This window comes from Aethalodelphis obliquidens, unplaced genomic scaffold (genome assembly GCF_003676395.1).
Source record: "Aethalodelphis obliquidens isolate GAN/ISIS:26980383/991018 unplaced genomic scaffold, ASM367639v1 scaffold16, whole genome shotgun sequence".
In the NCBI taxonomy this organism is placed as follows: domain Eukaryota; kingdom Metazoa; phylum Chordata; class Mammalia; order Artiodactyla; family Delphinidae; genus Aethalodelphis; species Aethalodelphis obliquidens.
In genome coordinates, this window is record NW_020837960.1 from 31,847,077 (window position 1) to 31,991,255 (window position 144,179).

At 42.5% G+C, this 144,179-nt stretch overlaps 2 protein-coding genes and 1 long non-coding RNA gene across 8 annotated transcripts; 1 reads left to right on the plus strand and 2 right to left on the minus strand.

Moving 5' to 3' along the window:
• Positions 1 to 1,122: 1,122 nt before the first annotated feature.
• On the plus strand, positions 1,123 to 77,855 carry SACS (sacsin molecular chaperone). Of its 4 annotated transcripts, XM_027116693.1 has the most exons (10): positions 1,123 to 1,240; positions 16,199 to 16,721; positions 38,963 to 39,113; positions 44,846 to 44,933; positions 45,832 to 45,917; positions 48,600 to 48,711; positions 51,428 to 51,574; positions 53,634 to 55,125; positions 55,740 to 55,831; positions 64,985 to 77,855. In XM_027116693.1, the coding sequence occupies exons 2-10, from the start codon at positions 16,702 to 16,704 to the stop codon at positions 76,540 to 76,542; spliced, it is 13,746 nt and encodes a 4,581-aa protein (XP_026972494.1). In that variant the 5' UTR covers positions 1,123 to 1,240; positions 16,199 to 16,701; the 3' UTR covers positions 76,543 to 77,855. The 4 variants fall into 4 exon arrangements, with proteins under 4 accessions (XP_026972494.1, XP_026972498.1, XP_026972496.1 ...); XM_027116695.1 differs by lacking the exons at positions 1,123 to 1,240; positions 16,199 to 16,721 and adding an exon at positions 38,711 to 38,896; XM_027116696.1 differs by lacking the exons at positions 1,123 to 1,240; positions 16,199 to 16,721 and adding an exon at positions 38,711 to 38,896 and having other exon boundaries at positions 39,005 to 39,113.
• On the minus strand, positions 26,938 to 38,380 carry LOC113625772 (uncharacterized). 2 transcript variants are annotated; one of them, XR_003434846.1, is made up of 4 exons: positions 37,732 to 38,380; positions 32,510 to 32,692; positions 28,562 to 28,809; positions 26,938 to 27,549 (listed from the first exon to the last, which is right to left on the minus strand). It is a non-coding gene; the product is annotated as an uncharacterized LOC113625772 (long non-coding RNA). The 2 variants fall into 2 exon arrangements; XR_003434847.1 differs by lacking the exon at positions 28,562 to 28,809.
• Positions 77,856 to 82,149: 4,294 nt separating the features above from the next.
• On the minus strand, positions 82,150 to 126,924 carry SGCG (sarcoglycan gamma). 2 transcript variants are annotated; one of them, XM_027116699.1, is made up of 8 exons: positions 126,348 to 126,924; positions 106,846 to 107,040; positions 106,130 to 106,231; positions 104,504 to 104,591; positions 97,818 to 97,937; positions 94,109 to 94,181; positions 85,247 to 85,370; positions 82,150 to 82,894 (listed from the first exon to the last, which is right to left on the minus strand). In XM_027116699.1, exons 2-8 carry the CDS (start codon positions 107,038 to 107,040, stop codon positions 82,721 to 82,723), a joined length of 876 nt encoding a protein of 291 aa, XP_026972500.1. In that variant the 5' UTR covers positions 126,348 to 126,924; the 3' UTR covers positions 82,150 to 82,720. The 2 variants fall into 2 exon arrangements, with proteins under 2 accessions (XP_026972500.1, XP_026972499.1); XM_027116698.1 differs by lacking the exon at positions 126,348 to 126,924 and adding an exon at positions 113,722 to 113,808.
• Positions 126,925 to 144,179: the final 17,255 nt, after the last annotated feature.

Sequence of the window (144,179 nt, forward strand, 5' to 3'; positions counted from 1 at the left end):
CTGCCACCAAGGGCCCACGCGGCACCATGTGAGAATCAGGGAAAAGGGCTCCCCAGCTCGATTTCTCCCTGATGGAAACCTGTCGTTACATGGTGATTTTGCTAGAACAAAACACTTCCTTACCATCTCCTAGGACATTATATTTATACATCTAACTCTGTGAGGCTAAGATGCCAGGGAAACACCAGGCAGTTTAGTGTCCTGAGTGCAGCCCGCACAGGGCCATTCTGCAGAGGCGGGTGGCTTTGAATCTGGAGTGGTTCTGACACTGGGGGCCTGGTTGGTCTCCCCAGGGGAGAGTTCTGGAGTTTGCTGAGCTGAGTTAGAAATTCTCCTCAGAGGTAAAGCAAGCCAGAGCTTCAAAGCTCCAGCCGTTCCCAGATAAGCCTGCAGTCCAGATCCACACTGGTGAAGCAGCCTCGTCCACCGGGAACCTGGATGAGGAGGACAGTGCACCGAAGGGGGAGGGGAGGTAGGGCTGTCTGTGAAAACAGACTCTCCCGGTATTTCACATCCTCCTCTTGTAGGAAGCAAGGAGATAGATACTACCTGATCTATCGTTCCTATCGTTTTATTATTAAATAGACAGTAACAATGAAAACTTAGAGCGTTTGACAGCTGTATAGCATTTCACAGTTTACAAAGCCTTTCGAGCGAATGCTCTTTTTGACCTTCGGAAACTCCTACCCAAATCCAAATAAAACACAAAAAATTCCTTGTGAGCTAGAACCTGCAAGGCAAACAGAGCGTATTATCGTGTTTTAGCAGCAAGTGTGTGGCTGCTCTTCAATTCTAGTAGATTATGGGATTTCCAGACTGGATGTGGCCGGTCACAGTCTCTGTTTTCCACCGGGAAAATGCAACCCACAACCGACTTGTCTAAGGTCACACAGCCTTAGGTATACCAGTGTCCAAGAGAGATGATCTCCTGGTAGGCATGCCTTCCTCCTAGGTGCAACTTTGTAATGTGAACAGAAGAGATAATGCACTTACTGTCCTCTGTACCACCAGTTGAAGCGTCCAAGCCGCATTTTGCAGCATTATTGAAACCGAAGGTTGGTGATGGTCCTGTCTCTTTAAAAAGAAAAAAAAAGGCGCGCGGGGTGTGGGCGGGTAGCTGCTGACTGCGGCACGGCGTCCGGTGGCCTGGACCAGTGCGGCTGCGGTGGCAGTCACGCTGGAACCTGCTGATGGGACACAAGGACCACAAAGGCCGGGGACGCGATGCTGGCAGCCACCGGTGAGTATGTGAGGGGCCGGCCGGATGTCACGGGAGCGGGCCGGGGCCCACGAGAATGCGGGCTCCGCGGGGGATGGGTCACCAGGTCCTCTGAGAGCGGGGCTGGGACCGGGGCGCCCGGGCCCTGCGGTCGCCTTGGGAAACGCCCTTGTGAGAGGACAGAGACGCTTCTTTAAAGCTCTGTGCTGCTGTAAGTTTGGGGTTCTTTTGGCGATTCCCACTTTGGGCCGCAGCCTGCGGTTTACCGGGGAGGCTCCGACTGCAGCCTTGCTAGAGAGATCCCCGCGGCCGAGATGCTCGGAGCTCCCGGCTTTGTCATTTTAATTCCCACCCCGTCCTGTGGGTTTGCTCACAAAGGGTCTGCTGCTGTAATGCAGAGTGTGGAGCGCAGAGTGCTATTGAATAATAAAGCGGGATTCCCCAAGTGCCTTCTAGGCTAATTTATAGTAATTGTTCTCCTTTAAACAGCATGCTCGTAAATGATGCCACTTATTGCAGTTATCTTAAGTAGTAATATCTGAAAATCCTGCTTTTAGTTGAAAACATTTTACTTAGTTATTAAATTTTATCTTAATAAGTGATCATTAAATTCTTAGAGTATCCCAGTTTTAACAGTAGCAACGAAAATCTCTCACTCTTTTTCTTAAAACAAGGTTGATACCTCGGTGAAGAGTGTCGGGTTTGCTTCTAACATGTCGATAGCTTGGGCTTTAATTTTTATGTAGGTTTTGTTCTCACTGTGTGAAGAAAGCCTGTTCATTTGAGTAAAAGGCAGAATGCAGGTCAAGCCCATACGCCCCCGCAGCTGAGGAGAGCTGCCCTGAAGTTATACTGAGGGGAGCTCTTACCTTTCCTCCACTGCAGATAAACGACTGACACTTAATCCCATTTTATTTGTCACTTGAAAAGCAAATCTCTCACATTGTTTTCGGAAGTTATTCCTTGATAACCAGACACATATTAGGTTAATGCATGGTTGTCATAACCCAGTGGTTTTACTTATGACTAACCAACCGTCTTTCCCTAATCTTGCTGCAGTCTTCTTCACATCATGGACAAATGATACCCAGTTCCTTTTCCTCCTTCCTCCGTGGCTGTCCCTTCATCCTTTCTTTACCTTCCTGGCTTTTCAGCTGGCCAATTGCCTCCTTTTCTGTGGAGGTCAAGGCTCCTTCGGTCTCCCTTTCAAACAAACCATATTCCCATATTTTCCTTGTTCCTGGCCTGGTTTGTAAGATCTTTTCCATGCTGGATATGGTGTTTTCTATTCTTCACATGATAGGAAGGAAAACCTGACTGACAGCCTTATTTTAAGACTTTCGGCTTACATCAGCAGCGTCTGGTGTATTGCTGCTTTACCCTGGATTTGCTCTCAGAAGCCTTGGGTTCAGATCTCAGCTCTGCAGCCCCTGAAAACCCACTCAGCTTCTGCGAGCCTCAGTTCCTTCCTGTGTCAGAGATAATGGCAGTTGTTCACACAATTTTCCAGGGTTGAAATGAGCCAGTGCATCTGAAGGCACCCAGCACGGTACTTGGCACAAATGTAGCTGCTTCGCGGGTGTTCTGTCATTTTCTCATTCAGGCTACCCGTCCGTGAGGAAGCAGGCGAAAGAGGTTTCTCAAACATTCTTGTAAATCTAGTGATCTGAATTGTCTTTGGGCACAATGAAATGTGGATTATTTTTCCTCTTGTAAGGGCCCCCGTCTTCTTTCCTTCTATTGATTCTGCTGACATCCCAGAGCCAGGTGGATGGAAGAAATAGAAAGCATTTCGATAGGAGAAAGAAAAGGCATTTTGCTTATGTCATTAGGTGAATGATTCCTTAATGCATAGGTACGTAGGAGCCAAAAAAAGTGCTGTCAAAATTTTAAATTATCTTTTTCTAAGACTAGACATTAATAAACCACCTTGATGAAAATGGCAATAGTGTCCTTGTTGACTAAATAATCATCCTAAGATGAAGCTCAGGTTTTCACAATTCTTTCCAACAGAACAATGCAAGCTGCTGACAACATAACTGACTTTCAATTATAATACAATTACAATTAGCATACTTTCAAGATTTTCTTTCCCAAATGGAGAGCCTAGGTAAAATAACAAAAGATTTATTCATTAAGCAAAGAAGAACATCCTTCGTTTTTTTGACAAGCAAAAATAAGTAAAGCATAAATTGCTGTTCACACTGGATAAGGCCATGTTTAACAGTAAGAATGTACATATAGTGTTATACAGGGACTGGGTTCTCGGTAATTCTATGTTCGCTGTTTTACTATTTATGCTTATTATTATGTTTTGTCATTAATTCTTTAATAAATTTTTATTTTAAAAAATCAAAAAAAATGGAGGTTTCTCATACCATTTCCCTAAAGGTATGAATGTTGAAATGATCTTTTGACCAAGTGCTTCTTCATCAGCTCTAAGTACAAAAAAATATATTCAGTACTTGCTAAGGATGTCTTATAAACGTGATGCTGGTATTTCCATGTTGCCGCAGGCATGTTCTACTGGAAGAGGAAAGGCCAATTTCCTTTTTCTGGCTCCCATCAAATCCTGTATGGTGGCAGAATTGAGGATGATATTGACTGTCCGGCCATGAGTCCAAGTGGGCGGTGCAAAAGGCGCTGATTTGAAATTGGAGCAATTCCCGTGGCGGTTCTGATCTTGGACAACCCGGGTGGCAACTGGCTTTTCATACTGCCAATGCCGTTACTATTTTAGTTTCTATTTTGCGTGCCTTTCTCCTGACCACCTTTGCTTTCCTTAAACTCTGCGCTTAGCACATAGTGTCAGATGTAAGTTGAGGACGGCGCCATTGTGCCAGGACACATAAGGAAGGTGGAAGAAACACTGGCCTGGGAATCGGAGGCGTGGCTCTGCCTCGGCTGTGGCTTCTCTTTGTGCTAATGGGAGAGTCTGTTAACCTCAGCTCTGAGATAAGAGGTATGGTGTAGACAGTCTTTACATTTCCTGCAAGGCCTGGTATACTCCAGTTTATCACAATTATTGATCAAATAGCACGCTTTCACGTATGTTGTCTCTCTTCATTTTCACAACAGCCTTGTGAAACAGGCAACCCATTTTGCAGATTATAGAATGTAAAATTGAAAGAGAGTGGAGCCCCGACCATTTCTTATTTGTTGAAAGAGGGGGTTGACTGGGCGGTATCTAGATTCGCTTTTCTTGCTGGATATCAGTGAGCGCTCAGATTGCCAACCCTGAGCGGTGACCCCTGCACCCTGTGTGCCCTCTCAGGGCACTAAGAGGTCATTGGCGGTGTGAAGCCCAGGATGCCATGGGGCTTCTCGGTTTTGTAAGGGGAAATCTATGGTCCACTTACAGCAACATGCCATCCAGACAAGCATTCGTCTTCAATATTCCTCTCTGGATGAGACCACGAGTCTATCCTCTAGTCAAGAAAATACGGGCTCTGCAGTTCACATATCCTTTTCACATGTTCTGAAACGACAACATTTTAAAATAAGTCAAAGCCGCCTGAATATTTTTATGGGTGGTCATTTAAACTTCATAGATCTCCTTATTTCATTAAAGTACTAAGTGCTAGAGAGGAGTTTGTATTTGAAGTTTTGGGGCATCTGGAATTTGTGCACTATTTCACCATATTAATAGAGGTTTAGTCTTTTTTTTTTAAATAAAGAAAACATTTAGGAGATGGGGGGATGTATGTATGTGTTAGTTTCTGCTGTACAGCAAAGTGAGTCATAAACATATATCCCCTCTTTTTCAGTTTTCCTCCCCATTTAGGTCACCACAGAGCACTGAGTAGAGTTCCCTGTGCTATGCAGTAGGTCCTCATTAGTTATCTATTTTACACATAGTCGTGTATATAAGTCAACCCCAATCTCCCAATTCATCCCACCCCCTCCTTGTTTTTAATGCAATGATACATTTAACCATTAAAAAAAGTCCTAACAGGGTTACCAGATAAATTACAGAAACTATTGCATAAGATAAACATAACCTAAAAAAATTATTTGTTATTTGTTTGAAATTCAAACTTAACTGGGCATATTTTTATTTGCTAAGTCTGTCAACCTTATATAAACAGAATCTTAACTGATAAATTAAATAGTTACTTTGAGCGTAAAGATATTAATTTGTTAGGTTTTTAAACTCAAAATATAAGTTATATCTAATCTTTATCAATTTTCCATAACATGCCAAACATTTCCCTGGGTTTATTTATTGATACTTTTGTTTATTAAATGTTTAAGTTCAATGATTATCCTAAGAAAATTCTGATCCTGAGGAACGTATTATGTACCTTCATTTTCCCAAGAGGCCCGGCTAGTGACTGAAAAGAAATACCCGAGACTTTAAATACATTTATTAGGAGTCAGGTAAACGCGGTTTTGGAAACGGGCTCTACATCAGACTAGCTCTGATGCTTCATCTCTTGGAGCCTCAGTTTCCCCTTAACTGGGCCTGAGAATAGCTCAGTGACCCTCTCCCCTCCCCACCTCTGGGATCAGATGGCTGGTGAACAAAGTCCCTGGCAGGCTCCCAGAGAAGCATTGGTTTTCAAGTGAATATTATTTTTCCCTTCAAAAAGCTAGATAATAATAATATTAGTCAGATAATATCAAAAGAGATGTATTTCAATCATATAATCTATTTTTAATATATTATTTTTAAAAGCTTTATTGAGTTATCATTCACATACTATACAGTTCACCCATATGGCATATTACTTTTATGTAAAATTTATCTTTGAAGATAATTGAGCTTTTAAAGGTAAACCTAAGACTTCAAGGAGTTTATTCCAGTGGTAGCCCTTCCAAACCCCTGCCTCCAACAATTAGCTCTGCCTGTCGACGGACCAAAAGTTGAGGCTAGATCAACTCAATTCAAGATATACTATGACAGTATATGTGTCTTTTATTACCTGGAAATGGGCCAAAGTGACTAAACTATTCATTCTTTATTGAATACCTTCTGTATCCATGGCCCTGCATCTGACCGAGTAGGGGGGCAAAGATGAGTTAGACGTTCTTGAGGAACTTTTTGCAAAGTGGACGAGGAAGATTTGTACAACATAGAAGGGATTTGGGACAGTAGGGGAATAATTTATACATTTTTCTTATTAAATTTGAGACAGTATTTTTTCTGCTGTACATTCTACTGGAAATCTTCAATTACACACACACACACACACACACACGCACACGCACACGCACACGCACACGCACACGCACACACACACACACTGATAAGTATCCCTTACCTTTTTTTTTTTGCACTCCGCAGGCCTCTCACCGCTGCGGAGCACAGGCTCCGGACGCGCAGGCTCAGCGGCCATGGCTCACGGGCCCAGCCGCTCCGCGGCAACCCGTGTCCCCTGCATCGGCAGGCGGACTCTCAACCACTGCGCCACCAGGGAAGCCCTCCCTTACCTTTAACTTCACTTCTCGGCTCTGTAAAGTGCATTTTTGTAAATCTTCCATTTCAGGGATGTTTACTTGAGGTCAAATAAGGCTATAGTGACCACGACCTTTTTCTACGGTAGATTGTGCCCATACAGTTCTGTTAATTAATGACAGCCGCCATTCTTGCTTTGCCTTACATTTTGGTCTATTGATTTATAGGGGGAATTAATCTGACTTCTCTGTTTTGCAAAGATGCCGTTTTCAAGTCTGTGCTGACTCATGTTTTGTGCTGGCAGCAAGCAGAGCACGACCATTATTCTGAGGGTAACCCCACTGGAGGCTTTCTGTGGGCCCGCAGGCTGTCTATATTGGTTCCTTGTTTCTGTAACGTCAGGGACTTTCAAGGGCGAATTTTCAGCACGTCACAGAGGTTTTAGCTGCCTGTGAATATGTCTGATCAAACATGATGAAGAGTAATATTGATTTTTAATTCCCAGCTTTAGAGGAATGTGTATCCTGTTGGCAGGAGATCGCTGAAGGCAACTCTGGCTCTAGTCTTTGCTATAAATAGGTGAAAAGACTGCTTCTAGGGAAACTGAAGCTTTCTTGACAGGTAGAGCTCAGGGGTCCATGTGAACTGTGAAGGGGGCGGGGCACCCTGGACGTCCCTGCTTCCTTAAGACAGGGCCCTTGGGCACAGCGGCCGTGAGTTAAGCCCTGGGTATCCGGCCAGTTTCCATTTCAAGTAGAGCAACTCAAAGAAATATTCACCCCAGTGAGTAAGTGGAGCAAGCGTGTTTCTTTCCTGCTCCTTAAATGAGATCATATATGGTGTCAAATCCGACTGCTCTGAGGGAAGCCCAGGTTGCCACAATAGGGTGTTTTTGCTGGGAAGGTGAAGAAATCACTGGAGGGACACACTGTGCTTGTATTAGCCGTGGGCGGTGGCTTCAGGAGTCAAAGCCGAACGCGGGGATTTCACAGCTGGTCAGGGTGGACGGCCAGGCCTGTTCCCTCATAGCCATCATAGGGCACTGACTGTTTAGCCCCTGAGGCGTGAGAGAACAGGGATCAGTGGGCGAGAAGAGCATGAGCATTTCCTGTCCCTTTGTGGGTTAGAGGACAGTCCATGAGCAAAAAGACTGGCATCCCGTATGTGCAGGACCGGCCTGCCATTCATTAAGTACTTTTAGACACCGTTCAGGCTGGTGTTCATGATGACTCTGTGTGTAGATGGGGCAAGCTGTCCCGTGTCACAGTGAGGAAGGCTGGGCACGGAGAGGTTATGTGACTCCCGGGTCGTGACCTCGATTGAATTACTCTTCCCCAAAGTGATATCACGGGAGTAGCTTCTTTCCCCCTTGGGGACCCTATGGGCAGAGAAGGAAATAATATTTGAGTGTCTGTATTGTGTTAGGTACTCAATAGTGGGATTAAGGTAAGAGATGGAGTAAAGACCTTAGTTTAAGTCCCAGCATGAGATGGTGCTTGACTTTTCTGGACACCAGTTTCCTGATCTGTCAAATGGAATTAATAATTTCTTACCAAATCACGAGGCTGTTATGAGACTGAAATAAGGTAGTATCTATGAAATCACTTTAACAAATTAAAGATACCATACCTCTACAAGATAACCTTACCATACTGCATTACAGTTTTACTACCAATAGCAATGCAACTGGGTACAAAGTTTAGGATATCCTAATTTTCTTGGCTGTGTTAATGAAATATGTAAACACACAATTATCATGAAAGCAGTAAAAAAAAAAAAAGACCCAGTTTTATCATATCTTGATTAATTTGATTGTCTTGTTGAGGAATTGTCAATTTATCAGTATGGATAGTTTGAATGTTGACATTTCTTATTTTTTTAAATTGCATCAGACTGCTGTTCAATCATATTAGATGCCATAAAAAGGCTACTAGCTTTTATCTTCCATGCATTATTGTAAAGGATTTATAAAAGTAAATGTGTGGTACACTGAAGCACTCAAAAATAGATGCACTATCAGATGAAGATTTATACACAAGAGAAGCATTGAACACATAAGTATAAAAATCTATATAGTGGTATTCCTATAATCAGTAAGGAACAAAACATTTCTGTAGTTTAATACAATAAAAAATGAAATAGAACTAAATATATGCTTAATTATAGGCAGAGATGTGTTCATATATCTGCATAGGTAGAATGGCCACAGCACACCAAGAAATGGATGTTTGTTGAACTGAATGAACGTGTGTGTGAAAGCATGTACTGAGAATCAAGAAAGACATTTTAATATTTCTTTGTCTACATATTTTGATCTTAAATTAGTACAAAGTAATCATGAGAATAAGTAAAAGAATATATAATAAAGGCTTGTTCATTATAAATATAATAAACAATATATAATAAATAAAACAATATACATAACAATATATAATCATGAGAATAAGTAAAACAATATATAATAAAGATTATTATATATATAATAAACAATACATAATTATTTGTGAATGTTGATGCGCTCCACACATTTCACTATTATTACATGAAAGCAGCCTGGTTTGTTGTTGAAATCCCTTACCTGGGGGCCAAGAGGTCTGCTGGGGCTCTGTCACTTCCTAGTGCCCTGGGAGGCTCTGTGATGGTGCGCATAACCTCGCTCCTTCACACTCCGCCAGCAGGGCTAACATCTCTGTAAACTAACACCGACAGGTCCCGAGGACTTCTGTCATCTTGTCCCCATCTCTGTGCCTGTAGGGTGTGGGCACATCCTCTAGCCTCTTATAGCTTTGGACTCCTGACCTGTAAAATGAGGAAGCTATCTGGTCTACCTCTTTTATAACGTTGTCTTGAGGATCACATGAAACAATGCATGTAATTGTAAGGACTACACATAGGTAAGGTACTGCTGGGGAAGGAGACATTTTCCTCTTCCCTTCTAAGTTCTGCTGGCTGGTCTAAGGATGAAATTAACACGAGACAGATTAAGATGAGAAAATCAGACAAAATTTTATTAACGTGTATACATGGACAGACCCAGGAACTGGGTAACTCGCCGAAGTGGCCGAAGCCCTCATCTTAAATACCATCCTCAGCTAGAGACATGAGAGGAGGTTGGGAATAGGGCTTTGGGACTTGAAAGTGGAGGAAGGCAATTGACATGAAGATGGAAAAGCAAGAGGTTGGTGAACAACCGTTTACTGGGCCAGGCAGAGACAATGGGACACAGAGAAGAATGGTAACAGACAGACTTAGTCCATAATACAGCTATGTATGGTGATTCTCCCTTCCTGGAACACGTGCTCTGTGTTCTTTTAGGCAGTTCGTGGGAAGGTCAGAGGTTCTCCCTGAGGCTTTGGGGCCTTAAACATAATCAGCCTAAGTTGTATTTTTTTTGTGTGGTATGCGGGCCTCTCACTGCTGTGGCCTCTCCCGTTGCGGAGCACAGGCTCCGGACGCGCAGGCTCAGCGGCCATGGCTCACGGGCCCAGCCGCTCCGCGGCATGTGGGACCCTCCCAGACCGGGGCACGAACCCACGTCCCCTGCATCAGCAGGCGGACTCTCAACCACTGCGCCACCAGGGAAGCCCCATCCTAAGTTTTTAAAAAATTTATTTTATTGAAGTATAGTCGATTTACAATGTTGTGTTAATTTCTCCTTCACAGCAAAGTGATTCAGTTATACATATACATATATATTCTTTTTCATTATGGTTTATCACAGGATATTGAATACAGTTCCCTGTGCTCTACGGTAGGACCTTGTTCATCCATCCTATAGACACTAGTTTGCACCTGCTAATCCCAGCCTCCAGATCCATCCCTCTGGCACCACCCCTCCCCCTTGCCAACCACAAGTCTGTTCTCTATGTCTGTGAGTCTGTTACATAAATAAGTTCATTTGTGTCATATTTTAGATTCCACATGTAAGTGATATCATGTGGTATTTGTCTTTCTCTTTCTGACTTACTTCACTTAGTATGATAAATGGCAAATTTTGCTCCCCTACAGTACTATTATTTAAATACCACGTGCAGAATTTCATACTAATGAAGAAGGATTTATTGGCACCAAGTGGATCTTGGGAACCCCAAGGAATACTTTGAATGTTTGGGGAATAAGTTCTCAGGGAGGTTTCACAAGGGGCTGGACTCATGCCCTGATAACAGAGAGGTATTTAGGGAAGGAGTGGGTGCTGCTCAAGTAGGCACCAAAAAATGAAGCCATGCTGGGAGGGGCGACCCTGTCTGCAAATCCCTTTTCTCTCCTTGCCTCCCCTCCCTTCCTTTCCTCTTCTTTTAAAATCTTATTACGTAGACTCTGTTATTCCATCTGTGCCTCATTTTTAATGAACAGCTATTATGATAATAAATGAAAGATATTAAAAATACTACTTCAGATAGAGCTGTCATTATATACTCTTCATCATGTTATAAACACTTTCAACATTATCCCACGTAGAAGACACAATATAGTACAAATTTAAATTTTATCATTTTAAAACGGAAATGCTATGCATAGGAAAGAGTATGTATAGATTGGAGTCTTCGGCTCACTTTTCTTTGAGGTTGTATCTTTTTTTTGATTGTCTGTGTTACAAATATGTTCTCCTGATTTATGTAGCTTGCTTTAGGTGAACAGAAGTTCTAAATTTTAATGTGGTTTGAATGTAGCCATCTTTTCTTCTACGGTTAGGGCTTTCTATTTGTTGTTTAAGGAGTTCTTCTGTACCCTGAGGTCATAAAGATATTGGGTTATATTTCTTTCCAGAAACTTTAAGGTTTGATTTTCTCACTTATGCCCTTAATCATCTGGAATTGATACTTGTATGCAGTGTGAGGTACAGATACATTTATGTTTCCAGGTGGATAAGCGCTTGTCCGGGTAACATTTTTTGAAGGGTCCAGCTTTGCGCACTGAACTGACAAAACACCTCTGTCATGTATCAAGTTTCCATTAATGCATGGATCTGTTTCTAAGCTCTCTGCTGTTTGATTGTTCCTGTGTGAATGCCATACCAACTTAGTTATTCTTGTTTTATATTACAGTTTGCTATTTAGTAAAGCACGTCTTTCCCCTCCTGCTTCTGAAGGAGTGTCTTTATTCTTATCCCCTTGTTCTTCCATAAAACTTTTAGAATTTCAAGTTTCATTTTAAAAGGTTGGGATTTTTTTTTTTAAACATCTTTATTGGAGTGTAATTGCTTTACATTGTTGTGTTAGTTGCTGCTGTACAACAAAGTGAATCAGCTATACGTATACATAGATCCCCATTTCCGCTCCCTCTTGAGCCTCCCTCCCACCCTCCCTGTCCCACCCCTCTAGGTGGTCACAAAGCACCGAGCTGATCTCCCTGTGCTATGCGGCTGCTTCCCACTAGCTATCTGTTTTACATCTGGTGGTGTATATATGTCCATGCCACTCTCTCACTTCGTCCCAGCTTCCCCTCCCCCTCCCCGTGTCCTCAAGTCCATTCTCTACGTCTGCGTGGATGGACCTAGAGTCTGTCATACAGAGCGCAGTAAGTCAGAAAGAGAAAAACAAATACCATATGCTAACACATATATATGGAATCTTAAAAAAAAATGGTTGTTGTGATTTTGATTGGAATTCCTTTGAATTAAAAGATCCATCTGAGGAGAGTGGACATTTCAGTGATATTGAGCCTTCCTGCCCATCATATACATCTCTCCATTTTTAAAAGGGTGTCTTTTGTTCAAGTTTATAGCTTTTCTATCTCAAATTTTTATACAAGTTCTTTTGTTATAATTATTCCAAGGTAACTTATTTTTTCGTGCTATTATAAATGGTTGTCTTAAAAACTTCCTTTTTTAAAAAAACTTTTGGGCTTCCCTGGTGGCGCAGTGGTTGAGGGTCCGCCTGCCGATGCAGGGGACACGGGTTCGTGCCCCGGTCCGGAAAGATCCCACATGCCACGGAGCGGCTGGGCCCGTGAGCCATGGCCGCTGAGGCTGCGCGTCCGGAGCCTGTGCTCCGCAACGGGAGAGGCCACAACATTGAGAGGCCCATGTACCACAAAAAAAAAAAAAACAAAAAAAAAACAAAAACTTTTGCTGGTGTGTAGAAGTACAATTGAACTTTATCAGGAATCTTGATAAACTCTATCATTAATTCTGTTAATTTGTCTGAAATTCTTTTCGACTGTCCCATCTGTGAATGGTGATTGTTTTGTCCCCTCTTCCTCCCCCCTCCTCCTGCCCCTCTCATTTTTTTTTTTTTTTTTTTTGTCTTGTCCTGGCAGTGCCTGCAGTGAAATGTTTACTAGAAGTGGAGACAGCCCAGTGTGAGGTTTGCCCATTAAGGAAGTTCCCATCTACTTCCTATTTACTAAAAGTTTTTTGTTTTCTTTCCTTTTTTTGAGAGGGGGGTTCATGAATGGCTATTGAGTTTTATCCTCTGATAAGTCCAATAAATTGGTCATAAAGTATTATCTTTATCATACTACACATGCTCCATTCAACGCCCTAATACGTATTTGGAATTTTTGCACCTATGTTCGTGAGTAAGATTGGCCAGTAATTTTCCTTTTTCAGGCTGTCCCAGTCTAGTTTAGATAACTGGATTTGGGAATATTCTCAGTCTCATGACATTATTGGGGCATATTGTCTGTTTTTATGTTCTCTGGTAGAATCTGTAGCTTTTAGAGTTGCTTGTTTATTGAATATTTGGTACATCTTACCCGTAAAGCCATCTAACCTAATGTTTTCCCCAAGGGGAGATTTTAAATATCAGTGATTGAAACTATTTCATAGGCTTGACTTATTTCTTGAATTAGTTTGGTACTTTATATTTTTCTAAGAATTTGTCCATTTTCAAAATTTGAAAATGCATTACCTTAAAGTGTTTTTTTTGGGGAATTCCCTGGTGGGCCTGTGGTTAGGACTTGGCTCTTTCACTGCCAGGGCCGGGGTTCAGTCCCTCGTCAGGGAAGTAAGATCCCACAAGCCATACAGCACGGCCAAAAAAAAAGTTTTTTTTAGAAAAAATAATGTTCTCTTATCTTTTTCATTTCTGATGCATTCCAACTTTTTTTTTCTTCTTTGCTTTTATCTTGATCAGTCTTGCCACAAGTTGGCCAATATTATTAGTCTTTTTAAAGAACTAACTTTTCCATTGTATCTCTGTTTTCTATTTCATTAATTCTACTCTTATCTACTCTCAACCTTATTTTCTTTGAGCTTATCCCCATTACCTTTTTTCCGAAATTCTTGAAATGGATACTTAATTTTTAGCCTTTCTTCTTTCTGAATAAAATCATTGAAGGCAATGAATGCCCCATAAATTTACTAATCCCCATTTATAATGAGGAAAGAGCAAGTCAAAGATGCAGTGTTTTTCATGGACACTTGTGTTTTCAACCAGAATTTAATAAGATTCCTTTTGTTTATTTTTAGAGTTGCCTTCTATTTGTGGAACATGGTACTGGGTTTCCTTTTATAATACATTTATTTAAGTAGAGAGTCATTTAAAGAAAAAAAAATTAAGTAAATAATCAAACAGGTGGTACACAATAGGCCAAAGATCTTCAAAGTGGTACGTTGCATCTCAAATATGAGAAATATTATGAAATGACTATAATTTGGGACTATTGTTTGGGAAACTGATGTTCCAGTCAACACACTGCCTTCTCTCATCCACATGTGTGGTCATTGGCATATAGTTATTCAACCGCAGATGGTGAGTTCTGCGCAATTAGAGGATAAGACAGGTCCTGGGGAGATGCACACACACAAACGATCCAGTGTCTAAAAAAGGAAGATGTTCATAATAGAAGTGATATAAAAATTGAAGATTGGATTACTAGCGAGAGGTCATGAGCTGTTAGGACACGGTGATCCTTGGGACCCAGCACGGGTTCATGAAAGGCACATCTGTATAATGCCTTTCTCCCTTTGACAAGATTATTAGACCAAAGTGAATTATAGCTGATTCACTTTGCTGTACAGTAGAAACTAACACAGCATTGTAAAGCAACTATACTCCAATAAAAATTAATAAAAAAAGCATATTTGGATTAATTCCTATTCTCACAATTGTTGATGAGTTAAAAGTACATATACTTGTCTAGATTCATAGAATTTTAGAGGCGTTGATAACTTAGAACACATGCTAATTCTCTCATTCTACAGATAAAGAAATCAATCCTGTTCTTCCACTTTATTATACATAATGTCTCTGAATCTGAGCATTTCAAATTGAAGAGTCCAATTTTTTTTTTTTGCGGTACACGGGCCTCTCACTGTTGTGGCCTCTCCCGTTGCGGAGCACAGGCTCTAGACGCGCAGGCTCAGTGGCCATGGCTCACGGGCCCAGCTGTTCTGCGGCATGTGGGATCTTCCCGGACCAGGGCACGAACCCGCGTCCCCTGCATCGGCAGGCGGAGTCTCAACCACTGTGCCACCAGGGAAGCCCCAGAGTCCAATTTTTAAAATCCATTATCATACCAAAGGTTTCCATTCTCTTGCTACTACAATTCCTTAGTTTAATTTTAATTCTTAAATTTTAATTTAAAATCTAGAATTATTCTAATTTTTGACAGGAGGCAGTCAAATGTTTTGATATATGATTTCCTATAAAAGAATAATAAGACTTCGGATTGGTTTGTTTCCGTTAGTCTCACTCATGGTGCCTAGGAATATTTTTATTTTAGCAAGTCACTAGGGAAGTGTTTGGGGAAGGATTTGCAGTGAGTTTTGAGTTTCTTCCCCGGGTTTTAATGAATCCAAGAATCTGTAGTGTTCTAAATATAGCTTAGATTATTATCTCTACATTATTTTTGTCCAAAGGGAAACATTGCTGGGTAGCAAAAACAGAATAAGAAGTCAGGAACTGGTTTTCCCATTTTCAGTCCCTCACTTTCTAGTCGAGGGCGCTGAAGTACAGCGACCCACCTTCCAGACTCGTGCTTCTGTCTCTATCAAAGAACTGCGATAATGTCTAAGAGGGCGCCTCGAAAATTATAAAGAATTTGTAACCATGATACTTGTAGGAGTGGGTAGAAAATTCAGTTTCATTCATCCCTCAGGCTTACCATTGTTTCAGCTTGTCATCTTTTTCTTCTAGTTTATTTCTTAAAATGTTAGACTGTTGCAGGCAACAATGGTTATTAAGCGTATTACCAGTAAAATTTCTTCTTTTTAAAACGTAGATGTTTCATTTTCAAACATGAGCTATAATGTGTAAAGTCATAGGCTTGGATCTAGGGGTATCGTTCCTAAAAAAAGGCACATTGTGGGAAGCACATATTCCACTTGGAAGAAGCCAGGGACCTAGAGGGATGCGTAGAAATGTGCAGGTAGTGAGAACATCAAGCTAAATTAAGTGGGCATGTCTTTATTTATAGAGACGGCCTTGTGTGGTTACGATGTGTGTCTGCCGGTGGTGAGGGGAAGGCTAAGTGCCATGCTACTTGGCAGGGCTGTGGTGCAACCAGCAGTTTATAATTAGAAAGTCCCTGGAGCTCAGAACCATGGCAGTCTTCCACGAGGAACTGCATTGTCAGTGCCTTTACTCTGAGTCCTTTCGCCTACCCCTTCCTTTACCCTTCCTTGACTTTTCTTTCAGGAGCCCAAAAGTGATGCCAAGATGCAGGTATCACAGGAGCAAGAAGAAAGGTGCTCGCCAAGGAGTACTGCACGCCTGCTGAGATAAGGGTGAGGAACACGGAGCCCGAGAACATCTACATATCTTCCCCAACTCCTTCAAAAAGAAATACGGAAGATTCTCAGATGAAAATAGCTTCTCTTTGCTTTGGGGAAAAGCCAAAACCCATTAGCTAATCAATACCGTTTTACCTTAAGAACATCTGTGGGTTGTTGGATCAGAAGGCGTAACGCAAGGAGGCAACACTTTGAGACTGGAGAGTCATACTTTAAGGAACACAAACACAAAACACAGCAACGCTTTCGGACATCAGATGATGAGTGGATGCTGAGGGGAAAACAGCCTTTTCACTGGCCAGGCAGAGCTGAACTGGAGTACACGCTTACAGGAAACAAAGGAAAGACTTGGAAGAAAGAAAAATATTTTCATGGTTTTCCCAGACAGATATTCCAGGCCAAGTGATAATGGAGACCAAGGATAATAGGTAAATGAGTTAATGTTTTAAGTTACAACACTTTGCACTGTGATTTTAAGGCTTATTGGGTTTTCCCATATGAAACATATGTTGGCAAAAACAAAGGAAAGCTCTTTAGAGGTAAAAGTGACTCAACCATAGATACACTGGTTCTAATGGGAATTGTGCAGATAACACCCCAAGCTGTGGTTGACAATCACTCCTTACATTTCTCTATACGGTTTTGGATTTTGTTTCCTGGTGTGGCTCTTACGATGGACAGTTGACTAGATGTATCCTATTTTCTCTTTCGTAAAATGTATACATTGGTGCCTTTCACTGGCCGTATGATTATTTAGAAACTATTAAATAACAACTGTGAAGTACTTGGAGTTGTATCAAATAAGCTGAGAGGAGAGAGAGAGAGAGCTCTCTGCTTTTCCTTTATGAACTATGACGATAAAAGGTAACATTTGCTCCTTTCCTCAAATTTAGTTGCTCTTTTATGAGAACATATTTTATAAGCTTCAGGGTTTATGCAAAAATACAGTATCGGTGTATGTTTATAATTACCCCTTAAATTTCTCTGTGCTCTTCTTTTTTCTTAAGCATATAACAAAATACTCTTTCATTGATTTTTGACGGCTGTATTCAAATAGTGTGTTCGGTAATTCAAACTTCAGGGCCACAGAGACCAGGTAGGGCTTCACATCTTGTAACCCAATGATGTCAATGAATACAAAGATTTTTAAAATTTGCCTTTCCAAATTTGAAATATTGAAAAAACCCAACATTTGGTTTTTTTCTTTACCTTTTGAAAATTTTTATTCATTAGACAGAGGAAATAAGTGTCACTTTTTCAAAAGAACTTAAATCGGGATTCATTTTGTGACTGACTGTCATTCAAATGTGTGGTTCACACAGCTATAGAGACTACTTAATGGGTCTGACTTTTATTGACAAATTGCAATATTTGATTATTTCTAATATTATAAGAAGTCACCTGAGATTAATTTTCTCACTATTTCTGATGCTAAATCGTTTAAGCTTGAAAGAAGAACCCTCATGTAGCATCATATGTTTTATATCACAGTATTTCTTTGGAGTTTTTTCTTTTTTTACCTTCTAAACTGCTTCCATGTAGTGCCTTTCTCCATGTAGTTTTGAAAGTAGATTTTTTTTCAAGTTAAAGGTGACCTCATTTTCATTCAACTTATCAGTTGGCTGATTTGTTAGAAATAATTTCATTTATAAATTTATTTTAAATAGCAGTGATAACATAGACTCATTGATGCTGGCACTAAGTATACATTTTCAACAATCAGGGTTGATTTGAAGCGTCTAACATACAGTGAAAAAAATCAACAGATTGGATGATCTTTGCAGTCACTAGGTGATAAAGTCTATTCACAGCTAGAACAAAGTGTCAACTAACTTTGAGAATATCTTTGCAGAGATTTACATCCTATAGGCTTTGGGTACTTTAGAATTTCCGCAGAACTTATAATTTACTTAAAGTGAAAATGTCAGTGACTGGTTACAGCAACATTTATGAATACATAGAGCAGAGTATATGGGTTGACAATCAAAGCATCAACCTATAAAGACACTTTTATTAAGACACTTAAAACCTGTCTTATTAAGACCATAACTATGTAAAACTTGATTGTCTGGTCTTTTTGTCCCTGGGGCAAGATACTAAGTTTTAAAGCTAAAAAGGATTCAGGGTGGGCTTGATCTCTGGAGCACTGTATCCCGAGTTCTCAGGGGCACGTGTGGGCCGTGGGCCTTGCTCTGAGACACCGCATTAACACACACAGCTTTCCCAGGGAACTGGCTTTAGGCAAGTTTTTGGGGAAAAGAAGTTAGATTATCTATGTGATAAGCAATATAAAATGTTACGCTAAGATAAAAGCAGATATATTATTGACTATACCATCTGAACATTAAACTAAAAATTGAGTTAGTCTCCCTTGTTGAAGGCTGTTTTGGGATTGGTTCCCTTCCATTGCCTTCAGGGGGACTCTGGAGTGTCAGTATGTGACAGGGCAAAGAGCAGATTCCAGGATATGGAGGGGTGGACGAGATGTGGGGAAACTGCCCCCTAGGATGCTAAGGAAAGAGTTCTAGGTACAGGGTGCTAAAGAGCTTGGTCCATTTGGGGTTGATTCAGGCTGGTGACAATGTCTAAGAGATCCTGTCTTAGTGTGTCATTTGACGGGTGAGAAAACTGAAGTTATGTGACTTGTTCAAACTCATAAGGTTGGTTAAAGAAAAAATTATGCTGATACTTGTTAAAATGGTAAGGAAGATTTTATTTAGGACTTGACACCGATTGCAGTTGTGGAGGAGATCTGGCTTAACTCATAGTACAGCAAAGACATCTAGGTAGTTATAGCCAGTGAGCCGAGAGAGGGGGCCAATGGATGGCAAACTATTAAGAGGAGGCATCCAGGGTGGGGAACCAGCTAAACTGGTTTGACAGGATACTTGCTGAAGGCAGGCCAGGGTGATAAGGTATCCAGGCTCGGGAGGAGGACTTTGGTTAGCTGCGGGGGTTAATCAGATCTCAAGGGTGAGGAGACTCTTGCTAAACTACAGCAGGATTCTTGCTAAAACTGGGCTATGCAGTTCAAAGACAGAGCCTGAGGACAAGGCCTAGCTGAAAAGAGGGCTCAGAGGAGCCTTCTGAAGTTTGGCCCAGTGGAGAGCCCTTGTCAGGTTCAAGCCCGGCCACAACTGGACCAGTGCTATCTTCCTGCAGGGTCCATCCAAGGTGTCGAGTGTCCATCCAACCAGGGGATGGCAGTGCAGCCCTTTCAATTAGGATCCTCCAGACAAACTGTTACCCATCCAAACTTGGGTCCGCTCGCCCACACGTCGTAAAGCCAGCGTACTGACCCCGCAGTTGTGGTGAAGGAAACGTGCAGCCTTTATTGCAGGCCCCAAGCAAGGAGAACAGGCAGCTCAACGCTCAAAAGACCCAAACTCCCCGATGGCTTTCAGGGAAGGCCTTTTAAAGACAGGGGGAGGGAGAGGGCTTGTGGAGGGCGTGATCAGCTCGTGGACCTGCTTCTGATTGGTTGGTGGTGAAGTGATTGGGAGTCAACATCATCAACCTTCTGGTTCCAACTGGTCTGGGGTCTCCATGCTTGTGGGCAGCATGCAGTTAACTGGTGGGGATTTCAGTATCTGCAAAACAGCTCAAAGGACATGGCTCAGAATATCATCTGTAGCCCTGGAGGAGGAGCTAAAGGTCCTTGACTTGGTTTAATGGCTAAACTATTATTATTTTGTCTTGCTTGACCGTTTTCCTTTCCTTCTGCGTTTTCTCACTTCTCTGATTAAATTTACTCTTTGGAACTCAGGGAAGGCCCAGGAGGCTATAGTTTTTCTACAGACAAGAGGCAGGCAGGGGACTTGGTGGGGGTGGTCTGTTCCGGGAAGACCCCATAGAGTTCTGCTCGCTACAAAAGCTCTGTCCTTAAAGTCATTCATTCAACTAACACGTGTTGGGCATTTATTATGCCTGGTCTTTAGAATATGTAAGGGAATGAAATGGATGTAGATACCGACTTTTGTGACTTTTCCTTTCTAACAGAGGAAGACAGTACACAGTAAACATAATACATAACTAAATTATATGGTACCTCATGCAATGGAACAAAAGGAACAGTGGGCAGGAAAAGGAGGTGGGAGTGCGATGGGGTGTCGTAGGAACGTGTGTCACAGTTTTAAATAGGATGCTCAGGAAAGACCTCTTGGAGATGAAATTTGAGCAAACACTTGAAGGAGGTGAGTGAATTAGTCATAAGCTATTTAGGGGAAGAATGTTCCAGACAGGGGAGCACGTGCAGATCCCGTAGGTGGGCACTGCTTGGCACGTTCCAAGAACAGGGAGGAGACTGGTGTGCTGGTGGGGAGGGACTGAGGGCCAGGGAGTCGAAGTCATGGTTGAAGAGGAAGCTGTGAAGGGGATGGAAACCCACTGCAGGGGGTTGACACGGTCTGACTTACTTTGTAAAAGTGTCCCTCTAGCTGCTGTGTGAAGGGCAGGGGTAGAGGCGGGGAAACCCATTATGGTTTGCTGTCACAACCCAGGTGAGAGATGACGGCAGTTCTGGCCAGGAGGGCTGTGTGTAGGAGGCCCTTACCTGACGGCACTATGCTGGTTCATGTGTCAGTCTGTCCAGGGAGGCTGGGAGAAAGTCCTGACCACCTGGCAGTGTTGGAATGTCGTTTAAGATGAATGTCGACAACCTGATGAGGATCTTTCCAACAACCATCGGTTCCCTAACTCTCCAGTACCTCCTGGGTGTCCAGCAATTCAAGTTGATTCCAACACTAACGACCCAGAGTTAGCACAGACCCCACGGTTACAGGTTCAGTCCTGCGGGATTGCCTTCACTCGAGGTGCCAGCAGGGACGGGATCCCCGGGCTACCCCCACTACAAATTCAGGGATTCCCAGGACCCCCGCCCTCAGGTTCAGTAATTCACTAGATTGACTCAGAACCCAGAAAGCTCTTTACTTATGACTACAGTTTATTATAAAGAATACAACTCAGGAACAGCTCATGGCAGAGATGCATAGGTCAAGATTTGGGGGCAGCAGGTGTGCAGAGCTCCCGGGCCCTCTCCAGGTGCACGTCCCCTCCCAGCACCTCCATGTGCTTACCAGCCTGGAAACTCCTGCAGCTTGGTGGTCGTTCCAGAGTTCCCAGCTAAGTGTCATCATGTTGGCGCGATTGATTAAATCATTGGCTGTTGGTGGTTGAAGTCGATCTCTAGTCTATCTCCCCTCCCTGGAGATCAGAACGGGTCAGAAAGTTCCTACCCTCTAATCATGTGGTTGGTTCCTGGGGTGACCATCTCCCCTCCCCACCCCCATCTGAGGCTATTTGGGGGCCCTGCCATCAGCATACAGAAAACACTCGTATCACTCAGGAAATGCCGAGAGTTTTAGGAGCTCTGTGCCAGGACCCAGAGGCAAAGACCAAATATTTATTTCCTACTATCCCATAATCGAAGTAACAAAGATTCAGATGAGAGAGCAGAGGCCAGTCTTCAGGAGAGCAGGCAGATAAGCTGAGTCCAATTGTATGAAAACTAAGCCCAGACAGGGAAGAGCAGGTGCGCAGTAGAGGGCGAAGCAACCCTGCCAGCCCTGACTTCTGATGGAGTCATGGATTTGGTGGCAGTAACCCCGGAATAGAGCCAGGGAGGTAGAGTCCAAAGAAGGAACAGTGGATTAGCAATTATTCCGCACCTCCTAGGTTCCAATAGCTTGCGAGTATAAATAAGGTCAATTAATATTTACACCCATGTCTCCATGGCTTCAGATCTTCACCTGTTGGAAGACCTTAACCTCCATGCTCTTCTTGTTGGCTTAAATTCCTCCCCAGCTACATCTGGGTGTCCTCCAAGCGGTGACATCTCCTATGGGCCCAGGCACGAATTTGCTCACATTCTTTCCACTTGAGCCTCTTGGTCAAGGGCACTTGTCATGACCCCTGCAGCTGGTGCCTCAGTAAGACTTTATCTCGATGGAACCCTTGGGACCAAAGTGACTGCCACCTGTGGATGGTAGGTCGGGAAGAGGAATGGCTTCTCCTCAAGCCCGTGCTGATTTTGTTTCCTAGGAAAGAGGCAGTGCTGCATGGACTTATTCCCATTCAGTATTTCAGGGCACTGGTCCTTCACCTTCTGTCCTCATAGGCTCCAAACCGGCCTTTCGTGTGTGGCCAGAGAGGGGAGGATGTTTCCCATCCTGTCCCTTCTGTGTCTTCTCTTTCCTCTCTTCCTTAGACACCTACCTCTGCATCCAAACACAACAAGACCAACTCAACAAGCACCCTCCCAGCTCCTTTAGGAGAAAACAAATTGTGTAATGGGAAGAGTATAAACTTTTGAGCCAGATATAACTTGGTTTGAATCCCGTTTACTAGTCATGGAGCCTTGAGTAAGTCACTTCTTTTCATAATATGGGGAAGATAATGCCTATAATAATGTTAGATCAGAGACCGTGAATGTAAGACACTTGTGTAGTACCTGATGTGGAAAAGGGCACCATTGCTCTCATCCCTCCATCCTCCAGAAACCAGCCCTGATGGCTCACCCACAGTCCAGAGCATCTGTCATCACGCAGGCGCCCCAGGAACGGTGCTGCCACCACCACCCCAGCCTAATGAGCAGTTGCAAACCCGTCTTTCTTGTCCTTCTTGGTTGGTGGTGGGGATTTCTGGCCAGGGGCCCAGAGCAGGGTGGAGAGTGGGCCCATGGGGCAAAGGGAAAGTATTGGTGTATGTGAAGGGGTGCTTGGGCTTTCACCCTCCTTACCTGGAATTGACAGAAATCCTGTGCTTGCCCTTGGTACCCCTCTACCTTGTGATAAAAATTTTACCATGAGAAATTTCAGGCATCCACAGAAGTAGGGGGATCTATTACAATGAACATCCATATAGCCAATGGGCAGATTCAGTGATGATTGAAATCCACCACATCTGTTCACGACCCTCTTTTTCTTTGCGTCGGTGTGTTAAAGCGGAACCCTTAGACGTCTTGTTTTTCCCTGGTCTTCGTGGCAGGGCCCTGGGTGTACAGCTGTGTCGGGGGGCACTTCTTAACCTGCAGGGTGGTCCTCCGAGGAGCCCCAAGGGCTGCTCCGCTCCAGGCAGTTTCCTCTGGGGGAAGGAGGGACTCGTGTGCGGAGCCGCGGCAAGTTCGGTGCAGTCACCGGAAGGCACAGATGGGAGAAGGGGAACAGTCACAGCCATAGAAACACATGTGTTATTTACCATTCACGGCAGTTGGAATCATTGCCCTTTACACACTGCTTAGGAAGGTCCCCTTCGCTGAAAAATCAGCTATAGCTTCTTCTTCAGAATAGTAGAAAGTTAACTTATTACCCAGCATGAAACAGGATTTTAAATTACCTCATTTACTGAATCTCCTGGGGAGGGGTGCTGGGGGAAGGAATCTCATAGAGAAGTGATAGCATAGAGTCAAATTGACTCGAGGGCTTCCCTGGTGGCGCAGTGGTTGAGAGTCTGCCTGCCGGGGGACGCGGGTTCGTGCCCCGGTCCGGGAAGGTGCCACATGCCGCGGAGCGGCTGGGCCCGTGAGCCATGGCCGCTGAGCCTGCGCGTCCGGAGCCTGTGCTCCGCGACGGGAGAGGCCACAACAGTGAGAGGCCCACGTACCGCAAAAAAAAAAAAAAAAAAAAAAAAAAAAATTGACTCGAGATGATTTTTTTAAATTAAGCAGTAGGCAAAACCATTTATATGTGAAACTTTAATATAAATGGTTCTCATTTCTAGTCTGTTATGATTGAAAGCAGTAGCCATCGAAAAACAGTACAGAAACAAAACGCTAATTCTTTTCCGAGGCAAACTCAATCTGAAAGCTGCAGCACCTCCTAGACCAAGTAAGTAGGTTCTGTGGAAAAAGCCCTCAAAGAGTGAATAGGAAAATACAAAATCCCTAGAACAATCGTAGAAAATATAAAAGACAGAAAAGCTGTATAAGTGATTGCATATGATTGTGACATCTCGCCTCTGAAGGCACAGCTAAACCATTTGACATTTTGACGTAACGTTAAAGTGCTACCTGCTCCCCACTGCCCACAAAAGGGAAAAAAACAGAAAGGAGTTGACTGTTCTGACGTTGCAAGGAAGTGGTGGTGGAGTGCAGAGTCCCGAATGAATGGATTTCAGGCAGTATTTAATTTGTTCCTTTCACCTGCATGGAGAAAGGTGAAGGCAAATGTGTTTTTTAAAAGACAGTGATGTGCTACAGACCCGTCACACACGTTTACCATACCTTTATTTTTAACTAGGGAGGGCTTAGCTTAAAACTTCAGTCGAGCCCCAGGAGAAGAGGAGAGAAGGTTTGCAAGGAGGACGCGTGTCTTGCAGATACCGTGTTAAGTACGGAGGAGGCAACTGATGGCTTCTCTGTCCACTGCTCACAGCCACTGAAAAAAGGCAAACACTGGGACGGCCATCTCTACGTCTGCACTTTACTAATAGTACCTCATCATATTCTTTGGATCCATAGGTCATGTTACAATAAGAGATAATTAAGAACCCTTGTTCCCTATTCTGGAACAGGAAATTTTGACCATACATTTTTAGAGTAAATACCATGAATGTTACCCAATTTACTTACAGTTATTTAGTGAAGGCTGCTCAAAGGGTTAGGTTAGGATTAGCCTATTCTTTCAATTCATAGCATGGATTCTCCCTGGATTGAGTTGTCTCAACCTTCTGCGTCCACTCAGTTGACTGGTTAAGCCGTGCCTAGCTGTTGGTGCTTTTTTTCCCCCACTTTAACATCTTTAAAACAGAATGTCCAGGGAAATGTGCAAAAAAGGTACCCCGATATGAGCATGGCTGCAGGGCTCTGGGAGGATGCGCAGGAAGGAGGGCGGGACAAGGCAGGAAAGGTGAGCCTGTCTCTGAAGCCTTTGAACTTGAAGCACTGAGTGTTGTTATGCTGGGGAAAGGCTCAGTCGTACTTCATTATAGATCAACTCGGTGGCAACAGGAAGGATTAGTCGGAGGGGAAACGATTTGGGGCAGTGAGAAGAGCTGGGACCCTGACCTAGTGGTCTGAGTAAAAGAGGGTAAGGGCCTGAACCAACAGGAACAGATGGAGGGACTGGATTCAAAAGGTGTTGATCAGTCGTGTCAGGATGGCCGAGCGGTCTAAGGCGCCAGACTCAAAAGGTGTTGATCAGGACTGAGCACTTCGACACAGTGGCCGACTGGATGTGTAAGGAGAGGGTTTGCAGAGAATGACCAGCATTTCTTTCTTGGAATATTTGTTTTGCATCTATAATATCTTCAGATTATTTAACCAAAAAGGGAAAATATTTAGAAAGCAAGAAAGTGACCAAAGGCTTACAAGACAAATACACATATAACTTTCTTTGCTAGGGACATTATGTGTTTTCTGAACTACATTCAGTTGCCCTTAATAGTTTTCCATTGATGAGTTTTTAATGTAAATTACTTAGCCATTATAGTTGTAAAGATTATGGAAATAGTGAACAATCATACGGTTTGTTTAGATTTAGATTTGGGTGAATTCTGAAAGAAAAACTGTACATTTGAATATTATTCTACCCTTTCTCTATTTAAAAATTTTGTCCCTGGTGCTTCAGAAATATTCATTTTTAGAAGCAGTCAGTAAATAGACATCTTCTTTTTCCATTTTATAACTATCTAGTTTATCCAATAAAATCCTATCAAGAGAAAATTTGAAATGGTTCGGGAAATGAGCAAAAATGTAGGATTTTAACAGATGAAGCGTCTGTTCAATTGCAGTAATCATGTAAAATTCAGTCATTTTGTTTTTTTATGGATTCATTCCCAATTTTCCTTAAAAAGCTCTCTTGACCTATTTTTAACTAGCATTTCCTTTGTGTCCCCTCCAGTAGTGGTTGCCTGCCAACTACTATCATTGTTCTCCAAACAGCAAATGCATGAAGCTGTTAATAAACCCTTCCGTGTAAGAAGGCTGTAGCATGCTCCTCGTTTTATATAAAGCAAAGGGAAAAAAACAGAACACTGTTTTCCACAAGTTCACAGATCTGTAATTTTGTGGACACAGTCTCTATGATTCATATTTTCAAGTTACTGTGGCGCTGACTCTGCACAGAGATAAAACAATGGTCAGCTTTTGAAGTGATCATTCATTGACATTATTACTCCAAGTCCAAATATTTAGACATTAGATAAATAAGAACATGTTTTTCTATTTTTAAAAATCTTTAATGAATGTAAGCAAGAAATATTAAAAATAAAATACGACAAAATAAAAAAGATTCCATTTTTCATAAATTCATTTCTCAAATACTTCTGATCCAAAGGATGTTAGTTTAATCAAATTATGGTCTAGGGATTCTATCTGAGACACTGCTTAACAACTAAACATAGGGGAGTGTATTTTTACACAAGTAACTCAATTGGCCATAATTAACTGAACAGAACTAGTGAATTGTGAAATCTCACCGTTTGCTGTCTATATCTCTATAGACATGTAGATCTGTCTATATCTCTATTCTGTAATTCATGCTTATATATTTATCACATTTATTTACTTATTTATCTTTAATTTTTATTGAACTGTAGTTGATTTACAATGTTGTGTTAGTTTCAGATGTACAGCAAAGTGCATCAGTTATGCATATACATATATCCACCCTTTTTTAGATTCTTTTCCCATATAGGCCATTACAGAATACTGAGTAGAGTTCCCTGTGCTATACAGTATGTCCTTATTAGTTATCTATTTTATATATAGCAGTGTGTCTATGTCAATCCCAATCTCCCAGTTTATTTCTCCCCCTGCTTTTCCCCCGGTAACCATAGGTTTGTTTTCCACATCTGTGACTCTATGTCTGTCTTGTAAATAAGTTCATTTGGACCATTTTTTTAGATTCCACATATAAGTGGTATCCTATGATATTTGTCTTTGTCTGACTTTACCATATTCATTCAAAAGTGTTTTCCAGCACGTGTGTGAGGGCTTTTGTGCCGCCTACATCCAGCCAGACTATAAAATTGCCATGTGCTTGAAAACACAAGATCGTAGTTAGCTCTTAGGAGAGATTTTAGGGCACTTTTATCCCTAAAGCATGCTGACTGTGTGAGATTTTTAGAATCTCAAGCAAAGTGTTTCCCCTTTACTTCAATTCTGGGGAGCAGCATAGAATAAGGAAGTTGAATGGAAACCTGGGTTCCAGTATTGACACTTGGCATTTGTAAGGAAATCTTAGACAAATTACTTGCCATCTCTGGGTCCTGAATCCTGGTTTATAAATGTGGTTGATAATGTCTTCTTTGTAGATTTACCTGGGAATGAAATATGACAGTGGGTGTGAAAGATTCAGCATGTGGTTGGGGATAAACGAATACAAATGAGTATTGTTCTAATCGGTGGAGTATTTTTCCTTAGAGTGAACCCCAAATCTGTCTCTGGAGCCACAGCAATTTTTATACATGAAAACCATTCTCTTATTTGAACAGTATAACATGTACCCTGGAGTCATGTTTTCCCCAGGATATAAACATCTCTATTAGCACCAATAACAAACCCATATGGGGGTATGGACAGGGTATGGGTTTGCACGGAGTGGGGTTAGATCTGGGCCCTGTGTGTGGTCTGGGGAAGTTATAACCTTTCTGAATCTCTTTTTAAAAAAATCTGTAAAATAGAAATAAAAATGCCTCATAGGGCTTCCCTGGTGGCGCAGTGGTTGAGAGTCCACCTGCCGATGCAGGGGACACGGGTTCGTGCCCCGGTCCGGGAAGATCCCACATGCCGCGGAGGGGCTGGGCCCGTGAGCCATGGCCGCTGAGCCTGCACGTCGGAGCCTGTGCTCCGCAACAGGAGAGGCCACAACAGTGAGAGGCCCGTGTACCGCAAAAAAAAAAAAAAAAAAAGAAAAAGCCTCATAGGATTTTAGGGAAGATTAAATTAGAAGTGTTTGGTGCCCAGTAAGCGTTTCATTATGGCAGGTATTATTATGGGTGGTTTTGAATTTCTCACCATCCCAATGACTGCTTTAAGTGAACAGTGGTCTCTGTGATACGATCTCAGAGGCGGTTAGGTGACTCACCTTCCCAAACTCTGAACCTAGTGCCCACACAGCAACAGAAATATTCTTGGGAGACAGGAATAGGCTGCACTGCCTTCCTGCTGGAAGAAGCAAGTGGGGATCAGAGGAGACTGTGCCGTGGCATCGAGAGGGATACGTCTTGTTGAGAGTTAGCCCGTGTGCGTGGTCTTCTCCGAAGAAGGTTTAAAGAGACGAAAGAAAAATAATTTCTATTTCTAAACACACACGGACACAGGGAAACGCACCTGAAGGGAATCCCAGGGCACTTTGGAGTGGGACTCCTCGTGAGCAGGGGGGATGTGCCTGGCAGGGATGCAGATCCAGGACGGCGTGAGGGATGGAGCTGATGGGAGCTGACCTTGGGCACGCTTGGGAGCAAAGACGATGAAGCAGGAAAAGGAAGAACCAGAACTCAGTCCAGACACAGAATCAACCAAGAGGGCAGTCTCTTTCCTGACGGGAACTTGAGGCTGCCGTGCTCATCCAAGAAAACCTTTCATGGAAGACAACACCGTGACGCTCAGGCGCTTTCCTTTATGTTAGCACTTTCCCTTTCATTTTTTTTTTTTTTTTTTTTTTTTTTTTGCGGCACGCGGGCCTCTCACCGCTGTGGCCTCTCCCGTTGCGGAGCACAGGCTCCGGACGCGCAGGCTCAGCGGCCATGGCTCACGGGCCCAGCCGCTCCGCGGCATGTGGGATCTTCCCGGACCGGGGCACGAACCCGCGTCCCCTGCATCGGCAGGCGGACTCTCAACCGCTGCGCCACCAGGGAAGCCCTGTCACGCATTTTTATTGTATGAATAAATGCGACCCTCCCAGGTCAGCGACAGCCCTTTTCACCTCACCGTAACCCTGAGGAAGGGTCGTACAGGTGAGGAAGTGAGCTCGGAGCGGTGACATCCCTCCTATGGAAAGGTGTGAGAGCGGGGCTGCAGGGGGGGTTGGGTCTGACCATCAGTTCACCTCCACACAAGGGGTGGAGGATGGAGACAGGTGGAAAGTGAAGAAAAGCAACTTGTGCAAATAAAGGACAAAACAGAAGGAAACTTATTAACTTCCTAAAAGAAAAGCACAATATCGATAGCTGGAAGAAACAGAAAAAAGGAAGAAGTGCATTAGAGTGTATTATGGTATTTGTTGCTCATACCATTTCCGTTTTTTATGTTCAATTTAATCAGTTTTATGATGGAGTGTTTTATAGGTTTATGTCGTAAGTTTCCTACCATTGTGTCTAGGGCCGAGACTCCATTAAAACACTCTAATTATTAACATGCAGTACATTTATTTTAATGAACATACTGCTATAGTAGCTCACTCTATCTCCGTATTTTCTATAAAGCATTCCAAGAGGATGTTTAATCAAGGTCGTCATAAATGGAAGAGGAATTCAGGAACCACATGTGGTTTTATTATTCCCTGAAATGGCTAATATGGCTCAAGATGTGTCACCTTTACAAACTCTGAGGGCCTGAGTCACTGTTTTCCTTTCTAATGCAAAGTTCTTTCGTATTACCCCATTGCTGTGTATAACCATGACTACACATAAGGCCCTTTCTGGTTAATTTCTCTTTGGCAAAGCTATCTTTGAATCATCTAGGATTTTTGGCAACCAAACAACTACCTCGCATTCACATTAACAATAGATTCAAAAGCATCATGTAAAGTCTATACAATCCTATTTTCTCAAAACTTTTACAGCAGTTTAGGGAATTCGTAGTCCCTCTTTGGAAGGAGGAAAGGGAGGAATGTTCATTCAGAAACATGACATCATTTTCCAAAGCATGTTTAATGGAACTAAAAATAAAAGTTAAGGCACCGTCTCGTCTATCTCCATCTTCCTTCCTTGTGTAGAAGGGAAGAATAAGTGAGAATCTGAGATGATCATTCAGGCTTCCTGGGCCACCCTGACTCCCATCCTGAATGGGGTTTAAAGAGCCTTGCTGGATTTCTTTCACGTGTTGGCTAGAAACCAGATGCTCCAGTGGATTCTCATTCATTATGTGAAAATGCTGAGTCTAGAACCTCACCTTCAAGTTAAATGGATAATACTTTAAAAAAAAAAAAAAGAAGAAGATGGGAAAAGCTAGCATCTAGGAGCTATGTTAAAAATGAGCATCTTTATAAAATAAATAAGCCATGGGGATTTAAGGTACAGCATGGTGACTACAGTTAATAACACTGTATGTATATTTGAAAGTTGCTAAGAGTAGATCTTAAAAGTTCTCATCACAAGAAAAAAATTGTAACTATGTGTAGTGATAGATGTTAACTAGACTTATTGCGGTGATCATTTTACAATATATACAAAGAGTCAATCATTATGTTGTACACCTGAAACTAATATTACATGTCACTTACACCTCAGAGAAACAAACAGAGGCATGGACTAAAATCTAACGCCTCCATTAAACAAAATTAATTTTGCTTAAATGCCAAAAAACAAAAACGAATATTAACATATTCTGTGCTAACTCCAGTTATTTTTCTTACCTGCATCAGATTGATTTATTTTCTGTCTCCTTTCATCAAATATTTTGTAGTTACTAACATCAGATAAACATGGAGATAGAAAGATGAGTAAGGCAATATTTCATAACTCAAGTCACCAAAGATGATCTTATGAGGAAGGCGGACTTGCGATGAGTTAGAATAATTTCACTGAGGAATATGCAGGATGCCATGGGATCATGTAGCAAAGAAGCCCTATCCTGTTTGAGATCATACATGTTGGTGACATGACTGCATAGATTCAGTTTTCTGAAGACAGTTTTTTCCCCTGTAGTTGATTGATTCTTATTTGATCACATGAGTTTGGATGGCCAAGATGAACAGGCTTAGTAATCATTTCAACGGTGAATAAATAACTAAAATAGATTTTAGCTCTTTAGCACTTTTCATACATAGATATTGGAGAGGGAAGCATACATTTCCTCCACTTGGAATGTTAAGTAGATAACTGGTTGGGGCTAACAGTGGCATCTTAGTGAAGTACACAGGTTTTCTTTTAGAGCAACATAGAGGGATCCAGAGGAGAGAGAGACAGAGAGAGGAGCAGAATAGAGAGAAAGAAGTTTGTACCATACCAAGTCTAATTTGAGATAAACTCACGAGTGTTCCATTTTCCTTGTACACTGAGTTGAGCCTCAGTTACTTTCAATCACAAGAGTTCTAGCTGATACAACATTAGGACATTATCATTAACTAAATCCCAGACTTTATTTGTAATCACTAGTTATCCACTAGTATCATTTTCCATTCCAGGACCAATCCAGGATCCCATACTATATTTACTGAGCTTTTAAAGAACACTATAAAATATGTCAAAAGCATTCAGGGATAAGATATCATAGTCAAATCATTATTATTAACCCTGCCCTTATCCAAGCTCTCAGGTTCCTTTTAATCACGGCAATATGAGATTTCAGTGCCAAATTCTTTGATGTTCTTTGTCAAAGTTATAAGCAAATATATACAATTACAAATAAAATCAAAGTTATTTCAAAAAAAAAAAAAAGTTAAGGCACCGTGTCTCCATTGGCACAAAGAGAAGGGAAGTTCTGTCACTTGTCTGGCTTGTTGTATTGAATGTGGCTTGCCAGATAAGCTCTGCCTCACTGGTTGAAGCCCAGATCCTCCGTGCAAAGGATCACTGTGCGTAAGGCTTTGATGGTGGAGTTGTGGGTTCCATGGGGGAAGTCATCTAGAAGGTGAGCACCAGGCTTCCCAGCGAAGGATACTTGGGGTGCATCTGAAGGAGGAGTGGACATCAGGGAAGGAAGGGGAATACAGGCAAGGACCACGTGAGAGAGCTGGGGAGTTAATTTCATGAGGCTGTAGCACAGCCCAGAAGGGTAGGTGGGAGGGCTGGGGGAGAGTAAATTGGGGCGAGGGCGGGGCGTGAGAGATGAGCGTGACAAAGTAGAACTTGAATGTCCTTCTAAGGAGTTTGTATTTCATTCTGTTCCTGTATGTATCTGAGGGCAAAGATGTCAGTTCCGAACATTCTGGAAAAAGACTCAGAGCATCTTAAGAAGATGGTTAAATAGACTAAACCACTGGACTCACCAGAAAAGTCAAAGTAGCCACATTCACAAACGTTTGTGCCCAGAGGGGCTCTACACACTGTGGTACAGGGAATGCCTTTGCCTTCGCATCAACTACAATGTTACTATTTTTAGATATAATTCACATACCATAAAATGCACCTTTTAAAGGGTCCAACTCAGTGTTTTTAGGATATTCACCGGCAGTGGAGGCTGTGGCAGGCAGAGGGCAGGTGCTGGATGCCCCAGGAAAGCATGGAGACAAAACGAGTGGAAACCAGCAAGTCTGACTCAGGACGGTGGACTTCCCATGCTCCTTCAAGGTCAGGCGATCTGATGGAAAGCAGGAACGGGGGGAGGTTTATCAAACACAGAGGCTCAGTAACACAGGGGTAAGGAAGAGAAAGGGTGACCGCAATCACCTGCCAGGCCCACAGGGCTCAGGTCCACCCAGCCAAGTAGGAACAGACCACCCTCTTTCCTTTCCTGTCTCAGGGCTTTGGCCTGTGTGGGCTCAATCGCAGCTGACTATTTGGGGGAACAAGGAGAGAGGAGAACCGCCCCCACCCCCACCCCTTCCCTCTAGGAAGGCTCTGACCACCCGCCTTAGTGTGGGGTGGTGATGGCTTCAGTGAGGAGAAAACTGACCTTCGAATGAGGATTGAATTTTTATGTAATGATTTTGGCTGAACTTCTTCCAATCATAGAATTGAAATAACTTAAAGTGACCTCAGGACTGCCATTATATTAGAGTGAGCAAAAAAATCATAGGATCTGCCCAAATTCCCATCCCAAGGCCAAGAAAGATTACTTGCATGCAATATCACCCCTCCCCCATCCTTCAGAAAAATGTACCTTGATATGTTACTACACGGCATCTTTTCAAATCTTATCAGTTGCACTGTTTTCTAAGATTTCTGCAGATTATTTAAACACAATTTTCCATGTAGATTAGAGCAATGCTGTGGGCTGATCCAGTGATCACTCACAAATCCCTACGATCTTGCTGGAACCTACTATGGAGGCTTGAAGAGCTAAATAAACCTGTGGAAACTCCATATCCAGAAAGTTCCAAAAAGCAAAACGTGAATTTGCCATGAGCCGGCAACTGCTTACAGAGCATTTACATCGTAGTAGGTATTATACGTAACCTGTAGGTGATTCAAAGTACGCGGATGTGTGTAGGTTATATGCAGATATTATGGCGTTTTATATAAGGGACTTGAGCATCTAAGGATTTTGGAAACCACGGGGGTCGTGGAACCAATCCCCCCTCCCTCCTGCTCCTTATACCGAGAGACAACTGTGTTCACTTTCCTTCCTTCCTAGCAGCTATGAGGTGGCCATGTGATAAAGTTCTGGCTAATGAGAGAGAAATAGAAGTCTGCTGGGAAAATTCTTCTTTTCCCATAACACAGACAGGACAGGTGTCTTCCCTCTTCCTTCTTCCTACACTGAATATGGACATATTGGAGCTGTATTAGCCATTTTATGAGAAGGAGAGAAGGTCCCCACGTCACTGGGGTGCTGGTCCTGACACTGCAGAAGAGCAGTCTTCCTCTGCACGTGAGAGAAAAACAAACCCTTATCAGTTTAGCTACTGCTAGTCAGGTAGTCAGTTACTTGCAGCCAAAAGCATTTTGAACAGAAGTAAAAACCAAAATGAAACCTTATTGACTGATCTTAGGAGTGGAGTGAATATCCACCTATATGCAGTCATTCATTTAACCCCAAACGCCTGAGTAACATTTGTTGAATAATTCTGTGTGCTGGCCCTTAAGATTCAAGGAAAAATGCATTGCAATGAATAGAAATGAAATATGATTAATAAAAATGTGATCAGCGCTATAGCACCAATGTGAATGTACAATGTTCAGATTATACAGAAGGAAGCAGCCTGGAAGGGTTGAGGAAAGCTTTGAGAAGTGGTGATTCTAGGACTATGACTTAGGGACTTCTCAGGTGGAGAGGGGTGGGTAGAGGATGCAGGCAGGTGGGACAACGCAGGTGGAGCCCACGAGGAGAGCCAGGCAAAGTGAAGTGACTGCATTTTATAAATATTGTAGTTTAACACTGAACAGTGCTGGGGCTTTGGAGTTGCACGACCTGGGTTCAAATTCTGGCTTTCCCATTTATAGCTGTAGATCTGTAAGTAAGATATTTAGTTTCATTTTCCTTACCTGACAGTTGAGGTTTTTATGTACTTCACGGCATAGTTGGAAAGATCAAATGAGCTGAATCACAGAAGGTTTTTAGTAGGTGCCTGGCACGTAGTGAGTATTCCATGAATGTTACATATTAGTATCAGCTGGTCTCGGACACAGGCTATAATATGGTTGGCAGGGTGGCCTGAGAAGACTCTGAGAAGGTTGATTGGTGCTCAGCTGTGATGAGCCTTGTATGCCACGCTGAATAGCTTGACCCTGGATCCTACAAATTCTTGTAGGCTTTGGAGCAAAGAACTAAGTCAACAATGGCCTCCCTGGTGTCAGGTCCTATGGGCACTTCAGCTACTTGGCATTGCTGACGCCCTTTTTGAAGCTTTTTACTTAATCTCATGGATACAATTTTTCCCTTGGTTTTGTTCCTAGTTTAAGTCTTGTCTCCTTAAGTCACCCTCAGTTCTGCTGCCTGAGGAATCTTTGTAAAATGTAGCTATGATCGCCTAACCTGATTAAAATCTGAAAGGGGTTCCCCATCCCCTCCAGTCACTCCATATGTGGCATAGAGACTTCATGACCGCGTGGTCATATTTTTTATGCCCCAGCACGAATTTTGCCCTCTGACCTTTTCGTAGGGAACTATTAGAAGTTCCTCAGCTTTATTGCTATTTTTGACTCCATGATTTGCAGGTGCTGTTTTCTCTCCCTTAGAGATCTTTTTCCTCTCCCTGTTTCGTTTACGGTTTGACTTATTCTTAAAGACTTCACTGAATGGCATGCCCGCAATGTCCTCATCTTTTTATTTCCAAGCTAAACAGCCTTGTGCTGACTCATGAAACAGGAATAATGATTTGTTATACTTTTGTCTTTGTGTAAGTGGAGAACATTTTCCAGAAGGGGCTAATTAATTGTTTCCCTCTGATCAAAGATATGCTATCAGGCGCATACCAGTTTGTGAAATCACAAAGCATTGTTTCAGGGGAAGTTAACCTGAGCCTGGAGCTATGCTTCTAAACTGCAGTGTGAGATTGCAAATGGACCAGAATAAAAATTTAAGAGTTTTTGCCCTGGATTGGACTGGCATTTTGATGATTACCCTGGATAGGATTTTCAGTTACTAAAACGTGTCCATATTAGGGACTGGAAGATTTTCATCATCTAAGAGTGATGGGGAAGCTGGGGCCCATGCAATGCCAGATTACGTCATCCAGGGAAAGAGAGAGAAAGCACCAGGGCAAGTTAAAACAGGGGTCATGAGTAGGAATAACATTGTTCTCTGCGTCCTGCTGACTCCAGCTTGTCCAATAAAACAGCTTCATTTGCCCGTCTCTATAACTGAAACAGGCTCAGAGGGTGGTCCCATGACCCCCTCCTATCTTACTGATTTGGACTCGTTCTAAAAGAAAGGACTAAAGCTTCGGCTTCTTGCTGTTCTGCATTTGATAATAGGTTCCTACAGAATGAATATAAGGCTCTACTCAACACTTCTTAGAATACATTTTGCAGATTTCCTTCTTATCATACGTAATGGTGACGTTTCACGAACAGATATTCAACAGTTACGAAGTCTGTGCACTTTTGAAAAATTAAAATACCCATACTTATTAAAAATTAAACTACCATACTTATTCATCGGGTTAAGTAGCCTAAGATATTTCTTCTCAATGGAAAGTTAGGCAGTTACTAGAAATGAGATTTACACAGTGATAAAAACATTGAAAACTATGTGTTCATGGTATAATTACCATCATATTAAAAACCCTTAAATTTATGGCCATGTATAAAATTGTTGTTTGTATTAAGGTTGGTGTTAGAATTATGAATAATGTTTGAGTTTACACTTTTCTGTATTTTCCAGATATTTATTCATTCCTTCTTTTCCCTCTCTCCCTCTTTTCCTCCCTCCCTCCCTCAGTCCTTCCTTCCTTTCTTTGTATATATTTACTGAGCACCTATTCTGTGTTAGGACCATTTCCAGGCCCCGGGAAGCCACCAGTAACAGGAGACACTAATTCCAAATCTGAGTTTGTGTTGGGTTGGGCATGGATCAGAGAGAGAACTGGAAGAGGGGGAAGAATTAGGCAGCGACACCAAGTGCAGGTGAAAGAGGAGGGGAGTGTGAGCTGCACCAGTTCTCTGCCCCCTTTGTAAGTTCTCTTTGGATAAGCTCATCTTCCTGTGTTTCACCCAGGCCTCTGCTGTCACTTCGTAGGAAGAAGTTCTGCGACCATCCGAGTGCCTTTCCTGTCCCATCTTGCACTGCCCCAACACCTTCCCCTCACTTAAACAGAACTGGCTGACCTCATAGCGTGAATTTATGTATCATTTGTCCACTTGTTTATTATTGTCTTCTTCCTCAAAATGTAAGCATGAGATAGGGACTCTGTTTTGTTCATTGCTGTATTCCTGCAATTTAGAAGTGTGTGCCTCTAGAACACAGGAGAGGTTTAACAGAGTGATTAAAAGAATGATTCCCTAATCTATATCCTTAGCTTTGACACCTCGCCTGAGTTCCAGATTTGCATTCCCCATGCTGACCAACCCTTTAAAGGATATCCTGAGTGTACTTTGAACTCCAGGTGTTCAAAGCTTTTTGTGATCAGCCTCCTTCCCCAGCCAAATCTGCTTCACTTCTTGTGAAATCCTCTCCCTTCAGGTCATTTCTTCGTCTCTCGAGTCTTCACTCTGCACCTTTGTTCCTTTGCCACTACACCCTGTTTGCCTGGCTCCTTAAGGAAATCAGAGATCTGAGGGTTATCAAAGGATTGAGGTGTGAAAGATTTGTCCTGGCACTTTAGCAGAGGGCTGAGCGCTCACAGTCTTTCCACTTGTTGATATTCTAATGCACTTGCTTGCATGGCCTCGTCTGATTGAAGAAGTGAACGTGAACGTTCATCCGTTAGGGTTTTCTGGCCTGATCTTTATACTGAATTTGCACGTTCTCCTGTAATTGATTGAACGTGCTTACTTGTTCCAAGTAGGGAAAAACCTGCATGACTTATAGCAACTTCACTTTTAAATACGGTTGGAAGGAAGGGATGGAACAGCTGTAAGGGTGCTTTGTATCTTTATTACTGATAGTGAGTTCTGAGTAATATTTTCTGTGGAGGAGGGGGTAAAATTGGAAAACAGTATTTAATACCATTTTTGGCGTCAACACTAAAATTTAATTCTATTAAGGGTATTTAAACAAGAAGCACACAAGTTTACCTGTTCACGACAGAGCCTTTGAGTTGCCTGAGTAGACGTTGCCTTTTTTTTTGCAATGTGTCTCTTCCACACCTACGAGAGACTTAGCCGGAAGAAAGGACTGACATGTTCTGAAGCGTCAACAAGCCACATACACTTTCAAATTACAAGGCAACGTTAGTCACTCTGGGGCGATTCCATCAACTCTGAGACTCGTGCTTCTGATTTCAAGGAGCTTGCAGGTGTGATGGGAAACGGGCCACAACAACAGAAGACAATATCGCCAAAATAAGTTGCATATGTTTTAACGCGTCATAGGATACGCTCGCGTGCATTCTCATCTATCACTTTCCTGCTGGCAGTCCTTACTCCATCAGGAAACCGAATCATCGATCCTCCTTTTGTACCTTAAAAACAAAGAGGAAACGAATCCGCGGGGACACTGTTCTGCGGCCGCCTCGTTCCCCGCTGGTGCCCGAATGGCCACCGTCAACCTCATTTGGAGATGCTTCCAGAGACTCAAATCACTACGGTTGAAGGAGACGTAGGCCCTGCAGGCCTAGTTCTGCATGTCCTGGCACTTTTGAACTCGGTCAAGAAAAACACAAGTCTTCTGTAAACCTGCGTCCCGCGTTTCCAGCGAAGTGTTGCAGGCGGTCCCTGCCTGGCATTGTCGCAGACGGAGGGATGGCGGGCGGGGGCGGGGCGTGAGGGAGGGGCGGGGCCAGGCAGCTTCTCAACTACAGATCCGGGTGGGGTGGAGCCTGTAGGCGGGTCGAGTCCTGATGGGCGGGGCGGGGCCTGAGGAAGGGGCGGGGCCTGGTGGGTCTAGGGTCTCCTCCAGGAAAGGTGAGGGAGACGCGGGGCTTGACGGGAGGGGCATCTCCTCCGGAACGGTCCATGAGGGGCGGGGCCTTCGGATGGGCGGGGCCCGGGGCCTGCGGGTGGGCCTTACGCGCAGGCCGGGCGTCTCCTCAGCTAACGGTCCTGGCGGGCGCGTGCCCGCGGGCGGCGCCTCCGGGGCCCTTGCGGCCGGGAGCGCGCCGCCGCCTCTGCCGGCCCCTGCTCGGCCGAGGCTTCCTCCACTGGCTCCCTGTCGGCGGGCCGGGCCGGGAGGCGCGGGCTGCGGCGGGAGCATGGTGCGGGCACGGCAGCGCCGGCGGTGAGGACAAGTCATGGGCGACAGGTGAGCGCGGGTCGGCCCAGGGCACGGCCCCACGTGGCGCCCGCTGAGGCCTTTGCCTTCACACAGGTGGCTCCGGGTGACCGTGCTTCCCGGCTGCGTGGGCTGCAGGACGCTGGCGGTGCCCGCGACCTGGACGGTGCGCGACGTGAAGCGGCGCCTCGCGGCCGAGACGGGCTTCCCCGCGTCGGAGCAGCGTCTGTGGCTCGGAGGCCGGCAGGTAGGGCGGGGACGGGGTCCCGGGGACGGGGGTAGGGCCTGGGGATGGGGCGGCTGGGGCGCGGGGCTTGGGGACGGGGCCGGGGGACGGCAGGACCGGGGACTGGGCCCGGGGATGGGGCCTGGGGACCGGGGACGGAGACCCGGGGACGGGGGCGGAGGACGGGGTGTACCGGGGACGGGGTCTGGGGGGAGAGGCCGGGGATGGGGCGGCCGGGACGGGCGACCGGGCTCCCGCTCGCCTGGAAATGATCATGCCTGGTGGATACCGATCGAATGACGGGGCTGTGTGCCTGTCACTGCTGTGAATCTGTCGATTTGCCGTTTCAGCATTGTTTCCCCTTCCCCCCTTTTGTCTGAATCTTCACTTCCTGAAATTAAGATACTTTTTTGATGGACGTTTTAGCAAGAGGGTTTTTTTTTTGTTTGTTTTTTTGGTTTGCTTCTTCGGAGCCATAACCACTGAAGTGACTTCATCATTACTCATATATTTCTGACTTTGTTATGCATTTAACTGGAATCCTGGTCAGTACTTTTTTTCACCTTTTATGTCTTGGATGTTTCTACCCATCTCTGAATCACAGAAATTTAGGACCGAGAGGCTCTTCAGGCATACTTTAACACGGAAGCTGTTATTTTGAGGAGTAAATTTATAGTAAAACTTGTAAGGTGCAAATGAATGATTTAACAGATCAAAACTTTGGAAAATTGGAGTATTTCATGTTATATATAACCTTTAAGACTGGTGGAAATACTACAGTTTTCTTAAAGGAGGTGTTAAATGGAGACGTTTTACTAGAAATTAACTTATTATTTTACCCTAGTAAATATCTTCACTTAAGTGATAAAGAGGTAAAAAAGAGTTGAACCAGATACACAAGGACTGCTTGAACCACCCAGGATGGCATTTCAAGTATTGGATTTCCTTACTACACAGTACAAATATTGGGGACATGCTTGGTACCCGTGATTTGTAACCTCTCAGTGGAATCTTGGCCTTCTGTGTGCCTGGGTGCACCCTCTGGTCTCTTGCCCTCTTTGACAGATTCTTGTGTTCTTGTGTTCCTCCGGGGATCAGTTCTCCTTACTCCTTGGTTCCCCAGGGTCTTTGGTGTGAGACAGTGGCTTGATTGAGGGCTTTGGGCAGGGCTGAAGAGGAAAGCTTGTCATTCTTACCTCTTCATCTGTGTCTGCCCCAGGCTCTTGACCTTCCTGTGTACCCACCCGGGTCCTCTACCTACTTCTTTGGTTGTTCCTCTGGTCCTCCTTTGTCATCTTATCCCCTAGATGTGGTCAGAGCCAAAGAGTCAGTTGGGGCTCTGTCTTGCTATTGGAAAGGTTTCTGGAAGTGTCTCTGCAAAGCACTGCTGTGGGATGGTGGACGCGGGCGTGGTGTGCAGCGTGTTTCAGATTGAGTGGGTGCGCGGCGGGGAGTCTAGTTAGGAAGCTTGTGCTAGAGCGAGGGGTGAGCTTCCAGCCTTCGATCGTGGAGCTGAAACTGAGAGGAAAGGATGCACAGCGGGCTTTGTAAAAGACAAAATTATGGTGGTTTGGTACCGGACGGGGGTGTGTGTTTGTGCAGACCGAGGGAGGGGTGGTGGCGGTGTTGGATGTAGAATAAGGGAGAAGGCCCGGCCAAGGATGTTCACAGGCCTTGAGTCAGACCAGGAAAAGAATGCTCAGTTAGCAGAGATGAACAAGTTCCGGGGGATCCAGGTTTCAGTTCGCTTTTGCATGTGTTTGAGCTGGTGGCAGAGTATAAAGCGTCTAGGAAAATGCATGAAGAGGTAAATGACCTAGATCCTGTTCTTGTATTACCAGCGGATAACAGAGGCCAGGTTAAGTAACATGTTGGAATCTGTTTTCCTGTTTCTGGTAGGAATGGGATAAAATGAATTCTAACCCGTTCTGAGGTCTCTGCTGTGTAAGAGTCTAGGGCATGATTGTCAACAGGCAGCTATGGCTCTGGCACTGAAGCTCAAGGGGTAGCGGTCAGGGCTGGGGCATGATTTTGGGAAGCAACTTGCATAGTGTGTTTCTCCTTCTGCACCTTGGTAAACTCACTGGGAATATGATTAACATTTGCTGAGCACTTAACCATGTTCCACACACTGTTCTGCTGGGGACTTTCCATGTATCATCTCATTTACTACTCAGAACAGCCAGCCTCATGAGATGGTTGTGACTAGTCCATTTTGTAGAAGAGCAAAGCTAAGATTCAGAGAGATAAAGTATCAAGTCAGGATTTGAACCCACGTCTGTCTGATTCCAAAGTCTATGGACTTCTGACTGTTCCACATCAGAGAGAACCTGTCAGGCTGTCTATTGCGAATAAATAAAAGTTCTTTAAAACAAAGAAGAGCTTAAACCATTAAAAGTGAACTTTGAACTCAAGGATGGAGCTCTCCCAGAAAACAGTCAGAGGGCACAGTTCTCTCCTGATGCAGAGGACGGGCTGTGACTTCTACTGAACTGGTGAACTTAGTGATGCTAACGCGTGTCATCAAGAAGGGTCTCCTTTTTATAAGCGAATCTTTCACAGAAGTGGTTTCTTTCCGTTTTTATTCAGTGCTGCTCAGAACCTCTTAGATTTGAATCATTGGTGAGACTTCTGCATATTTCAGGGTAAAAAGAAACAAAAGCTGCTGACACCTCGGTGTCACTCGCTGGCTCTGGTTGGTTTTGGACTTAGCATTGGGCACTTACTTGGTCCTCAGTCTTTCCAGGTCACCTACCATCCTTCTCCTTGTCTCTCTTGCTTTTCCTGGTCTGGAAGAGGAATCTGTAAGTTCTTCTTCCTGTCCTGTGAAGAGAGTGAAGCTGTTTGTTAGAGCTGCGTATCTTCCTGACACTTTCTCCTCGAGCCAGATGTGTTTGAGCCTCAAACCCGGAGGTCTGAAGTATTGCTTACCTTTCCTGTCTTTTAGTTGATCAGCAATGTCCTGCCTATCAGCTCTTGAATCTTGAGAACCTCCTTGTGTTCTTGACAGCTGAACAGAGGAAGAAGTGTTGGGAGATCCAGACTGCAGTTAATATTATACTATTTGCTTCACAATTTGGAGAGAGTTATTGTTTCCTAGTAAGTGAAAGTGAGCGTCTCTGAGGTCCTTAAGGGAGGCTTAGGCTGGCCTGAACAGAGACCCGGCGTTCAAAGTATTTTGTCATCATTCTGTTTGAAACAAAATATGAAGACTGAAATGGGCAACGTTTAAGGTTTCGTTGCCTCTGGAGATGAACACGACCAGTGTCACTTTGCTTGGTTGAATGATTTAGGGTCCAAGGAGAGAGGCCCAAGCAGAACTCCCAAGTCTTGGCAGGCTCAGGGGGAGAAAGCAGGTAGCACTGTTGAGGTTATCTCTGCTGCTTGATTTCTCTTTGGGAGAATCACCGCCTTGCTATGGGCCACTGATTACAATCTACCAAAAGCGTTCAGTGTCAGGCTCACACAGCGGTTAGGTGTGTTGTCACCAGCAGGGTTCTACTCCGTGTTCTTCATTTTCAAGTCCTCTTTAACACCTGGAGACATCTTCCTGTGTTACAGATTTCCTTCCTTCCTCCCTCTTGCTGTTCTTCTTTAAAAGTACCTTAGCTAACTGAACTGGACTACTAGTCCTTGGCTTATGCATAGCTCTCTTTTAGTAATCATTAATTAGTTAATTAATAATAGAATGAACAACCTTGATGACATCATCCAACTGGAGAACTAGAATGCTGTTGCCGGTTTCCTTTCCCTCTGTTCTTTTCTTCCCCAGCCTGTATGCCTATCTCTTTTGCCTTACCTCTTCGTGTGTTTTATTCTGTTGCCTTTTCATAGTTGTTTCGATAGTTTTATCGTAAGTGTGTGTGTGTGTGTGTGTGGATACCTGTGTTTGTATGGATGTGTGTGTATAAGCTGAACAATATACTGTTTACTTCTAGTTGTTTATGAACTCACAAGAAGCTTGTTATGCTATATGTAGCAACTTGGATTTAGCTTTTTTCATTCAATATTATGTTATGAATATTCACCCCAATTTATGTACAGTTAAGTCATTTTCATTGCTGTATAGTATTCCACTGTGTGAATATGTCACAGGATTTGGGTTGTTTCTGAATTTTTGTTGTTAACAACAGTACTGTTGTGATTATCTTTGTCCGTATTTCCTGTGCACAGAGGTTTTTTTTACAGGCTTGCCTTAAGATTCAGTGGGAACACGTATGTGAAAGTGCTTTATAAACTGGGAGCTGTAACAACTGTTAACAACCATGTTCAGATTTGTATTTTAGAAATGGGGACTAGAATGAAGATGATGTACAGAAAGTAAGGAGACCAGATGGGAGATGGTTATAAAAATCCAACAGAAGTTGAGAGTCTGAACATTTGTAAGTGGAGAAGACCGAGTTAGATGTGAGGGGAACTGGGAATGGACACGCTGGTGCCACTGTCGGTGGAGGAGGGCCGCTGAAGCCGCCTTTTGGCAGGCCGAGCTCTGCGAGCCTGGAGGGCAGCCGTGTGAGGTGGGGGGTGGACGATGGAGATGGTGGAGTCGTGATATGGAGAGCAATGTCCTTCAGAACCTGTCCTCCCTGTCAAGGAAGGGTCAGTTGCAGAGGCAGTTCTCACCTCTTCTACCAGAGGCGAGAGCCGGGGTAGCGTTTGCAGACTGTTGCCTGAAAGTCACTCCTCAGTAGCATGAGTGCGCTGCTGGGGAGAAGTGGATCTGGCATTTTTTCAGAAAAGCAGTCCATTACCTGCTCCTGTGGGTCATGATCACACACTGTACCCCGCCTTTGTGGGAAACAGAGCAGTCACCGAAAGGAAAACGAATATTGAGGCATTTTTCAGGAAAGCCAGTTGGGGAAATCATAGACCCAAGCAGCTTCAGAGGTTGGAGTCCTCACTTATCTCTTCCTTTCACATCATAGCTTTTTTATAACAACGTCTATAAGCGTTTACCAAAGTGTATTTCTAGGAACAGTATCTTATAAGATGCTCTTCAAAATAAATGAAAAAAAATTACTGCTAAAATTTGTGAAATACCACATAGTATAATCCTTTTAAAGAAGGTTACCATAATATTAATATGTTGAATGCCCTAAAAACTAATTAAAGCTTTTTTTTTTTTTTTTTGGTCCTCTAATATCTGTCGAATCCCATGGAGCTCTGTTCTGAGTAATACTCTCTGGAAATGCCGATCAAAAGAATGATTTTGTTTATGTTGATAATCCTGATTCACCATAAAATTTTAAAAATTATTCTAAAGCAGAATCTCTATATCTTTATCTATTTGTAATTATTTAGGGAAAAAGCATTTACATTTTTAAATAAAATTTTTGACTAAATTTTTGTTCTCTGGAATATTCACTTCTCCAGAACCACTTATTTCCTTATATGAACACTTAACAAACAATATTTCTTTTTTGTTGTTATGCATATACATAAATCCACTCTTTTTTAGATTCTTTTCCCATATAGGCCATTACAGAGTATTGAGTAGAGTTCCCTGTGCTATACAGTAGGTCTTTATTAATTATCTATTTCATATATAGTAGTGTGTACATGTCAATCCCAATCTCCCAATTTATCCCTCCCCCATTTCCCCCCCGGTAATCATAGGTTTGTTTTCTACATCTGTGACTCTATTACTGTTTTGTAAAACAAACATTTCTTAGGTGAAAAAAAATGAGGTAAAGTTTTGAACTTACAGAATTAGGAACTATATTGCTTTTCATAATTTTATTTTCTTTTTTCAGTTATCTGACTGGATCAGGATTGGAGATCTGACTTCCCAAAATTGTCATCTTTTTGTAAACCTTCAATCAAAAGGCTTAAAAGGGGGAGGTATAACATTGACTTTACCAGGAGTAAATTCCATTTTTAGTCGCATAAAGATGATGTTTTAAAAATAAAATGAATGTACATAACATTTGGATGTCATGAGGGGCTGTCAGGGCCAGAGGAACACGGGTGTGGGTGGAGCCAGTGAGCTGTAAGGATGCGTTGGGTGGAGCAGTCTGCGGGCAGGGTCCTGTGGATGCTTGGTCGTGGCGGGTAGTTGTACCAAAGTGATGCAGATAAATTCATAGTGATGGTTTTGTCTTAAGCACAGATTTCTTTTTTACTTATAAACAGATGTATTTTTATTCTGTGCATCTGAGAAATTATTTCCCTTCGCCCATGCTCCCTACGCTTTGCTGTCACCTGTCTGAAGGTGACCTGGTTGGTCAGTTCTGAGAATCTCCAGTTTAGGAGAGGCTTTAGGGTATTTGAACTGGGCAGCTGTTGAGACATTGTGCCGTATTTCAAAACACTCAGAACATTGGTTGAGTTTGCGACCATTAAGGATGTCATAACAGGCACCAGAATCTCTGGCTTATTACTTAGTGGCAAAGCAGCCACAAAATAGCGCCATTTATTTCATTTGCTTCGGAAAATAGCAACACCCCGCCATGCTCTTTATTTTTGAATTAATAATCTTATGTGACATTTGGTATATGTTTGAACATTTTTTAAAAACCTAATTTGCAGTTTAATTAAAAATCTTGAGCTTTGATAAAATTGAATCTGCTTTACTTCGTACTGAATCTGTTTAGTCAGGTAGCCCTCGTACCAGAGGGCTGCAATGAAGTGTGTGAAGTCAGAACTTGCACACCTTCATTGTGTCTCAGAACCAAGTAACATGTTGATAATAGGCCAGAGGACTGGACTTTCTTCTAAATTGTTTTACCCGTGTTTTCAGGTCGATTTGGTCAAACAACTCCCCCACTTGTTGATTTCCTCAAGGACATTTTAAGAAGATATCCAGAAGGAGGACAGATTCTTAAGGTGAGGTGTGGGTGTGTGCATGTGTGCATTTACACTGATACAAATGAGACAGAGTAGTATTACTCACAAGGCCTGTTAGTATTTACATTTTAGAATTTTGTCTAGATTTGAATGGCTGTGTCTGTTTCCCTCTGCACCTGCAGTGCATACGCTGGATGGGATGGCTTGAGATGCAGTCCGTGTAAATATTTGAGGTTTCAGAGGCAAAGGAACCCCCTAAGCTGCAGTGTGCTGTAGTCATGCAGTGTTGCTCTAGGAACATTTATTTGGTAATTTTATGTAATTATATAATGTAATTTTATGAATTTTATGTAAAACATTGTGCAGGGGCATTACAAACCAACCAGCCGACCAAATAAAATAAGACAAAACCCACATTCAGGGGCCATGAACCCATGCCTGTTTGACTCCCCTAGATTTAGAAGTTTGCTTTTTGGGAGAGTTTATTTAAAAGGATAATTGTTTTAGTTAAGTATTTCTATTTACAATATATTCTTTTAGTTTGAATACACTCATTAAAAAAATAAACTGAGCAATCATAAAAGAATGCAAATGGAAGATACTGCAAAAGTTAGATTTTGTATTTAAGCTTAATAAGAAACTTCCTTAATTAAGTGTAAAAGTAGATCAGTTATTATGCATTTTCCTCTAATTATTTAGTGTTTATTATGTTCAATATCTTAGCTCTTATTATATTTTCTAGTTTAGATGGTAACATTTTAGAGAATAAGCACTAGGTCAGTTTAGCTTACCTTAGTATCAGTCATACTCAGGCAGGCGCTGACTGAGGAGTGCTGTACCCTAGGGAGTTTAGTAATGATGAGGCACTGGGGCAGTTTAAGTCTGTCTCTGAGAACAGGATCGGTGGCTCACAGAAGGCTAACTTGAAAGCCATTTTTATATTGAGATATTAGGAAAGTGAAGGTGGGAAGGGTGTCATTGTTGGGTTATGGGGGTAGAGAGAGGTGAACAGAATAAATTTAAGATAGGATTTAGTAGGGCCTCATCAATTCAAAAATGAGTGATAGAGATCCTGTTGGCAAACAAGGCAGTGGTCGTGAGCAAGGTCTTTGTACATTCTTAGGGTCAGCAAGCGCTGATGTGTAGTCCTTCCACTTTGCTTATTGTGTAGATATGTGTGCCAGCCAACTCAGTATGATTTTTGTCCCTTGGATATTTTAGTAGAATTCTACCACTTTAGATGTAGTAGGAATCTTAGAATTACCTAGACTTAGGCCACCACCTTGTGTGATGTTTGCTGAAACAGATCCAGAGAAATTTTAGTGACTAGCTCAAGATCTTATGCAAATTGGCACATTTATTGCCTCTTCTTCTCAGAATCAGTTTGAAAGAGATCCCCTGAGAAGAAGGGCCCCATCGTATTTTTTGTTCAACTTGGGACTGATAGTTGGAATCTGGGACTTGGGATGTTATCTTGTTTTCTTCATCTCTGTTGCCTAAAATACACATAAGTCTCAAGTAGCTCTCCAGACGAAAGCAAGATCCAGCCTCTAAAGTGCTGTCATCCTGTAAGTTAAACTTGCATCTTGCTACCTATTTAATTTTTATTTCTACCTTTAATATTATTTTATATTATACCCTAATGTAAATAAGATTGCTAATTTTTAGGGATTCTACCAGACTAAATAGGGTGGGAGTGAGTCTTAAAAATCCCATGAGAAATGGGAAGTTGTGTAAACAGGAAGACTTTGCAGCTGATGAGGAGGTAGATAAACGCGTGGTCGCGTGTTCGTGTTTGGGGTTGAACGGCATGTGGGATAACTGTCCCCAGCCTTCTGGTGTGCACGGGGTGAACTAACCACCCACCTGATGTCACAGCCAGCTCTCGTTTGCACACTGCTCCTGCACTCAGTCTGATGCTTATCTTGTTGCATGCAGGCAGTGTGCCGTGTCACCCGCTCTGATGAAGGCTTTGCTGTCGGCATGGCTGTAGTATCAGTGTACGCCTTCTGCAGTTCCTGCCCATCCCTGCCATCCCCCACCCCCGTTAGTGATTCCAGGGTGCTGGGAAAGTAAAAAACAGTGCCCCCCAAAGTTAGAGGTCATGAGTGTGCTAATACAGGTGGATTATTCTGTGTCTGAAGACCCATCATTTAAAATATAGCCCCTGGATTTGGTTTGGTCTAACTCAGAGCTCATCCAGGAAATTGTCACCGGGTCTGTTTTTTTTTTTTTTTTTTTTTTTTTTGCTGTACGCGGGCCTCTCACTGTTGTGGCCTCTCCCGCTGTGGAGCACAGGCTCCCGCTGTGGAGCACACGTGTAGGCTCAGCGGCCATGGCTCACGGGCCCAGCCGCTCCGCGGCATGTGAGATCTTCCCAGACCGGGGCACGAACCCACATCCCCTGAATCGGCAGGCCAGGGAAGCCCTGTCACCTGTTCTTTATGTTAGACTAAACTAGATCGAATTGTACTAAAATATCCAAGGGAGAAAAATTATACTGAGTTGGCTGGCGCACAGATCTACACAATAAGCAATGTGGAAGGACTACACATCAGCACTTGCTAACTGTAAGAATGTACAAAGACCTCGCTCACGATGCAAATAGTGGGTTTCCTTTACTTATGTGTAATTACCTTTTAAATATTATAGGTAAATACAAAGATGGGCAGTATATTACTGTTTTATTAAATATTATTTTTTGGTGTATTTCTTGACTAGGAATTAATTCAGAATGCAGAAGATGCTGGGGCCACAGAAGTTAAATTTTTATATGATGAAACTCAGTATGGAACAGAGACTCTTTGGTCAAAAGATATGGCACAATATCAGGGTAAGAATCGATAATTAGTTATGGACAAGTTTTATTTTATGTACTAACAGGTGAGTTTTAGTGATTTACAATTGAGTGTTTAATGAACAGTCAAGTTACCACCTGTCCTTCACTTCTTGGCGTATTTAACTCCAAGAGGTGTTTTTCTCTGCTTTTTGTGGGCAGATGTCTCTGCTAGTTGGTATTTTTACAGAGCGAAGAATAAAAATCTTGAAACTCAGAGTAATAAGCAATGTAAATACATAAATCTCTTTTTCTGTTCAGTCAACTTGTGAGCATTTATATCATTAGCGAGACAAATAGAACACTTCTCTGCATTTGGAAAGAAGTTAGAGGCTGTGGCTTTGTGTATCACTTTGTGCTTTGAGAGTGCCCTTGAATTATTTTGAAGTAGGGTGAGAAGAAAGATTGAAGGAGAGAAGTGAGTAAGGAAAATGAAAGTAAAGACAGTAAGAAGCGATAACGAACGTAAAGACTGCTGAAGTCCTGCGCTTTGAAGTGTTGTGTTGAAAAGAATATTTGTAACTTTTAGTGCAGCTTTAAAGTCAGTAGGGTGATTGTGAATGACTGTGTGTGGTAGAAAGTTATCGAGAAAAGGGAGGGTCAGTTCAGACTTTCCTGGACATATTTTTAAGGAGATTAAGTCATATATTTTTTAAGAGGTTTCATGATTTAGGAGGGTAATCAACATTACTGTTAAACATCTAAATACTAAATATTTAGCATTTATGATATATTTATTATATAAATAAATACATATATTTATTCTTAGGTCATATTTGTGATATGGAAGTTGCATTTTTAAAATTCTGTAAGGAGATGGGATGAGACGTAGTATGGCAGGAGGTTTCCATTCTAGCCCTGACTCCTGCCCCCTTCATGATCTTGGGCAAGTCAGCTCACCCGCATTGTTCATGTGTTCGGTGAGAGGGTGAAACCAGTCAGGTTTCCTGGCTCTGAGAATCTGTGATTTAATGTAGTCATTGTTGAAAGATACCCCGTGTAGATATGAGGGACTTTTGTCTGAACCCTGATCCTGCACGGGGCTCCCCGTGGCCCACGTCCGTGGGGTGCTGGTGTGTGGAGTGTCAGTCGGGCCCGCCCCTTGTGTTTCCTCCCTGTGCCTGGGTGAGGCCCTGAGGCTGGCTGCCTGTCAGCCTTCTCCCCTGTGGAGCGGCGAGAACATAGTCCCCGCCCCCCACCCAGTCACTTTGAGGGTTCAAGGAGATTGTGTGTGTCACAATGCTTTCTGTCTGGTGTCATCCTGATTTGGGGAGTGTCCTGTAGAACTGTATATGGGAAGAGATCGGGAAGACATCCTGGAAGTATTCTGCTTCACAATTCTCTCATGTCTAGGAGTTTTTCCTTCCAGCCCTGACTTCACCTCATTAAAAGAAAAAATTATGAAATAAGATTATTTAGCTGAGTTTATGCGTAAGCATACTTAGAGAGAGGCTCTTTGAAGTGACGTCAGATTAGACAATTTTTTAAAACTTGCACATACAGAAGGAAGTGGACATGATCTTTGATCTCTTTAATTAACAAATGTTTGTTGAGGGCCCTCCGTGCTTGTGGTGTTTGAGGGTCTTTCTCTCGCATTCAGACATGAGCGGTATCTTGGCTGGTGTCATCTTCTTGGGTCACAGTTTTTTCCCTTTACTGACACTTAGTGTTGTACACGAGAACTCTTGAGTTCAACTTGTTTGTTATGTAATGAGATTACAAAAGACTCAGAATGTCAGATCCGATGCAGAAAACTCAGAGATCTTCCCCAGTTTCTCACTTTACTAAGGATTTCAAGGATGTGGTTAATGAAGAGGTACAAGTGAAGGAGTGTGGCGAAATCTGGGGCTCCCCCAGGCCCTTTCCTGCTGTGTCTGAGGACACCCTGTGGCCTGAGTTTAGCAGAGGCAGCCTCCACGTGCTTGTCCTTCCTACAAAAGCCTCGCGGTCTTGGCCTTTTCATATCCCCACTTTGACTGTTTTCCAAGTAGCAGCCACGCCATTTTTGTAAAGCAAACTGTGGCCAGCATCCCCATATCTGTGCTTGAATTCCTAGGCACGTGAGAAGGGTTATTTTTCACCCTATGAAATAATATATTAACAGGGTTTCCTTAGTCTTCTTATACATTTACAGGTAATTCCATTCACAAAAATAAATAAATATTCTATTTAGGAACAAATTTAAAAGTAGTACACTGTGATTAATTTTCTTCTTTGCCCTGTGTTTTGAGTATCTAAGTCCATAATTTTTCCTTTTTGGATTTTTGGTCAACAATACTATATTTCTTCTGCTGGTAATTTTTACCATTAATTTGTAATTTCTGTTTTTTTGTGTGTGTGTGTGGTTATGCGGGCCTCTCACTGTTGTGGTCTCTCCCGTTGCGGAGCACAGGCTCCGGATGCGCAGGCTCAGCGGCCATGGCTCACGGGCCCAGCCGCTCCGCGGCATGTGGGATCTTCTCGGACTGGGGCACGAACCCGTGTCCCCTGCATTGGCAGGCAGACTCTCAACCACTGCGCCACCAGGGAAGCCCCGTAATTTCTGTTTTTAATGTGAAAACAACCAAACTGTAATGCTCAATCAGTCACTCCATTCATTTCTTTCCATCTTCCCATCAAATAAGCAATGTTGTGTAGAGGAAGTTATTGTAAGAGAAGTGAACACCCACGCTCCCTTCTTTCTCAACACCTGCATGTGCCTCTCGATGCCCAGGGCCAGCTCTCTACGTGTACAACAATGCGGTTTTCACCCCGGAGGACTGGCATGGCATTCAGGAGATAGCACGGAGCCGGAAAAAGGACGACCCTCTGAAGGTCGGGAGATTTGGAATTGGGTTCAATTCTGTCTATCATATAACAGGTATGGTGTTTGGCTTTTCAGTCTTGAGACTGAAAATTATTTTAGCCTATATTTTGTACTTCATTGGGTTAACTTCAGAGATGATACTGTTTTAAAAGGCATTTTTCCCAAATTCTCTGTCAGTGGCAAGAAGTATATCAATGAAATATCAGTGCGTCTTGTGTTTTCTCAAGTTACCATGGTAACTATACCAAATCTTCATCATGTGATGCAAAAGTTAATGCCATCATTTCCGGTGGAATCAGTGTAGTATATTAAGTCGTTTTATGTGAGGTTTGAGATTTTACGTGAGCTGTTGAAAGCCTACACAAAATTGTTACTCTAAAAACTTTTACACTGCAAATCTTTAAGAGTCAGGCAAACTGATTTTCACAGATTTTCTTGTACATAGGTTTAAATAACAGGAAGAAGAAAGTATAATATCCAGTGGTATTGAATAACTGACAAGGGGAGGACCTTTGAAATGACTCTGGTTTCTCACTTTCCTCATAAAAATTTTACTCTCTTTAAACTTACGAGTATTTTAACCATTACTTTGAAATCATGCTTGTAATCTAGAAAGAATATGAGGTTTCTGATTCATAGTTATAGTAGGAAATACTTGAAACTCTTAGGGTAGACACCTCTAAGGGTATATGGCTGTTCTTCCAGAATCAGAGCTTTTAGTATTTACTATAGTTTTGTGATAAAACTTTTTTATGAAATTAGCACTTGTTATCGTTTAGTTTGAAACCGTTTGTGCATTTTGAACTTGCAGGAGAAGGAGGGTTGAGCTGGCAGAGCTGTAGCTGTAGCTAGAGTGGCACATAAGTTATTGCCCAAACTGGGACACTGCTGAGAGTGAAAGAGGTGGTATTATTCTCAGACACTGGCCTGAATTGGGACTGCCCTGGGCAAGTGGGATATAGGGTCACCATCACTATGGCCCATTTTTAGTAAGCCTATTTTTTAAATTGCATTTACATTATTATGATATATTGTATGATATTGTGTTAAGTAATATTAGTTATGTGTTATGTAATAACAGTGATGAAATCATTATATAACAATTATACGAATATTAATATTCATGTGTTCAAGCATTTGTGAGTTGCTCCTCACATCTGTGTCATGTAGTAGTCTTTAAATTTTATGGGGCACACACGTGAGTTGCACAAGCATGGAGCCAGCTGTACGGGAGTGAATTGTTTAGAGATTCCCCTGATGGCCAGCATCTGCTCTCACTGTGGATTTGTTCGCTATCGGAGAACGAGCGCATTTATGTGGGACCGTGTCACCCGGGGTGCCGTTCTCTAATCTGAGGATCCGTGAAGTTCTCGAGTCCTGCTTCACAGCCGTCAGGAGCCTTCCCGACGTCGTTTCAATAGTGGGAGTGGAACAGGGAGTGTGGACAAGGGGGCCGTGGACCGGTGTTGCTGGTGGACTTGGTGGTTGGGCCGGTGAATGTAACATTTCCTACTTAAAATACCCGAGAGCTTAGGAATCGGCGGTTGTGACACCTGAGGCTGTGGTCAGTGACCATGCGTATTACAGGTGGACCTCACGGAGTTGTGTCTCGTGTGAAGGTTAGGCCCTCAAGTCACTGCCCATTTCTCACTCGCTCCAGGGCACGGTGCTTGCTGATCATCTGTGTTGTTCTTTCCCTTCCCTCTTTTCTCAGAGGATCTGTGGTTGAAGTTTTATTTTGAGCGTAGGCTGCAACTCTGTTCTGTTTAATTGGGTTCACTTGGCTATGGGGAGCGTGTAAATATCCAACTTCTCTTTACGTATTTTAATTGTTTAATAAGTGTTTGACGATGTATCTTAGGTTTTCACAACAGTCATGTAAAGTCTCTCAATGCCTGGTACTTTTTGAATCAAAAGAGAAATCATTTTTTGTGCTCAAAGAATTATATTTCCAAAGCTAGATTTAGTTTGTTTTTAGATAAATCTGGGTAGAGTCATTTTGTGGCTCATGCTTTTTCGTGTGTAATATATGATAGTAACTATGTATTGTAGTTGTGCTTACAGTTGTCCTTTAAATTTCAGAGTTGATCATGACTTGAATTTTCCTTTACAGATGTTCCTTGTATCTTTAGTGGTGATCAGATTGGGATGTTAGATCCTCATCAGACACTTTTTGGTCCACATGAATCAGGCCAATGTTGGAATCTCAAAGAGGACAGCAGAGAAATTAGCGAACTTTCAGACCAGTTTGCACCATTTATTGGCATCTTTGGAAGCACCGAGGAGACGTTTATAAATGGCAGTTTTCCAGGAACATTTTTCCGTTTCCCCCTTCGGCTGCAGCCCTCTCAGCTTAGTAGTAACCTCTACAATAAGCAGAAGGTTCTCGAGTTGTTTGAGTCTTTCAGGGCAGATGCAGACACGGTGCTGCTCTTTCTGAAAAGTGTGCAGGACATCTCCTTACACGTCCGCGAGGCCGATGGAACAGAGAAGCTGGTCTTCAGAGTGACTGCTAGTGAGAGTGCAGCCCGGACACAGGAGCGGCCGGATTCTATAAAGATCCTGGGGGCCGCCATCAGTAACTATTGTGAGAAGATTCCCAGCAGCAGCATAACCTGTGTCACGTACCCTATAAATATAGTTTTAGAAGATGAGAGTGCCAGGGGTGCACAGAAAACGTCTTGGCTGGTGTGTAACAGCGTGGGTGGGCGAGGGATTAGTAGTAGGCTTGATGCGTTGGCTGATGAGTTGAAGTTCGTCCCCGTCATTGGAATAGCCATGCTGCTGTCAAGTGGAGATGAGCAGGAGGGAGGAGCAGCGTCCGAGTTCTCCGGGAAAGCCTTCTGCTTCCTTCCTTTACCGCCTGGCGAGGAAAGCAAAACCGGCCTCCCAGCTCACATCAGTGGCTTCTTTGGCCTGACGGACAATCGCAGGAGCATCAAATGGAGAGAGCTGGACCAGTGGAGGGACCCGGCCGCCTTGTGGAATGAGTTTCTCGTCCTGAACGTCGTCCCTAGAGCCTACGCCACTCTGATCTTAGACTCCATAGAACGTCTGCAGGCGGGAAGGAGCCCCGACCTGCCCCTGTCGGTGGATGTCATCTACAAGCTGTGGCCCGACGTCAAGCGGGCCACGGCGCACTGGCAGCCCGTGTTGGAGCCTCTGTTTCACGAGCTGTTCCAGCACGCAGTCCTGTATTCCCTCAGCGGCCACTGGGTCCCCTTGGAGCAGGCGTGCTTCTCGGAACTGGACGAGAGTCTGGAATGCACCAGGTCCGTGCTCAGCTATCTCCAGAGCTCAGGGAAGCAGGTCGTCAGGGTCCCTGCCCACGTGGCCGCCGCCGTTCAGCTCGCCGTGTCCAGCGTGAGGCCCGTGAGGAAGGTGACGCCCGCGTGGACCCGGCAGGTGCTGCGGAAGGCAGCGCACCTGGGCGGTACCAGCGCCGCTGAGAAGCTGCATCTGCTAGAGTTCGTGCTCTCCGACCAGGCCTACGGCGAGCTACTGGGGCTGGAGCTGCTGCCCCTACAGAACGGAAGTTTCATCCCTTTCTCCTCGTCTGTGTCTGATCAAGATGTGATCTATATAAGCTCAGAAAACTATCCCAGGTATGCGCGGACCCCACCTTCTGCCCCTGCCCGCACTTCAGTCGGCTGCTGTGAAATTCGTCAGCTGTCAGTGTGGATGTTACCTTAGGGTGACTTTTGCAGAGCTGCTTGTTAAAATAGCAAAGGATACATTTTTACATTCCAAGGTGAAAGGCATCCAGATGTTTACCAGTTAAAGAGCGGGTCCAAGCAGTTGTTTTTCTTGGAAATTCCAATAACAGAACACAGAAAAGAATGGTTATAAAGAGCTAATAGTAACTACAGTTAGTCAAAAGTGAATTATTTTGATGAAGTTAATTTAAATTAATTAAAATACCACACTAAGTAATTCTTTATAACTCAGGGTGTGTATTGAGATTTCAGAAAATAAAATGAATTTTATTCTAAGAAGTTTAGACAATTTCTGGATTTAGATATGGTCCATGATGTCCTCATGTTTTAAAGTGAAGCCTGGGTAATACTTGATCAAAAAGTGTTGCAGTGTGATTAGATGTGTGCCTTATAATTGATGTAATATAGTAATTACATTTAACTGGCTTGAAATTATATGATTGAATTTCTGTATCTTAGAATTGTTAGAAGATTAAAATTGCTGTGTTTCTTTCACTCTTTAGGTCCCTTTTCCCAGGTCTCGAAGGAAAATTTATTTTGGATAACTTGAAGCCTCACCTTCTGGCTGCTTTAAAGGAAGCTGCCCAAACCCGAGGTATTATAGCTGTTTAGTTGTTGTTGTTTTTTTAATATATGTATTGATAAAAATGACCGTTTATGTAAGTTTCCTATTAAGTTGAACCGTTACGAAATTATTAGTTATCCATTTTAGACGTTATCACTCAGCAGTTCCATGTGGTTCAACTTCACGTACTTGTTGTAGTTTAAGATGTGTCAGTGCTGGATTCTGACATCCAGAAGAATCCGAACGTGATACTGTATTTAAAAGTCTCTTGTCACGGTCTGGCGGTGTGCCTTTATGGATGTGGTCCCTGGCACGTGCGCAGTGCTTTGCAGGTTTCAGTGCTCCCCGTTTCTTTTCCATTTGTGCCCCCAGCCTCATCCCTTGTAGCCTATCCAGTGGTGAGGGCACTCTTGTGGGTTAGAGGGCGCATACGCGGAGAGAAGGTCATCAGCCTTGCTCTGTCCTCACACCACCTGCCTCCTCAGTTCTGTGTGGCTGTCCTGAGGCAGCGTTGAGGAGATGCAGGCTGACAAAATGACCTCTGCCGCAGGGCCAGGAAAGGGCACTCCTGGGGTCGTAGCGAAGGCTGGGTGTCCTTTATTGGGAATCCTTTTTGGGAAAAAAATCACCATGGTTCTGTTTAGTATTATCTTTCAACTTTTGTGAGCATCCTTTCTCTTGTAAGACTGTTGCCTGAGCATTTTCAAAGTTAGATATTGGCCTGAAAAATTCTAGATTTGTCCTACTAGTTGAGGTTGTAAAGCATATTCTTTGTTATGTGTCTTTTATACTATATGCTGTTTTCTTTTCAAAGGTAATGATTGTGCATCATTCATGTAAACAGAAGGGAAAGGAGCTGGAATGGGGGAGGCGAGTTCAGGATGGAGCAGAGTGACGCTGAAGGGAGTGCGGGTGTGAACCGGGAGGGTGTCCCTGGGACACTGCTGTTCCCAATATCGAGATCCCTTCCTTAACTGGGAATTGTCATCTTCAGAGTAGCCTTTTTGGGAGTCTAAACGTGGATTCCTACTACTCTGCCATTCTTTGCTCCAAAGTTTTAGAAATCCTTACTTTTCAAATTCTCTATTACATTCTTACATAAAAACGTTACGTTGAACTATAATGTACGTACAGAAAAGTATACATATCTTAAATGTAGGCCTAATGAAGTCTTATAAACTGAACATGCCCAGATCAAAACCAGAAGACTGCCAACACCCAGGGACTCCTGGCTGCCTTTTCTGTGACAGTCCTGTCCACTCAAGGGTAACTGTGACCCTGACTCTTGATAGCACCGATTGATTCAGCAAGTTATCGTACTCCCCGTGGGGGGAATCACAGTGTGCACTCTGTCCGCTGCTTTCACTTACTCCGAGTTTGTGAGATCCGTCCAGGCTGGTGCACGCAGTTGTGGATCATCCTTTCTCATGGCTGTGCTATTTCATTGTGTGGTTTTACTTTCTTTTGAAGACAGATTTTTTTGTTAATGGCCAGTAGTTTCTGAGGTAGCTAGGGGTTTGGAAACCAGTCAGAAGTTATTCAGAATCAAATCAGGTGGAAGGGGTAGAGAACCAGCAGAATCATACTGCTTTTACTCAAAATGTTCAAGTACCCTGTAGCACAGAACATGGCCACAGCTTGCTTCTCTGGCCTTAGATGGATGGGGTACCTATTGTAATATTTTTAGGGACAAATTAAATTTATATACTCTTAACTTTGGTAATTTGACATTGTTATAACGCTGAGTCTTTCCACTTTGTATGTCTTTTCATTTTCTCACCTACTGTGGATTCTGATTTGTTATTGTAGGATCATACCAATACCATGTTTTATCTCTGGTTCCTGGTTAATTTTTTTTGACTGTTAAACTAGAAGAGACGTCTTCACTGTGTGTGTTGCCCGTAACCTGTGGCTCAGTTACCCCAGAAGTTGTCTTCGTGGTCACTTTTCCTATCTTGATTAAAGTATTGACCTGCCACCCTTGTGATTATTTAATAATCCTGATCTCTAGCCTTTCCGGTATTTTTATCTGGCCATATGGGTGATGGGTAACTGCTTCCTGGGTATCTTCTCTATTGCTTTTATACCATTGGTTCCAGACAAAAATTTGTTTTTGATACTACTTTATTGCCATGTTTTGGGAACATTAAACATGAAACATGTATAGGGACTGATGGGGACCCAATAAATGACACCTCTGCTTTCCTGAGAGCCGCGTCAGTGAAGAGATGCACAGAGAGGGATCCAGCAGGTAGACGTCGCCAGTCTCCCCTGTGTTACTGATAATCCTGGTAGTGGGGCTCCTGGCTTGCGGCGCGTGGTGGACTTGTGCTGTGACCCCTCCAGAGGCGGGTGAGCTCGCCAGGCCAGTTGCAGGGGCACTGGGAGACCTCGGGCTTCCTTCCTGGGTACGCCCTGCCCCACGAGTCTCCCTGGGCAGGGGCAGAGCCTCTTCACCCTGACTGGTTGATAAGTCATTCCTCTTTCTGGTGTGTGGGGCAGGTGGGGAACTACGAGTGGGGAGGGGAGAGGCCGAGAGTATTACGTCTGTGTAGCTCCCTGCCTATGGTAGGGAACGTTCCAGATGTCTAACAGCACTGGATCTTTTTTGCTCTAAATAATGACTGTGTGATCGTTTTGCTGACACAAAGCACTGTGGACTTCTGTTTACCAATTATCAGTAAAATCTGATTGGCCAATTTTGAAAGTACTGCTGCATACAATTGAAGTATGAAGTTTTTTTCCTCTGCAAGGGGTATTTCTCTAATTCTGTAGCCCAAGCAAAATCTGTCTCATTGTGTGGTAGTTTTACCTTTCACTTGCTTCACATTTAAAATCCTGAGCTAAGTATTAAGTTACTGCTTGTACTTTCACCGTTTACCTCTGTTGCCTCTTTCCCATTTGCAATTACACGCTTCCGTCTTTTCCGTTTGGGGGAAAACAAAACAGACCTTGACGTTGATCCGCTTTCTTGCATCCCGACATAGTCCAGCTTCTGGAAGGAGTGGCGTGTGTTTGTTGTCTGTACTTTCTCATCATCTGTTATCACAGCACATGGACTTTTGCTTCTACATCATTCCAATAAAATTGCCTGACCGAGGTCACCAGTTAATGACTTTTTAAAAATTATAAAATCTAGTAGAATGTTCTGTTCCTTTTACCTGATTTCCCTGCAGCTTTGGTATTATTGGTCACTCCCTCTTTGAACTCCCTGGCTTTGATGATACCACTCTCTCGGTGTCCTTATACTTCTTTGCCTGCTTCTGAGAATTATTTGTGAATTCCCGTTCCTCAGCTTACCCCCTAAATGGGATTAGTTCAGGAACTCCTTGCTCAGCTCTCATTTTGTTCCTCACTTTCTTCGAGTATACTCATTCACCCCCAGGCATCCACTGTCACGCATATGTAAGGTCTCCATACCTTCAGTTATCACCCCAGTCTCAAGAGGGGCAGTGTAGTGCAGTGTAGTGGTTACAAGCCTGGGCTCTGTGGCCGCACAAATCTGGGCTCAGAGTCAACTCCTCCATCGTGTGACTTTGAACAAATTACCCGACCTGTCTGAGCCTCTCTTTCCTCATCAGTATCATGGCCGTACAGGAACATCCTTCCATTAAGAGTATATCAGGGAGATCAGCTTGGTGCTTTGTGACCACCTAGAGGGGTGGGATAGGGAAGGTGGGAGGGAGGGAGACGCAAGAGGGAGGAGATATAGGGATATATGTATATGTATAACTGATTCACTTTGTTATAAAGCAGAAACGAACACACCATTGTAAAGCAATTATACTCCAATAAAGATGTAAAAAAAAGAGTATATCTAGGGCCCTCAAGATTCAATTACATGAAATGCAAGATTGCTTTCTTACAAGTGGAATGAAATGAGAAAAAGGGTTGAGTGGAGGATGGCAGGCAGTCACAACTTACCAACTGAATTTTATCCAGTTTGCATTATCGCAGCGGGGCAGCTTATTGATAACCTCAATTGTAATGTTTTAGTCGTGGTAGGCGTTTCTCTGAAGATCGGATGATGTGTACAGAACGTGTACAGTTTAACACGCTACCTGCTCATAAGAAATGGTGATGAGGTGGCAGCTGCTATCATTCTGCCCCTGGAGTTCCTTAGGAGTCTCAAGGTCGGCATTCTCCCAGCTGGGGTCCTCATCCTCTCTCTGCGTCTGTCTCTCCTTTTGCCTGGTCCTTCCTCTTGAGAAAGGCACCCGTTACCATGCCCAGGAATGAACCCCTCGCTCGCCATCCTTGTTCTCCAGTCTCCGGGGTCTGGGGATTGCATTTTCGCTGGCTGTGCTGCAGGCCCTCTGTCTCGGGGACACGCCGTCACTGTGCCCACACCCCTCGTCTCATCACCGCCCGCCCCGCTCGCAGGTTTCGAGCAGATCCTGACGCGGGACAGGCGCGGTCTTGTTCGTGTGGCCTGCGGGGCATCCCGTGGTTGGCCCCTCGGTGTCCCTCTTCTGTTCTTGTCACCACAGGCGCTTGCAGGTGCACAAACTTGAGTTCCCTGCACCCTGTGAGACCAGAACCCTGTGAGGTTTGTCACCGCCGTGCAGCATAGCGCCCACTTCAAGGTGGGTGCTTGGTAAATTTTTTTTTACCTGAATTAAGGTTTTCTCATACCTGTGTTTTGCACACGGTGTTCCTTTTGCTTAGACTACTGGCTCCCTCCTCCACTTGGCCCTGTGACTTTCCTTCACCTTCTAACCCTCAGCCCATGCGCCTCCTCCAAGCGGCTCCCTCTCCCACTCTCGCGTCTCCGGCCCTGCCCGGCACCGCAGGCCTGAGGGGCCGTCTCTGGTTCACGCCCGGACCCCGTCGCAGTCCACGTGCTCCCCTTTGCCTGGTCACAGGCACGTTTTCACTGTGCCAGACTACGAATCCTTGAGAGCAGGGGCCGTCTGTTACTTCTTTTGTACTCCCAGTGCCTGGGTGACAAGCTAACGCTAAGCCCCCGCGGCTGGGCCAGGTGGGATGGTGTTGCACGGACAAGACGAAAAGGCAGACCCCCCACTGTGCCTGTGAGTCAGGATTTCCTGTGTCTTCAGTATCTCCTTTGCTCTCCACAATCCTGAGATAATCGTCACCCTCCTTTGAGGGCTGGGGACGTCGAAGCCGAAAGAATTTGAAGGATTTACGTGACCTGCTAGAGTTGGAACGATGATTCTGTTCTGTTTTGTTTTTCCTATTACAGATCGAGATTATTTCTGTGTTAGGTTACCTGAGCAAATGGGTGACAGTCAGAAGTTAGAGGAGCCGGTCAATGGGTTTTGAAGGAAATAAATAGAAAAAAAGTTGAGTCAGACAAATGGTAGGAATGCCTAATAGTTTGGTTTTAGTTCGTATTGAAATACATCTTTAAATCTTAAATGTACATTCTGCTACGTTTGGAGTTTTGTTTATGGCTTTTCTTTTACATAATGATGTGTAAGATTCTGCAAACTGTTATCTTAAGATGCAGAACAATTCCTGTAGCCGTCACGTGAGAATTGTGACAATCTGGCTTTTCTAAGAACGGATTTGATTGTATTCTAGCGCAGCAGCTTCTCTGGGGATACTCAGGTATGATGACTAAACGTGTTCATTTGTAGCCTGATGTTTTTGTTCATTTGATTCTTTGAATCCTGGTTTTTCGCTTACCTAAGTAGCTAGAAGTTATATCAGTATTTTTTTTCTGGTGGTAATTATTAAAGGAGAGAGGAAACTATACTAGTGGAGTATATAGGTGGTTGTTACACATACCACAATAAAACCATATTCAAATGACTTGGAAACATTCATTTCATCGGACATTTAGTCTCAAATGAAAGAATTATCTTGAAATTGGTATTTTAAGCTGTGGTATTTAATGGGAAAGTGTGAGAGTGCACACACCTATTATATGATGCACGTAAATATTGAGATTAAAAAGGTCAGAGGGGATCCGTTCTGGGATCTGTGCCGATGAAGTGAGAGGCCCTGCGTGGACTGGCCACCGAGGAGCGTGGTCCAGTGTGCCTAGTGCCCCCGGGGAACAAGCAAAGGTAGAGTGGCTGCCAGCTCCCATTAGGGACGGCCGCTGACTGTTCGCACAATGCTGAGTGTCAGTTATTGACTGTCTTTTTTTTTTAATAACAAGTTTTGACTCAACTTGTATTATTTCCCCCCAGTTCATGTTTCACTTGGAAGATCAGAGGATGTAAGATTTGCTTTACAGAAATTGTTTTTCTAGTAAACATTATTTTTTGAGTCAGTCTCTTCCTTGAAGCTGAAATAAATTTAGAAACCAAGTCATTGTTATAGTGGTAATTCATATAAATATTAACTTTGGTTTCTAGCTTGTGTTAAAAGCGGCTGGTCATCCACACCTGCCATGACTGTATACTCTTATATTTTTAAGGTGTGAGCAAAGAGGAAGACAGGATCTTGATGTCAGCGGGCTGCACAGTTAGCGCCTGCCCTGGGGACTCTGGGTTGTGTCAGCCATCTCCCCACTGTTGTCCGTCTCCTATTAGGGATGGAAACTAGGAAGCCGAAGCAGTGTCAGTGATGACTTCTGGAGAGAAGTTGGTCACGAGTGCTGTTCTGAACGACGCTCGTGCCTTCTGAGGTAGAATGAGGTTTCCGCTGGCCCCTTGGGGTGTTAGGTGCTGCCGCCAGGCTTGCAGAGAGCCCGAGGGAGTGCTGAGCCTGCCGGCGGGCTGTCCTCGCCTTCCCTGTGTGCTCATTTTCTTTCCCTTTTTTCCTTTTCCTTTGAAGGTCTGCCTGACTGATGGCATACCATTTAATTGGCCCCTCACCTTATTTTGAAGTAGACTGTAATATCCTATTTCCATTCATGATGAAAACCTTTCTCAAAGTTAGGACTGAACATAAACACATAAATAAACAAAAAACGTAGTGCAGTCCTTGAATAGTGATTCAGCATGTCGATGTGATTATCTTGAACCGATCTATAGGAAAGCACAAACTACCTTGAGAAGAGATATTTCTAAACAGACACATCTGTTGAGAGTTTAGATAAGCACTTTCTGTCTCCAGGAGCACCTAACAGTACTACTTAACCTCTTTTGACAGTGCTGATGATTTTAAAGGCTAGGCCACAGAAACACAAGTCATTTATTAAAACACTGTGAAATTATTTTACTGATACTGTTGGAGATGCTTTACAATTTCAGTGACTTTCTAATCCAGGGCAGGGAGACTTCTTTCTGTGTTAACATTTATATTTTAGGGTAAAAGCTAAAGGCTTAAATACGAAATAAACAGAAATCGGGACTTCAGATTGAATTGACTTTTGTACTTAGAATTGTGTCCTACTACATTTTCTCTCTCCTTTGTTTTCCTGCTGTTTTTTCATTTGAGCATGACTGGTGTTAATCGCATGTTACGTGTGGTGTGCGGGTTTTATTGGCATTTTATTTATACACTGATATTAGATAACTTTCCTGAAGGTAGGCATGTTTTATAAGTTCCAAAGTTCATGCAAGGATATTGGATAGGATTATCTACAAAATGCATGTCATGTGCCAATTACTAACGTAGGACACAGTGTGGTGCATATTTGATTTTTTTGTTGAGTGTTCTGATTTTTAATTTCTAACCCTTTTTTGTATCTTTGGTATTGTATCCTTGCCTTACTTGTGATTTGGAAATTCTATTATAGTTAATGCAATTCAGTAAGCATTTTTTAGAATATTAAACAAAATAATTAAAACAATTATATCTTAATGGGACTCACAGACCGAGAAGGCTATGCTAGTCAGACTATTGACAAGATTTTATGACTTCTTAAATATTACTACTTGACTTACCCTAAGTCACACAATGTAGAAACTGATAATAATCAGAATGTGGGTATTGATGTCTTCAAAAGTTGCAAAAGTATGCCCTTGCTTAAACTTCTATGGCAGTAATTTTAAATGTCTTATTGTAACATGAAAGATAATTTTCTTGGTAGAAAGTAAGGTCATCTTCCTGATGTGTGAGTCTGTGGAACAAGGGTGTCTTTCCTTGGTTAACAAATGCTGATACAGAAAAATTTCAAGGGGCTTGAGGTGTGCCCCCTTTTATAACTTGCCAAAATTAGTCTTTTAAGAGTCTAGAAATTACGTGTACCTAGGGAGAAAATGGAATATTAGTTTTCCATAAGATTGAATTTGAGATGCTTTTTATTTCTCTATATGGGCAAATAACATACCTATAGGTACCTAGTGTTATTTTAAAATTTTATTACTTCTGGTATTGCAGATAAAATACTCTGAAACACAACATGCACTTAGAAATAAAATGTTATTTTCTAGACCACTGATTAAAAGTCAGCAAAAATCTTTTTTTCCCCAGAGAAAACCTTATTAGTCTCCTAGTTTATAAAACATCTGGGAGTGGAGCTGCCTTGTTGGGGGTAACCCTGCCTTCACAGCAGGGCCCGCTTCCCCTGTTGCTTGTCCCTGAAGCACTTCTGCAAAGCCCAGATCCCAGAAGAACACACTTTACTTTGTGCTAAGTACCAAGTAAGCGCTGCCTCGGAGGGTTGTGACTGTGCTCCGTACCCGGACACATGCACAGAGCAGTCTTAGAGCTAGAACCTCAGCCTCATCCTTTCTCCAGATGAGAGACTTCCAGTCCCAGAGAGGCTGTGGTGGAGAGGAAACTGGTGGAGAGGAAACTCCAGTGTCCTGGCGGCCTCAGCTCCTGGCAGCCTTGGTCAGCTGGGACAGGGTGCTAGCCCCCGTGCGCTCACTTGGGCCTTGCTTTATCCTGTGGCCACCCGGCTCCTGGAAACCGGGCCTCCTTATAAATTACTTACCCTTAAATAAAAGGGTATTTATTTAAACTTTTCTTTGGTGCTTTTATTTGTGAACAAATCACCGCTAAAAATTATTTTCCATGTTGATTCTGTTTGCAGGGCATTATAGGATAATTTTTAAAACACATCTAAATGCATTTTAGATATTTATTTAAAATGAGCACTTTCTCCAGAGAGAACTATCACTCCCACAGGCTATTATAAATACGGATTTATGTGTGATCAGCCCAGTTATGCCCTATTTTTGCGTTTTCACAGTGTACTTAAAACTCTCAAAATGACTTTCTAGTACTATTTAATCTGTCTAATCTATGAGAATAGAAAGTTAAATACGTTACAGTAGAATTGTATGTATTCATAACATTTCTTTATGTGATTCACAGGAAGACCGTGTACCCAGCTACAGCTTCTAAACCCAGAACGTTTTGCACGTCTTATCAAAGAAGTAGTGAACACATTCTGGCCTGGCAGGGAGTTGATTGTTCAGTGGTATCCATGTGATGAAGACAAAAAGCACCCATCTATTTCGTGGCTTAAAATGGTGTGGAAGAATCTCTATATACATTTTTCAGAGGATTTGACTTTATTTGATGAGATGCCACTAATCCCTAGAACCGCACTAGAAGAAGGTCAGACGTGTGTGGAACTCATCAGACTCAGGATCCCCTCATTAGTCATTTTAGATGATGAATCTGAAGCACAGCTCCCAGAATTTTTAGCTGACGTTGTACAAAAACTTGGAGGGATTGTCCTTAAGCAATTAGATGCCTCCATACAACATCCACTTATTAAAAAATACATTCATTCACCATCCCCAAGTGCTGTTCTGCAGATGATGGAGAAGATGCCTCTGCAGAAGCTGTGCAACCAGGTTGCGTCGCTCCTTCCAACGCACAAAGATGCCCTAAGGAAGTTCTTAGCTAACTTAACTGATAGCAGTGAAAAGGAGAAAAGAGTAATTCAGGAACTGACAATATTCAAGCGCATTAACTATTCATCCAGTCAGGGGATCTCCTCCTACACCAAGCTGAAGGGCTGCAGGGTCCTGCACCACACATCCAGGCTCCCGGCTGGCCTGCGGCTCTCCATCTCAGTCGTGGACAGCAGTGACGAGGCCACCATCCGCCTGGCAAACCTGCTCAAGGTGGAGAAGGTAAAGACCACCAGCTGCCTAAAGCTTATCTTAAAAGACATCGAAAATGCATTTTATTCACACGAGGAGATGACACACCTTATGCTGTGGGTCCTCGAGAATCTATCCTCTCTTAAAAATGAGAATCCAAATGTGCTTGATTGGCTAATGCCATTAAAATTCATTCAGATCTCACAGGAGCGGCTGGTGTCGGCCAGTGAGCTCTTTGACCCTGATGTGGAAGTGTTAAAGGACCTCTTCTATGATGAAGAGGAAACTTGTTTCCCACCCTCAGCTTTTACCTCACCAGATATTCTTCACTCTTTAAGACAGATTGGTTTAAAAAACGAAGCCAGTCTCAAAGAGAAAGATGTTGTGCAAGTGGCTAAAAAAATTGAAGCTCTACAGGCCAGCTCTTGTCCAAATCAGGAAATGCTCCTGAAGAAAGCCAGAACGCTCTTACTGGTCTTAAATAAGAACCACGCCCTGCTGCAGTCACCTGAAGGGAAGATGGCCCTGAAGAAAATAAAATGGGCTCCAGCTTGCAAGCAAAGGCCTCCAAACTACCCAGGATCCTTAGTCTGGAAAGGGGATCTCTGGGATCTCTGTGCCCCCGCGGACATGTGCGACGCGGCCCATGCCATTCTGGTCGGCTCATCACTTCCTCTTGTTGAGAGTGTCCACGTGAACTTGGAAGAAGCTTTAGGTATCTTCACAAAACCTGATATCAATGCTGTCTTAAAGCACTTTAAAATTGTTGTCGATTGGTATACTTCGAACACCTTTAGTGATGAAGACTACTATCAGTTCCAGCACATTTTGCTCGAAATTTATGGATTCATGCATGATCATTTAAATGAAGGGAAGGATGCTTTTAGAGCCTTAAAATTTCCATGGGTTTGGACTGGCAAAAAGTTCTGTCCTCTCGCCCAAGCTGTGATAAAACCGTTTTATGATCTTGACCTTCAGCCTTATTTGCACAGTGTGCCTAAGACCATGGCAAAGTTCCATCAGCTGTTCAAGGCCTGCGGTTCAGTAGAGGAGCTGACACCAGATCACATTTCCATGGTCATTCAGAAGGTGTACCTCAAAAGCGGCCAAGACCTCAGTGACCAAGAAAGCAAACAGAATCTTCATCTGATGTTGAATATCATCCGATGGCTTTATAGCAATCAGATTCCAGCAAGCCTCAACACACCAGTTCCTATACATCATAGCAGAGATCCTTCCAAGCTTATCATGAAGCCAATTCATGAATGCTGTTACTGTGACATCAAAGTTGATGACCTGAATGACTTACTGGAAGATTCCGTGGAACCAATCATTTTGGTGCATGAGGACATACCCATGAAAACTGCAGAGTGGCTGAAAGTCCCATGCCTCAGTACAAGACTGATCAACCCCGAAAACATGGGCTTTGAGCAGTCAGGACAAAGAGAACCACTGACTGTAAGAATTAAAAATATTCTGGAAGAATACCCTTCAGTGTCAGATATCTTTAAAGAACTTCTTCAAAATGCTGACGACGCAAATGCAACAGAATGCAGCTTCATGATTGACATGAGAAGAAACATGGACATTCGAGAGAATCTCCTGGACCCGGGGATGGCAGCGTGTCATGGGCCGGCTCTGTGGTCGTTCAACAACTCTCAATTCTCAGATTCGGACTTTGTGAACATAACAAGGCTAGGGGAATCTTTAAAGAGGGCAGAAGTTGACAAAGTTGGGAAATTTGGTCTTGGGTTTAATTCCGTGTACCACATCACCGACATTCCCATCATCATGAGTCGAGAATTCATGATAATGTTTGATCCCAACATAAACCACATCAGTAAACACATTAAAGACAGATCTAATCCCGGGATCAAAATTAATTGGAGTAAACAGCAGAAAAGACTTAGGAAATTTCCTAATCAGTTCAAACCATTCATAGACGTATTTGGCTGTCAGTTACCTCTGACCGTGGAAGCACCTTACAGCTATAGTGGGACTCTGTTCCGACTGTCCTTTAGAACTCAGCAGGAAGCCAAAGTGAGTGAAGTTAGCAGTACCTGCTACAACACAGCAGATATTTACTCTCTTGTGGATGAATTCAGTCTCTGTGGACACAGGCTTATCATTTTCACTCAGAGTGTAACCTCAATGTATCTGAAGTACTTGAAAATTGAGGAAACCAATCCCAGCTTAGCTCAAGATACAATCATAATTAAAAAAAAATTGTGCTCTTCCAAAGCATTGATTGCACCTGTCATCAGTGTTTTAAAAGAAGCTGCTAAGCTCATGAAGACTTGCGACAGCAGTAACAAGAAGCTCCCCGCTGATGCACCCAAGTCCGCTTGCATCCTTCAGATCACAGTGGAGGAATTTCACCACGTGTTCAGAAGGATTGCTGATTTACAGTCGCCACTTTTCAGAGGTCCAGATGATGACCCAGCTGCTCTCTTTGAAATGGCTAAGTCCGGCCAATCCAAAAAGCCATCGGATGAGTTACCACAAAAAACGATGGAGTGTACCGTGTGGCTTATCTGTACCTGCATGGATACAGGAGAGGCTCTCAAGTTTTCCCTGAGTGAGAGCGGGAGAAGGCTGGGAGTGGTTCCTTGTGGGGCTGTGGGAGTTTTTCTGGCTGAGATCCAGGACGGGAAGTGGGCTGTGAGACCACAGGCTGGGGAGGTGTTCTGCTATTTGCCCCTACGAATCAAAACAGGATTGCCAGTTCACATCAACGGGTGCTTTGCTGTTACTTCAAACAGGAAAGAGATCTGGAAGACAGATACAAAAGGACGCTGGAACACCACCTTCATGAGACACGTGGTTGTGAAAGCTTACCTAGAGGCACTCAGCATCCTGCGTGACCTGGCCATGAGTGGGGAGCTGATGGACTATACTTACCATGCAGTGTGGCCTGACCCTGATCTGGTTCATGATGACTTCTCTGTAATTTGTCAAGGGTTTTATGAAGATATAGCTCACGGGAAAGGGAAGGAATTGACAAGAGTCTTCTCTGATGGATCCACATGGGTTTCCATGAAGAATGTGAGATTTCTAGATGACTGTATACTTAAGAGAAGAGATGTTGGTCCAGCAGCCTTCAAGATATTTTTGAAATACCTCAAGAAGACTGGGTCGAAAAACCTCTGTGCTGTTGAACTTCCTTCTTCAGTAAAATTAGGATTTGAAGAAGCTGGCTGCAAACAGATACTGCTTGAAAATACATTTTCAGAGAAACAGTTTTTTTCAGAAGTGTTTTTTCCAAATATTCAAGAAATTGAAGCAGAACTCAGAGATCCTTTAATGAATTTTGTTCTGAATGAGAAAGTTGATGAGTTCTCAGGTATTCTTCGTGTTACTCCATGTATCCCTTGCTCGCTGGAGGGGCATCCTCTGGTTTTACCATCAAGATTAATCCACCCTGAAGGACGGGTTGCAAAGTTATTTGATACTAAAGACGGACGATTTCCTTACGGCTCTACTCAGGACTACCTAAATCCTATTATTCTGATTAAACTCGTCCAGTTAGGTATGGCAAAAGATGATATTTTATGGGATGACATGCTAGAACGTGCCGAGTCAGTAGCTGAAATTAATAAAAGTGATCACGGTGCTGCTTGCCTAAGAAGTAGCATCCTGTTAAGTCTTATTGATGAAAAACTAAAAATAAGGGATCCTAGAGCAAAGGACTTTGCTGCAAAATATCAAACAATCCCCTTCCTCCCGTTTCTCACAAAACCAGCAGGTTTTTCTTTGGACTGGAAAGGTAACAGTTTTAAGCCTGAAACCATGTTTGCAGCAACCGACCTTTATACAGCTGAGCATCAGGACATAGTTTGTCTTTTGCAGCCAGTTCTAAACGAAAATTCACATTCCTTCAGAGGCTGCGGTTCAGTGCCACTGGCTGTTAAAGAGTTTTTGGGGTTACTGCGGAAGCCCACAGTTGACCTGGTCATAAACCAATTGAGAGAAGTTGCACAATCAGTTGATGATGGAATCACATTGTACCAGGAGAACATCACCAATGCTTGCTACAAATACCTTCATGAAGCAATGATGCAAAGTGACATCACTAAGATATCAATTATTGAAAAGTTAAAAACGTTTAGCTTCATTCTAGTTGAGAGTGCATATGTTGACTCAGAAAAAATTGCTTTTCATTTGAATTTTGAAGCAGCCCCATACCTTTATCAGTTGCCTAATAAATATAAAAATAGTTTCCGTGAACTTTTTGAAAGTGTGGGTGTGAGGCAGTCTTTTACTGTTGAAGATTTTGCCCTTGTTTTGGAATCTATTGCTCAAGAAAAAGAAACAAAACAAATAACAGAAGAGAATTTTCAGCTTTGCCGGCGAATAATCAGTGAAGGAATATGGAGTCTCATTAGAGAAAAGAAACAAGAATTTTGTGAGAAAAATTATGGCCAAATATTATTGCCAGATACTAATCTTAAGCTTCTCCCTGCAAAATCTTTATGCTACAATGATTGTCCCTGGATAAAAGTAAAGGATAGCACTGTAAAATACTGTCATGCAGATATACCGAGGGAAGTGGCTGTGAAACTAGGAGCAGTACCAAAGCGGCATAAAGCCTTAGAAAGGTATGCGTCCAACATCTGCTTTACAACACTGGGCACTGAATTTGGACAGAAGGAAAAACTGACCAGCAGAATTAAGAGTATCCTTAATGCCTATCCTTCAGAAAAGGAAATGCTGAAAGAACTTCTTCAGAATGCTGATGATGCAAAGGCTACAGAAATCTGTTTTGTGTTTGACCCTCGACAGCATCCAGTTGATAGGATATTTGACGACAAGTGGGCCCCCTTGCAGGGGCCAGCACTGTGTGTGTACAACAACCAGCCTTTCACAGAAGACGATGTCAGAGGGATTCAGAACCTCGGGAAAGGCACCAAGGAAGGAAATCCGTGTAAAACTGGACAATACGGAATAGGATTCAATTCTGTGTATCACATTACAGACTGCCCTTCTTTTATTTCCGGCAATGACATCCTGTGTATTTTTGATCCTCATGCCAGATACGCACCAGGAGCCACATCTGTTAGTCCTGGACGCATGTTTAGAGATTTGGATGCAGATTTTAGGACACAGTTCTCAGATGTTCTGGATCTTTATCTGGGAACCCACTTTAAACTGGATAATTGCACAATGTTTCGATTTCCTCTTCGTAATGCAGAAATGGCAAAAGTTTCAGAAATTTCTTCAGTTCCATCATCAGACAGAATGGTCCAGAATCTTTTGGACAAACTGCGGTCAGATGGGGCTGAACTTTTAATGTTTCTTAATCACATGGAAAAAATTTCTATTTGTGAAATAGATAAAGCTACGGGAGCCCTAAACGTGCTGTATTCTGTGAAGGGCAACATCACCGATGGAGACAGGCTGAAAAGGAAGCAGTTTCATGCATTTGTGATTGACAGTGTCACTAAAAAGAGGCCGCTCAAGGACATACCAGTTCAGCAGATCACCTACACTATGGATACGGAGGACTCTGAGGGAAACCTTACCACCTGGCTAATTTGTAATAGATCAGGTTTTTCAAGTATGGAGAAAGTATCTAAGAGCGTTATATCAGCTCACAAGAACCAAGATATCACTCTCTTCCCACGTGGTGGAGTAGCTGCCTGCATCACCCACAACTACAAAAAGCCCCACAGGGCCTTCTGCTTTCTGCCCCTCTCTTTAGAGACGGGGTTACCGTTTCATGTGAATGGCCACTTTGCTCTCGATTCAGCCAGGAGGAACCTGTGGCGGGATGACAATGGGGTGGGTGTTCGGAGTGACTGGAACAACAGCTTAATGACGGCCCTGATCGCTCCCGCGTACGTCGAGTTATTAATCCAGTTAAAAAAGCGCTATTTCCCTGGTTCTGACCCGACGTTATCGGTCTTACAGAACACGCCTATTCATGTTGTAAAGGACACCTTAAAGAAGTTTTTGTCATTCTTCCCAGTCAACAGGCTTGATCTACAGCCAGATTTATACTGTCTGGTGAAAGCACTTTACAGCTGCATCCACGAGGACATGAAGCGCCTTTTACCCGTTGTGCGGGCTCCGAACATTGATGGCTCCGACCTGCACTCTGCAGTGATAATCACCTGGATTAATATGTCGACTTCAAATAAAACTAGACCATTTTTTGACAATTTGCTGCAGGATGAATTACACCACCTTAAAAATGCAGACTATAACATCACCACACGCAAAACAGTGGCAGAGAATGTCTATAGGCTGAAACACCTGCTTTTGGAAATTGGCTTCAACTTGGTTTATAACTGTGATGAAACTGCTAATCTGTACCACTGTCTGATAGACGCCGATATTCCCGTTAGTTATGTCACCCCTGCTGACGTGCGATCTTTTTTAATGACGTTTTCCTCTCCCGATACTAATTGCCATATTGGGAAGCTGCCTTGTCGTCTCCAGCAGACTAACCTGAAACTTTTTCACAGTTTAAAACTCTTAGTTGATTACTGTTTTAAGGATGCAGAAGAAAACGGGATTGAAGTGGAGGGACTGCCCCTTCTCATTACATTAGACAGTGTTTTGCAAACTTTTGATGCAAAACGACCCAAGTTTCTAACAACATACCATGAATTGATTCCATCCCGCAAAGACTTGTTCATGAATACATTGTACCTGAAGTACAGTAATATTTTACTGAACTGTAAAGTTGCAAAAGTGTTTGACATTTCCAGCTTTGCTGACTTGTTATCCTCTGTGTTGCCCCGTGAATATAAGACCAAAAGTTGCACAAAGTGGAAAGACAGTTTTACAAGTGAGTCTTGGCTTAAGAGCGCATGGCATTTTATCAGCGAATCCGTAAATGTGAAAGAGGATCAAGAAGAGACAAAAGCAACCTTTGACACTGTTGTTGACACCCTAAAAGACTGGGCATTGCTCCCTGGAACAAAGTTTACTGTGTCAGCCAATCAGCTTGTAGTTCCCGAAGGTGATGTTCTGCTTCCTCTAAGTCTCATGCACATTGCAGTCTTTCCAAATGGCCAGAGTGATAAGGTTTTTCATGCTCTCATGAAAGCTGGCTGTATTCAGCTTGCTTTGAACAAAATCTGCTCCAAAGACAGTGCATTTGTTCCTCTGCTGTCATGTTACACAGCAAACATAGAGAGCCCCACAAGCATTTTGAAGGCTGTGCATTATATGGTCCAAACCTCAACTTTTAGAACTGAAAAATTAGTGGAAAGTGACTTTGAAGCACTTTTGATGTATTTCAACTGCAATTTGAATCACTTGATGTCCCAAGATGACGTAAAAATTTTAAAGTCACTCCCATGCTACAAATCCATCAGCGGTCGCTATATGAGCATTGCGAAATTTGGAACATGCTATGTGCTTACAAAAAGTATTCCTTCCGCTGAAGTGGAAAAATGGACACAATCATCGTCCTCTGCATTTCTTGAAGAAAAAATACACTTAAAAGAACTATATGAGGTGCTAGGTTGTGTGCCTGTAGATGATCTTGAGGTCTATTTGAAACACCTCTTACCAAAAATCGAAAATCTCTCTTATGATGCAAAATTAGAGCATTTGATCTATCTTAAGAATAGACTCTCAAGTATTGAAGAATTGTCAGAGATCAAGGAACAACTTTTCGAAAAACTGGAAAGTTTATTGATAATCCATGACACTAACAGTCGACTAAAGCAAGCCAAACATTTCTATGATAGAACGGTGAGAGTTTTTGAAGTTATGCTTCCCGAAAAATTGTTTATTCCTAAGGACTTCTTTAAAAAATTGGAACAACTTATAAAACCCAAAAATCAAGTTGCATTTATGACATCCTGGGTAGAATTCTTAAGAAATATCGGACTAAAACACATCCTTTCTCAGCAGCAGTTGTTACAGTTTGCTAAGGAGATCAGTGTGAGGGCTAATACAGAAAACTGGTCTAAAGAAACACTGCAAAATACAGTCGATATCCTTCTCCACCATATATTCCAAGAACGAATGGATTTGTTATCTGGAAATTTTTTGAAAGAACTGTCTTTAATACCATTCTTATGTCCCGAGCGGGCCCCTGCCGAATTCATTCGATTTCATCCTCAGTATCAAGAGGTAAACGGAACGCTTCCTCTTATAAAGTTCAACGGAGCACAGGTGAATCCAAAATTCAAGCAGTGCGACGTGCTCCAGCTGTTATGGACGTCATGCCCTATTCTTCCAGAGAAAGCCACCCCCTTGAGCATCAAAGAACAAGAAGGGAGTGACCTTGGTCCACAAGAACAGCTGGAGCAGGTTTTAAGTATGCTGAATGTGAACCTGGACCCCCCTCTGGATAAGGTCATCAATAACTGCAGGAACATATGCAACATCACAACTCTGGATGAAGACATGGTCAAGACTAGGGCAAAGGTCTTAAGGAGCATATACGAGTTTCTCAGCGCAGAGAAAAGGGAGTTCCGTTTTCAGCTGCGGGGCGTTGCTTTTGTGATGGTGGAAGATGGCTGGAAGCTTCTGAAGCCGGAGGAGGTGGTGATCAATCTTGAGTACGAGTCTGATTTTAAACCGTATCTGTACAAGCTGCCTTTAGAACTGGGCACCTTTCACCAGCTGTTCAAACACTTAGGCACTGAAGATATCATTTCAACCAAGCAGTATGTTGAAGTGCTGAGCCGCATATTCAAAAATTCTGAAGGAAAACAGTTAGATCCTAATGAAATGCGCACCGTTAAGAGAGTCGTTTCTGGCTTGTTCAAGAGTCTACAGAATGACTCGGTGAAGGTGCGGGGCGATCTCGAGAACATCCGGGACCTTGCACTCTACCTGCCAAGCCAGGATGGGAGGCTGGTGAAGTCCAACATCCTGGTGTTTGATGACGCCCCGCATTACAAGAGCAGGATCCAGGGCAATATCGGTGTGCAGATGCTGGTGGATCTCAGCCAGTGCTACCTGGGGAAGGACCACGGGTTCCACACGAAGCTGACTATGCTCTTTCCTCAGAAACTCAGACCTCGTCTGCTGAGCAGCATCCTCGAGGAGCAGTTGGATGAGGAGACTCCCAGGGTCTGCCAGTTTGGAGCACTGTGCTCTCTTCAGGGCAGGCTGCAGTTACTCCTGTCCTCTGAACAGTTCATCACAGGCCTGATCAGAATCATGAAGCATGAAAACGATAACGCTTTTCTGGCCAACGAGGAGAAAGCCGTGCGACTCTGCAAAGCTCTAAGAGAAGGCTTGAAAGTGTCCTGTTTCGAGAAGCTTCAGACAACGTTAAGAGTTAAAGGTTTCAATCCTATTCCTCAGAGCAGAAGTGAAACTTTTGCTTTCCTGAAGAGGTTTGGGAATGCAGTCATCCTGCTCTACATACAGCATTCAGACAGTAAAGACATTAACTTCCTGTTAGCCTTGGCAATGACGCTTAAATCAGCGACCGACAATTTGATTTCCGACACTTCATATCTAATTGCTATGCTAGGATGCAATGATATTTACAGGATCAGTGAGAAACTCGACAGTTTAGGAGTGAAATACGACTCTTCAGAACCATCGAAACTTGAACTTCCAATGCCCGGCACTCCGATACCTGCTGAGATTCATTACACTCTGCTTATGGACCCAATGAATGTCTTTTACCCCGGGGAATACGTCGGGTACCTTGTTGATGCTGAAGGTGGGGAGATCTATGGGTCGTACCAGCCGACATATACATACGCTATTATCGTACAGGAAGTTGAAAGAGAAGATGCTGACAACTCTAGTTTTCTGGGAAAGATATATCAGATAGATATTGGTTATAGTGAATATAAAATAGTTAGCTCTCTTGATCTGTATAAGTTTTCAAGGCCAGAGGAAAGCTCTCAGAGCAGAGACAGTGCCCCTTCCACACCCACCAGCCCTACAGAGTTCCTGGCCCCTGGTCTACGAAGTATCCCTCCTCTTTTCTTTGGTAGGGAGAGCCACAAGACCTCATCTTCGAAGCATCATTCCCCCAAGAAGCTTATGGTGAATTCTTTACCAGAAATTTTAAAAGAAGTGACATCAGTGGTGGAGCAAGCTTGGAAGCTTCCAGAATCTGAAAGAAAAAAGATTATTAGGCGGTTGTATTTGAAGTGGCACCCTGACAAAAACCCAGAGAATCATGACATTGCTAATGAAGTTTTTAAACATCTGCAGAATGAAATTAACAGATTAGAGAAACAGGCTTTTCTAGATCAAAATGCAGACAGAGCCTCGAGGCGAACGTTTTCAACCTCAGCATCCCGATTTCAGTCAGAGAAGTACTCATTTCAGAGATTTTACACTTCATGGAATCAAGAAGCAACGAGCCATAAATCTGAAAGGCAACAACAAAATAAGGAAAAATGCCCACCTTCAGCCGGACAGACTTACTCTCCGAGGTTCTTTGTTCCCCCCACCTTCAAGTCAGTCGGTAACCCAGTCGAAGCACGCAGGTGGCTACGACAAGCCAGAGCCAATTTCTCAGCCGCCAGGAATGACCTCCACAAAAACGCCAACGAATGGGTGTGCTTCAAATGTTTCCTCTCTACCAAGCTGGCTCTGATCGCCGCCGACTATGCTGTGCGGGGCAAGTCCGACAAAGACGTGAAGCCGACTGCACTCGCGCAGAAAATAGAGGAATACAGTGAGCATCTGGAAGGCCTGACGAATGACGTCCACACCTTGGAAGCTTACGGTGTAGACAGTTTAAAAACAAGGTACCCCGATCTGCTGCCTTTCCCACAGATCCCGAACGACAGGTTCACTTCTGAGGTTGCCATGAGAGTGATGGAATGTACTGCCTGTATCATCATAAAACTTGAAAATTTTATACAACAGAAAGTGTGAACGCATTTAAAGAAAAAGCAGAGCTAGGTCTCGAATGTGTTGTAGCACAAGTATGAATTGCTGTCCTTAAGCTTCCTTGCCAGTTATTTAGGAATTGCGAAGCACACTGCAGACTGTTTGGGGAGAATTTTGGAGTTGTTATTAACATGAATTTCAACAGAAGACGTTAGCTGGATCTAAGAACTATTTTGAGGCTGGTGGTGAACTGTGGAATTGCTGGAGGCAGCTGGCCGGCTGCGGTGGCGGCTTGTTGGACTGCACTTTATACAACCAAAGCTCAGCAGTTTGTTAGATAAGAGTCTCTCTGTCTCTGGTTAGGGTGAAGTTAGTTTTATGTCTTCCATGTAGTATTTTTTGAAGGAGCTAATGAAACACTGGACATATCATTGGTTTAAACAAATAAGGGGAATTAAGTCTTTGGAGCTTATTATCTCTTTAAGTGGATCCTCTTGGGTGTGTTATTTTCTTATCAGCTGGATCCGATCATGAATTTTTTGCAGTTTTACCTATTGGACCCTCAGTACATGTGTAACATGGTACAGTACTTTACTCCTGAATATTACTTGATTGAGACTCTGCAGACGGTACTGCTGGGACGCACTGAGTACACTTTACATCCTTGTTCTGGATGTCCTCCCGCCCTGGGTTTACAGGCTTCCTGGTTCGTGAAGGTAGCACGTGGGAGACCCCGGTGGTGGCCGTTCTGGCCTCTGGATGTGAATACTGCTTCCAAGAACCGCCTGCCAAAGCGACATCTGTCACCTGTTAGAACATGTGCTTTATGTTTGTTTGTACATATTTTCCACGAACGTCATAATTTATATAGTGTGGCTGAACAGGATGTGACCTTTCGTTGTCTAAAGGTGCTGCAGTAAACACTTTTTGTCCTTCAACATGGCACTTAGTGGAGTTTTTTGGATTTCACTTTGGAGGCATTAAAAAATTGTAAAATCATGTGACAGTATCTAATAAGTTATAAAATAGGGATTATCAGCTTGTGTTTTCCCCATGAACAACTCAGAACTGACATTTAATTTCTATCATGTTTGAATGTCCTACGAACATACTTCTTTTGCAGGATGTAAAAGAAAGGTGACGAGAATTAGTTTCTATAAGTGTGCTGGCTGTAAATGATGCTAAATACAATACTTTGCGCACTAAGGGCTCACGGGGCGCAGTAAGACGGCTTTACTTTACTGGCGATAAGGAATGTTTGCGCCTCCACTATTGCATTGCTTCTGGATGTGAAGCCACGTGATCATTTCCGCTATTATATTAAGTGCCACAATTTTAATAAAGCAAATGTACATATGGAATCATTGTAGCTGGTATTTCCTGAGAAACAGTTCCTTGAAAATCAAACCTAATATCTTCCTATATGAAGTTCTGACCTGTGTGTATTTGTGTGTTTATTGGAAATACTAGGATAGAACTTTCCTATATATTTTATAGTGGAATTTTAATAGGTTCCTTTTCTTAGGATTGAATATAAAGTACCTGACATATACTAGGTTTATTAGGTGCTCACTGATTTTGTTAAGAGTTGATTTTATTTCGCCTTTCTAGGGAATAAAATTAGTTGACATATGTGGTATACATATGTATTTGGAAATACGTTAAATATGGTTCTTCTCTAGGTAGAGGCTGGATTGATACCGACCTTACCTCAGGGGAGGGCTGTGTGCCTGGGGCCAATTCACACTTGAGCCCTAACAGGTAGGACATGTTCGTCTTTACACCTCAGGCACAAGTCTTCTAAATCCGGCAGACCAGGCTTGGAATTCTCTGTTCCAGGGCGAGCCAAACGCTGGGTCTCCAGCTGCCTGGGATTTAATCTTAAGTTCTTGCTACTTTAAAACTCAGATTCGACACTTGGAATATGTTTCATTGCTTTTGGATATTAAAATGTACACAGAACACCCTGTCTGGCTTTTGTGGTAGTTGATCTAGGTGGAGTTTTGTGTTTTTTTCTAGACTTCCTTTAAAAGAAAAAATACAGGTCCACAGTCCCTTATATGAAACCCTTGCATCCAAATGTTTTTCAGAATTTGGATTTTAGAACATTAATACCAGTGCATATAAACTGGGTTTAATGAGGCTTTTCCATCAGAGTTGGGCAGCTCCCTTTAATCAAACACATTAGTATTTCTGCAGTGAGACCATGAATACCCACCCACAGTAAACTACACAGACGTGAGAAGTAGCCTCATCTAAATTTAGGTCAGGTTTTGCCACCCATAGTTTGCAGTAGATGTATATGGAAAGTTTTCATTTTTTGGAACTTTTTAGATTTTGAAATTCAGGGTAAGGAATTTTGGACCTGAACTATTTTTTTATTAGGCTCCCCTATTTTGCTTTTTTTATTAAAAAGAAGATGGAAACTGCCAGCTGGTGTGGGCATAGCTGCTCCTGAGAAAGGGGTTGGAACAGGCCTTCTGCACTCGGGAGCGGGTTCTGTGCTTCCCCGTGAGCGGAAGGGCGGAATGCTCCACAGCCTCCGGGGGGAGACCAGTGACGAGCCTGAGAATGATGGGAAAATGTTCAAATAGCGTTCAGTCAAATAAAGAGAACAGGTCTGCTTTGGGGACTGGTGGGGTTGTCTTTCATTAGCGCCAGCTGACATCTTCTGTCCTTCCAATATTTTGCAGACCTCAAGGATAAAAGCTAGTAGAAAACAGCAGTTAGATGAGATTTTAATGAGTCATGTATGACTCCGGCTTCTACCAGAGACAGAACCAGCAGGAGACACACGGACACAGACCTGGGAAGAGCTCTCCTTCCAGGAGCTGACTCGCCATCGCGGAGGCCGGCAGGTCCGCGACCTGCAGGGCACGCACCCCACAGGCAGGAGCTGCAGTCGGCAGGTGGAATTTCCTAAAACTCTGACTTCTGACGCTTCTTCTCCATTTATCTTGTTTTGACAAGTTTGGCCTAAAGTGTCATCACTCCTTCATCGGTCTGGAAGCCGGTCCCGGGCCCCCCATGCTGTCAGGTGTGGGCGAGACTGGGGAAGACTTGGATACCAAAGCCAACGCGAGGTACATTTTACTGAAAAATAAGAGCTGTGTGTTTAAAATTTGGGCTTGTTTCTCCTGTAGCTGCTAAGTGGCCCGGGAAGTGCCCTCATTTATTCTGGATACAAAGCCCAGGACAAAAGGTGAAGCCGCACTGTCAGCTCAGAATCCACCTTGTGTCCTCGGTGCCCTTAGACCCGCTCCTTCCACCCGCTTGTTTATACGTGACCCAAAGTTTGTTCGGTTATTAAACCACAGCCAATTTGCAGTGGCATTTACAATACGGAGAAGCCAGCTAAAGCCAAGGGAGAAGAGGCGTGTTGGATCAGGGAAGGGAGGGGACGAGAACCAATACAAATCGACCCAGCCTCGCGGGAGCTCCCACCCTGCTTCCCTGTCCGCGCACAAGGGGAGACTGACCTGGGGGTGCCCGGGAGGGTGGGGGGACCTGAACTCGTGTAGGGGCTGCGGAGTCGGAGCCTGCAGGGGTGGGAGAGGTTCGGGGTTGTTCTGCTGAAAGGTCTTAGCAAGTCCATTTTGCTGCAAATCCAACTTTACCATTAAAGCTGATATTTTGATCTTCATCTTTTTCACTTGTGTCTGCTTCTCAGTCGGTTCGGAAGTTGGAAAAGAAACAAGGGCTGTTTTGCGAGGTCACTAAAATTATGAGCACTGGACGGTCGGTAAGCGCTTAGTGTGTAGGGCTATCCGTGTGTATGCCTCATTGGGTACATTCATAAGCATGGCCTTGCACCTTTAATGGAAATTTAAGTTACACTGTATAATGTACTTAAGAAGACAGGTTTATGTAACACATCTTAGAATACAGCCCATCTAAAAGTTCTTATTCTAAGCAAGGAGAAATTCCTGATCACTCTGTAGAATGAAGCTAGAAACAACTTTAGGGATGATTCCATTATAGCAGAGGAGTAAAAAGATCTGATTTACACCTTTTGTTTAAAAGGTTCTATTCCCCATACTTTCTCTTTGATTGTTCTTCTCGACCTCACTTTATCATCGGCGTCATTTTTTTTGACATGTACACACGTTCTATGAGAACCAAACTAGTTTAGAAATGTTCCATGGCGATCCTGTGTTCCATCTACATCAACTGGGCTGGAAGACATTTTTCTTTTGCACAGACATGGTACAGGAAAGTACATATGACACAAAAACGGCGACATTATTTACTATGACAATAGGAATGTTAGAGCAAGAAAGCAGACATTAATTTTAAAAATCAGGACTCAACTAAATGGAAAAGGCAAACACCAATTTATAATCTAAAGCCCTCCCCCCGCCCCCAGAAACTAGGAGCATTATATTCAGAGCTGAGTTTGCCCTTAACTGCTTAGGAAACACTGTACTTTTGTTTTGTAATCTCAAGTGTTTATGACACTAGTAATTTAAAAGTCGTGGAGTCGTCAGAAGTGGGCTGCACTGTTAACACCTTGTCAAAACAGCACTGGAAATAAAGACTCACTTTTCTCTCAGTTCTGAGACTGTGGAAAGTGAAACTGAAGTTGTGTTTATAGTTATAAATCCTTTAATTAGAAAGTTGCAGTGCTGGGCTTCCCTGGTGGTGCAGTGGTTAAGAATCCCCCTGCCAATGCAGGGGACACGGGTTCGAGCCCTGGTCCGGGAAGATCCCACATGCTGCGGAGCAACTAAGCCCGTGCGCCACAACTACTGAGCCTGCGCTCTGGGGCCCGTGAGTCACAACTACTGAGCCTGTGAGCCACAACTACTGAAGCCCACACGCCTAGAGCCCGTGCTCCGCAACAAGAGAAGCCACTGCAATGAGAAGCCGGCACACTGCAAGGAAGAGTAGCCCCCGCTCGCTGCAACTAGAGAAAGCCCACGCACTGCAACGAAGACCCAACGCAGCCAAAAATAAATAATAAATAAATAATTACAAAAACCCCCGAAGTTGCAGTGCTGTTGGTCCCACCATGTCTTGTGCCATGTGGGGATGCTAATGCTAACAACTGGTAAACCACAAACCAAAACCAACACCCATGGCTCTGTGTGCCGAAGGGCATTTTACAGAGTGAGTGAGTGGCCTCTACAAAACCAACGTGCTCCTGGGTTCAGTGCGCCCCCCGGATGCAAACACACATCACACAGCCGACGGCGAGTGTAAGAGGCTGACTCCGTGAGGGCCCACCTGGTCCCTCACCTGTCCCGTCAGGTAAGCATGCCTGCTGGGCACCTGGGAGCCCCTGCCTACTCGTGGTGCGATTATGGTGGGTGACAAACCCCTTTGGACTTTAGTTTCTCCACTTGTCAAGCGAGCACCAGCCCATCTGCACAGGTATCAGGTAGACTGGTGCCGCGGATGGAATGAGACACAGGTCAAAGTTGTCTGAAGTGAAAACCGATGTGGAAATGCAGGGTCACAGTTTAGTTTAATTTTAACAGATACTGTGTGACCTTGTGACTTGTCTCATCGGAACCTTTTTTATCACCAGTAACTGGGGGAAAAGTAGTACCTACCTCAAAGAGTTATGAGGATTAAAGAAAGTAAGACAAACTGTGAAGTCTGTGAAAAATGTAGGTTGATTTTCATCGCTCATTGACTATATAAAGAAAGCATGGTTTTGTATAATTTATTCCTCTGACTACATATTGAAAATCAAATCAGCCTTAACGTCCCTTCAAAACTTGAAGATTTTCTTGTGAAACCTGACACACGTTGCATTAAAATGAAGAGAGCACTTACAGGTTTTACAGAGGAAAACCTCATGGAACTCTCGCGGCACCTCAGCAGGACCACGGCTACTCTCATGGGGAGTCAGATACCCACAGCTGATATTCCACACAGCAGTTCAATATTTCACTGTAGATCGACGCGTACAAGAAAGGGAAAGTCACAATGGTTCTGATGGAAATGAATCAGTCTAGTGGAATCAACACATTCTCCTGATAGTCCTTTGACTTTTGTGTCTAAGGTCCAGCTGCCACTTTGAGATCATGGAGTTTCATGGGAACACTTGCACTGGTACATTTTTCTTTCTGAGCTCCTTTCGAAAGCAGGTCCTACTTCCTTCCCATGCGCCAACTCAGCTTTACTTTGTCGAGTTGCTCCAGGTGTGAAGGCTTGAGGTCAGCACTCCGAAGCTCACCGAAACGAGGCAGGTAGCTCCGTGGAAGACGCCCCTGGTTTAGAGGCAGATGTGACTGTTCTCGTGGCATGTGGTACCCACGCCGGCCACAGACAGGTAAAGCTTCCCATCTGGACACGCACAGATTTCGTAGAGTCCCTGCAAGCTGCTTGCGGGACCCTGAGTCCCCTGAGCCAACTTGGGTAAACACATGGTTTCAGCGTCGAGCACAAGCTGCTTGGGAGAGAACGAGAGATGAAGTGGTCAAGGAGGAATGGACGCAACAAGCACGAAATTAAATGCTCAAATCGTTCCAAACAAATTCGCTCTTTCTCTGCAGAGAAAATGAAGTAGGCATCTGGCTTGACTGAAATCCTATTACAATTAATCTGATTCTTTAAAAGCCTATTTCTAGTTTACATCCAGGCAGGGGATAAACAGTCCTTAGGAACTGGAGGGAAGTCATTTTTTTCTTTTACTCATTGTGCTAGGCGAGCTAGAAAAATGTATGATGCGACACTTTTATGCGGACCTTTCAGAATTATTTGACCCAAATAATACAATTCTTTGCCTGATTCACATTTACCTTGTGTTCCACTTTGACCTTCAGCTTCTCCTCCCTATTAGGATAAAGTATTTGATACAGGCCACAGAAGTAGATTCATCTTAGTCATTTTAACCTGTGATTGTTGGAATTTCTCCTGATTTTATTTCCCTGTGAGAGGCAATTAAATTCATCCTAATAGCTGTCAACCATTTCCCCAGCTTTTAAAATACGATTTGAAACTCTACTGCCTTCTATGAAATGCAGGAAGGCAGTAGACACACAGACGACTAAAATAAGATGAAAGCCACTGGATGTTTTTGTTCCTATCGAGGTTTAGTTGAACTGAAATACAAACAAATGGCCATTTATTGAGATCTGGTGATCTGACAGCTTAAGGCAATAAGTGTGGTCACACAGAGCACCCAAGCCTGACCAGGGCACTCACTTATCAGAAGGAATTAAGCCCTGTTTGGGAAGGTTCCACGTTCTTCGTCGCCAACAAGGTCGGACCCCTCCTTTGTTTCACGTGGCTCTCATCCTGTATACTCCAAGCTCTAATAAACTGGCGTTTGCGTCTGTGTCCCCTCTCGGGATGCTGACCTCTTCATGGAAGCGGTGGGTGACAGTACACATGCGTGATAGGCAGGCTTTGCCCTGGGGTCTGGGTCACTGTCAGAGGAGGAAGTCAAGTGGGTCTTATTTTTTTAGAGCAGAACCTATTTAGGTTATTGTCTAATGCTTTGGGTTCTGCCCAGTTCTTTGCTTTTCCCTAACTTGCTGGCTTCTCCTCTCTCCTTTTTCCTGGTTAATTGGTTAATTTTTTTCTAGTTATTTTTTTTTCCTGTCCTTCCAGCAAACTCTGATCACTGATGGTCCATATACTGCTTTGTTGTTCATCTTCATTTGCCTTTTTGGGAGAATATTTTCTGGGAGGCCAGACATCTCTTCACTTTGAACTAGCTCCCAGTAATAAGGGGTATCAACTTCAAGTACGGGTCGGGCTGAGTGCTACTTGTAAAACGACACCCAATTCATGACAATAAGTAATATTATTTCAAAACTAAGATCACTATAGATTTTTTTCGAGGTAACACGCTTTCAGTACGTAGTGACATTATGATTTAGTAATAAGATTCCAAAATTCCTGGCTTCCACTTTTGCATTTACCTGCTCCATGCATCAAAACTTTGTAAGTTACAACCTGCAGGGGCTTCGCCTGATGACTTTGATTTCCCACCAGCGGGCTGCCCTCGAGGGTCCTGTGTACTCGGGAGCTGCCTTAACAACAGCTCCCTCTTACTATTAAATTAGTATCATTTCAAAGCTATCTTACTGCACTGGGGTCTCATAACCCTGTGACACGCTGATGTAAATACTAGTTCCCGTACTTGACCATTGAGGGGGTAGGCCCAGAGAGGCCTGTTAACGTCCCTGAATTCACACAGTAATTGGCAAATTCATCTCGCACTAGAAAGGTCAATAGTGGGGAGCCTGTACCCTGCTGCCCGTTACAGCCACAGTTCGTATCAGCGATGTTTTATTTCTGGACCTGAGGTTCCGGGTTTTTTCTTCCTGTAGCTCTTACTTTTCATATTTAATTTTCGCTTACCCAGAACTTGGTGCGAGCGAGCACCCCTGGCAGTAACAGATGACGGCTGTCACAGGTAACTCCTAGTGACAGCCCTACTGAGGGCAGTTGGATCCCCAGGAAGTGACAGCACTGATGTTCTCTGTAAGCTCTGAGAGTCTAGTACTTTTTCAAAGCTGACAATAACGAGAGACTTGACAGCACAAATACCAAACAAAGCAGTCTGGATCCAACACAGAATGATTTTAACCTTTCTTGGCCCTTCTTTCGGTGCTAAATTGTCTTCTCCTTCCTTTCACATTTTCTGTGCTATGCCTTTCATGACGTTTCTTTACAAACTACCATAAATTCACTATGCCGATGCCGTAACGGACGAGCGTGTCATTAGTGCTCAGGGGACGTGAGGCTTGTGCAACGGGAGGCCCACCCCGCCCCCATCTCTTGGACTCACTGTCCCGTCACTGCTGTGCAGAACGATGTCCATCTGGGAAAGGGCCTCAATTTTCCCTGCAGCAGCTTGAACATGAACGCCTTTCGGGGCGTCCATGCTGAGACTCCGTGTCGGGGATTCTAGTCTGAAATGAGGGAGAGAAACCAGGAAAAATAGCATAAGAAACAGCCACCCCAGGAATCCCCCAACCAAGGGCTTAGCATAGAAAATATAATCAGTAACGTATATGGTATTTTCACTCATTCTTGAATGCTAACATAGGGCACGTTACTCATTGATAAATCCAGAAATAAAGTGCAGTCAAGAATTTTAACTTCCCATCAATGGAGTCCATGAAATTAGCATCCTCTGAAGACAGATGCAAACACTAGACAGTCCTAGCCCTGTGCAGTAGCTTTGACGGCGTGGTTAGCACTCTGGCACACCACGGCAGAAGAAAATGCTATTGGTGAATATCTCTGGAAAACTATTTTTTAGCCAAAATACAAACTTCTTCGGGAAAAAGAGAAATTTAAGGGCAACGCGTACATTTGCTAACACGTTCACAAAATAGGATGTAAATCTGGACTCTAGGTGTTGTTTGCTTTTTTTGTTTTCATTTAGGAAGATTACAGGGCAGATGCAAAGATTTCTTTTGGAAAAATACTGAATTAATGGAGTTGACAGGGTGGAGACTGGCCTCCGCTGGCGTTGTTTTTGTAAAACGTCTCAGCATCTCCTTGGGACGTAGTCAAACACAGATACAGAACCAGGAACACAGGAGCAGAAAAATTCTCTTATTTGCCTCCGCCTGGAAAAGACTGAGTTTCCACCAGATGGCACAACGTGATCACTGGACAGGTTTTTCAGCTGCTCCAACCTGACTCAACCAAAAGCTGAAAGGGCGACTTCCTTGAAATGTGTAAAGATCCACAAGAAGGAGAACACAAGGTGGAGGGGGGCAGGAGACAGAAAGGGTGACGTTTAAGAGGAGAGAAGGGCCTGGTCATGAATTTGCTGCTGAACTGACTGACTGATCAACTTTTACAATTCTTTAAAATTGAAGTCGAGTTGACTTACAATGCTGTGTTAATTTCTGCTGTACAGCAAAGTGACTCAGTTATACATACATATATTATTTTTAATATTCCTTTCCATTATGGTTTATCATAGGATATTGAATATAGTTCCCTGTGCTAAACAGTAGGGCCTTGTTTTTATCCATTCTATATATAATAGTTTGCACCTGCTAATCTCAAACTCCCAATCCCCCTCCCCCACCCCCCCATCCCCCTTGGCAACCGCCAGTCTCTTCTCTATGTCTGTGAGGCTGTTTCTGTTTTGTAGATAAGTTCATTTGTGTCATATTTTAGATTCCACATACAAGTGATATCATATGGTTTTTGTCTTTCTTTGTCTGACTTACTTCACTTAGTATGATAATCTCTAGTTGCATCCATGTTGCTGCAAATGGCGTCATTTCATTCTTTTTTTAGGGCTGAGTAGTATTGATCGACTTCTAAATCACGTGGATTGTTCCCTTTGATCGGCAAGTTTCTTGTCTACCACTATTTGTTATGGAAAACAAAGCTTCCTTATGTACATCTCAGTATGTAAGACCTGATCTGTTACACATTTTAAAATATTACTTTGAGTGAGAGGAAACAGACATTCCTAGAATTTATTGGTCAAATTCTGTTGGGTTTAGGTGTTGGGGAAACACGCTGTATCTTCATGAGCCTGGTCTGCTGATCGCGGGCCCCTTCTGACTTTGCTAACTGCCTGCATTTCTCCTGCCAGAGAGAAAGAAAGGAGAGGGGAGGGAAGGCAGGGGAGGGAGGTGGATGGGTGAGCAACTGCACAGGTCGGGCCTGTTCCAGGGACCGTGGTGAGGGTGAGTCTGCTTCAAAGACCAGTTCTCAAACCGCAAACGACCTCAACAGGCCCTGTGACTAGCTGTTAACGGCATTATACTGCGATACTCCTGGGAGAGCAACCTTCGTCCCCTTTGCGTCATTTCTATCCTTGAAGATGAAACGTTTCAGTGCAGCACAGGTGTAGACACATTTTACCCAAACGGCTGAGATTAGAATGCTCTGAAGTGCACCTCTCTGTGAACGCGTTCAACAGTGGCCGGATATCAAAGACCTCACGTTCATGTGGGAAAATAAGCAACAGCAGACAGAAAGCGTGAAAGGGAAAAGCTGCAAGAGTGTGTGTATGTGTGTGTTTGTGTGTATGTGTGTGTGTATGTGTACATCTGTGTGTATGTATGTGTATGTGTGTTTATGTGTACATGTGTGTATGTGTGTGTGTATATGTGTACGTGTATGTGCGTATGTGTGTCTGTGTGTGGCTAGCCCTACCAGACACTGAAATATCTTTTAAAGTTTATTTAAATAACAAAGTTGGTACTTGGACCTGAATAGACAGCTGAGCAGGATAGAGTAGAAGCTGCGGAAACAGACCCAGATGCACAGGGAAATCTTATATACGATAAAGGTTGCATTTCAAATTGTGGCGGCAGCTACATAATAATGCAGTTGCTGGCACCTGGTTGGCCAGCTGGAAGAGAGAAAATTAGACCCACATTCTTGTATCTGTACCTCATACAAGAATAAACTCCAAGTGGATCAGCGATCCAAATGTAAGAGAGAAAGCCATACAAGAAACGTGGCTGGCGAGTTTCTCTTCCTGTAGGGAAAGTCTTTTAATTATGGCTTAAAATCCAGAAGTAAGAAAAGAAATGATTAATAAATTTCAGTATATAAACATTAAAAATTAATAGAAATATAATAGGAAAAAGGCTAATATTCTGAATATGTATATATTTTAATCCCTACAAATCCATTTTGAAAAGTAATTAAAGAAGCAAAGAGATGAAGAGTCAATTCACAGAAGAAGCAACCTTAATAATAAAATAAAAATATGAAAGATGCTTAACCACACTAGTCATCAGGGAAACAAACAGTAAAATAACACAATATAACACACATCAGATGAAAACTATCATAAACTCTGACAGTGCCGAATATTGGTAAAAACGTGAGGAAAGACCAACTCTTACTGCTCATGAATTAGACATCATTGCAAGCACTCTGAGGTGTATGTTGGCCAAGTTTGGTAAAACAGTTTGTTCAGGCCAAGTTAGTAAAACTGAGTATGTTCATCCCCGAAACCCACACATTCCAAAACTTGGTAGAACAGAAAACCAAGCAGTGCGCTTCATGGCTGTTCTAAAAGAATTTTGAAAAACGAGGCACCCATTACATATTTTAAGTTAACATCTAAATGTTTTATCATACATTTAAGTATCTGCAAAAGATGTAATTTCTTCCATATTATAAACATTGTTATTTTTTTAAATGAATCTAAAAATCATGGAGATTTGATACCTGCCAACCTAGAGTTGACGCCTGTGTTCCTTCTGACATACCCTCATTGTTTGGGTTTTTGAGCATTTCTTACTTATTGGCTATAAGATGCTCTAAATTCATCTATATTCCCAGTCCTAGAATGAGCCAAGGATTTCTCCAAAGAATCCTGATTCCTTTTGTTGGAGAACGGTATGAGAAGCCAAGTTCTGGCTGCCACTGATTTTAATTACTCAATCTCTCATTCCTAGAACTTCTTTTTGTTATTTTCCAAATATTCTGTTTTCATCTTGTCTTTGCCTTACCTTTGTATTCAAGTTTTTTTTTTTTTTTTTCTCTTCGAGCCTTTTATTCATACCTGTTTTAAAATCTCTTCGCTTTGCTCTACTACTTGGAGTTTCAGGGGTAACCTGAAGTGGCTGCTAATTCTTCTCCACGGTAGTTCAATTCCTTATTCATTTGCCTTTTTCTTCTTCTTTTAGTAAGCTCATCTTCAGCAAGATTTTTTTTTTCCATGAGTGTTTTTATGCCATTAATATCTTCAATGTAGTTTCTCTCTCTCTCTCTCTCTTTTTTTTTTTTTATCACTATTGGTTTATAGACTTGGTGCAATTTTTTTTTTTTTTTTTTTTCGGTACGCGGGCCTCTCACTGTTGTGGCCTCTCCCATTGCGGAGCACAGGCTCCGGACGCGCAGGCTCAGCGGCCATGGCTCACGGGCCCAGCCGCTCCGTGGCATGTGGGATCTTCCCGGACCGGGGCACGAACCCGTGTCCCCTGCATAGGCAGGCACACTCTCAACCACTGCACCACCAGGGAAGCCCTTGGTGCAGTTTTTAATGTTAATTTTCCAGCTTAGAGCTCCTGCACAATGAGGTAGTGTGGATTTAGTCCTCCTAATGCTTGCAACCCATGATTTCTCCTGGGTAACTTTTTCAACCCACAGCCCAAGATAGCAACTTTCTTGCAGCATCCTTGGGCTAGTAGGTAAATTGAAATACCTGTTTCACAGAGGCCAAGATTTATGAGATATCTCAGTTTGGGCATTTCATATACACTAGGCTATACGTTAGAATCTCAGTCCCCATAAAATATTAAAGTCCCAGCCCCTAATCGCTATGGGATCCTGATTTCTCCCTGAGTACCCTTGACTTAGCTTCTACTGTGCTCTGACCATGAATTTCCTCTTTATTACTGGGACCTGGGAACTAGCTTTCCTTGGTTTCTAGTTGAGCAATATTTATAAACTCTTATTAAGCAAACCAATATTTATAAGTGTTTGAAACAGGAACAGATATTTCCATGTCTGCTCATTTTACTTAACTAATGAGGACACATATATATTACTGACTATGTGCTAGGCATTGTTTCCACAAATTTACAAATAATAACATATTTAATCACGTCACATCCCTATTGAATTGCAGAGGTTTTGCCATTTACCCTACCGTATCCACATCTACTGATTGCTTAAGTTTCAGTTCACGTGCCTCCTTATCTGTGATTTCATCTCAGATCACCCTGAAGAATTCATGCTCTTTTTCTTATGCTCTCACTATAATTTGTACCTTCATCATAGCAAAGAATTATGTTGTTTTAACTTGTTTGTATGTTTCTTTTCTCAATAGACTTTAAACTCACTAAGGTCAGGGACCATGCCTTTTATCACTGTAGAACCAACATCTATCATAGCCTCTGGCATATAAATACACTTAATACATTTTCACTAAATTAAAAAAAAAGGTGGAATTATATCATGTGTGAATGAGAAGTAGCTTTAAAACAGTATGTCAGAGTTCACCCTTTTTTTGAGGATGATTTTGCCGTAAGAAATGTAAATCTAGCTTAAATACAAGTTAATTATATTTTTGTCTTAACTAAAATAATAATTGTTACCCTTTCATGACTACAATTTGAGCAAATACCAAAATTTGAATTGTGATATTTAAACGTGTATATTTCAGAGATCTTTTTATAAATGCCTCATGATCTTAACCCAACAAAATCCACATTCAAAGTTTTCATGGGTCAGTTATGATATTCCAGGAATATCTTTTTACTTTACTCAGGCCAGCAACAGTAATGCTACTGGACAGAAATAAAAAGGGAAAGACAGTTTACGGCAAGAACTTACAGAAGAAAATACGACTCTCGTGTACTCCATCAGTGGAGCCTGGTAGTAAATCAAAGAATAAATCAGTGACGGGTTCACTTGCATGGTAGGAAGAGGGAACAGAGGGTATATGGATGGGCTTGGGGTCAGAGCTGAAGTTAAGTCATGAGTTGGTTACATGGTTTTCCTTTGTGCCTTAGAACGCACTACTATCCAGACCTCAGCGTTCTCTTTTATAAGATGGGGATCGAATTGATGAGTAAACGAGACAAATTACGTGACCGCACCTTTCCTGACCGTGGGGTATTCAGTACATATTAGTTCACGTCTTCCATCCAAACCTCATTCCTTATTGTAAGCAATTCCTTACAATTTCGTTACATTCTCAATCACTTTTGTTGTAACATTTGGGTTATGTAACCCTTGCTTAGTATCACCCTTTAGAAAGCCAGAGAATAATACCCTTCTGCCATTTCTTTTTTAGTAAGGGACTGCTGTAGAAGCCAGCAGATTTATTTCCTAATGGGAAAACGTATGATGAATTGTTTAATTTTGAGACCTGTAATTTTAAAATAGTGACATTTATTTTAAAGAGTGGCTTGGCATCGCTACAATTTACATTATTTTATAATTCCAAAATGGTTTTAATGGGATTATTTTTTAAAGATATTGAATCATTTTCCTCTCCTAGGAAAATAAAATGTTCTTTTCCCCTAACTATAATAATTCTGTAATATTAATCTTATGGTCCTTTATCAAAATCAATGAAATTGTTATAATTTAATTGTCACAATGTATTTTTATGCTGCCAATGTTCTCTAAGTGGGTAAGATGAATTGAACTCTCATTTGCTTTTGATGAATATTTAATTAGACATTAAAATTAAGAGAAATGCTGAATTTCCTAACCCCAATTCCATTTTGTGTGAATATCTACTTGATAATAAAAATGATTATTTGTATTCCACTTTCAGTTTAGAAAAAATATTTTTAACTTAATAGCTTATTAAATCTTTCCTAGAACACTCTGAGATGTGCATTACTAACAACTTTTTTTAAAGATTTTTTTTCGATGTGGACCATTTTTAAAGTCTTTTATTGAATTTGTTGCAATATTGCTTCTGTTTTATGTTTTGGTTTTTTGGCTATGAGACATCCGTGGGGATCTTAGCTCCCTGACCAGGGATCAAACCCACACTCCCAGCATTGGAAGGCGAAGTCTTAACCACTGGACTGCCAGTGAAGTCCCTATCAACGTTTTATATATGAGAAAAAATAGCCTCAAAAGGTTAGTTTGGCCAAGGTCACCAGGCTTGTCTGTAAAGCTGGGATTCCTACTGTACATTATTCCCTATTATACGTAATATGTTAACATGTTAATTGTCTCCTGAATATTTTTCAAGTTCAAATTCTAAACGTGATTTTAAGTGACATTGTAAACTTTAAGACATTTGTTTTTAAAAATATTATTTGTTTGTGTTATAAAATACAAATATACTATTGGAATAAACAGTTACAGCAGCAAAGAACATTCAGTAGCCTAGTAATAAAGTGAAATACACACAGTCACACAGAGACTCTGTATAAAGAATAAACTTATATATGGAACTGGGTGATTTTATATATTCTGCTATGATGTAAAGCTATACCAAAGGTTGAGGATATTGTGCTAAGTGAAATAATCCAGTCACAGAAGGACAAATACTGTTTGATTCCACTTAAATGAGGTGCCCAGAGTCCTCAAACTCATAGAGACAGAGACTCGGATGGTGGTTTGCAGGGGTTGCGGGGAAATGGGGAGTTAGCGTTTAATGGGCACAGAGTTTCAGTTTTGCAAAATGTAAAGAATGCTGGAGATGGAGGCGGGGGCTGCACAACAATAAGCGTAGCTTAGACTTGTGAACGGTGCACTTGAAAGTGGCTAAGATGGCAAATTTTATATTATGTGCATTTTGCCACAATTGAGAAAAAGATATATCAACTCTTTTGCGTATACGAATCCGTCGAGCTCTCGGTTTTATAACATTCTTGTCTCTGCTAACAGTGCACATATTTAAAAAATGTAATGTAAACTGAGATTTTTAAGAACGCCTTTTGCAAATTTCAAGCCCATATAAGACACCGTCCTCTTTCCCTAAAACGTGCAGTGTTTGCCTCAGCTGATGCTCTCCAGGGAAGAACGAAGGGTCTGTGGACCACATGAACCGTAGCCCCATGCGTGGCATGTGACCTGAAGCGTGAGGACAAGCAGATATTCGTGGGGTCTCCAAGGGAAGGAGGGCACCCCAGTCAGGTGGGACAGCGTGTGTGGAAGTGTGGAGTCCGGGCCCGGCAGTGGCTCAGTCTCAGGACGGGTGAGGCAGGAGGCCCCAGGGTGCCAACCTAGAGAGCCCCAAGGAGTCTAGGTCACAAGCCAAGTGCCCCAGCAGCATTCTGGACTTTACTCTGGCTGATGTGGAATCAATGAGACATTTAAATTAGCTGCATGTACACCCCCATGTTCATAGCAGCATTATGCACAATAGCCAAGACATGGAAGCAACCTAAGTGTCCATCGACAGAGGAACAGATAAAGACGATGTGGTACCTGTAGACAATGGAATGTTACTCAGCCATAAAAAAGAATGAAATAATGCCATTTGCTGCTACTTGGATGGACACAGAGATTATCACACTAAGTGAAGTAAGTCAGAAAGAGAAAGACAAATACCATATAATATCACTTATATTTGGAATCTAAAATATACACAAATGAACTTATCTACGAAACTGAAACAGACTCACAGACATAGAGAACAGACTTGTGGTTGCCAAGGGGCAGGTAGGGTGGGGGAGGGATGGATTAGGAGGTTGGGATTAGCAGATGCAAACTATTATATAGAGAATGAATAGACAATAAGGTCCTACTGTATAGCACAGGGAACTGTACTCAATATCCTGTGATAAACCATAATGGAAAAGAAAAAAAATTCTTTTAAAGTGTGTAAAGTATAAATATGTTCTGAACTGTACACTTAAAAATGGTTAAGATGATAAATTTTATACGTGTATTTTACCACAATTTTAAAAAATCGGAAAAAATAAATAAAATAGCTGCATTTAGCCAAGTCCCTCAGATTTTCTGGAGGCAGGAATAGCTATTGGAACAGTACAGGCTGCACTGGGGCAGGGGCAGGGCTAGTAACGAGCTCAGAGACACAAGGACGGGACATACAGTAGGACGTCTAACCTCCTTTGGATTTTTGTAAGAAATGACTTGTTATGGGCAGAGGTTCATCAGAATAAAGACAACTAATGGAATAAGAAACAACCTGGTAATATCTGCTAACGTGTTATTCCAGCACATAACCAGGTATCTTCTGAAAGAGAGTTTGTTTATATTGGAACAAAATTCTTACCTAAGGTCCTGGACTGGGTCCGGTTTTATGAGGGGCGTCTCCACTGAATGTTCAAAGAGAGCCCCTTCAGGCCCTAAACACAAACCAAAGAGGAAGCTTTTACAAGAGTAGAATAAACAGCAGCCCACAAATCGAGCATTTACACTGCATATTACGGGACACGTAGGCTCTGATCGTTGCTGAATCCGTACAGATGTTTGAGTTGCAGGGAAAAAATAGGTATAACTGCTTTCCTGCTTTTCCAAGGATACCACGATTTCATTAGATGGCTATAAACAAAATATGATTTTTAAAGCAGTTACAAATACCCAGGCTTATTTTAAAACCAGAAAGCAATATTAGCCCTCAAATTGAAAGAAATTTCAGTTGAAAATTGCATTAAGTCCATATATTTTCGGTAACAGTAATTTGATCCATTCTCTAGATTTTATGTGTAAAAATTGTATCTTGTGTCATCTGTTTCTTAAGGCACATCAGGAAATTTATAGAAAAATCCAGATTTTGAATATTTAAAATTGACTCTCTAATTTGTACGAATCAGTATGTTCCCAGTTGTCTGGTTAGTCTGAGAACCTAATTATGTGCAAGGCACGGTGTGGGTATTGGGTTAGGGTGCAGAGATTCGAAGGTGATATATCCTAACTTGCTTAGTACTCAGAACCCTACAAGGCAGGGATATTTTCCCATTTTACTGAAGAGGAAACGGAGGAACAGAAAGGTTAATTAACTTGCCTAGAGTTACACAGCTAAGTGGCCGGACTGTGATTTGACTTCAAAGCCCACACTTTTAACCTATGCGCAGCAGGGTTATTCACAGATTAGTGCTCATCATGATTTACCTAGGTCCTTCTGCCTGGCCTAGACCACACCCCGGTCTTGGGCTCCACCCGTCAGTACAAAGTGAACTTTCAAAATTACAAACCAGGGCTTCTCTGGTGGCGCAGTGGCTGAGAGTCTGCCTGCTGATGCAGGGGACACGGGTTCGTGCCCCAGTCCGGGAAGATCCCATATGCCACGGAGCGGCTGGGCCCGTGAGCCATGGCCGCTGAGCCTGCGCGTCCGGAGCCTGTGCTCCGCAACGGGAGAGGCCACAACAGTGAGAGGCCCGTGTACCGCAAAAAAAAAAAAGAAACGCAAGCAATTTAATATGAGAAAAATTTAGGCTGGAAGGACAACTTAAGGGGCACAGACCCCCTGAGGCCATCAAGGTCCTCTTATGGAAGTTTGGAGAAGTCACTGCACAAGGAAGTGACCCTTGGAATTGATGGGACCATTCACCACCACTGAAAGGGGAAAGTCAGGAGAGAAGCAGAGCTGGAGGAAAACACCGAATGAATCAGCCTGGAGACCTCCTGTGGGATCATGTGTGTCCTTAGAGTTGAAGCCAGTTTTAATTGGGCCTTTTGTTCCTTTCAGCTGAAGGGCTGTTAACCGATGGAGCAGGTCATCAACTGTCCACAGAGCTGCATGACTGGGTCCGGAGCTGGATGTGTTGAGCGTGTGCTTGAAGGGTGTGGTCCTCTCTGAGCAGCTGCTAGAGATCCGTCTTCACATCTGTAAGGGACATGGACTCCCCCGCTGTGTTTACCTTCACTTCTTCAGTGGCTGAAACCTTACTTTCCAGGTCCTCTTTTGTGGGTGGCTTTGTGGGTGCCTCCAGGATGTCTACGTCGTCACTTGTGACACATGCAATCCCGTTCAGCTAATCAGAGAAGGATGAAGGGATTGAACTGCCTTATTGCTAGATTGTGTCTTTCCCCTTAGTGATGAGACTGGATACTCTTACAGGGCCCTGTTTTCCTTCCTAAATGTTGGGGAATGGACCCCGCCCAGCGAATCACTGCCAAGGAACCGAAGTACCCAACCGTGCATCATCTTCCAGAAGCCAGTTCTGGCGACGGGATAAAATATTTTTTTGAAGATGACATTTTGATGCTGCCCCAATACCATGTTCTGCGACTGGGGTTAGTAAAGGAGACATGCTGATTTTGGTCACTTGGTGACAATTCTATTTTTAGGGGGAAAAATGAGACTGCTGAAGGCCGAGATCAATTTCAAACTGGGGTGGTGAAATTGTTTAATCTCCTCCATGAATTTGATTTAAAAATGATTTTTCAGTTTCCCCGTTGACTAGAGTATATACGGCAGCTGTTTAAGAACGGACGAGGGATTTCACGTTACTCTTTGAGTTCTTGAGACAAAGGCAACGGCAAGAAAGCACTTCTTGATGTGTGTTCAGGTCAGGATGTCCTGCAACTCGGGAATCTGGAGGGGCCGCCTTAAAGAAAGACCACTGAGTCCCTCCCCTTATGCCCCACGCTCAGGGCAAGTGGCCACAGGGAAGAGTGTATAGCCAAGCATTGAATTCTCTTTCTCTGCCCCCAGATGACCTGGTTCTCTGTCGCTTCTCACTCCTCTTTGCTTGGCTGTCAACTGCTGCTGCTTTTGCTGATCCAAGAAACTCCAAAGGCTACTTGAAATCAATCCATTTAACACAGAGATCAAACTTTTATAGTACGTAGTGGAGAAAAGCTTGAATGGGAATTTACTTGGAAAAATTAACGTTTATAAAAATATTCTTCTCGTATTTTACATATTTAACGAAATTGTAGCAACTATGTAGCAACTATGTAGCATATGTAACGAAATTGTAGCAACTATGTAACGAATTGTAGCAACTATGTAACGAAATTGTAGCAACCATCATTGTAGCAACTATGGAGTCGTATGACATAAAGAATAAATCAAGTTTTGTTTTTTGGTGCAATTTTCCCAACACAGTTGGAATTATATGATGGCTGTGGTAGTTTTCTAATTCTGTGTAAAGCCTTTGGGTTACACCAATTGGAAAGAGATAAAAGGAAACAATATGGTGGGGAAAAAAAAGTGGGTAAAGATTTGTGAGGAAGATTTCATTCTTCTAAGAGAGTGTCAAAGAATTTCAAAAGAAATGCCATGAAGAAAAGTCAACAAATTCAAACTACAGTAACTTTTTCTTATCGGCCTGAAATATTCCACAGTAAACTTGCCAAAACTGCAATTTGCTTTTGCGGAAGTGCCCTCCATGCGATACTGTTTTTCTTAAGAGTTACTACAGATGAATGGATACAGAAGATGTGGTATATACACAATGGAATATTATTCAGCCAGAAAAAGAAGGAAATCCTGCCCTTTGCCACAACATGGATGGACCTCGAGGGAATTATGCTCAGTGAAAAAAGTCAGAGAAAGATAAGTACTATATGATCTCACTGATACGTAGAATCTAAAAAACAAACAACAAAACAAAAACAACTCACAGACACAGAGAACAGACTGATGGTTGCAAGAAGTGAGTGTTGGGAGGTGGACAAAATGGGTGGAGGTGGTCAAAGGTACAAACTTCCAGTTATAAGACAAATAAGTCGCAGGGATGTGATATACAGCATGGCGACTACAGGTACCACGTATTTGTGTATTTGCAAGTTGCTAAGAAAGTAGATCTTAAAAGCTCTCGTCACAAGAAAGAAGTTTTAAGTATGTGTGGTGATGGACTTATTGTGGGGATTAGACTTATTGTTAATTAGACTTATTGTTAATTATCGTTAATTAGACTTACTGTGGGGATCGTGTCACAATATATACAAATATTGAACGCTTATGTTGTACACCTGAAACTAATGTTGTTTGTCAATTATTCCTTAATTAAAAATAAAGAGCTACTACATACCAGTTACTCGAAGTTTATCTGTACCAACCACAACTGCCTTTTCATCAACAGTAAACAGTGGCTTGCTGTCCTTGGAGTTGATCTGAAACTGCTGACTCTGGACCTCTACCATTTTGGGACCTAAAGAACGAATTGAAGCATTTTAGTATAAAGTGTGTAGTCTCTGCAGTGTTACACATGCCATGGCACCCAGCAGTACCAAATCACTAAACATTTAAGATTTGTTACCAGTAATTTTTTTGATTCTGTGATTAAATGTTAAGTCCTAAGCCAAAATCTATTATATTATTAAAATTAATGTAGGTCACATGTATGTTGATCTATATCAAATATACGTATGAATGGATTATATAAAAATTAATTTTTTCAGGTTTTTAAAACTTGCCAAAAATAATATGATTCTTCTACGCAGATTACTGAAATTGGTATTCTTTTGAGTATTAACCAACTGAGGGTTTTATATTCTGAAATGTGAGATTTGTGAAAGACCATCTTATGAATGGCTTCCTTCAATGGCCAAAGTTAACGCAGACAATGATTGAGTCACACTCAGATTCTTGCCTCTGCCCTAATCCTCACCTCCTACTTCATGGAGCAAACAGACATCACCACGGAAACACACCCTCAAGTTTCTGCCCTTCACCTTCATCTCAGCCATTTCTGTCTTCTCCAGCCCTTCTTTCTATTTCAGGGACAGGGCATCACTTTCTCCTCCAAGCTTACTCCTTTCACATGAACTTTTTCTGTTTGTTTGTTCGTTTTTGCTATACAGCAGGTTCTTATCAGTTATCTACCTTATACATATTAGTGTATATACGCCAATCCCAATCTCTGACCCACTGGCTTTTAAATTACGACTGTACTCAGCACATGTTTAATGTGTGCTTCTGTGTGCCAGGCACTGGGGACGCTGTACCTTCAGCGTGTGAGATCTTGTTCAATGTCTCTCATTGGTACAGTTGGGTATCCATCATTTTATGTTTTCTGATTTCTCTGTGTTTCCTGTCCTTCTAACCTTAGCAGCATAGCGTTCAGCATTTGCTTAAGGAACTACAAGTGTTCCTTCATTCTTTTGTTAGTTCTATTTTCTTATCTAGAAAAGTAAGTTTATTGTGAAATGGATACTTGTAGATTTCGTGTATGTGTCCCTGTGTCTCTCACAGTACTCATTCAAGTTGACTGGTACCTGCTAGAAATTAAATAGAAGCTTTTCAACGAATACATTAATCAGTTTTGGATACTGTCAGCAACATATTCTTATGTTTTTTCACTAATTTGTACCTCAGAACCCTCCAAAGATTCTTCATTTAAATGTGCATGTGTTCACATGTTACAAAGTGGAACACATTTTTTTCTCTCTGTTTTATCTCCTTTCTCTTAAGGAAGCCTGGCTTTATTTTGTGATAGTTGCCTGTATTTTTGCTCTCCTGAGCTTTCACCCAAACTCAGTTATCCTGTGATTCGGTGTCACTATTCACCTCTTCTGGGTCACTGATCTATCTTACATATTTATCATACAAACACTGATTTGCATTAAGTGATGAATTTGAAGTTGAGTTTAGAATCAAGAGGAAAAAACTGGAGTAATTTATCCAATAAGAGTTCACTGTTTAGCTTATTGGACGTTCATATAACAATTTGAGGAGAATTTATCAAGTGAAAGTGGTTAAACTAAATGACATTTTTTCTGTAGCCATTGTTTCATATACATTGATGAAATATTCAACAAATGAGTTTAGTTGCATAATTTTCATGAGTAACAAAGCTACATAAATCCTCAAATCAAAGAAAATTCAGGAAAGTGAGTCTCTTCCATTCAGCACAAATTTATTGTATGCTTTTATGTTCAAGGTTTCGTGCTAAGAATTGAGGCTACATAAAAGAGGAGATGCAGTTCACAACTTATAGGATTTCATAGTCTACTGAAGAAAAAAGCATGTAAGTCCAGTCCCAGGGCAATCTGATAAGTGCCGTGATACAACCATGGACAGTGTCCAGTGAGAACCCTGACAAGGAATTCCTGTCCCTCTTGGGGGGTCAAGGATGACACCTCAGGGAAGGGGATGTCTGGGCTGACCTGGAAGAGTTCATGCTTCCCTGATGAAGGGAGAATGCGAGATTCCAGGTAGAGGGGGTACCCAAACAAACGCACAGAGGCGGATAAAATTCCATCTTCACTTTATAAAAAATATAGACATAGAATGTTCAGTTTAAATATGTTTTCCACTTCAAAAGAAACTGTGCTCCAAGTGATAACAAGCCCACCACAGGAATAATCATCTCTTAAAGTAAGTGAGTTTATAATTAAATCTTTTAACTTTCATTAATATTCTACTAGTCTTTATAACCTTGCTGGACATGCATTAGAGCTGAGTAAGTCACCCTCATGTGCAGCAGAGTTCTTTAAGAAATAAAACTCAGGGCTTCTCTGGTGGCGCAGTGGTTGAGAGTCCACCTGCCGATGCGGGGGACACGGGTTCGTGCCCCAGTCCGGGAAGATCCCACATGCCGCGGAGCAGCTGGGCCCGTGGGCCATGGCCGCTGGGCCTGCGCGTCCAGAGCCTGTGCTCCGCGACGAGAGGGGCCGCAGCGGTGAGAGGCCCGTGTACCGCAAAAAAAAAAAAAACAAACAACAACAACAACAAAAACAAATGTCACAGAGTCCTTTGAGAAAAGGAAAGATTTATTCTGCTGCTGCAAATATCGTATCACAGAAGATGCTGGACTGGAAGTATAAAACTGCGGTTAAGTTCATTCTACTAATGCTTTGGTATCATCTTGTGTTACTAGGTTCACCTTTATAAGCCTGGAGTCAGTGACTCTTATCTGTATAGCTTGACTCTGTTCTTTAGGCTAGTCTGTTACATCCAAGCACATGAGTTCATGGACCTATAATAACCAGGAAAGGGCTCCAGTGCTGTTCACAGCAATTGCCTTGGAGGAACCCACTGTTTTTTAAAACTTTATTTTATTGAAGTGTAGTTGATTTACGATGTTGTATTAATTTCTGCTGTACAGCAAGGTGATTCAGTTATAAATATATTCTTTTTCATATTCTTTTCCATTATGGTTTATCACAGGATATTGAGTATAGTTCCCTGCGTTATATAGTAGGACTTGTTTATTCATCCTATATATACTAGTTTGCATCTGCTAATCCCAAATTCCCAATCCACCCCTCCCCCACCCCCTCGGCAACCACAGTCTGTTCTCTATGTCTGTGAGTCTGTTTCTGTTTCATAGATAAGTTCATTTGTGTCATATTTTAGATTCCACATATAAGTGATATCATATATTTGTCTTTCTCTGTCTTACTTCACTTAGTATGATAATCTCTAGCTCCATCCATGTTGCTGCAAATGGCATTATTTCCTTCTTTTTCATGACTGAGTAGTATTCCACTGTATATATACACAATGTATATATATATTATGTGTGTGTGTGTGTGTGTATACCACATCTTCTTTATTCATTCATCTGTCTATAGACACAGGTTGTTTCTATGTTTTGACTGTTGTGAACAGTGATGCTAACCCCTTGTTTTTTACTCCTTTCTTTGTTAAATTTCTCTCTTCTGTTTTACCTGAGAAATTTTGAGTTTGTTTCCCACTTATGACCCCAAATCCCTCAAAGCTGTGGCTCAGGCTTATACTTGAACCCTTGTCCACTCTGGAGCACCCTGGACAGGCCATCTTCCCGCACCCCATCTCCTAGAACTCTCTCCCACACTTAAGCTGGCTTTCCAGCCCATCCCTTCCTACACAGTCTTTTATTCATTCCTCCATTCATTCATTCAACAAGTATTTATTGAATATCTCCTAAATATATGAGTGGCCTGAATTAAGAACTGTGTCATTGACTGAATGGAATAACCTAACTCCAATTTTTGAGTATTACATAATCAAATTATTGTGTGTGTGTGTGTGTGTATATATATATATAATATGCAATAATATTATTGTATATTGTATTTACAATAAATATATTTATAATATAATTTTATAATTATATTTATAATTATATATATTCCTTGGACTATTATGTAGCCATTAAAATAATGCCATTGAAATGGAAGAAATTAAAAAAACAAAAAGAGAGTACTATGTAGACTTCTATGCAAATAAAGTTGAAAACCTAGATGAAACAGAAAATTTCAGGCAAATAGGAATTGCCAAAATTGACCCCATTCAGCTAAAAAGTCTTATTTTGAAGCTAACCAGAATTGGTTTCTATTATTCGAAGTCAAGAGAACATTAACTGTAGTAACCAGAGCTGCATTTACAACTAGAAGGTTCCACTGTCGTTCACAATTTGTTGTCTTTTAGTTCCAGGATTTGAAATGCTAGCTGCTGATGCTTGCTTTCCCATGTTTGATTCCTTTTGGAATTTAAGACTTTTGGCTTTGATTGTATTGGTTGTCAATTTTTTCAGTGGTCTTAGTAATAAACAATTATTCATTTAATTAAATGGGATTACTTTGTCTAGTTCACATAAATCACATTTTAATATCCAGATTGGCTAAATTTAACTTCTCCCAGGAAGTGTGAGGCTGGGATGAGTGTGACTGTGGGAAGTCATTTACTGAAAATCGTCTTGGATTTGGTGAGCTGAATATTTCCGAGTTCAGGATTCTCAGTATAGCAGAGGCTTTCCAACCAAAGGTTTAACAGAAATCACTTATTTTAACTCTACCTCAGGTATGAAACACTAAGGTTAAAACTCAAAATTTGAGGTTAACAGTTTAAAGTAATTCTGATGGGAAACTTTTTTTTAAACGTGAATTCCTTGGTGACAAAAACAACACCATATTTGCAGCAACTAGGACAGTTCCCGGTGTGCCATGATTTAATGAAATCTGAGTAGAGAGGGAGGGTGGTGGAAACACCCCTGTTGGAGAAGCAAGTCCTAAGGTGACTCCTGGTTTGGCTTCTCTACTAACTAGCTGTGTGTTTTTGAGAAAATTAGCTTTTCAGTGCTTCCATTATTTCATCCACGAAAGTGGAGACAGATTTATGTTATCTTTAACTCCTCTATATATGAAAATCCACACTTAGCAAAAAATTAAATGTGAAAATGAGTATTTGTGTTAAATCATTTTCAGAAGAATATAAAATGAATCTTTTACTTTTAGAACTCCTAAAAAATAATTACACACTCTAAATGTTATTAATTACTTGACAGCATATAGAAAGTAGCACATAGGCATTCAATAAATGTTTGTTGAATGAATGCAGGCCTCTCACTGCTGTGGCCTCTCCCGTTGCGGAGCACAGGCTCCGGACGCGCAGGCTCAGTGGCCATGGCTCACGGGCCCAGCCGCTCCACAGCATGTGGGATCCTCCCGGACCGGGGCACGAACCCGTGTCCCCTGCATCGGCAGGCAGACTCTCAACCACTGCACCACCAGGGAAGCCCTCCCTCAAACATTTAAAAGCTACAGTCAGTTAAAAATTTTTAAGAAATTTAAGAAATGGTAGACACAATTCATAATACAACATAATTTATAAAGAAATATGATTTGGTTTAGACAAGTATCATGAACATGTATGCTGTGTAAGCTCAGGTTCATCTCTAGATTTATTGAGAATTTCACTGGACTTGGTGATAAAACAAGCTTCTAAGCAAAAGAGAAATACAATTTATCATTTAGAAAAAGTTATAAAGATTAAATCAGAACACAGGCTATGGAACTCATGTATTACTGTAATAAAAGGAATCATAAAGTTAAGATATGGCTGTACCTTCCAATGTAACATTATTGTTCTGTAACAACAGCCATTAAAAAAGGGGGACACGGAAAGCTACCTGCCTGTGTTGGTAGTACACTTGTCAGCTATTTCCCCATAATCTGGAGAGCCATCCAATTTCTTAGATTTAGCAAATCTATAAAGTGTTGATGGTGTAGAGAAGGTATATTCCTTTCACCAGCTGTTTGCTCTTTTGTTATTTCTTCCATCGATATTCTTTCTTTCTAATCCTTTTGCTCTCTGCGCTCAATTCCAAAGGACCTCTCTCCCACGTGACCATATTCTTTGGTCTTAGCTGATCGGATGGGTGTACGTGGCTCAGCTAAGGGCAGTTGGTTGAACAGAGTAATTGGGCCAATTAGAGTACTTTGCTGTGAATTGAGAATTCATGACACTGAAGACCAAGTTGGCTGGTGTTGAGAACTATAGCCAATCGGATGAAGAACCAGAGAGTCCTGTAGAGTTAGAACTGGTGCAACCATGCTACCAAGTGAAAATCATGGACAGAGATTCATGGAAAGGAGGGGAACATGGTAGAGAGAAGGAGAAAGGGAGGGGGAGAGAGGGAGAGAGAGGATGAATACTTTGATTCTCCAGCCCTGGTCTTTCTTTTCTTGAGGGCAGCTACTTTGTTTCCTTTCCTCAGTCTCTGTGAGATTATTTTGTATCCTGCCAACAATCATTGTTTCTTGTACTACCTTAAATGGTCCTCTTATTTCTTGGAACCAAAATAACTTCACTTAAAATACTTCAGACTGTCCTCCCACCACCTGAACTAGTCTCCGTGGTCCACACAGCATGATATTTAGAAAACTCATACTTTGATTGCTCATAAATAACTTTGAATTCTCTAGAAGAAAAAAGAAACAAATGGATCCATTCAGCACAACTGTTCATGGACCACACACACGCAAAGCACTGTTATGAAGCTGGACTCACCCACTTTTAACCTGCCTGTAACTTCTCCTTCCGGGTTGCGTGCACTTACAGTCACATTCTGTGTGGACTGCAGAAGCAGAGATGAGTCCTAAAAACAGATTTACAATGTTAGCCAAATACAGACTATTTAAAATGACTAGACCTTTGAATTTGTATATAAATTGAGGATTTACACAAAAGAATTTCCCCCATGTCATAGATCCTGTGAACCTATCAATTTGCGGCTAAAACTATTTTTTAAACTTGGATTATGTTGTGTGAAGCGGGTAAATGCATTATTTTTTTCCCCCACAAAATATGATAACCTCCTGGGTTTACAGAGCCTGTGTGCACTGGTTACAATGGACCAAGTCCGTTCTCAAGGTGAAGAGCTGAAACAATGAAGTTTTAATCAGTGTTTTGTCTTTTCCAAGGAATTAAAATTTCATTTCTCATAATTTATGTCCAGGACATGATATATGTTTAAAAGGTAAATCAGAGAGCAGTTAGCTCTTCTATAAATAAATACCATATTATCTTCAAAACGCCAAAGGCTTCTCACAATTTCAAAAGAGCTTTTAAAATCTGTTGGATGCCTACGTTTTTAGAGCTTTTTGTTGGAAGATACAGTGGCTTTATGAGCACGTAAGTGGGGTCACAGTCTGAGCGGAGGCTTTGTCTCACAGAAGATTGCTGGCTCTTCTGTAACAGTTTTCTTCAAAAGGAACGCAGTAATTTGGCTACTGGATTCAGGCGGGTTTATGCCACTCAGAGGGAACCAAATATCTTCCCAAGTTGGGGGGTATAATACGATTTTTCAGAAGGAAAGAAGTTTCAGGAGTGCTTTGGAACGCTAGCAGGTCAGAAATTCTCCAACTTGCTTTGTGGAAGCAGATGGATTTGCCATTGTCTCACCTTTCATCCAATGGCGTGACCTTACTACTTGTCTTTGCTGTGTTTTGAAATAACCAGCAGGATAATAAGAGCTAAAAATTCACCAGCGATTTTTACCATCCAGCCTCTCCTTTCATCTCCACACTTTGAAGGAGGTAGCATTACTCCTCACATACAGATGAGGAAATTGAGCTCAAAGAGATTAAATGACGGCTCTCCCAAAGTAACAGCCAGCAAGGGACAGTTCCATGACGGAACCGTCTTCAGGCGCCAACTTCCAGGCTCTTTTTTTTTTTTTTTTTTTATCATTTTCCCTGAAAGGGAGGACATGGCCCAGGTCAGAGCTGTGAGGCCCACTCCCGGGCCTAGACAATAAGTTGTCCCAGGAACCACTCTGGTCGTCTGATCCAATGGATTCTCTCCAACACTATTCTTTTTCTGGCTTCCACCGCAGGGGCTGCAAAGGCTAAATGCTTTCTCAGCCTGTCCTGCAGGGAGGGAGACCCAAGTGATACAATTCCGGTCAATGAGATGTAAGCAGAAATCCGCTGGGGCGGGGCTGGGGGTTTCCAGGCAAGGTTTTGGGTGTGACCATGGCGGTCGCTCGCTAGGGCCCACCCAAGGCATGTGGCCAGGGAAACATGCAGTGTTGACGCGTGCACACCTTTCATCAGAAAAGCAAACTTTCTGTGTTTCACCATTATTTATTTCTCATGAAACACAAATTATTTAAATGTGTCCTCATCTGCTTACCACTCTGGAGTGTATTTCTTTGGCATACAGTGGGAATAAAAACTCCGATTCCCCCTCCAGGCGAAGTCCATCTTCTGTAACATGCAGGTGACCCATCCCTGTCTGTTAAAAAGAGATTTGTTTTTGCTTTCTTCTTCACTTCTTTTAGTATCAACTTAAATCATGTATGCCTTTTCATAGATTTCCTATCCGCACTTTACTGTATTTCTCTTAAACACTTTATTTAAAACTTTAGTGGTTTTTATTCAATATTCAGTATTTTATTACGTCTTGTGTAAATACAAAGGACTATTTAGGAAATGCATATAAGATTTAAATAATCACTTTATAAGAACATGCAAGAGCCCACCAACATGTCAGAAAAAAAAAATCTTACCATTACTATTTAAAATTTTTTAAAAATTAAGATGCCATAAAATGGACTCTTCAGGCTTATAGCTCTATGAGTTTTAACATACGTACAGATTCGGGCAGCCACCAGCACAACCAGGATACAGCACTGCAATGAAAACCAACACGCTACAGTTCACAGTGAAATTATTTAAAAAAGGTAAAAGAGAAAAGTGAATGTTATATTATTTTTTGCTACTGAAAATTCTGATCCAGACAGGAAACCAACATTAACTGCATGAAAGGAAGCTTCTGTTGATACAATGTGGATGAAGTGACCGCACAAACAAAACAAGAACATGTTTATCAGGAAAAAAAATACTTACTGGGGAAAACCACATCACTTTAAGAATCCAAATTGTAAGAGCAAGATTCACAAGGAGGATGATGAGCAAAAGAAGAACAAATAAGTAGAGGCAACGCTTTCTCCAGCCATAGATGCCGATTTTGTAGACAGACTGGTTCTCTGGCCGCTCTATGTGGGTGCCTTCTGTGGTCGTGGTGTATTGTTCACGTACCATCTGCCACCGGGTGGGGGGCAAGGGAGGTGGGGTGAAGGGAGGGGGGAGGGGGGAGGAGGGTAGAGGGAGAGAGGGAGAGACACATGGCCAGAAAGAGGATTTGTTTGTCAATATTGATTGACCATTAGTCCCACAAAATACTTTTTACCCCAACAACAAATTTCCCAAATTAGTGATGTTTAAAATGAGCATTGGCTATTACTTTGAAACATGTCACTGTATTTCAACCACAGCGATAATCTGTCATGCAATGTATTTAGATATGACAAATGCATTTGAAATCCAGTGATTATATTTTCAGATTTTGATCAATAAAATCAATACATATACAGCTTTCAAAATTCTGCAAGATTAAGCTTGCAATTGAAGCACCAACCTACAACAATCCAGTTATCACATTCTTAAAAGATTCAGTGGGAGGAAAATCAAGCTGGTACCCAAGAGCCTTCTGAAGAAAAAATCCAATTACTCAATTTTGTGCCAAATGATTAAATTACATCTTCCTTCAGCTACTAAATTATTCAGAATTAAAAAGGCTCTTTTCAAGATACCTACCACACCAACTCTGGCCTATAATTAAGCTCCCAAGTACTGACCTAGTTCAAGAAAGATCAAAATGTGCACGTGTACAAATGTTTACAAACATTCCCTGTTTTATGTAAATGAGGTTAAGAGTTTTAGTAACAATTTCAACTCTATGAAGAGATTTTTAAAAGTTGCTCAATTTTCCCCTTTCCACAAAGAAAAAAAGAACATGGTTTTAACTGTTTAAATTAAGATTAGAAATTATGATGACTTTTCTGATTGTAAATGTAGCAAAATGATGAATCATATAAAATATTCTCCTCTGAGGTTTTTTATGCATTTATTTTTAGGAGTGATTTGGAGCTGTCCTTATTTAAAATGTTATGGTCAAAATAATTCTATAAATTTCTTTCCAACCAAACAACAGGCATCTCCCCGTGTTCTAGCTGATTGTATAAAATGGTGCTATTCATCGCTCAGTATTTTCAAACACTCAGGACTGACAATCTGCATTATTCAAAACCTAAGGGGTTAACAATTTCATGAGGGCATTCTTCGCTCACTCGCCTTTGACCCCTCCAGTCTTTTTTTGGATTAGAAAGTCCATCACCACCCACACAGCCCCACATCAGCTCTGCCTTCAACCTGCATCCCAAATCTGTCTACTTCTCTCCACTGCCACGGCTACCGCGCTGGTGCCAGCCACTGCGAACTGTCATCTGCACCACTGCAAACCTGCTTCCCTTCCTTCCCCTCTGGAAACCCCTCTCTACCCACAAGCAGACATGTGAAGTGTAAGTCAGCGCCTGTCACTCTACAGTTTCACACCTTCCCGTGATTCTTCCCCACTGAGAACATCCAACCTCCTCCATCACCTCCCAGACCCTACGTGAGAGCCTTTGCTCACCTCTTCATCTGCAGCTGTTGGTCTTTTGCTCACAGCGCCCCATTCACTCTTTATCAGCCCAGGTGAACCCTCAGGTCAGGACTCACTCCTGGGCATCCCTTCCACCTGAAACCCTCTGCCAGCTCCCTCCTCAGCTTCAGACCTGCTCACATGACACCTTCTCAAAGAAGTCTTCCCCAGACACCCACTCACTCCCAACACAGCCCTCTGTTATATTTATTTCAAAGCACTTGTCATCTAAATAATGGTGGCAAAACCACACTTTCTGTACAAGATAGGCTAAGAGTCTGCGATTGGATCGGGAAGGGTGGCCAGAGAATCTGAATTTAAAGCAAGTGCATTAATTTACAGTATTGCTGCAGATCGATAAAAACAGCAGTTTTCTAAGTGTGTGTGTACACACATGCACATGCGCGCACGCACACGTATGGTTTCCACTTGCTACATATTTCTGTTCCTATCTAGAGCTTCCTATTGCTGGTGTAAAGCTATCACAAACCTAGCTTAACCCAACATAATTTTATTATTTTATAGTTTTGGAGGTCAGAAGTATGAAAATGGGTCTTTCGGGGCTAAAAATCAAAGTGTGAACAGGGCTGCTTGAGCGGCAGGCACCTGGGCCTGAGTTTGGGTAACAAAGCCACGTTTTATCATTGCCCCCCTTAACTCTTTTGGTTAACCTGCCATTTACCAGTGTTAGATGTGTTGCACTGAACAAGGATCTTACTCTAGACAGGCATGATTTAAAATGATGAGGCAGAACACTCAACTCCAGTTTTTTTTTTCTAAAAAGTGGACGTTGTTATTTTAATAAATTATTAGCTTATATTCTAACGGTGACTCATGGTGGCTTCCATTTTTATTTGACACTGTATATTCAATTTTTTCTGTTACAGACTTTCAGAGGCTATCAGGTTCAGCTAGCTTCCTTCAGATATGTGTTAAAATTAGCATTGGAAAGGACACCAGTTCTTTATCACTTCGAGGTCAGATAACTGTAAAGTATTAGTATTCATGCTGGCAAGAAACTGCTCTGGAACAACGCATTATGCTTTAAGATCTACTTATAGACCCTTTACAAAAAATTAATAAGATAACATTTTATGTTAGAACTTAAAAATCTATACTCCAAGGTAAATAATTTTGAGTTTTACTACATCTTGAGCAAAAATTATTTTCATAGGCTCCTTTATTTCAAAAACAATTTATGGGGACTTCCCTGGTGGCTCAGTGGTTAAGAATACACCTGCCAATGCAGGGCACACGGGTTCGAGCCCTGGTCCGGGAAGATCCCACATGCTGCGGAGCAGCTAAGCCCGTGCGCCACAACTACTGAGCCTGCACTCTAGAGCCCACGAGCCACAACTACTGAAGCCCACGTGCCACAACTACTGAAGCCCGCACGCCTAGAGCCCGTGCTCCGCAACAAGAGAAGCCACCGCAATGAGAAGCCCGCGCACCGCAATGAAGAGTAGCCCCCGCTCCCCGCAACTAGAGAAAGCCCGCATGCAGCAACGAAGACCCAACACAGCCAAAAATAAATTAACTAAAAATTTTCCCACCCCTTTCCCTGTTAATCATCTTTAAAGTATGTTGATGGTATCCTTAATTTTGATTAGCTTTAAATGCTTCTCTCTAAATATAGTTATCAATATTTTAATGCGTAAGGCTCCAGACATGGAACATTATAGTATATTTTGCAAAAATATAAGTTTTCATATGCTCTGAATTCATGGTTACCTATTTATTATCTAAAATAAAACCATCTTAAGGATAGAAGTTCTGCCTTCTACATTCTTTGATTCTTGTCATAGTACGTAGTATAGTAACTGAATACAGCGTCCACTACATAAATGTTGTTAAATGACATTGTTAATTTTAACTAACATTTACTGAATGCCTGGTCTGGATAGGCTGTTGCCAGGAGTTTGAGACACGGAAATGATAAATACATGGTTGATGCTCAAAAGGAACTAATACAAAAGGATTTTTTAAAAAGGTGGGTTTGAAAAAGAACTAAACAGACTCCTCAGAAATGAGTTCAGTTATATTTTATTTTTTACTTTTATTTTTTCTGTGGTACGCGGGCCTCTCACTGTTGTGGCCTCTCCTGTTGCGGAGCACAGGCTCCGGACAGGCAGGCTCAGTGGCCATGGCTCGCGGGCCCAGCCGCTCTGCGGCATGTGGGATCTTCCCGGACCGGGGCACGAACCCGTGTCCCCTGCATCGGCAGGCGGACTCTCAACCACTGCGCCACCAGGTTAGCCCAAAACTGTGGTTTTAAAAGGCATGTTTGCTTAGTTCAGATAGAGGCTTATTTTAAAGCAGTGTTAAATTTATAGAGATGGGCAATTCAAATATATTTTCTTAGTGTTTTATTCTTGGTTTTATTAAAGAAACTCAGAAATCTGAAGCTTTTACCAAGTCCTTATATAGTATTTGACTAAAGGGTAATATCAAGGTCCAGAAGTTGAAGTTGGTGGAAATAAGGCCAAAATAAGGATGTTTTGTTCACCACAATATAACCAGCACCTACAGTAGTGCCTGGAACTGAGTAGGGACTCAATTATACGTATTTGTTAAAGGCAGGCAGGCAGAATGAAGTATGTTCTCATTTACGATGTATCTGTGGAATAGGTCCCCATGTCTAGGTCCAATGTTATGATTGAAAACCGAAATCATTCCATCTTTACCACACTTCATATGTGTCTCATACCCACTTTAACAGAAACTCCATAAACTGCTAGGAAAATAACCAGAACCCACAGAGCAAAAGGGGAAAATAACAGATTTACACATTGCTATTTTCCTGGCCCTTTTATTGCCATAATGATGTGACTGATGCATAGGTCATAGTTTATAGGCCGACAGTTCCTGCATTTCACATCTCAGTGACCATCACACTACTTCATTTTCTACTAGGAATGTTCATCCATTAGCACTCTGTATTTCAACAGTGTATTTTAAGGTTCAAGATCACATGAAGTTCTACCTTGATAGATGAGTTGGATTTGGGAGGAAATTAGCATCAGAAAAGCACTGTTCCTACCTTTGCTTTTCAGCCATACTATCTTAGGTATTTCCCTTTCGCTACCATATAAACCAGACTGAGTTCCAAAGCCATGCCTTCTTAGCTCTGTGATTTGATCAATTCTGTCCACCCATCAACGATCAGTTGGTCAATTGACCAACTCAAGTGGTCTATCAGGCTTCTTGACAGTGTGCTTTTTCAGAGATGTTTCACATGTAAAACTCACTGCGAATGTTTACAATAGAGTTAAAATAGTCACAAAGGTGAGGCTGGGTTTTAGGTACGGTCTCCATGGCAACGACTTCTTCCTGCTGGTTCTCCCTCGGGGTCTGTTTTCCAGACCTCAGCTGAGGCCATCTGTCAATGTTTTACAGCGCTTCTCTCCTCCCTCCACGCCCCTTATCCAGTCTCCACGGCAACCAGAGTGACCTTCCCCAAGACTAATTCTATCCCAGCGGCTTCAGGACAAAGCACAGACGCCTTGGGCACATGCAGCCCTTGGGAAGCCCATCTCCTTCACCAGTGCACAGCACACCAGCCGGACCAAAGTCAAGTGGACTCGGGCACTGTGAGGGGCTTGGGGAGAAGTCTCAAGACCGACCCTTACAGATCCACAGATGAAACACTCCTGCATCTATATTTCCATAAAATTCCCCAAGGCACAATAACATGTGAAATAGGAGATGAGCTTGGAGTCTGGAATGGCAAGGACAGTGGGTGAGGAATTCTACAAAGCTCATGAGAACACCAGAGAAAGATCTGGTCCCGAAGTGGGTCCAGAGAAGAGCAACACCGGATGCTTTTGAGGCTGGGAGGAGAAGGAGGCGGGAAGGACAGAAAGAAGCGGGAGGCAGGTCCTGAGGGTTCCCCACCGGGAAACCACGTTCATGGTGGGTGAGCAGGGCTGGGCTGGCTTGAGAGAAGCCACGGAGAAGACCCTACCCGGGTCCAACAAAATGTGCAAAATTGAACCAAATGGGCACCCATTCATAATTGACAATTATTCTTTGAGTTTCATCTTCAATATAATAGCAATCTAGTTTAGTGACTGGAGTGTGTATTTTTTTTTTGTGTGTGTGTGTGTTTTTTTTTTTTGTGTTTTTTTTTGTGTGTGTGTATTTTTTTTAAAGGACATTATAGAACAATTTTATTTGCAGCATTTTAGCTGCAAGCTTAGCCAGCATGTTTGGGAAACTTGGATTTGTTAGTCTTTGGAATTTGATATTGAAATATATTGAAATACTACTTTTCCTTTGGCTTTGAAAGAAACCTCAGATAAATTCGAGAACCTCTAAGACTAACGCCGACTTGAACCATGAGGCGGTTAAGTGGCTCTATGGATCCAAAATGTTTCCAAGAAAATAAGCAAAAAATAAACACAGTATGATTTGTAGTTCCTTTCCTACCTAGCGAGTTACTCCATCCTGCTGACACACCTTCCAGCAGCTGAGCTATTTTTTCCCCATTATCTTTCTTGACGACTTTCTTTACAAGCTTGTCTTCTAAGGCCCCTAATTAACTTAGGATCCACCAGAATCAACAGACACTTTAAACAAGCTGAAGTTTACCTTGATTCTCCTTCTGTTTACTTTTTCATACATATTTTGAGCAACACGTTATTTATTCCAGATGTAGGGAGAGATACATTCTTCCCTCTTCATGCAGGGAGGGCTGGGCAGCCACACTTGGTACTTTACTCTTGCTTTGCTTATTCTCAATGTATCAAACTACCTGGACTTCTGTTCTCACGAACTTTACCCCGTTTTTAAATGTCCGTAACAAAACTATGGACGACATGTAGATCAAACGTAATTCTGCCACAGAAGTTTAAGAGTAGAATTAGCAGCAGGTGATCTTAAAGATTATCCTTTGTCTAGATTAATGACAGTATAACGATTGAATGCCCGATAATACGGAAATGCTATCATGGTATTCTATTGATACAAATTAAAATTATTAGAAAGGGCATAATCCTGATAAACACAGGTGGCATATTAGTAGTCGTAATAACTTGAAAGAAACTTGAAATGAGACGTTAAGTACAGTTTGTTGATACTTAATACATAATCATTTTGAGCTAAATTTATTCAACATTTAAAATTCATTTTCTATTATGATACCTATGAAGGTAAAAAATAATCAAGAAGCCTCATACCTATTTGGTTTTTAAATTGAACATTATAATTATATAAGATCCAAGTAAAAACCGATTACTTACCTTAGACGTTGTAAAAAGCACACTGTGAATTAACTGCACCGCTCCAGATCCTTCTGAGACAAGAGTGTTTCAGGCTGTCCCACGACTCGCTGAGTGAGAGGGGACAGTTCAAGTTCACCAACCAGCCTGGAAGAAAAGGCTCCCTGGCCTGGCCTTGTCTCAAGTTTCATCCCCGGTTGTTAGCAACAGGCGCATCTAATTTTACTTAGTGACACAAACAGCTCATATACCACACTTAAAATTGTTTGGGCACCAATTCCAGAACACAGCACTAAGTGTGCCAAGAGGGAAAAAATTCCTACGAAACCACCAGTTAAACCCCGAATCAGGACAGTCTTACGTAATTGTAACTTTCTAAAATGAACTTTACCTTAAATGAACAGCAAAAACTTCTGGGACACGTTTCCAGTAGAATCTAATGTTGACAAAAATCTCATAAAAAATCACTTCAAATTCACAGGCAACATTGAGAACTCGTAACTTTATTGGTATTAAATGTATACTGTTCTCCTCCAAGTAAACTGCATATTCTCATGTAACAGTCACTCTTTAAAAACCACTTTCCTTAGGCTTCTTTTTAAGTGAAAAAACTTTAACATTTGAGAAAACCTTAAATAATGATCATCATAATAAACAGAAGGTAAACTCCACATGCTAAAATTATCACAGTTATTTTCTAAGTAAACTAAATTTATATTTTGTTTAACAAATTATGTGAATGTAACAAGGTGATGTTACGTTGTCTTACCTTTATTTAAAAAGGACGATAAGTAGATCATTCAATTTTTATAAGGTGTAAAGAACACAGAACAAATATCAAAATCTCAAATACCCTTAATCTTTTATTTTGCATTACTCTTAGAGTCTGAATTAAAACTCACTAAATTATACATTTAAATTCCCATTTTAGCACTAAACCTGGATCATGAGAAGCAATGTAATGGTAATCCATACAGTTAATTTTTATTTTCTTCTCAGGAGACCTTTCCTCTTATTCTATTCATTTATGCTGGAACTTCTTTTGAAATCTGATGCTTCTTAATACCAACAGCTGCAGGTCTTACAGGAAAAGCTGATACAGCTTCAACTAATCGTACATTTATTTATAAGACATTTGAAAATCTTCCATGAATTCTTCACACGTTACTATTCTTCTCATCATGGCAATTCGTTTAGACATAAAACCATGGCACAACTACCGATTCTCAACAAAAATATCTACTATATTTAACAGTGATGTTATGAGAGGTACTTCTGTATTACTGTGTGTCTGAAAAGTCAAAATTTGAAACTCCTAACTCAATATTCTGGTTGAAATGTCACACTGACAGGTTACTTACTGAGGGACCTTTCCACCATCAGTTAACTGGTTTATAGCAATGAACGTTTCAGCATTGGGGGCTGCTTTGTAAGGCCATTGGTCAAGTTGTATGTTGGATCTCCATTCACGTTCACAGATTCATTTAACACTATTGACTTCTACTTTTGGTCCTGCTGGAGGATGACTTCGAGAAAAGAGAAATCTTTTGATTTTTTAGCATAGTTGAGATTATTGAAACGAGATCTTCAAAGTTTCCACTGTAGGTCTAGTTCGGGTTTGTAACTCACATACATGTCTCATCTGTTTTCAACAGAATCATAACATCTTAAAGCTATAAGGGTCCTTAAAGAAAACTGGTCTAACCCTCCACTAGATGTAAAGTAGTTTGTTCAAGGTTAGAGCTGCTAAGGGCGTGGAGAGAAGTGACTTTCAGATAAGATACTTCAAGGTTTGGAGAGAACCGAGAAGTCTGGTGCAGTTGCCTTGAAGACTCGGCAGGAAAGTTACTAGTGAGACCTATTAGGCCACGTTCCGGGCCCAGCTGAAGTTGATGCATACACAGTAGGCCCATTTTAAACAGCGCCTGTGGCTTTATACGCTAACTGCAGCTGTGAGCGCCTGTATGGCAGAATCTCCCCAGACCAGGCCACACTTCTATCATCTGCCCAGACCCGCTCTTTCGTCCATCCTCCACAAAAGCCAGGGGCGACAGATCTGGGAATCTCCCTCGCTAACCAGCCTGCCAGTCCCTAAGCTCCCCAGTTCCTGCTGCCTTGCCTCCCTCTCCACCCATCAGTGCCCCCCTGACTGCGGGACCTGGTCTGTGTGTAGCCGACCTGCTTCCCTGCTTCTAGGCCCCGCTGTGCTCACCTTATACCTGGGGCTGCCAGAGAAACGCTGAGGACAGGTAATTCTGTCCTTATCACCGCCCTGCTTCAAGCCCTTCAGCAAGCCGTCAGGATATGGTACCAGGTTCTGGACAGGCACACGCACCTTTGCAGTGGAGCCCTGCCCATCTCACCTGTCCCCTTCCTTTGGGCTCCGTAAGAAACCACGGGAGTCACAGTGCTGTCGGCTGCCTGGCTGTACCTCGGATTACAGTCACCTCCCATCTTTTACCTTTTCAGAGGCAGCCTTGTATATGGATTTTTTTTTTTTTTTTGCGGTACGCGGGCCTCTCACTGCTGTGGCCTCTCCCGTTGCGGAGCACAGGCTCCGGACGCGCAGGCTCAGAGGCCATGGCTCACGGGCCCAGCCGCTCCGCGGCATGTGAGATCTTCCCGGACTGGGGCACGTAACCGGCGTTCCCTGCATCGGCAGGCGGACTCTCAACCACTGCGCCACCAGGGAAGCCCCCGTATATGGATTTTTAAATGTATTATAATTGTTTGTATTTACATTGCCATCATTGGTTTATCGACCTGTTCTCTCTACTGGACCATGAACTCCCCTCTCAGCACCCACCTAGAGTCAACCCTCAATTAGGTGAACTTTGTAGTTACACCAGACTCTGTTTTTTATGATATCAATTCTATAGTGCACAGTAACATTAAAAAAAAAAAAAAAATAGAGCTAACATATACAATCAGGATGACATTACAAGAATTATCCAGAAGAGGTCAGTATAACAGCAATAAGGGATGGCTTTCGGGGCAAATGAAATGTGAAATCAAATTAAATTCTTTTGTAAGTGATAAACTTTAAACCTTTAAAAAATACCATATGAATTATTTGCACTTTCAATTGAAGCTATACGTCTTCAAAATAGGTGGCCACAGACTTTTCAAGTAAGCAAAATGAAGCGATCAAATGATTCCATACACAACTGAAAATGCAGTTTTCATCTGGAATGTAATTAATGTAATTACCTGGACGATTCTCACCCAGCTTCTCTGATTATTTTTAAATAGGGATGATCCAAGTGTACGCATTTTAACAAAGATAATTCGTATTCCCTTCAGAGTTGCCATGTCAATAAAAAATGAAACATTACTAGACTACTGAATGTAGGTATTTTATGTTTTTCATGGTACTCTGGGGGAATTTAGAAGTCAATATTTAGTATAAAGGGCTAATTCAGTGTTTTCAGGGAAGACAGAGGGGATAAAACCATGGGGATGCTGGAGAAGTAAGAGGTAAGAAAAGGAAAGACTAAAAGCAATAGAAAACTTTTAGATTTCAGAAGAGAAAACGGAGCATGATCTGAAATTTCAAAAGTTATCTGATGGTAATGTCTGAAGTGAGTCATAATCATTAAAAAGTATTATTCCATGAACATATAACTTTGTATAATTATAGGGAACAGATCTTGCAGCTCCAGTAAGTATAGAGTTTTGGGGCAGAGAATGGAAGTGTGGCGTGTGCCCATCAGAATGACAGGAAACCCACTGAGTAATTACCAAGGCAGAACCGGCTCACGCTGGAGAGGAAATCCATCAGAAGGGCTTGGGATAAACCCCGACGTCTCCCGCTTCTCCCTGCCATCCCCACGTCCACTGCTCTGAGGTCACTACTTACATCCTCCTCCCCATACTTACCTCTGACCTTCAAATAACTTTATGTTGCTATAGCTCCATTTACTAACTCCAGACTCACCCTGTGGGTTGAGTTCACATACGTTATCACCCAGCAGCCTTCCTCTCCTTTTCTCTATTGTTGTTTTACCCGTGGTCACGTCTGAAATTCCAGTCTGTGTAAGCATTTGTTTCTTGGTCCCTAATGACAGGGCATCTATCTCTCCACCCTTCTGCTCTCCAACCGAGGACATCAGCATTTCCCCTGCCTACTTTGACATGATCAAACGGATCACATTCACATTCCATTCTGAAATGATCATCTCCTGTATCTCCTCCAATTTGACCAGATGGATTCAAAATATAAAAATGCAAAAAAAACAGTGTTCGCATTTTTTACTCCTCTGGAAGAGTCTGAGAAGAAATTGCATTAATTCTTTAAACGTTTGGTAGAATTTACCTGTGAAGCCAGAGCTGGTCTCTGGCTTTTCTTTGTTGGGAGATTTTTTTATTTTGATTCAATCTCCCTACTTGTTATTGGGCTCTTCAGATTTTCTGTTTCTTACTGATTTGGTCCTGGTAGGCTGTATTTTTCCTGGGAATATATCCATTTCTTGCAGGTTATCCAATTTGTTGGAATGTAATTGTTCATAGTAGTCTCTTATGATCTTTTGTATTTCTGTTCTATTGTTTGTAATGACTTTTTTTTTTTTTTTTTTTTGCGGTACACGGGCCTCTCATTTTTGTGGCCTCTCTCGTTGCGGAGCACAGGTTCCGGACGCACAGGCTCCACGGCCATGGCTCACGGGCCCAGCCACTCCGCGGCATGTGGGATCTTCCCGGACTGGGGCACGAACCCATGTCCGCTGCATCGGCAGGCGGACTCTCAACCACTGCGCCACCAGGGAAGCCCTGTAATGACTTCTTTTTAACTTCTGATTTTGTTTATGTGAGTCCTCTCTTTTTCTCTTAGTCTAACTAACGGTTTGTACATTTTAATTACTTTTCAAAAAACCAGCTCCAAATTTCATTGATCTTTTCTATGGTCTTTTTAGTTTCTATTTCATTTATTTCTGCTCTGACATTTCTTATTTCCTTCCTTCTGCTGACTTCGATCTCCTTTTCTAGTCCTTTGGGCTATAAAATGAAGTTATTTATTTGAGACCTTTCTTTTCTCTTAAATAGGCACTTTTGCTCCCCACTTTCCTCTTCGCATGGCTTTTGCAGCACCCCAAAGGTTTTATGTTGTGTTGTCATTTTCACTTGCCTCAAGGTATTTTTTCATTTCCCTTTTGATTTCTTCTTTGACCCATTGGTTGTTCAGGAGCGTTTTGTTTAACTTCTACATATTTGTGAATTGTCCAGCTTTCCTCCTGTATTGATTCATAGAGAATATTTTTTACCTGCCCCGTAATCCTCTGTGCTGTCTGTTCATCTCTTTCACACCGCTTCCCTGCATCTGGCAACCTCTGCTCTTTTTTCATTGTCTCCATAGCTTTTTTTTTTTTTTTACATCTTTATTGGAGTATAATTGCTTTACAATGGTGTGTTCGTTTCTGCTTTATAACAAAGTGAATCAGCTGTACGTATACATATATCTCCTCCCTCTTGCGTCTCCCTCCCACCCTCCCTAACCCACCCCTCCAGGCGGTCACAAAGCACCGAGCTGATCTCCCTGTGCTATGCGGCTGCTTCCCACTAGCTGTCTACCTTACGTTTGGTAGTGTATATATGTCCATGCCTCTCTCTCGCTTTTGTCTCCATAGTTTTGACTCTTCCAGAAAGTCATATTATTTTAATCATACAGTATGTAGCTCTTTCAGATTTCTTCTTTCACTTAGTAATATGCATTTAAGTTCTTCCATGTCTGTTTGTGGCTTGATACCTCACTTCTTTTTATCACTGAATAACATTCCATCGTCTGGATGTACCAGTTTGTTTATCCATTCGTTTATGGAAAGACATCTTGGTTGTCAACAAATTCTGACAATTATGAATAAGGCTGCTATAAACTCCTGGGTGCAGATTTTTGTGTAGACATAGGTTTTCAACTCCTTTGGGTAAATACCAAGGAACACGATTGCTGGATCATATGCTAAGAGCGTGTTTAATTTTGTAGAAACTGCCAGAGTGTCGTCCAAAGTGGCCGCACCATTCTGCACTCCCACCAGCAGTGAATGGGAGTTCCTCTTGCATCACATCCCCGCCAGCACACTGCTCAGGTTTTACGGGACACTCTTGCTACTCTAACTTACACACAGAAATAACAGAGGCACGTGAGAACCACCACACTGAAGTCATCTGCCTTTGGAACAAATAGGCTATACCTGTGGGATTCTCTGGGTTCTGCTGTCTTCTCCTGTCCTACTCCTAGTGAAGCACACCTGCAGGCCTTGCATCTACTTTCTAAATCTAATAAAAGTAGCTTAGGGCTTCCCTGGTGGCGCAGTGGTTGAGAGTCCGCCTGCCGATGCAGGGGACATGGGTTCGATGCCCCGGTCTGGGAAGATCCCACATGCCGCGGAGCAGCTGGCCCCGTGAACCATGGCCGCTGAGCCTGCGCGTCCGGAGCCTGTGCTCCGCAATGGGAGAGGCCACAACAGTGAGAGGCCCGCGTACCACAAAAAAAAAAAAAAAAAGTAGTTTATTTGCAGGAAAATATTCTTAACCAAAGTATATACAGATACCTTCCCTTTCATCACCCTGGGCATCTATTTTATCTGAAAAAAAAATCTACAAATAACTGAAATCTGTAAGTTGGAAAATATCTCCCAACTGTTTAAGGTGTAGCAAATAAAGGATAACACCACTTTTCAATATGTAGCTAATATTTTTTAAATTAAGCAACATAGAAAAATCTGGACTCCTTTCCAGTATAAACTAAGAATATTTAGTCTAATGAAATTATAAAATCTTACAAATGCCAAAAAGGCAAACTTTATAAAATATTAAGTTTTTTTTTCTTTTTCCTATTTCCAATTCTTATTTCTTGTTTATTTTCTTAAAGAACAATTACTCATCTGGCTCACCTCATTTGATTATTGTATGAAGTAATAAAAATATAAAATCAAAACCATGCACATGATCATGGTTTACTGATAGGTGCAATGCAACCTCCCCTTTAAAGTATGGGTCACTCATATAGTTTTCTACGCTGTGCATTGTTGCAACGGTTTTGCAGAGTGAGGGAACTCAGGGATGATTCTTACTGTAATGCAACACGTAGAGTATATTCTCAGTGATGCAGCTACTACAATATTATTTTTCAAAAAAAGAGAAACGCTTATTTGTATTAATTTTTACAACCTGGACATAGTTTACAAACATTAATTTACTCAGTTTGAATTCTTAGCTCCAGCGAGGAAAGCAACGTTTTTTTTGTTTGTTTGTTTGTTTTTTGCAGGGGGCACAGGGGTTGTGTATTATCTCATTCCCTGAAGCAAGAGGTGAGAAGAGAAAGCAAAGTCAGGATAAAAGGGACTGATTCCTTCTTTGCCAAATCTTTCGAGGACGACTAAGCAGTATTTTGTATGAGGTGATTTCTCAAAAAAAGAATGTTTAAATATATTCCAGTCTATGTTGAAAAATATTTCACAACTAAACATATTTCTTAATAATTGACTGCTTTCATTAGTATGGGTCAGGGTTTGGTAAACAATGGCCTGTGTGTCAAATAAGGCCCGCCACCTGTCCTTGTAGGTAGAGTGAGACCAGGTCACAGCCATGCTTATTCTCTTAGGGATCCCCATGGCCGCCAACGCTGCAGAGCTGAGTAGTTAGTTGTGACAGGGACCTTATGCCCACAAAGCCTAAAGTATGTATTACATGCCTCCTTACAGAAAAAGTTTTCTGCCTCCTGATACAACCCACTGGAAATAAACTGTATTGTGGGTCACGTTTTACTTTGGTTTTACTATTTTAAAAATAAATTTACTGTGTCTAATTAGCACTGTCAATTCAAGAAGTGAATCTGATAGTTATATGACATTCTTACATCCCCTCCACCTTCAAAAACCTAAAATCAACTGTACTCAGTCATAAAAAAGAATGAAATAATGCCATTTGCAGCAAAAGCGATGGACCAAGAGACAATCATGCTAAGTGAAGCAAGTCAGAAAGAGAACGACAAATGTCGTATGATCTCACTTATATGTGGAATCTAGAAACGATACAAATAAACTTATTTACAAAACAGAAACAGACCCACAGATACAGAAAACAAACTTATGGTTACCCAAGGGGAAAGGTTGGGGGGAGGGATAAATTAGGAGTTTGGGATTAACAGATACACACTACTACACATAAAATAGGTAACCAACAAGGACCTACGGTACAGCACAGGTAACTCTACTCAATGTCTTATAATAAACGATAATGAAAAAGACTCTGAAAAAGAATATATATATATATATATATATAAAATGTATAAATGAATCATTTTGCTGTATACCTGAAACTAACACAACATTGTAAATTAACTATACTTCAATTTTTTAAAAATGATTTAATTAATTAATTAAAAAGTATATACAGTCAAACTTATAGGAAAGAGTGGAAAATTCTCAAGGGCTATAAATACGGACGGAAGTCACAGTCAGAGACAGTGGGAGGTTAAGCTTCACAGGCGCGGAGGCAGCAGGTGAGGAGACCCACTCTCGGGCCCAGAGGCCAAGTCTGAATCTTTGTGCCCAACAGGGATAACTGGCCTCTGGGAAGAGCAAGGCCAGAGCTCCTGCCATGGAAGGAAATACAAGGAGAGGCCCCTCCCTCCTCAAGGCTGTGGATGGAAAGACAGCAAAGTCAAAGCCTGTACCAACCACGAGCCTGCACCGTGTGTGGGTGTGAGTTTGACCAAATTTACCACAAATATGTGCTCTAAATCCTCCCATGAAATGTACAGAAAATCTGGTCTAGGACCCATCAAGAAAGGACAGGAAAGGAAAAAAGGAAGACAGGCAAAAATGGGGTAGTGAAACATGATCCTGTGTAAAGGATGACAGAACTGTCCCAGGCAGATTAGGATAAATGTTAATAAAATTAAAATCTTTCATAAAAAGGAAGTACAGTGGGCTAAACCACCCTTCTACTATACTCAACTCACCTCGATACTTGCTAATAGAATACTGTGTTAATAAGATATTATTCTATCAATCTCCTATATTTACCTGACTTACTAAAAAGTCAAAGAAATACACTTAATGAGAGGAGGAAGACCTAAAGGAGGTGTCTACAGAGTTTCCAAAGACACATTCTGTGAGGTTTTAAGGGCGTGAAGGTTAGTGGTGCTTAATTTTTATACGACGTCACTTTAACCTTAAACGTTGGTCTTCTTTTCCCTCGATTCAAGGAATCACTAGCCCTAGTCACATGGACTGGCTGTTTGAGCTGTTTTGCATCCATAAGAAAAGTGAAATGCAGGGCTCGTGGGAAGGTTGTCCTGGGCACTGTGCTGCAGTGGGGACCACGGGTTTGGAGGCAGGTGTCTGTTATTACCCGGCTCCGCCCAGCAGCCACCTGGGCCAATGACAGCCTCTGTGGCCCAGTTTCCGCCTGTGTAAAGGGGGGTCCTAATCACAGGGTGCCTGTGAAGATGGGATGAAATGGAATTCCTCAAGTGCCTGGGTTAGAGCAGGAGCTCAATCGATGGCATGGACACAGCCCTTTTGTTGTTAAGGCAAATGCCAGAGGACAGAGGTAAAGGAGCAAGCTATTAGGGGTACATCTGAGAAGGAGATTCTCTGGAGAATAACTTATTGGATATTTCCCTCAATTCATCCTGAATTAAGAGATTTCAAACAAACAGACGGAGTCATGAATCTTAAAGGAGAAGGATACAGAGGAGGAAACCGTGTCTACCGAGAGGGGCCATTGGTCAGGACCCTGAGTTCCAACACAACCCACAGAACTGCACCTAAATAGCTCCACGATTCATATAGGCATTCTTTGTAAGAATATGACTTGTAAACAGCCCTAGCTTTTTCATATCTGTTTGCTCCTTAGGTCTTTGTCTTCAATGCAATATGATTTCAGTTGAGTTTTTCAAATTTAAAAATTCTTCCTTTTCTCATTCAGAGACCTTATTTTTGAAAAAAAGGGTTTAGCAACCAACATTAGACAAAGATAATAAGCACATTTTTATAAATTAATATCTGGTTCATGTTACTTTTCCAATTAAGTTTTCATTGTTTTATTATTAAGGTAATTATTAATGCAGTTATGTTTTGATATAATGGAATGACTTAGGGTTTTGTATGTGCAGCAACGAAGCCTACTGACATGCTAAAAATCTAATTTAAGTGATCTTGGTCAGAGTCCAAGACTGGGCTTAGAGAGCTGTTAACCTCTTGAAATTGAATCCAAAGTAGGTATGCATGTCCAGGCATTTCCTAGCACATCTATAACTATCACCAGACTTTCAAAGGGGTCCATGACCTTAAAATACTTAGGAAGCATCTCTTTACTATCTCCTTTTCCTGTGGCCTCCTATTCCAGTACAAATATCTCCCTCACATCTAACAAAATGATATGCTAAAAAGACACGGTGTTATATGTAGTTATTTTGTTTCCTAATTTGGCAGGTGTCATGTTCAGAAATTTATATGCAAATATACTTTGAAGGAGGGCTGTCTATACAGAGAACACTGTATTTGTATCACTGAGAGCACATAACAAGTTGTGTTTACTTCGTATAAATTTAACTAAGAAGACAATGAAATGGGCAGTTTTTTAAAAATTACAAAGCACCATTTCCTAAGTCTAGAAAATGAAATGTTTGGGTTGTTACACTACAATGATCATTCCCACATACATCACTTTCTAACAATACAATTCCGGAGAAAGAAATACAATTACCTTTTTTTGCTTAACTGTAACTATGTCTGTAGATACTTGCAGATGTTATCCACAGTAAGACAGGAGCTCTTGCAGGGCACAATCTTAAGTAGTAAAGACTAAACGCGGGTCTGATAAATTAAAAAAAAAAAAATCAGGACTTCCCTGGTGGCACAGTGGTTAAGAATCTGCCTGCCAATGCAGGGGACATGGGTTCGATCCCTGGTCCAGGAAGATCCCGCATGCCGTGGAGCAACTAAGCCCGTGCGCCACAACTACTGAGTCTGCTCTCTAGAGCCCTCGAGCCACAACTACAGAGTCTGCATGCTGCAACTACTGAAGCCCACGCACCTAAAGCCGATGTTCTGCAACAAGAGAAGCCACCGCAACGAAGACCCAATGCAGCCAAAAATAAATAAATAAAATTAAAAACAAAACTCTAAGTAACCTACAGGTTTATTAAAAAAAATCAGAACGAAGAAAATGAAATGGTGCCGATTAAAATGTAATAGTACATATATATTTTTAATATATTTAAAATACGATCTAGCCACAGGAATAAAATGCCTCTTTAAAAATGAAATGAGCATTATCCTCATTATGTGTGAGAGAGGTGTTTTCATAGTTTAAAAAAGCAAACAAGTTATTGGTTAAATGTGAGTTTTATTCCTTTTATAGTCTGCTATGTAGTTCTAACGAATCTAATTTGTTCAATGGATTATTCATCACTACATTTTTTCTGAGATTAAAGAAACATTATTCATAGATTACAATTGCTATGCAGGGCACCTTCTTATGTTTCTAAGCCTGAAGTGTAAGTGTACTATCTGTGTTCATGATTTATGTGCAGTATCTACTAAATATTGTGTGTAATGTCTGATTCAGCTCTAACAAACACTGAAAATGGAAAGAACATAAGATTCAGAGAAAGTAAAATAATTGAAAACATGATTGTTCTACAACCTCAAAAGTTCACTGCGGGATGTTTTACACACGTGGACTGGGGGCCACTTTGCAATCATTTTGTTTGGAATGTTTGGAAGCACATTTTCTCCAGAGGAAGTTTTAATACCAGACACACTGAACCTTCCAGTAAAATAGTCCATCACCAAGAACCAAGAGATCAGCTTAAGTAAATATTTGACAAATACTGTAAAATCTATTTTTTATAGTTTTTAAATAACCTGCTTATGTTCAAGGAAGAAAAGCACAAGAGAGTCATAGAAAAAGGCTTACTTGAAAAAGTACAATTCCCTTGTTTTACACAGATTTACTCGCTTTAAGGAACACCCAACAGCACTAGTACAACAATACCACGCATCTACACAGAGTGCCATCTCTATAACATCTGCTCCTACGACAGCAGGTAACACGGGACGAGCAGCTGTTTCCCAGAAAAACCGTACGTGACTGTCCCAGTCAACTATCCAGCGACGGCTCCTATCAACTTTCTAATTAATCCCGATTTAACCAAGTGATAACACGCAAATATGTACCTACCAACCATGGGTACTCGGTGGGTAGTGGCTGAGGCTGGAGGGACCACCCCAGGGAAGCGGGTGTGAGACACGTGACTTCAGGGCTCTCTGTCTCCACCCCCCGCCCCGCCCCGCCCCGGGAAGCCCGGGTCAGCCCCCAAGTGTGCTCGCGCCTAACTCCGGGGGCGGGCCGGTCAGTAACCCAGGGCGACGCGATGAGCAAAACCAATTCACGGAACATGAGTCACTCCCCCGAAGTTAAGTCCAGTCCGAGGGCGGCTCGGCCGGCAAAACTATCTGGGGCAAAGGCAGGCGGACGGCCCCAACTACACTGCGTGGCTTCCCCCCGGACCCGCGGGCCGCAGCGGCGGAAGGATCAGGTGCGGGGTCGGGCTGGGGGCGCCTGCCCACGCGCGGGCCAGCTCAGGGGCTGCAAAGCGGGCAGCTGACGGCGAAGCGGTGGCCCGCGGCCGCGCTCCTTACCTGCGCTGCTCTCCGCGGTCCGGCGGCGCGGGCTGGCGCCGCAAGTCCCGTCGTCCCAGGCGGAAGGGCCGCCGTCTTCTCCCCGGACAGCGCGGGCCGCGGCTCCGTCTTGCGTCCTCGGCGGCCGCCGCGGCGACTGCGCTCCCGGGCGGGAGGGCCCACATCCCCGCGCGGGCTCGGGGCGCCCGGGACCCGGCGCCGGGCGGCCGGGGGCCGCAGACCTCGGCGGGGCGCGCGGGGCCCCCGAAGCGTCTCGCCCGCCCGCCCGGCGCGCGCGTCCACGTGCCAACCCCGCGTCACGTCCCCGTGGGTCGCTGGGCCCCGGCCCGTCTCCTTTGCCGCCGCGGGGGCGCCTTCCAGCCGTTCCCGGTGCAGCGGCGTCGCGTCACGCAGTGCGGGTCGGAGCTCCGGTGTTCCCGCCTCGGCCCTCGTCCCACGAGGTACCAGAACCGGCGCCGCCCTTTCCGCGCGCGCCAGGGCGGCCCTGCTGGGGACGCGGCCCTGCTGGGGACCCGGCCCTTCGCGGGCTCCGGTGTGTCCCCCGGCTTGTCCCCCGCGAGCCTCTGCGGCTCCGGACACCGAGCAGGGCCGGGGCCTGGCAGCTGGGCGGCCCCCGCGGGGTTTGCAGAAACTCTGTCCGCAGCACCAAGGGGACTGCGCGCCCACCCGCTGCTTGGAATAGCAGCTGTACTACGATTTGTTTTCTTTTTTAAAGCCTGCAGCGGTTCGCTCAAATGATGATAAGGCATAGGGTTTTCCTGGTAGTGCTTCTGTGTCTGTCATCTGTTTACTTGTTGACACCTCCGCACGGGAGAGTGACTTGGTTCCAGCAGTTTTGTGTCTGGGGAATGGCCGGGGTGTCTGCAGATGTTTGGTGAACGTACTGAGGAGGTAAATTATCAAACACATTCCTGAAAGGGTCCTACTGGTGTATTCTGTGAATTTTTAAATGGAGATAACGCTGTTTTATCTGGAAGCAAATGGAAACACAAAGACGCTGGGGTATTTAAAAATGTTTTTCACGTAACCAAGTGGATAATTGCAAGGCAGAAATGTTTACAACTCTTAGATTACATTTTTTTTAAAGCAGACTTTTCACAGGTGGAAATCAAAAGCCATTTTCCCAGAAAAGTCCAATGAAAATTTTCATTAATTATTCTCCACCTCATAGGTGATAGTGACAACCATTCTTTAAAAAAATTTACTCTCACAGGGATAAGTAAGATTGCTGTAGATTCAGATGTGCTATTAAAGATGGATTAATAATCTTCTACATATTTCACAGGCAGCATAGTGAAAAGAATTGGGAATTGTTGCTCTAAAAATGTCCATACTATACAGTAAAGGTTGCTGATTTTATATTTGTGTCAAATAGTGTAAAAGTTATTAATGTATTCTACTTGCCGAAACTGACACGATCCCAGAGCCAACATCATCTCTCTCATTGGCTTAGGAAAAAAGAGCTGGCAATAGTTTCCTGCTGGGGATGGTGACAGCGTCAAGGACCCAGAGCACGTGCCATGATTTCCCTGATGGAAAAGGTAAATATATCCAAAGTGGAACATGGAAAAAGCCAGGGGTGTGTACAAGGTCTGAACTCTCCAAATGGTTTTGATTGAGCACCTTATCTGAGATATTTTGATCAACACAGGACATGTACAGTTATTTGCATCTTATACATATTTATGAATATATTACATGCAGAAGGTTAATATATTACTTAGATTGTAAAACACAAAGAGAAAATTTTAAATGAATGATAGAAGTGAACATAAATAGAAAAGGTATTGGAATGGTGATGTGAGGCTCTTTGTAGACCCTCTCTCCAGGAAACAATCAAAAGTGAGTGGTGAAAATTATTTTAAAAACATTTATTTAAAGTCTCTGGAAATTGTCCTGAGGGTATACAGTACATGGAGAAACATTCATTCATGAGAATCTACTGAATCTTGCTAAGAACAGCAAGAATCTGGGTATTCGGTCTAGGACTGAATCTGCGCCACCCCGGCTCAGTGTGATGCGCTGTGTGGCTGCAGCCAAGAAGACGGCCTTCCGCTCCTCCAGGCCCGGGTCTGCGCTGCTGGCTTCTCCTCGGAAGGGGCAGGCCTCCAGCATCCTCAGCCCCCTCCCGCAAGCTGCAGGCACAAGCTTTATTCCAGGCAGGTGTGGCCAACAGGTCTGGGACTTCCCACATACCTAGCCACCACTCTAGGGTGGAACCTCTCCCCCAGGTGTGGCAGGCCAAGGATATGGGGCCACTACTGTCCCCATCTTGGCTCCCTCGTAGGGGGCAGTTCCATACTCGGAGAGGAGAGGAGACTAGGGGCTGCAGTCCCTAATCAGCGCCCTAGTCGTAGGGTTGGGAGGTCATGGTGAGAGAGGAGGCCACTGTGTCCGCCTCCAGCTCTGGAGCAGTGGGGCGAGGTTCTGCCCGGGGCAGAGGCAGGCTAAGCAGGGAGTTCCACAGCCCTCCCTGAGGAGATGGATTTTATTTGGAGGAGATGGTGGGGAAGGGCACTCTCAGAAATGATGGAGAGCTTGGTAATACGCAATTGAGAAGAGGCTTGTAGCTCCATGATAGCAAAGAGCTCAGTGGTAGACTAGCTAGAAATTTAACAGAGAAAACCAAGGATAAAGAGAGAAGAATGCTGTGGTAAATAGAGACTCCATTCTTAAAGAGCGCGTACAACATCTCACACGCTGCAGGACCCAGGGCAGAGCAGTAACTTGGAGGGAGCCTGGGTCAGACCCACTTGCTGATCTTGGAGAGCCTCGCAGAGAGGCAGCAGGTAGCAGCGCTCAGCCTGGGGTGAGGACTCTGCAGCAGCCATTGTGCAGAGCTCATCCCACCATGAGGATGAGATGTTGGTAAGCGCCATTTTGAAATCCTCCCTCTAGTGCCAGAGCCCAGCCCCACCTACCAGCCGGTCAGCACCGGTCCTGGGCTGCCTCAGGCCAGGCAGCTGGGTGGGCCCAGAACCCAGCCCTACCCACCAAGGGGTGAGAACCAGCCCTGGAATGCCCTGGGCCCTTGTCCCGCCCGCCTGAGAGCTAACACCGACTCCAGGACCCCCAGGGTCCTGCAGCTGGAGACCTCAGGACGTGGCCCCATCACCAGCTCCAGGACACCATGGACCTTGCGGCCAACCACGACAGGACTGGCCCAGCCCACCAGAAGGTCACCCCCTCGTGACTCAGCCCCACCCGCCAGCCGGTTGGCACCGGGACCAAGACTCTCCTGGCCCTGTATCCAGCCGTGCCAGGACTTGGACCTGCCAACCCACGGCCGGCTGGCAGCCTCTGCACAAGGCAGGGCCTGGCAACCGACTGGAACAAAGGTCAGACAAGCCTCCTAGCATGCCCACAGTAGTCAGCCTGCTACAAGAGAAGGGCCTGGGCAGCCCACATAGGAGGAAGCCCTACAGCATAGAGCTCTGGTGACCATTACTGAAATGGAATCAATAATTTTAAAAAGCCCAACAAACAGAAGTCCAAGACCAGATGGCTTCACAGGTGAATTCCACCAAACATTTAGAGAAGAGTTAAGACCTGTCGTTCTCAAATTATTCCAAAAAATTGCAGAGGACAGAACATTTTGGAACACATTCTATGAGGCCAGGATCACCTTGATACCAGACAAAGATATCACAAAAAGAGAAAATTACAGGCCACTATCACTAATGAACATAGATGCAAAAATCCTCAGCATAATATTAGCAAACCGAATTCAACAATACTTTCAAAAGCTCATATACCGTGATCAAGTGGGATTTATCCCAGGGATGCAAGGATGGTTCAGTAGCCACCCATCAATCAGTGTGACACACCACATTAACAAATTAAAGAATAAAAACTATGTGATCATTTCAACAGATGCACAAAAAGCTTTTGACAAAATTCAACATCCATTTATGATAAAAACTCTCAACAAAGTGGCTCTAGAGGGAAATCCCTCAACATAATAAAGGCATATATGATAAGCCCAAAGCTAATATTATACTCAATGGCTGCATTTCTATACGCTAACAAAGAACTACCAGAAAGAGAAATTAAGAAAACTGTCCCACTTACAATCATATAAAAATTAATAAAATAACAAGGAATAAATCTAAGGAGTTAAAAGACCTGTACTCAGAAAACTATGAGATGCTGATGAAAGAACTGGAAGATGACACAAACAGATGGGAAGATATACTGTGCCCATGGATTGGAAGAATCACTGCTGTTAAAATGACCACACTACCCAAGGCACTGTACAGGTTCAGTGCAATACCTACCATGTGTGATGGATTTTGATCTGAGACTAGCTTTTAAGTGAAGCCTGCAACACACATCTGTCCTGTTGTCAGCTACCAATATTTACCAAAAGGAGTCTTGCTGCTACCGCTGCCAAGGATGCCTTTTACTAGCTGCTTGACCTGGAGCTAGTATTCATTTTAGTATTGTAATCCTTACGTACATGTGTTAGAACCAATCATTTACTTCTAATCTATAAATTTAGTCCAGGTTTAGAATTAAATTGAATTCTTATTGCATTTTCCATCTTAGTCTTTCATGGTTTAATTAACTAAGTCTTTCATGGTTTAATTAACTAAGCAGTCTATCATTTCTAAAAATTACCTTCCACGATGTGTTAAGAATTAAATAATTACTGTCAAGTTGCTGCAAAATTAATTGTTACCATTTTAATATAACCACACAAAACAGGGAAAAGTTACTGAGTCTTAAAGTGCTTCTTAAAAATTTTAGTTAAGAGATTCATCAATGCTGACATCTTAATTTTATTCTACTCTTCAACTGGTGCATTTATTTTTATGTAATTATGAGCTGTCAAAGGTCCTTTTCATAACAACAGGTTTTATTTGCTTCACTGAACTTAATGAAATCCATGTGCACGAGGGAATTTTACAGATGTATTTAAATTCAGTACCTGAAATTCTTGTTTCTAATGGTGTCTAATATTTTAAAATATGTGAGCTTTTGAAGAAAGGAAATCATAGAATCACAAGAAACAAGTTAAAAGATACTAAAGAAGGTATTTAGCAGATTTTGATAACTTCAACTGGTTTTATACTTGCATCATTTTAATCTCTTGTATAACTAATTTAGCCTTAACATTTCCAGAGAAGATTCTGCAGTCTTCTTTGGAAATATGTTCTGTTGTCAGAAAGAGTTTTCGAAGAATTAACAGGTTTGTTTTGGCTCCTGCATCACCTTAGAGGAAGCGTTTGGGTCATTCAGTGTCTTCCATAACGCGACCACTCACGTTAAACGTTCTGTGAGTTTTAGACCAATCTCAAGATTTGGGGGTTCTGAGGAAGAGATACTGTTACCGAACGCAAGTTCATGTGCCCAACGCACAGTGAGGCCAAACAAACTGAAACGTTGGAGTTTGGAGCAGAGAAAGGTTTATTGCAAGGCCATGCAAGGCGATGGGTGGCTTCTGCCCCCAAATCCTCTAACCCTCTGAAGGGTTTCAGCAAAGCATTTTTAAAGGCAAGGTGAGGGAGGGAGGCGGTTAGTTGCTGCAGACTTCTTGGTGTAGGATCCTTTGTTCTTGCAGCTGTCAGGTAGGTCAGGCCGTGATGTTCCTGTGAGCCTCCAACCAGACATTCTGCAGCTGTGCCTCTGCATGAATAGACTCTTGAAGGCCAGAGCTTTGAGAATGGGCTGTCCTTTGTTTCAGGCTCTAGGCAACGTTCTTTTACAAAAGGTGCAGAGCCAGCCTGACTAAACAGAGCCCAAGGGTTAAAGCGAAAGGAACAGATCTCACATGGAGTCAGAGTCGTTCTTCCCTGTTGCAGTACCTGTGCAGAGTGTGGTCCTCCTGCCGCCCCGCACCCCGCCCTGCTCCTCTTCTCCCACCTCTGTCCTGCCCTCTCCCAGTCCTCCCTCGACTCAGGGTTCCAAATACTTGTCCCTCCTTGTGCAGATTGGCGTCCGCTTGCTTCTGGAACCTTGGCTCTTCTACTGCAGCTCCTCTCCTTCTCTGCACGAAGCATCATCTGAGCACGGTCCATCTTACTCCAAGTAAGATCTCGGTTAAAAAACCCTTTCTCTTCTCTTTTTTTCTTTTTTTTAAAAAATATTTATTTATTTTCCTATATGGCTGTGTTTGGTAAATAAATACCAAATGTTTATTTATTTGGTTTAGCTGTGGCTCTTGGGATCTTTCATTGCAGTGCGCAGGCTCTTCCTTGTGGTGCACGGGCTCAGTAGTTGCAGCACGCGGGCTTAGTTGCCGTGTGGCATGTGGGATCGTGGTTCCCCGACCAGGGATTGAACCTGCACCCCCTGCATTGGAAATGTGCAGTCTTAACCACTGGACCGCCAGGGAAGTCCTGTGGCAGACTTTTCTATCATCTTCACGTTTTCACTTAATTGGATAGATTAAGCCATGTTAACCTTAGCAGCAGCGTGACTTTTTAGACCAATATTTATTTCTGTGCCAGTAAACCCGTTTCTCCCCCTCCCCTCCCTTACCTCCCTCTCTTCTCTGCACCTCCCCCACTTTCAGCAATCACGTGATATTGATGATCTTCCTCACTTTATACATTTACTTTGGCCACTCGTATGCTTAGGCTATCACTTTTTTTTAATTTTAAATATTTATTTATTAAACAACCCATACATTGTTAGTATAGACATCGTGCAAGGTTAAAACATATTCAAACATCAAGATCCACATTCAGGGCTTCCCTGGTGGTGCAGTGGTTGAGAGTCCACCTGCCGATGCAGGGGACACGGGTTCGTGCCCCGGTCCGGGAAGATCCCACATGCCGCGGAGCAGCTGGGCCCGTGAGCCATGGCCGCTGAGCCCGCGCGTCCGGAGCCTGTGCTCCGCAACGGGAGAGGCCACAGCAGGGAGAGGCCTGCGAACCGCAAAAAACCCAAAAAGTTCAGATAAGGATTCTTAACCTGGGATCTAAGAATTGGACTTCAGTATTCTTTGAAATTCCTAAAATTGTAAGCAGAATTTTGTGTAAGTGTGCATTTGTTTTGACAGTGTCTGTAACCTTTATGAGTCTCAAAAAGATTCCTTGAATAAGAAAACTTCATGGTCACTGTGTCAGATTCTCCTTCAGATACCTTTGTGTTCTAATAAACAGTTTCAAAAAAATATATTAAAGTTTTGCAGTCTCTGGACTGTGCTAGAAATTTAGAAAGTCATATGGCTTAGCACACTGGGACAAACATGAGAGGCCCTAAAATATTTTAAGGAGCTATAAGAACATGATTACATGTGCTCACTCACATATCTATAAACTTAAGACATAACTTAACTTGAATTGGAAGTCACAGGGTTTCTTGGCTATGGGATTTCAAGCTGTCACGCTCTGTAATATGCAACATGTAAATTCGGTGAACCTAAAACTGCTTCACCATGAATAGTCATGAACAGATTTCAAGAATAACATCATCATTTCATATTAAAACCATAGTCTCAAAGGTTCATTAACTTTAATGATGAGAAAACTCTGAATTTGCTCAAACTCCTGTAGCGTGTTTTAAAATTTTACCCTTTTGCTCTTTACTGGTTTTGAAAAAAAAATCATTTAAAATGCTTTGGAATAATCTGTAATAGAATAATAAGGACTTTTTGGATGGAAGAAAATAGGTATTTTATAGTTTTCCTGTCATTTCATTGGCTTCAACTTTAGTGATTTAAAAAAAGTTTTCCTTCTTAAACTTTTATGAACATTTAAACTTTGATTTTATATCTTCAATTAAGTAAAATTAAACAAATAAAGCAGTACCTACTACATATCAAAAATTGTGCCAGCCAGGAGAGGAAAAACAAAGAGAAAGACATGGGAAATTTCTTAAGCGTGAGTTGAACAACTCACTTTGGAGTGTAAGGAAATGAGGTGGTGTCAGATTTCCCATAAGGAGTTTTTAAAAGAATCTTGTTAAGATTTTATGCACTGAGAAAAAGTAAAGTAAGAAGCATACGGAGTATGATTAGATTTAGTTGTTGAGTATGTTGGTTTTGGAGTGTACAGTGTTTTAGAGAAAATTTTGTGCTGTTCATGGGAACATGGCTGTGAAACAATTTGTTATTACTCAGCTCTGTCTCGTTAGATAAGTTAAAGGAACGGTACAGATATTTGGAGACCTAACTTGGATCCCGTAACTTTCTCCTTAATAATTAAAGACGGGGTACTAGCAGCAATGAACACACAATCTCTGAGGGAATGGTCGCTGTCACATCCAGTGTTGGCAACCTCCATCCTGATGCAGGTCCCTCAAACTCAGGCCAGTCTACCGGGTCCTTGGGGGCATAAAGAATCCAGTCCCTTCTTTTCCAGTTTTGCCCTTTACACTTAATAAATTGGGTTTGCTTTACATTTTAAAGTGCCTGGTATAGAATTCTCAGTTTAATTGGATCATGAGGTAGGGGTAGGTGCACAGGGGTTCCAATTTCTCCACATCCTTGCCAACACTGTTTTTTGTTTTGTTTTGTTTTGTTTTTGACAGTGGCCATCCTAATAGGTAAGAGGTGACGTCTCGTTGTAGTTTTAATGTGTATTCCTCTAATGATTAGTGATGCTGACCATCTTTTCATATGCTTGTTGGCCATTTGTGTATCTTCTTTGAAGAAATGTCTATTAAAATCTTTAGCCCATTTTTCAACCAGGTTGTTCTGGTGGTGGTTGTTGAGTTCTTTATATTTTCTGGATATTAATCTAGATACGTGAGTTGCAAGTATTTACCATCAAATATGTGAGTTGCAAATATTTATCAGATACGTGAGTTGCAAACATCTTGTCCAGTTCTGTAGGTAGCTTTTCACTCTGTTTGATTCTTTCTTTTGCTGCACAGAAGTTCTAAAGTCTGCAGCTGTCCCATCTGCTTATCTTTGCTTTTGCTGCCTGTGCTATGAACCTTCTTCTGTATGTCTTTGTACACAGATGAATGCGTTTCAGTTAACTATGTATCTGGAAGTGGATTTGCTACGTCATAGGGTATGGGCATGCTTTCCAAAATGGTTTTGCCAGTTTACGACTTCGCCAGCAGTGTATAGAGGTCTAAATCATTCCACATCTTTACCAGTACTTAGTTTTGGTTATTATGTGTTTATTTAGCCACTCTGGTGGTTGGGTATCTCATTTTGCTTTTAATTTGTTTTTGCTTAATGACTGAATATTTTGAAAACTATTTCATGTAGAGTGACTACTTAAGGCGTTTCCCCGTTTATAAATTAGGTGATATCTTTTTTTCCATCAATTTTTAGGAATTCCGTATATACTATACTCTGAATATGATTCCCTTGAACAGATATATGTTTTGCAAATGAATTTTTTGTTTTGTTTTTTTTTGCCTTTCACTCTCTTAGTAGTGAATTTTGTTGAACAAAAGTTCTTCATTTTAAGAACTAGATTTTCTTTATGGTTAATGCATTCATGTTCTGTTGAAGAAATCTTTGCCTGTCCAGCACCACGAAGAACTCCCCCTTATGATAACTCCTAGAGGTTTATTGTTTAATATCTTTAAATCTGTGTTCCATCTGTCCTTTTATGTATGGTATGAAGTACATAGTGGGGCACTTTTTTTCCGGAATAGATATCTAGTTAATCCACTTTCACTATTGCAGAGAACGCCCTTTCCCCACTATGGAGCACTGTCCCCTCTGTCATAATCAAGGGACTGTAAAGGCAGCGTCTGTTCCTGGGCTTCCTGTTTGATTGCACTGGTCTGCCTTAGTGACCACTGCTTGCTCACGAGTCTTTGTATCTGGAACTCTAACCTTCCAATTTTGCTCTTTTTCAAAATTGACTTGTCCCGCCCTTAATTTTTACATTTCTATTTCTACGCGTGCACGTGTACACACACGCCTGATGAGATTTCGATTGGGATTGAATTACATTTATACTTCATTTTGGGAAAAATCAACTTAAATATTAAGTCTTCCAATTCATGAATGTGGAATATCTCTCCATTACTTAAATCTTTTCTTTCTCTCGGTGTGTTTTACCCTCTTCTGTTATGGGTCTTGCTTATTTTTTGTTAGACTTATTCCTAGGTATCAGTTATAAATTATAGTGTTTTAAAAATCAAATAATTAGCTAATTGTTGCTAGTATATAGATACATACAGTTGTTCTTTCGTATTTATCTTATACCAGAAGCCTTGCTAACTTCTCTTACAGCACCTGATATGTTGTCTTTAGTTTACTGGATTATCTAAATGTACAATCTTATGATCTTCGGATAAGGATGGCTTTACTTTTTTTTTTTTTTTTTTTTTTTTTGTGGTACGCGGGCCTCTCTCTCTTTTGGCCCCTCCCGTTGCGGGGCACAGGCGCCGGACGCGGAGGCTCAGCGGCCATGGCTCACGGGCCCAGCCGCTCCGCGGCATGTGGGATCTTCCCGGACCAGGGCACGAACCCGCGTCCCCTGCATCGGCAGGCGGACTCTCAACCACTGCGCCACCAGGGAAGCCCCGACTTCTTTCTTTCCAGTGTATAAGCTCTTATTTCTTTTCCTTGTGCATTTTCTTGGTAGGGACCCACGTAAATCCTCTGGCTTTGTTCTTTGAGATTGGTTGGACACTGGACTAGGTTCTAGAAGAGAGACCTTATACACCAGTGCTTTCCATGCTTAGTCTCCCTTCATCTTCTCATCAACCTTAGTGATAGATACTAAGTGTTATTAGCGTCACTAGTACCATCCTGTAGAGGAAGAAACCAGACTTAGAAGAGTTAAAGTGCGAACATGATGAGGAATGGCTTTCCTTAATATTCTTTCCCTGCAAATACGAAGAAATGCTGCATGAAATATAAAGATTTTCCAAATACACAGCCAAGACCAAAAAAAAAAAAAAAAAAAAGAGCCCCCAAAAACCCTAAATGAAAAATAGGAAATTCTCAGTTGCCAGAAAGAAGGAGGACCCCAGAGCTAGGTTCTGAGTGCGGGCTGCACCGCCGTGGCCCCTGGGTTATCACTCCTGGAAACAGACCCTGGGGCTGGGGCAGGGGCTTCAGTTCCTACATAGAGTGAAGTCAATGTATAGGTTCTACACCAAATTTTGAGCTGGGCTTGAGCCCTTGCCTAAAACCAGACTCTGGTTAGGAAAATGGGACTGAAATACATAAGTTTGTTCTAATTCCCACATGAAATGCTCAGACTTTATTTATAATAATATTATTGTCCCGAGTTCTGAAGGAGGCAGTCTCAGCAAGAGTAGTGACTTCTAATACTTAGGTCCCCCGGTTAGGACACGGTGGGGTCCAGGTTCGCTTCAGAGCTGTGCCCCACCTAGTCTGTGTTGACCCCTGTCGCATTCCACAGATCCCTGCGCCCCCATTTCCTGCTGGGGGGCAATTTCCCCAACAAGAGAAACTCCTATCTCAGGAAGATGATTTTTCCAGGGAGTGTAGAGGCTGACGTTCTCAGTATACATCAATTGCTTTGGGTAACGGAAGGCAGGTCTTATGTATACCATCATCCCATGAGCTTTTTTTTTTTTTTTTAATCTTTTTAAATTTTGTTTTTGTATTGGAGCATAATTGATTTGCAGTGTTGTGTTAGTTTCAGGTGTACAGCAAAGTGATTCAGCTGTACATAGAGATGTATCTATTTTTTTTCAAACTCTTTTCCCATTTAGGTCATTACAGAACATTCCATGGGTTCTGACAGCGTGTACGCTTGGGTAATTCAGAACTCTGTTCAGATGTGGGGCACGACCACCACCTCGTGTCCTTAACCCTTATAGGCAAGCACAGTTCTGAGTTTTTCTATTCTAGAGTAGATCTGCCTATACTAGAGCTTCCTGTAAATGTCATCACACAGTGTCTATTGTTTTGAGTAAGGCATCTTTCGCTCGGCATAATGTACGTGAGATTCCTTCACGTTGTTACGTGTTTTAGTAGTTTGTTCCTTTTTATTTTTGAATAACATTTTTCATTGAAACAATTTGTTTTTCCATTCCCCTATTGATGGACACTGGCTTCTTTCCAAATTTTGTCTTTTATGAATAAAGCAGTTATGAATGTTTCTGTACAGATGATTCTGTGGTCACATACTTTACTTCTCTCGGGTGAATACCTGGGAGTAGAATTGCTTGTCGTGCGGTAGGTGTGTGTTTAGTTTTTTAAGACACCATCTTACATTTTTCCAGAGAGGTTTATCATTTTACGTTCCTATGCCTAATGCATGAGAGTTCGGATTCCCCTCATCCTCACCAACGTTTAGTGCTGTCAGTCTTTTTAATTCTAGTGGGTGTGTAGCTGTATCTCATTATAGTTGTATAAGCATTTCTCTGATGACTAATCGTGCTCAGAAATTTTTCACGTGCTTGTTGGCCATTCACATATGGTACTTTGGGAAGTACCTATTCAAATCTTTTGCACGTGTTTTGTTAGACTGGCTTTTATTATCGAGTTGAAGGCATTCTTCTATATAGCGAGCCTTTGTCAGATAAACAGATATTTCCTTTCAGTATGTACTTTCTTACTCATTTTCAATAGTATCTATTTATAAATTCGTGAGTAGAGTTTTTCATTTTGATAGATTAATTTTTTCTTTTACGGCTTGAAATTTCTGTGTCCTATTAAATAAACCTTTCCCTGCCTCTTAAGTCATGAAGATATTCTGTTATGTTTTCTTCTAGAAGCTTTGTAGTTCTGGCATTTAAATGTAGGCCTGTAATCCATGGTGAGTTACGTTTGTGTTTGTTTTGAGGTGGGCGTTACGGTCTGTTTTTCCGGACGGTGTTCAGTTGTTCCTGCCATCCCTATTGAAAAAGTTCTCCTCTCTGTCGTTGCTTTGCTGACTTCGCTGGTAATCAAGTGTCAGTACAGATGTGGGTTTATTTCTGGGGTCTTTTCTGTTCCATTGATTTATTTGTCAGTCTTCAGGCCAGTGTCACCGAATCCTGACTACTACAGCTTTATGATAAGCCTTGAAATCAAAGAGTATAAGTCCTTCAACTTAATTCTTTTCAAAGACTGCTTTGGATATACCGGATTTCTACACACTAGATGGTTTCATATTAATTATAGAATCAGCTTGTCAATTTCTAAGAAAAAAAATGAAAAATGCCTGGTGAGATTTTTATTGGGATTGCATATAATGTAATTAAGTTTTAAAATTTGATGTAAGAGCAATCAAGATACTAATAAGTGGAACTTGACAAACTGACTGCAATTTGAATGAGTAAGCAAAGAACCATTAATAGTCAAGAAAAGTTGCAGAAGAAAAATGAAGGTATATCAAACCAAATATTCAGGCTTAACTTACTTATTAAGTTGTTAAAATAGTGTTTGTATTATAGCTGGAGAGGCCATAAATAGACCCATAAACATAAGGAAACTTATTATGTGGCAGAAGGACATTACAAATAAATAAAGAAATCTAGACGCTTTAACGAACTGTGCTGGGGGAATTGGCTTGTGACATGCAAAAAAGTTAAAATAGATTTTATTCTTACCCCAAACTATGCACTAAAATAAGTACCAAATGGTTTATGACCCAAATGTAGATACTCAAATTTAAAGCATATGGAGGAGCAGCAGAATGTGACTTTTGGAGAGCACAGATGTTCCTAAAAGAGACACAAAAATCACAGTTTATGAGACAAAGGCAATAAATTTGACTATATTAAAACCAAAAACTTCTGTGGTTCGAAAGACTCTGTAAAGTGTGAAAAGACCAGCCACACACTGGGAAGTGGCATTTGTGATGCATAAATTACAAAGAATTATTATTATTTTTATTTTACACTGGAGTACCGTTGATTAACAGCGGTTAGTTGTTAGTTAGTTGTGTTAGTTTAGGTGTACAGCAAAGTGATTCAGTTATACACATGCATGTTATCTCTTCTTTTCAAATTCTGTTTTCATTTGGGACCTACTGTAGAGCACAGGGAACTCTGCTCAATAATCTGTAATAACCGAAATGGTTAAAGAGTTATTTTTTGGGAGTAATATATAATTCCTATAAAATTAACTAAAACAATTACAAAAAGGCAAGCAGCCGACTGATAAAGGGACAGCCTTTGAGGATGGCCGTGGTCAGTTCCTTCCTCCCTTCTCTGTGTGCGTGATGCTCTGTCTGTTTAGAGGTGGACTCTGTTCTTCCTCCCCTCAAATCAAGGTTGGTTTTATGAATTACCTTGACCAATAAAATGTAGCAGATATGATGGTGAATAAGCAACTGGCAGAAAAAGAAATCTGAAAGGCCAACACGATGAAAAGATATCCAGCCTCACTAACCATCAGGGAAATGAAAACGGAATATCTGATGACATCATCTCACACACATCAGATGGTCATGTTCATCAAGCCTGACAATCAAATGATGAGGAGGGTGTCACTCACTGCTTGGGGTGCAGTAAAAGTTGGTACAAACACGTTAGAGAACAATTTTGCGATATCTAGACAAATTGGAGATGAACATTTCCACAATTCTGTTCTCTGTATATATCCTGGACTGATTTTCACATAAACCTGCGGAAATGTGTACGAGGGTGTTTGGCTTGGCATTGTTTATTGAAGTAAAAGATTGGAAATTAACTAAATGCTTATCATCAGGGGAAGCATATGTGACGTGTTTGTGCAATGAAAAAAAGCAAGTTGCAGATCAATAACTTACATTATTGAAGCTGTTACAGGTTGTAGGCATAACACCTCTATGAATACTGTCATTGTCATTGCCGCCATCCTTCCCATTTTACAGAAAAGTGAAGTATCTTCCCAAGATGTACAGCTCGTAAATGGGAGAGCTGGGCTTTGCACTCAGGAATCCAGACTCTTCTTAATGACTACATTATGCTGTATTTGGAGAATTGTTGAAGACAGTGCCTTTCTCCCCTCCTGACTCCTTCTACCGCGTCTCTGAGATGGAGGCTGTGTCAGGACAGGAGAATGTTGGCTCATTGGAGAAGATAAGCTTCTTGTTATATAAAATCCTTAAGAGTTGTAAATTAACTCCGAACATTCAGGAGAAAAAAAACCCCGTAGATTTTCTTATGTTCAACGAACAGGATCAGCTCCCGTGTGTGAGAGGAGACAATCAAATCAGTAGACTTAATACAGTATCGATCATCTCAGTAACAGTAGTAACAGACAGGCTTGTTGTAAGGACTCAGCGAAACCCTGCACTTCTAAAGTGCCCGGCACACGGCAGGTGCTCAGTAAACGTTCTCTCCTTTCATGTAAAATTTCTAACTCTTTGTAGTACTATTGTTTATGTTAACACCTCAGTGAACCAAGGGGTTTCATAGAAAAGCCCTTGAGGTCTGAATTTATGAATTTGTATGTGTTGATTTCAGCATGTTCTAAGTATACAAGCAAAGAAACAAGAAATGATAATGGATTTGGAGTAGCTGTGCAAAGTCAGCAGCCAGAAAGAGATCCAAAAACCAGTACAAGTTTATTACCAAGTGGGAGAAAGTGGAGGTCATTTAGTGGCCAAGACCAAATAAGTTCTAGAAATAGTGGATAATTCCTGTCTGCAGTGTACCCTTGAAAACAGTCATGAATTTCTGTCACCTTGATAGGAGAATATTTGTTCCTCTTCAAGATGATGAAGAATAGCATTGAATAAAACAAAGACCTCAGCCACCATGAAGCTTGGTGCCAGACGGATACCCATAAATACGTAAAATATGTGTCATGTCAACATAGGGAGAGACGGTGATGGGTGTCCTGATGGAAAATAAAGCAGGAGAGTGCGTCGTGGTGTTCAAGGTGAGGCTGTAAATTAGGCAGGAAGGTCTCCTAGAGAAGTGGCATTTCCGTAAAGGCCTGAGAACGGTGTGAGAGGGAGGGAAGGACTCTTCTGAGGAGAGAACTGCAAGTCCCAAGAGTGTGCCTGTTCGTTCCAGGAACGGCAAAGAGGCCAGTTTGCTTGAGTGCGGGAGCTCGGGAGAGAATGGAGACAGGGTGGCCACACCCGGTACTATTTCCCCGGCCACTGAAAAGATACTGGCTTGTTTTCTGAGTGAGACGGGAAACTGTTGAATGATACCATTATGGACTGACTTGTGTCCTCCTCAAATTCATATACTGAAACCCTAACCCCCAATGTAGCTATATTCAAGGATTTGGCCTTTAAAGAGATAATTAGTGTTAAATGAGTTCATTAGGGTGGGGCCCTAATTCTGTCTAATTGGTGTCCTTGTAAGAAGAAGGGATCAGGACACAAGAAAGACACTGGGGTGGGAGGAAAAGGGGGAAAGACTGTGTGAGGACATAGCAAGGAGGCAGTCCATCTTCAAGACAAGGAGAGAGGCCGCAGGAGAAACCAAACCTTGATCTTGGACGTCCAGCCTCCAGACTGTGAGATGTAATCTGTTGTGTAAGCCACCGATTGAGTAGATTGCAGTGATCGGGCAACGTGACAGACATTTACCGTGACAGTCCCGGTGGGAGGTGACGACAGCCCGGGCAAGAGTGCGGGTCAGTGTGGAGGACGTGTTGCCCAGAGTCAATGCATTTGGTGATGGGTTGGATGTGAGGTCAGAGGAAAAGAGCCAACTTGGAGCGAACTTCACATTTTTGCCCCAAACAGTGATGTATGATGGTCTCGTGGGCTGATTTGGAGATGGCTGGAAAAGCAGGTTTAGGGGAGTGATGATGAGTTTGGTTTTGGATTAGCTAAGTTTGAGTCCCCTCTAAGACATCAACGCTGATGTGTCTTGTAAGCACACGTATGCATCGGGCGATGATGCGGGAGGCTCCTGGCTGGAGCTATAAGGATGGAAGCTGGCACTTAAGCCGTGACACTGGATAAGATACCTAAGGGCTGGAGTGTAGTTGGAGAGAGAAGAGTCTGGAAGACTCAGTCCTGGGTCCCTCCAGCATTTAGAGTTTGGGGAGAGGAGGAGATGTGTAGTGAGGAGTCCCCAGTGAGATGGGAGGAAGATGAGGAATACATACAGGGCCCTTGGCGTTCAGAGCCACGTACGTGTGGCTTCTCACGGGTAAGTGGGCATCACTGTGGTAAGTGAGGCTGAGAGGCTGGAGGACACGGTGGTCAAACACGAAGAGAAATCCCCAGACAGATTTCTCAGATTAACGCGCCAGAGGAGAGGTTGCATCCCAATGCTTCCTAGGCTGTGGGTGGGATGATGTTAGCTGTTGGGAGTGAAACGTACGGCTCTGAAGGATGGATGCCACTTCCTTTGAGGGTCTTTTTGGGAAAAGCAAACTCTGATGGTCAGGAATTTCAGTCTTAGATCATAGATAGGATTTGGGTCCCTCTGATATGATATGAAGTGATACCTAAACGTATATACTGCATGATATCTCTGCCTGAGATGTGACATATATCCGTCTGATATCGCACACACATATATCCTTCTGGTACGTACCAAGTAGATTCCTGTGGTATGTATTTACATGCTGTCTCTAGAATTCCAGTTTTGCGTGGAATACACCTTTAACTTCTCCTTGATTAGAGGGAGCTAGAAGGGGCCATAGAGTTTTGTAGGAAATTTCCATCTACCTGTATTGACTTCTGAGATTCCCCTGGCTACCAGGCTTCTCCGTTTCTGTGCTTGCAGTCAAAATCCTTCCCCTTCTTCAGGCTCTTCCTGGGTCCGACCCCTCTGTGCAATCATCTTGGATTCCTCTACCCCTTCCTGAGGGTCTGTTCTCTGAGCCATTTATTAATTATTGCATCATGTGACTTGGTTGGTATATGCCATCTTATATATTTCACATTTATTTCATCGCTTTTAGTAGATTGTTTCCTTTGATGTGTTTACCTTGCTAGGTTGTAAATTTACTGGTAGCGGCAATCATGTCAGTTTTATTTTATATTCTTAAAAATATGGAGCTCACAAATGTTTAAAGCTGTGGTTAGGTAATTATTCTATGTGAGATAG

Coding starts and splice junctions, on each gene's coding strand:
- SACS (XM_027116693.1), top strand. CDS start 16,702: ATGGAGACCAAGGATAATAG. Junction 39,114..44,845: donor TGTGGCTCGGAGGCCGGCAG/GTAGGGCGGGGA, acceptor TTCTTTTTTCAG/TTATCTGACTGGATCAGGAT. Junction 55,832..64,984: donor GGAAGCTGCCCAAACCCGAG/GTATTATAGCTG, acceptor TGTGATTCACAG/GAAGACCGTGTACCCAGCTA.
- SGCG (XM_027116699.1), bottom strand. CDS start 107,040: ATGGTACGTGAACAATACACCACGACCACAGAAGGCACCCACATAGAG. Junction 106,232..106,845: donor AAGTGATGTGGTTTTCCCCA/GTAAGTATTTTT, acceptor TCTTTTTAACAG/ACAGGGATGGGTCACCTGCA. Junction 97,938..104,503: donor TACAGGCAGGTTAAAAGTGG/GTGAGTCCAGCT, acceptor TTCGTTCTTTAG/GTCCCAAAATGGTAGAGGTC.